This window comes from Notolabrus celidotus, chromosome 18, assembly GCF_009762535.1.
Source record: "Notolabrus celidotus isolate fNotCel1 chromosome 18, fNotCel1.pri, whole genome shotgun sequence".
Lineage (NCBI taxonomy): Eukaryota > Metazoa > Chordata > Actinopteri > Labriformes > Labridae > Notolabrus > Notolabrus celidotus.
The window spans coordinates 17291590-17427914 of NC_048289.1; the positions used below are offsets into that span (position 1 = coordinate 17291590).

The 136325-nt window shown below is 38.9% G+C and overlaps 5 protein-coding genes and 1 long non-coding RNA gene across 13 annotated transcripts in view; 3 read left to right on the plus strand and 3 right to left on the minus strand.

Moving 5' to 3' along the window:
- Nucleotides 1-13883, minus strand: part of lgi1b (leucine-rich, glioma inactivated 1b) — a 14002-nt gene extending 119 nt beyond the window's left edge. Inside the window, exons 1-10 of the mRNA XM_034708800.1 lie at nt 13514-13883; nt 13301-13372; nt 11746-11817; nt 8864-8935; nt 6645-6716; nt 4086-4255; nt 3758-3922; nt 2972-3192; nt 1097-1343; nt 1-575 (exon numbers count right to left, since the gene is read on the minus strand). The exon at nt 1-575 is cut by the window's left edge and continues 119 nt beyond it. Coding sequence (XP_034564691.1) covers nt 226-575; nt 1097-1343; nt 2972-3192; nt 3758-3922; nt 4086-4255; nt 6645-6716; nt 8864-8935; nt 11746-11817; nt 13301-13372; nt 13514-13698 — 1626 coding nt within the window. The 5' untranslated portion in view covers nt 13699-13883 and the 3' untranslated portion in view covers nt 1-225. The remainder of the gene's footprint in view (nt 576-1096; nt 1344-2971; nt 3193-3757; nt 3923-4085; nt 4256-6644; nt 6717-8863; nt 8936-11745; nt 11818-13300; nt 13373-13513) is intronic.
- A 2457-nt stretch (nt 13884-16340) lies between these two features.
- On the plus strand, nt 16341-46906 carry fra10ac1 (FRA10A associated CGG repeat 1). The gene is made up of 14 exons (XM_034708801.1): nt 16341-16465; nt 17859-17938; nt 18910-19002; nt 20842-20887; nt 21028-21104; nt 21297-21380; nt 21566-21650; nt 22936-22981; nt 40215-40328; nt 42652-42694; nt 43224-43366; nt 43516-43566; nt 45976-46060; nt 46734-46906. The coding sequence occupies exons 1-14, from the start codon at nt 16448-16450 to the stop codon at nt 46774-46776; spliced, it is 1008 nt and encodes a 335-aa protein (XP_034564692.1). The 5' UTR covers nt 16341-16447; the 3' UTR covers nt 46777-46906.
- A 3352-nt stretch (nt 46907-50258) lies between these two features.
- Nucleotides 50259-62557, minus strand: pde6c (phosphodiesterase 6C, cGMP-specific, cone, alpha prime). 2 transcript variants are annotated; one of them, XM_034707690.1, is made up of 22 exons: nt 62087-62557; nt 60991-61143; nt 60573-60662; nt 60248-60388; nt 60069-60143; nt 59891-59955; nt 59591-59657; nt 59209-59256; nt 58368-58517; nt 58060-58203; nt 57343-57408; nt 57031-57186; nt 56673-56780; nt 56244-56353; nt 56058-56145; nt 55862-55962; nt 55606-55713; nt 55393-55456; nt 54201-54275; nt 54009-54092; nt 52544-52697; nt 50259-52437 (listed from the first exon to the last, which is right to left on the minus strand). In XM_034707690.1, the coding sequence occupies exons 1-22, from the start codon at nt 62555-62557 to the stop codon at nt 52406-52408; spliced, it is 2550 nt and encodes an 849-aa protein (XP_034563581.1). In that variant the 3' UTR covers nt 50259-52405. The 2 variants fall into 2 exon arrangements, with proteins under 2 accessions (XP_034563581.1, XP_034563580.1); XM_034707689.1 differs by having other exon boundaries at nt 50259-52452.
- A 4531-nt stretch (nt 62558-67088) lies between these two features.
- On the plus strand, nt 67089-69731 carry rbp4 (retinol binding protein 4, plasma). Its single transcript, XM_034707698.1, has 6 exons — nt 67089-67211; nt 67407-67509; nt 67606-67742; nt 67852-67958; nt 68676-68888; nt 69047-69731. The coding sequence occupies exons 2-6, from the start codon at nt 67408-67410 to the stop codon at nt 69070-69072; spliced, it is 585 nt and encodes a 194-aa protein (XP_034563589.1). The 5' UTR covers nt 67089-67211; nt 67407; the 3' UTR covers nt 69073-69731.
- A 3270-nt stretch (nt 69732-73001) lies between these two features.
- cep55l (centrosomal protein 55 like) lies at nt 73002-89921 on the minus strand. 5 transcript variants are annotated; one of them, XM_034707697.1, is made up of 12 exons: nt 89535-89921; nt 88842-89069; nt 88619-88726; nt 87612-87767; nt 81686-81739; nt 80793-80940; nt 80372-80499; nt 80026-80219; nt 79634-79757; nt 75734-75805; nt 75208-75333; nt 73002-74972 (listed from the first exon to the last, which is right to left on the minus strand). In XM_034707697.1, the coding sequence occupies exons 2-12, from the start codon at nt 89028-89030 to the stop codon at nt 74757-74759; spliced, it is 1515 nt and encodes a 504-aa protein (XP_034563588.1). In that variant the 5' UTR covers nt 89031-89069; nt 89535-89921; the 3' UTR covers nt 73002-74756. The 5 variants fall into 5 exon arrangements, with proteins under 5 accessions (XP_034563588.1, XP_034563587.1, XP_034563584.1 ...); XM_034707696.1 differs by having other exon boundaries at nt 80372-80502; nt 89535-89665; XM_034707693.1 differs by having other exon boundaries at nt 80372-80517; nt 89535-89665.
- Nucleotides 89922-92948: 3027 nt separating this feature from the next.
- On the plus strand, nt 92949-110308 carry LOC117830347. Of its 3 annotated transcripts, none has more exons than XR_004634766.1 (3): nt 92949-93047; nt 96634-96807; nt 110238-110308. It is a non-coding gene; the product is annotated as an uncharacterized LOC117830347 (long non-coding RNA). The 3 variants fall into 3 exon arrangements; XR_004634765.1 differs by lacking the exon at nt 110238-110308 and adding an exon at nt 103231-103515; XR_004634764.1 differs by lacking the exon at nt 110238-110308 and adding an exon at nt 100740-100891.
- Nucleotides 110309-136325: the final 26017 nt, after the last annotated feature.

Sequence of the window (136325 nt, forward strand, 5' to 3'; positions counted from 1 at the left end):
CAGTGGCAGAAAGGACTGTGTAGGATACACACTCGTGCCACGTCATCTAAAAGACATGAATTGTGTTCATAAAATTTCAGCTCTTGTTTGGACCTGTCTCTTTTAAACATCAAGTGAAAATTGCTGGTGGATTTCTTACGTGATCTTGAAGTTCAGTTTAAAATCACAGGGAAAAAAATCATTCAAATGTTAGTGTAGATAATTTTTCCCAAACTGACAATGTGTTTAATTACTCAAATCGATCATGAGGTGCTCGTATATTTGAGTTTTTCCCTTGAAGCTGGATGCAAGCAGAAACACCCGGTCGTCAATAGAAACCAGAGAAAATGCCCGAGGCGCCTGGATATTCAGCTCCTGTGATGGGACAAACTGGCCCCTCTTGGTGTCCCATTGGTAGACCTGTGTCAGTGAATAATCGCTGCCCAAGATGGCGTACTGCCAGTTGCCGATGGAGACGGGTTGGAACACCATGGAGCCGCGGGAAGGAAATGTCTGGACCTCTTTGAACATGGCGCCGTCCCAGCGCATCACCTTGGAGTCCCCGATGAATCTTGTCAGGCATATAAACAGCTCACCTTTGAAAAGATTCAGGAGACTGTTAAGCAATCACATTCAGCTGCTTAATCCGGATCTGAAATGGGAAAGCTGCAAAAACAGTTTAAGTAGTCCCGAAATAATTCATATCTTCTTAAACATTTCGACAGAGGAAATAGACCATGGAACATTTACTGACTCTGCGGAGAGAAATAAAGAATACTTTACAGTTATAAAATACATGCAGGTTTTATGGAAATGTACAGTGACATTTACTCTTGGCACTTTCAAAGTAAATGCCTATGAAACGCAGAGCAACAAGAAGCTACAGTTAATAAATTAACTGCACTTTAAAGAGCACGAGTCATAAATTATTTTATTTAATTAACCAAATCTTGGCCCCAGATCAAAGTCCACTGTTAATCAAACAGACTTTATTAACTTTAGAATTAAAAAAGTGAGTAACTGCCTCTGGCCTCAGTAAATGTACTGTAAATTCAGTACCCTGCTCCAAGAGGAAGCAAACCCAATGCAGATTATATTGTGATGCCACTGCTCTCACCTGTGACCTGAAAGTGTTTGACAGAGAACACATCCTCCATATCCGGGATATCTGTCCTGCGGTCGAACTGTTTCTGGCCCCTGTTCCACTGGTAGACTACAGGCCTCTGAGAGCTGCTGGACAAGATCAGGTGTGCTTTGTTGGAGATCTCCAAATACTCTACATCTGTGTCGCGGAACCACGGGTGGAGGGACTGGTGGGAGTAGAAGCCGTTACCGTTCCATTTGTACACTGTTGTGGAGCCGGCCTAAGAGAACAACAAAGCACACAAAGTCTTACTAAAACACTCTTGTCTGTAACAAAGTGCAAACTACAAAACGAGGAAAAAAAACATAATCTGACAAATTGTCCAGTAAATTGCAAATTTTAAAGCTTCAGTGCAAATGTTTGAGTTTCTGTTTGCCTGAGTTTCCCCGAGCATATGTAAGAGCACATGTGAACATTTGGCAGTGCCGGGGTAATCAGCAGCTGTGCACTGACATGCTGCACAGAAGGACACCAGAGGGAAAGAAATGTTGACATCGTGGGAAGAGTGATTTGGAGAAGCAGTGTGCAATCTGATGCCCCCTAAAACATAATGATTTGAACTACTGGCTTGCATTTAATCAGATGCATCTGATTATTTAAGGTTTATCTTGAACACTGAGAAATGCAGGAGCAATAGCATGACAGGGTGTAAACATTTGGCCAACACTGAGTCTCAAACTGGCCCTTCAGCTTCCATTGTTTACATTGTTCCCTTTTACCAGGAATTTAATTGTCTGGAGAGGTCTCCTTCTCCCAATACAAATAGAGATGGTCAGAAGTCTGTGTTTCTATGGAGCTCTTCAGCATGGCTGTGAGCTGATCTGCTGCCAGCTTATTTTGAGTTCTTCAGTTGAGATTACTTCACTGCTAATGATTAAATTGATACACTCCAAAAACTCAAAATCTTACCAAGCAAAATTGTCTCATTTTTAGTCAAAATGACTTATCTCACTTCTTTTAAGATAAATTTACTTAACAAGTGAGATTTGAGCAAGATAGAGGGACATGTTTTAAGACAATTCATCTTTAATATCTTGTTAAGTCAAACAATCTTGAAATTATCTTGTTTTGAGTTGTAATTTAGAATAAACCAGTTTAATTTTGACATTTCATACGTTTTTCAAGATGAGATCTTATTTGTAGAAGATGGATAATCTTGGTTTAAGACTTACACTTTACTTCATTTAAGTAAATGCATCTTGCAGAATCTTTCACAGCTCCATTGATAAAAGAAAGACAAGTTTTTTTTATGGATGAGTTGCAGTTTTCAGGCCCTGTTTATCTAAATCAGATAAAAATACACATCCTCAAACTACTTGCACACAGTATTACAACAGTATTTACCGATATGTATTAAGGGAGTTATGTGCACACTTCAAATAATTTGTCACTTGCCATTTAAGTTCTTAGATTTAGACATGTTAGATTAATTACTTTGTTTTAGTTATTTACTTGTTTTTAACCTTTGTATGTATGGTTGAATCTTAAATTTGATTATGAACATGTCTTTTTTGTCTCAGTTAGTCAGGGAATCTTAAATTGAGTGAATGACTGTTAAAGTAAGCTACATTGGTTGTCTAGCTGAGCTGCCCCAAATTTAGGATCGCACGCTGAGTAATTCCATGATCTGGTTGTATTATACATAAGCTAAAAAACTGTGGTACACATGTATCATACAGGTAAACATATGACTATGGTCGGCTGATGCAAACCAGGAAAATGGTTTGATGCTAGACTAAAAAAAAAAAATCAAGATTCTGAGCTTCTACCAAGCAATCAGGAACTAAAATATGGTGGTAGGTGGGGACTATGGAGATTTTAAGCATCAGTAAAACCAGAAGAGCCGACCTTAGAGCTGTCAGCGATGACAAAGAAAGACTCCCCATCGATCATGAATGTCTCAATGTCATTAGGTTTGCGAATCTTCAGGATGTCAATGTCCTGGATCTTGATGAACTTGTTGGCAGAGATGTCGCGTTTATAAATGTGCGAGCCTCCGAACAACTGAGCCACGATGACAAAGAGGTGTTTGTCGATCACCATGGGCTTACAAACCACAGTGGAGGTGCCTGAATGTATGAAGGAAAGAAAAAAACAAATTGCAAAGTTAGAAATACAGGACAGTCAATCATTATCAACCTATTTTTTTCTACATACAACAATGAGAAGGACTTACCAATCGCGAAATTACACATTTATGCAGATGACACAGTTGTAAATTGAGTTGCCCTTGTTTAAGCAAAGCTGTGGGTGTACTACAGAGAACCTTAGACAGCTCATCTCCATGGAGTCAAGGTAACTCTCAATGCTAAGTCAACCAAATGTATGACTTGCTCCCAATCCCAAGGTAACAACATGTCTACACTCTGAACAGGAAACCAATTAAATTCATTGTGTAAGTATTTAGGGATTTGGTGGGATAATGCTTGTCTTTTTTGAAGCGTTTGGACTCTGGTGATACAGTATTTGTTTTGTTTCCTGTAGAGGGCCTCTTGCCACATTGAAACACAATACCACTCATTCATACATTCATAACCCCATTAATAATTCCACATTGACATTTCAGGAAAAAAAATATTTACAAAGGCTTCCTCCATGACAACAATGCTTCTGTTTACTGTTGTTTGAACTCACTTTCAATGGTGTCATACGTTCGGAAGGTCATCTCAACGTGATCCCATTCCAGGAAGCTGCATGTCCCAGCAAACGGTTGGGCAAACACAACATACTGATCTTTGCCAAAGGTGAAGGCCTCCACCGAAATGGACTCAAACTTCAATGACTGATAGGAAGCAAACTCTGAAAAAGATGACATTGTCTTCAATCTGTCAATAATCCAATAATTCAGAGGCACTGGTTCTACTTTCAGTTGGAAAATTCTTGACAAGAACAGGCAGAAACATGAAGAGGGTGAGACAGCTCATTCCCCCTATTATCCTGCTATGACTCAGTAAGAAAATACCTGATGCAATGCAGTCAAAAGACTGTGGGAGAAGGTCATTGAGCTTCTTCCCCTGGTGGATGGGTGGGCCACTGCAGTGGATCTGGTCCAGGGTGGCATTGGTATGGTGCATCCACTCCACCAACCACTTCAGCTTGCAGTCGCATATCAGGTTGTTGCCCCGTAGATCCCTACAAGTATGATAAATGTATAGCTCATTTGTTGAGACATATTACCATTACTATTTATACATGAAACTTAAGCTTTATGCTCTGTTGTCTGTCTCCTCTTTCCTTGGATGGCAGCACTTTGGATTAATGCCAAGAAAGCCACAACAACAAGGGTCCTATCAGTTGAGGAGTCTGTACTCGTCGCCCACTCTTGGTCTGAATTGCTGTTGACCTTGGTTATGCGCTGAATCCTGAATAAGCTCATCTTTTCTTCCTCCCTATTGTGCCCTATTTTGTCTTTGACTTGTTTGTTATTTCTACTTTAAAATATTTCAATCAAATAATACCTAACAGTACATCCATTAATGATGTGTATAACGGGGAAAATGTGCAAAATGGGTAATGTTCACTATGTGTTGTTTGGTATTAACTTCACTGTTTACATTTTGTTTGTTGATTGATGTCATTTTTTGTTTATTAACAATATTGTAAAGACAGCTAAATGTGTGCATCACTGTGAAAAGGAAATGATCTCTCCAAGAAAATAAAGGCTATTTTATTGTATCGTATCTTGTCCAAATGTGTCCGATCGTATCGTACTGTATCGTGTCGTATCATATCGTATCGTGTCGTATCGTATCCTACTGTATCGTATCATATCGTGTCGAATTGTATAGTATTGTGTCGTGTCGTATCGTATCGTGTCGTATCATATCATCGTATCGTATCGTATTGTGTCGTGTCGTATCGTATCGTGTCGTATCATATCGTCGTATCGTATCGTATCTTATCATATCCTCCTGTATCGTATCTTACCGTATTGTATCGTATCATATCGTATCATATCGTGTCATATCTTATTGTATCTTATTGTATCCCACTGTATCGCATCATAATGTATCGTATCCTACTGTATCGTATCCTACTGTATCGTATCGTATCGTGTCGAATCGTATCGTGTTGTGTCGTGTCGTATCATATCCTGTTGTATCATATCGTATCATATCCTACTGTATCGTATCATATCGTATCCTATCCTGCTGTATCGTATCATATCGTATCCTATCCTGCTGTATCGTATCTTATCGTATCATATCGTGTCGTATATCGTATTGTATTGTGTCGTATCGTATTGTGTCGTATCATATCGTATCATACCGTATTGTGTTGTATTGTATCGTATCCTACTGTATGGTATCGTATCATATCGTATCCTATTGTATCGTATCTAATCCTACTGTATCGTATCGTGTCGTATCATGTCGTATCCTACTGTATCGTATCGTATCCTACTGTATCGTATCGTATCGTGTCGTGTCGTATCGTATCCTACTGTATCGTATCGTATCATATTTCTTATCGCGTCGTATCATATGGTATTGTGTCGTGTCGTATCATATCGTATCGTATCGTGTCGTATCCTACTGTATCATATCATATTGTGTCGTTTCGTATCATGTTTTGTCGTATAGTATCATATCGTACCGTATAGTGTCTTATCGTCTTGTATCGTATCCTACTGTATCATATCGTATCGTGTCATATCATACAGTGTTGTTTCGTATCGTACATATTGTATCCTACTGTATTGTATCATATCGTATCGTGACATATTGTATCGTATCCTACTGTATCGTATTGTATCGTATCGTATTGTATCGTATTGTATCGTATCGTATCGTATTGTATTGTATCGTATCGTATTGTATCGTATTGTATCGTATTGTATCGTATTGTATCCTACTGTATCGTATCATATCGTATCGTGACATATTGTATCGTATCCTATTGTATCGTATCGTATCGTATCGTATCTTATGGTATTGTATGGTATGATTTTGTTTCATATAGTTTTGTATCATATCGTATTGTATAGTTTCTTATTGTATCTTACAGCTTGGTATTTTATCATATCATACCTCATCCAAACATATCTTATGTGCCGTACCTTACTGCACTTTGGGTTATCATATCACACTTTACTGTATTATATGGCACAGTATCATATCATATCATATCGTGCTGTATTGTACTATACTGTACTCTCCTGTTTCATATTGTGTAATATTGCACTTTATCCTATTATATCGTACTGAATTGTATTGAATAATATCATATTGTACTTTACTGCATTGGATGTAACCGTATTGTATTGTACAGTATCATCTCACCATACCTTACCACATCGCATGTTATCATATCATATTGATTTGTGCTATATTTCATTGTGTCGTATTGTATCGTAGCGTACTAAACTGTATCACATAGTATTGTATTGTATAAATTCACAGACTGTCTTGTTATTGACTCAATAAATCCATTATTCAATCATAAAACTGTGTAACTGAATAATTACTAGATGGCCTGTGTCCTAACAAACCATCCAAACTGAAAGACAGACAGAACTCACACTTTGGTCAAAGCATCCATGCCCTTGAAGACATCTTTGGGCAGTGTCTCTAGGTTGTTGTAAGCCAGACTCCTAATGAGCAAAGAGAGGAAACACAATTGAATTAAACTGTCTCGCCACAGCTCATAAGTGACATTGAGGCAGTACACTCTCTGGTCATTACTGGCTTTTCAAATGTCCCGTTTGCCAGCTTGACTGAAGTCCCAACCCAGTTACAAAAAAACAAATAAAAGAATGGCATGAGTTTTTGTCTATGTTCTGACAATATATGCGGACCCAATGGATAAATTGTGAATTAGAGGTGAATAGAAATCAAGAAAGGTGAAATGCATTTCATATAGAGAAAGAATGCCATTTATAAAAAGACAGTTTTATCCAACACAGTGATACAACTCTGATCCACCAAAACTGGCCTTGTTAGAGAAATTTAAATAGAGAGCTAGAGGCTGAACTCCAAACCAGAGAGAGTCAAGAATGAAATGATATGTCAGCGTAATATACAAACACTGCATTATTTTTCTTTGAGAGTAATGTTTCCAAAAAGAGAGAGGGGCCCCTTTACTTAAGTTAGTACACTCTCCAATCATGATGTAAATAGAGTAGAAAGGACAGGGCTTCAGCACGACCCGTGGTTTTGTGTTGACTTTTCTGTTGAGCTACAGAACAGGAAAGAATACCTATCCTAAACTTGTGACCTGGCATTATAACAAGCTCTTATTGTAACTATTGCTTCCTCTTAATAGTGACGGTGCAACTCAGCAATGATTAACCACATCAATGAAACACAACACAGCCCTAGGGGAAAATATTTGGCTTTTGAGTCATCAATGATGCATTTGGTTTAACCTTATGGCTCCTAATGGCTATACTTATGATACATTACTTTCTGATACCATTTCTTTCACACCAACATAAAGAGTGGGCTTCTTATTCTCAACCTGTGATAGCACTCTACAAATGCTATCACAAGTCTTGGTACAGGACACTGAAACAAGACTCCTGGTGCAACAATCACTGAGGCAACTTTCTTTCTGACATGGATTTTTGCCTATCCTGTGCCAGCTTCGTGGTCATTACCAGCCATCAGTTTTCATGGCATTAATAGATACCAACTCTTATCAATTGACATACAATCTTATGGATGTGCATGTCTCAAATGCAATGTGTCTTGTCTTAACTGTCTTCATTTTTTCATATCTTATTTCCACAGAAAGTCTGTTGCAAGTAACACTAAAATGTAGAGTTAATTACTGCTTTTTGAATTCTTATCAGTTAAAAAAAATATAAGAGAGCAAACAAAGTTTTATTGTCATTTTGTTGTACAATAAAACTTTGTTTGGCAGCTCTCAAGGACCATAGAAGATATTAAAATGATACAAGATAGGATAAAAATAAAAGATCAAAATATAGAAGAGGTGTTTCAATGTAAATACATAGATGTCATATGCATGCATGCATACTGACAAATTACTGCATATATTTGAGGTTCTTTTTCTTTACAACACAATGTTTCCTAAATGTAGTCACGAGAATTCAAAATCAAGCACCCATTCAAACATCAGGTCAATCAAGATGCTCAAAACAAGCCAGTATTTGGCTGTTCTGCAAAAAGTCTAAATGTGTTAGGGAACAACCTGTCAGGGGCAGAGAGAGGGGACATTATAGGTCACATGGTTTAAGGTTACAGTACAGTTATATTTAGTGTTGACCTACAGGTCACTCACGTTCTCACCTATCTTTAGTTCTGGCAAGCTTTGTAGTTCAGCAATGTGGAATGGTGTTGACAAATTAATGCTTATTATTGTATATTAGGCAAAATAAGTGATTTGACATTCCCAGGCACAAAGCCATCTTACTTTTTATTTCAAAATGTGCTCTGCTGAGTTACAAAGACACAAAAAAACATCCAGATCTGCCCTTCAGCAACCTGATCCAGCTGACACCTTCAAACAGTAACCTTGTTCATCACCACTGGCAGCAGCACTTTGCCTGCCTTTGCATTTCAGACTGTGACAAAGTGACACAGAGGGATAAAAAGTTGAATTGATGCACAGTTTTTATGTCAGACTACACTGAATACTAATATCCCATTACCTTTACTACAGTGAAACACAGAGAATGTGAAAGGGGATGTGCAGAGAAACTGTTAGTGAAAATGGGGAAAATAAGTTATATGCTATCAGTTTAGAAAGTAGAAAGGAAGGAAGAGAGATACTCACAGGTGAATCAGAGCTTTCAGGCCCCGGAACGCGAATGGAGATAATGATGCAATTCTGTTATTTTCAATAAATCTGTGAATGAGAAGAAAAATTGTAAGCAATTACAAGCAAACATTATTTTGAAATTAAAAAATGGATGATGTTATTCTTGCTAATTATGCTTCTGCTCAGGTTGTTCTTTGGTTGGGTTAAGCTAGCTCTTCCATGAGCTCATAACAGTCATAAAATGGTAGGTTGTACTACCTCAATCAAGCATCATCACTGAAAGTATGTGAGTGGTTGAAACATGAGTGAATAAGGGCTTCAAACGGTACCATGCATACTCATTTTGTTGGATTTTTTTCAGTGTGGTAATACAGCAATGGACTCTGTTGTTACTGAATGCAATACTTAACAGCTAAAACAAGAAGAAAAAAAAACTAAAAATAGCAATGACTAAATCACAGAAAATGAGAAAATGTGCTTCTGGGGGACAGCTTGTGCTTTCATGACCCTTAAACCCACCAGTGTTGCTGATTGACTGTATGTAAATATGGACAATGTGCCACAATCTGCTCCCACAGTGGAAAAGTGAAGCCAAAATGCTGCCTCCACGGGAACTGATATATTACACTGGTGACATATTTTGGAGTCAAGGCATGTGCAGAAGCAATCTGGCTGGTGGAGCTCTAGAATTGATGATATCCGACTTCTGCATTTGTCAACAGTCGTCAGCCATGACATCACATCCCCTAAATCTTTCATCAAAAACTAATTCAAACTAAACTTATCTGAAAACTAACATGTACACATTAACCAGCATGAGAAGAACTAGCTGTCATGACAGAAAGTGTGTTTGAGGAAAATGTATTTTATGTGTACTGTAATTTCAAAGTTTGGCTTGTTTCCAATCTGTCAACATGGAGGAGGCAGGCTTTAAGCCCTCAGCCAAGAACCTCTGTTTAATTTTCCACCAGGAGGACTTGTGTTTCAAACCACAGGTGAAAATGATCGTCCAGTCCTGGTTTCATCAGCTCAGAAATATAGCAAAGGTCAAGTCCCTAATGTCAGCAAAAGATCTTGAGAAACTGAGTCGCACTTTTATACCCTCTTGTCTCAATTACTGCAAGTCTGTGTACATGTCTCAGCCAGAAATCAATCCACTGCCTTCAGACAGCTCAAAATGCAGCAGTTCTGCTTTTAACCAGAACCATAAAATTTACCCACATCACTCCAATTTTAGCTCATCTACATTGGCTGTGTGTTGATTTTAGGACTGACTTTAAAATCCTCTTAATCATGTTTAAGGCTGGACACGGACTGCCTCTTCCCTGTATCTCTGAGCTTTTATCTCTGTATGAGATCCAGCACTGCTGGCTGTTCCAAGGTTCAGACTGAAAAGCAAAGGTGACAGGGCTTTTGCAGTTTGAGCAACAACACTTGCAGTTGTGACAGGTTGGTGTTATAAGCTGATGTCAGACTTGATTAATCGATTGGTCTTGTTTTTTTCGTTGCAGCGTTTGCCTTGTTGCCCTATTTATGTTGGATGTTGTGTGGGTCTGTTCTTGATGAGTGATAGTTACTGGGGTTTCATGTCCGGTAATGAGACGGGGTAGTCTAGCATTTCGGATTTTTGTGTTCGAGTTTCATTGCTCTGCAATCTTTTGACAGTGCCTCGGGGATCCAACAAGGGGACCGCACGCTCTGCTTCCTCACACAATACAGCCAGTGAAGATGGCAGCATCTGTGTGGTTTCCCTCGCTTTTCTATAACAACATTATTTCCACTTTTCAAAAGGTATTTACCATGTATAAATTGTTGGGTTGATGAGACAACCAGTTGGCAATTTTCTGTGTTGCTGTGTTGTGTTTCCTGAGTATCTGTCGCTGTTTGGAGCCGAGCCATGGCGGCTTGAACAACTGATTTTGTGTTATGTGAATGTAATTGTGTTTTGAATTGAATGTCTTTGTTTGCTCTTGAAGAAAATTGAGACACAATACAGTGAGTGAAGACGGCAGCATCTGTGTGGTTTCCCCAAGCGGCAACCTCCGGTCTAAAACTATGAGTCAATGCGGAAGTGTTTAAAGCTGCAGTTCATCGAGGAACCGCCTGAGGCTGGCTCCGGAAGTACCAGAAGTCACATACACATGAATGGGAAAAAGACGATCTTTGCAGCAGAAATAAACATGTTTACAGCCTGGTACAAAAGATGAGTGTAGTCTGAATAGCTAATTTCTCGATGTCCTCTCACTGTGAGGGGGTGAATTTTTTTCTTACGTGGCAATTTTGAAGATATTGAGATTACTAGTCTTCCAATGAGAGGCACAGCTGCCTGCAGGAACACTGCGGCTGTTGGCTAGGAGGCTCAAAGCCCGCCCCTTTACGTCACACTGGCTTGACAGAAGCAATATGGCTGCCGCTGCCGATTGGCTTCAAAACAGTGTTCAGAAACAGATGGGTGACGTCACGGATACTACGTCCATATTTTACACAGTCTATGAGTTTCCCTCGCTTTTATATAACAACATTATTTCCCCTTTTTAAAAGGGTACAACACAGTCCCTTGTTTAATTTCATCACAAAACTTTTGTTCAGTGACTTTATTTGATCTTAACTTTGATTTTGTTGGTTTATTTTTATGAATATGTATGCTTTCAGTTGTATTTTATTGCTTGGCAGCTTCTTTTGTTTGTTTGTTCATTGTTACCTGTTTTTCTTGCCCATTGTGAAGCCCTTTGTTACCTATATTGAAAAGTGCTAAATAAATAATCATTCAAATTATTCACAACCTGTACTGCAACTAGCCACCAGGGGAGAGCTCTAAATGTTGTGGCTTCACTTATCCTCTTGTACAATGCAGCCTATACATCAAGGGTTTATCAAAATAACAAAAAAGAACTCACAAGTATTCAAGATGTGGTAAACCCAGGAACGCATCTTCATCAATCAGGTCAAGGGAATTTGCTGTGAACAATCTGTGAAGACAAAAGACAAAACGGCATTCATTTAAAGATACAGTACATTTTCCAGGTTGTTGTGGGTGTGTCATCGACTGGAGTCTGATTCTGTGGAACAGTTGTTTCATTGTAGTAGGATACGTGTAGTGATTTGTCACTGCTCATACCCAACATCAGTAAGTTAAAAGTGAGGGAAAACAGGATGGGGGGATGGGGTGTGAGAGGAACACACAACAGACTCATTTGACATTTCTGCCCACGGTGTGTGGTTACAGAATGAATGAAATGAATCAAATAGAGAAATGGTAGATGACTCCTACACGTTTTCCATGAATTGGATGAAAGAGAGAAATGCCTCCTCCCTCCCTCCCTCACGTTTCTGAGTCACCCTTAAAACCAGGCACACAGAAATAATGTACGCCAGTGTTTTATTTTGCACCTCACTTATAATGTTTCAAAACCCTGATAGAAGAATTTGTAGAGTTGTTTTTTTTGAAAAACGCACAAACAGTGAAGTTTGACCTCAAGTTCTTCCTCACAGCAGGCTGGTCTCATTAATATTTTACTGTAAAATGTCACAAGATTTAATTCCAAATCTTCAACCATCAAAAAGAAAATCTTTGAATTCCTATTGGTCCAAATGCTGTACACCTTATTTCTGAATGAAAAACTGAAGGCCTTTTCTGGCTTAGAATTCAAGCAACAGTGACCCTGTACACCCACAATGTTGGCTCCAGAGATGCTCCATTGATTAAGTGGTACTCTAATGGAGGTTAAGATACTCCAGGTCACATTGGCAGTAAATAATGAGAACGAAAAGGCGATGCAACTCATTCACTTGACTGTTTAAATTCCCCCTCCTTCTGCTCACAAGCCTTCATGTACATCCAGAGCAATTTAATGCAAAGTGAGTCCATGGAGAAGCTGATGCCGGGAGAATGTTTTGTACTAAAACAAGTGTGATTAGAGAGCACAGCTAATCCTACCCTTGCTGTTCATAATAAGATGCTTAATAGAATCCAGCCCTACCACCAAGATGCATTATAATGGATGTCTTATTACGAAGTAATTACAATAAAATCTCTGCAGTTCTCTGTGGGGGGAAATGTTCCTTATTTATCCCTGCCCCCTGCAAATGCACACAACACAGCCTCTTATCAGTCCACAGCTCCTGCTGTTAGTCACTGTGGCCATGTGGTGTATTGCATAATCCTGACACCATTACAGAGAATCCCCCTTGAAATCTGCATATCAGACTTAGGATGAAAAAGTGTCTGGAGAGGGGGGGGTGCTGCCTCATTGTTTGAACACTGAAAATTAACACACATGGATCGACAGACAGACAGACAGACAGATAGACAGTTGATAGATAGATAGATAGATAGATAGATAGATAGATAGATAGATAGATAGATAGATAGATAGATAGATAGACAGACAGACAGATAGATAGATAGATAGATAGATAGATAGATAGATAGATAGATAGATAGATACTCACAGTAATTGCAGGGCAGGCGTGTGAGCAAAGCTTCCTCCTGTTATTTCATTAAATCCAGACTTGACAAAAGATCTGAAAGGACATATTGAAAACAATAAATATGAGACCCGGACACTAAAAGGCAGAGGTGGAGCAGCAATTCATAAAGCTTTTCAGACAATAAACCATGTCTAATTTTACAATATGACCCTAATGGAGTGCAGGGATACTTACAGTGAAACGACATCTGATGGGAAAGCATGAGGTACAGATCGGACGTTCTCACACAGGGCGTTATCTTTGGTGCAGGTACATCCAGTGGGGCATCTGGGTTGCCTCACTCTGCGACCGTCTGTTCCAAGCAGGCTGAGAGCAGCGACCCAAACCAGGAGCATCCATCCTCTGCTCGGGTATCCCATTCCTGCTGTCCCGCTCGAGAACACAAGCACTCCTGCACATGCAACTTCTCGGCGAAATCCACCGGTATTATTCAGATTTTTGTGAAAAGGATATGTTACTGTCTTGTTTTACTGATGGAGGCTGGTGTTGTTGTGCTCGGATGCAAGCTGGTGTCTATGCCTCTTGCGTCTCAATAGGAGGGAACGGGTCCAGCGGATTCGTTCTGCAAGGCGCAGGATTACAAATGCGGGACAGACGGGACATGTGAACACAGAACAGTCTCAGATTTATTATGTAAAGAAACAAAATATATCTCAAGCACAACTAAAACACACGGAAATAGGTCTGTTTCGCACGCAATAAGTTGTCTTGTACTCCTGATTATGCGGCCATGAAAGGAAACAAAACAATAACAGCGTAAATTCCCTGGGGAGAGACAGAAGAGGGAAAGAGAAAGCCGGAGAGATAAAGAGAGAGAGAGAGAGAGAGAGAGAGAGAGAGAGAGAGAGAGGAGAGGGAGAGAGAGAGAGAGAGAGAGAGAGGGGAGAGGGGAGAGGGGGCGGGGGGTAGAGGGGGGCCTCAAGGTGCGCTTTTTAGCAGCACTGCCAGCTATTATTTATGCGCGCTTCAGAGCTGTGCATGCTTAATGGGAAGCGGCTATTCATGAGGCTGTGTGCAAATAGGCCGATGGCACCTGCCTCGCTCATTCACAGGCTTTTCTGCCCTGCTTTGGAATAACAATGGCATTAAGTGTGAAAAAAGAGTGTTGTATAAAAAATTAGCATGGCACATTAATTTATGAAGAATTTGGCCAAAGGAAATGAACGGTGAATTAGAGCCCCCAGATGAAAATAAGCTTTAAAATATAGCCTATAGAATTAGCATATTTACATTACCTTTTTTAAATTCTTCGTTGAATTATTTCTGGTGAAACACCCGGGTACAGACTAGCATACATTATACTTGGGATAATACACCCCTGAATATTTAGATAATGATACTTTTCTGAAGACAACAAAGGATGAAAATCATTCCAACTCTTCAGAGCATTTCTCTTTCACCTCCTTTCTTTCTGAAATTCCACATGCACTCCTTTGTTGAGTTCAGGGGTCGCGAAAAAGTCACGAAACACTGCACTTCTGTTCCCAGCTTGTGCTGACCTGTCAACCCTAAATAGCCCAAGGATTCGTACAGAACTACGTCAAATACTACAATACTCTCTTTGTTTGGTCACTACAATTCAAAGACCCAAACACATCAGTTAAACGGAAGTTATTCCCCAAACTGGCGATTTATCAACTCAACTCAACTCAACTCAACTCAACTTAACTTTATCTATATAGCACCTTTCATACATAAAAACATACAGCCCAAAGTGCTTTACAGAATAACAGAGACAGAAGACAACAGCAATGGTAAAATTATAAAAGGCATAAATAAAATACTTAAAAATAACATAAAATCAATACAGTAAAATTAATAAAATAAGTAATATTGGAAAGAAAAGTTAATATACAAGAATATAAATAGATACATAAATAATTATATAAGATAAATATATGTTAAAGCAATGATTCAAATAATAATGCAGTCCTGGGTTTAAAATAAATTATTCCAAATTAAAAGCTAGATTAAAAAGGTAAGTCTGAACAAGGACACAGAGTTTTCTTTCTTTTGCCACACTTGTAGCCAGAAGACAAATTTTGATTAGATGGAAAGACTGGAATCCTCCAACATTTAAACAGTGGATTAGAGACATGTTACATTTTGTAAAGCTGGAGAAGATAAGGTATACCGTCAGGGGATTGGCTAACAAGTTTATATTGATATGGCAGCCCTTTCTGAGTCATGTTGATGTTTTAAGCTCTGATCATTTTGTGGATGAGTAACCTTTCATCTCAATGCAAGTAATAAGAGGCATATGAATCAAACTGAAAGGACCCTTGAGATGCCCCTTTGGCTCATGCTGTTGCTCCCCTCTTTTGTGTGTTTCAGTGCTTGTTTATGCCCTAGATAATGGTGTACTGTTTCAACCCATAAAATCTCACTTTATCTATTTTACGTATTATTTCAATGTATTTATTGTATTTCATATTTTTTATTGTATTATTATTATTATTATTATTATTATTATTATTATTATTATTATTATCATTTTATTAATTTGTCGTTATTTCATTATATTGTAATGTTTTGATATCAAGTTATATTCCCTCTAAATGTTACCACTGTGAATTATTACTCTTGTATTGAAAAATTCATAAATAAACTTTGTTTAAAGGTAAGTCTTAAGTCCACTTTTTAAAACACCCAGTGTACCAGTTGGGTATTTTTCCCCATAAAACGTATCTACAATGGATGGTGTACTTGTCCTGTTTCAAGGCAGTAATTATTCGATACAGGACATTACCAAAGGTGTGATAAAATGGAGAAAAACCCCCACAGTTAAGCTTAAAAGTGACTGCAAAGTAAAGAAGTGGCTATCAGAGGCACATTTCGTTTGATGAAAAATGTTTAAATCTAGTTTCAATATTACAGTGTGAACACCTACATATATTTCATTTACAGTATGATGGAAACCCACAATGACATCCACGGTCTGTTTTATATTCATGTTAAAGCATTCACAGACCCTTTCTCATCTTTCTCATGAAGCAATGTTGAACGTCATCATGTCGCGCTTTATTGTGCTACGTCATCATCCGGCGACGCGTCGTGCCGTTTGTAAACAATAGTAGTGAAGTCCTAGAAATTGCATTGGGAGATTTAATGGACAGTCTTGTGAAGGTAAGCTTTAAATTCAAGTCAATAGTTTCAATGCACCGAAGTGTAAGTGAAGCTGTAGCGTTTGATAGCATCAAACGAGCATCACATAGCTTTCCGATAGGAAGCTACTTACCTCAACAACCTACTTTCATTACTGAATTGACAGCTATTGGTCAGAGTTCTACTCAAAGCAGATAGAGGGATTTTACGACGTCTTTTTGTTTAGTGTTATATCAAGGTTTAAATAAAACACACGTTTTGAACTTAGTTTTTATAGCCTCAGATCACGTGTCATTCATACTTATAAATCTGACAAACATGCAGGTTAATGCATGGGTAAATAATGCTTTTGAGACATCTAGGGGTTAATGTGAATTTTCCTCACCTGTAATCAGCGGTGGACAAAGTACACAGCTTCATTACTTAAGTCAAAGTATAGATGCCCCATGTAAAATATCACTCCACTCCAGTCCAATACAAGTGAAAGTTTCTCTGTCAGATTATTACTTGAGTTAAAGTACTGAAGTACTTGCTTTTAAAAATACGTATTCAAAGTACTTCTCAAAAACATTCAAAATGTTGTATTTTCACAATAGACAAGTTCAGTCAAGAACACATAGGAGTACATTCAGTTAAATTATGTTTATTTAGAAACCATTACTTGAAATCTCTAAAAACTACACCATGGAATAAAAACAGGAACTAAGTTATTCCAAGCACAGACAACTTAGTTTGAAATGTTCATCTGGAATGAAACAAATGTTACATAGCTCAACACACTTTCTCAGGTTGGACTGTGAATTTTTGTATGTTTGGGCAGAGTGGGAAACAGGGAGAACATTTCAAACGATACGTATCATTCTTCATTTCAAAATCCTCTAACACGGGCTGAAGATATGACCATGGGTGCTCAGGTGGAGAATTATAGACATCATTACCACCTCTAAATGAACTGCCTGATCTGTATGTATTTGCTCCACGTTCAACCGTGGAGACACACAATATACAGGTGTGACTAAACCACTGAGACAAACAGAACTACACAAACACATTTTACTGTCTTAGGGATCAGATTTCAGAAAAGAGAAGGACATTCATGAGCTGACTTCAAAGCAAAAGTAGTGAGTAACTAGAGCACTGATAGAAATGTAGTGAAGTAAAAAGTACAATCATTGTCTTCTAAATGTAGTGGAGTAAAATTAATAAGTATCCCCAAAAAATAATACTCAAGTTAAGTACAGATACTCAAAGAATTTACTTAAGTATAGTACTCTAGTAAATTTACTCTGTTACTGTCCACCGCTGACTGTAATGCACAATGCAATGCCTTTAAAATTATGCATCCTCTTGAAAACAGATGTTTACGTATGTGCTTCATGTATTATCAGATGTGGACCAATCTGTGTTTCCTCAGGTGCACGGAGGGGGTGGCTATGATTCTGACTTCAGTGATGAGGATGTGCAGGCAGAGTCCTCGGAGAGAGGACTTAAAAGGTAAAAAACATGAATATAGAATTAAAAATGCTTGATGGAATATTTATCTGTAATTATAACTGTGTCAGTGTACACTCTTGGTGTTTAATATCTGTGCTCATTTAACACTCGAATAAGTTAAACTAAGTAGGACGTCATATATAGGGTTGCCAACTTTGTCACTACTAAATAAGGACAGGTGCACGGTGCCATGGTGGTGTGAGCATGATGTGTGAATTCAGCGTATATCCATATTCTGATTCAACTGGAAATGCAGAAAGTGTGTATATTCCCTTTCATCCTTACTGTATCATTATCATATAACCTCATATAAATAAACCTCAAATAAACCACAATTTGGCTCTTTACATAAAAAAAATAGGCAAAATGAAAAAAATAATGCAAAAGAGGAGTATGACTCACTAAATCTACTTTTTCCATGGATACTTTTTGCTGCTCTTGACTGACTCAAGCAGTCTTTTGTCCTTCTGCACAGCCAGAGAGAAGTCCTTACATGACAAGTCACAGTTTACAGATATTTGAAGTTTTGATCAGCTCTGTGCTGCATCTGTTTCTGGAGTCTGACCATTTAATGGCCATCAGAGAGAAAATCCTCTCCACACTTTTTTTTGCAGGACATGGCGCATTTGCTTTGTATACAACTGATGTGTGTGAGGGGGCCTGTGATTGGATGACAGGCCGTGTGATTGGCACATGATCTGCCACTGGCCCACTGCCGTTTTATCTGATCTAGGATCTGTAGGGTGCAGTCTGTTGTATTTACAAGAGTTAATAGTCAATATACGGGACAATTGAGGTCCCGTATGAAAAAAAATTATTTAGCCCAATATACGGGATGTCCCGGCTAAAATGGGACAGTTGGCAACCCTAGTCATATATGTCCTACAATGTTACTTCTTATAAGTGCCTCATCTTAAGATGATGTTTTTGATGGGCTCGTTCACTTGTGTATGTATTTGTACCTGTTACAGGAAACGTGAAGAGGAAATCTTACAGAAGCCTTTCCAGAAGGGTCGACACTCGAAGGTGGCTCACAGGACTTTACACTCCAGTGAAGTGGACAGGTACAAGTGCAGTGAAATATCTTCCTCATATAGTTGAACTAGTTTCCTCCTAGCATCACTAATTTTAGGCTCATTGTATTTCACCTGTACACATTGAAAGTAATATTTCTGATAATATAAGGACTGTAGACAGTAGTATGATGAGAGGATTCAATCAAATTAGATTTATTAGGAGTTTGTGTGGTGCCGTGAAGTATGACCCAAATAAAATTAGGTTTCCAAATTTAATATTTTTGTTTTAAAACGTATCACTACTCCAAAAGTTAATGAAATTTTCTTCTAGGGAAGATTAGTGTTTTATGAATTTATGCCTCTAATAAATCCAAATGAGACCATCATTCTTTGTGTGATGATAGTCTCCTGTCAGACCATTTTTCTTGCTCTTTGTTCCTTTTTTGGGAACTTTTACCTGGACAAGGAAACTGAAATGAAAAGGCTTATTTGTTCCTGGGTTATTGCATGGAGAAAATTCAATCATGCATCTTTATCATTACTTAATTAATTCATTCTTTTATTTAAATCCTCTGGAAACACAATGAAAGAGAACCCTTGTTTGCTGAGTTAAGACAACAGTAGAGCACATACATATAAAATCAGGCAGTAACAAATACATAATTAGAGGAGGAAAGGGGGTAGCACTGGGGAAATGAACAAGAATAAAACATTTAATTGATCAATTAAGTGGCGTAAGGGCAAGAATTTGACATTTGAGTGCTAAAAAGTATTTTGCAATTTAAGTATTAAAGCAAAAACAATTTAAATCAATCCCAGTAGAATGAGGGTTCTGCTTTTTTTATTTTTTTGGCAGCAAGCTACGTTATGAGTAATCCACTCCAAAACTATGCATTGCTGTTCATTATTTTGTAGTATAGTAACATATTCAGATGATCCCGCAAACACAAAATCTAAAGGCATAGAACTGTTTTTTTAACAGTACTGTTCTGTTTTTTTTTTTTTGTTATTTTGTGCACAGTAGTATCATTTTCTCGTGTTTCTGTGGGCTTTGACTCTATGTAGACTGTCAAACAGTCATCTCAAGTAGAGATAGACCGATATGTTTTTTCAGGGCCGATACCGATACCGATTATTAGCAGTCAAGGAGGCCGATAATCAATATTTGGAGCCAATATTCATTTGGAGTAAAAGGGGAAATATTGTCATCAAAATTATGAATAATACAAACTACAACACTTAACTTTGTTTAAATGCCTTTAAGCATATGTTCATTAAACAGCTTTTCAGATTTGCAACATGTTAAAGGCTTTTTTTTTATCTTAGATAATAGACATCTTTGTTTTAGACTTCTAACGAAAAGTGCAGGGAGCCCCCAGGCTCAGCAGCATGTCTTATAAAGTTAAATGAAAACTTAAACAAATAAATAACTCCTTAAAGTTTTCTAGAAATGAGCCAAAATAACCCAGTTTTAAATTGATCTCTTATTGGCTGTCGGAAATTTAGAATAAAAGGCAGATGCCTATTGGCATCAAAATGCCGAATATCGGCGCCGATAATCGGCCCGGTCAATAATCTGTCTATCCCTAATTTCAAGTCAGTTTAGTGTTAGCATTTTGAAAGAGATATCTGCAGGTTTTGTAGCTTTAGACTCTGTATCTCAACTCAGACTCAATTTTATGCTTCTCAAGTTGCTCCACAGACTTTAATCAAGCAGAACATGGATTAATGAGCCTTGGTCGGAGGTCCTTTAACGCTAGCCACTGGCTCCATCAGAAACCCTGAAAACTTCCTACTTTCAAAGACGATATGGTCCCGGCAATAGCTGATGGATTCTGAAACTGGGTAATACATAACCATCCTCCATCTGTGTTCTTTTTTTTTCAGAGAGGAAGCCAGGAACAGAAGAGCTCACCTGATATCACTGAATGCCGTATCCTTTTTCAATCTTCCTTTATTGGCATTTAGAGGGAGTTAAAGACTGATTAAGCTGAATTCACACATAAGATAGAAATATGTTTGTTTATTTGTTGTCAGATTGAAAGAAAACCAATCCTTATATTATATCTCCAGTTTGAGCGGCATAAGAAGTTTGTGGGTGACTACATACTTTATTATGGTGGACAGATGAAGGACTTCAAACGCTCAAGGTGAGTATTGTGTTACAACATGAAGCTTTAGTCAATCAGTCATTTGCTGTCACTCTGGGCTATGACACTATTAATTTCAGTAGAGCTTTATTTATATGTCGATCTCATCACATAATACTTGTCTTAGTGTTTATTCCATCAGTTATTTCTCTTTATAAACCATCTATTTGTGTGTTTTCTTCCCTTCTTCAGAACGAATGACAAAACAGATCTGGATGTACTGCGTGAGAACCATCGCTTCCTCTGGAGAGATGAGGACGAGGATGACATGACATGGTATCCATACATAGTCAGCTATTGTGACAAATTGTCTGCTTGAAAATGTTTCCTTCAAAGAGTTTGAACTCTAAATCAACAAGTAGCTCAGGCCTGGTGACAAAAAAAAAAAAAAAAAACAGCTTGTTTGAGATTTGTTTAGGCTTTTCTCCCTGCCTCACACTTCTAACCTCGATCTGTTCCAGGGAAAAGGAACTTGCCAAGAAGTATTACGACAAGCTGTTCAAGGAGTACTGCATTGCTGACCTCAGCAGATACAAAGAAAACAAGGTGGGATATGTGGCGGCAGGCAGCAGATGTAGGCGTTCAGAGAATGTCACATTTATGTCAGTGTGCACAGTCACGAGCGGCTCATGTCACCTAGTGGTTAGTAATTATTTTGGACTAAAACAGCTCAATATTTTGGAGTTGTAACACCAGCAAAAAGCTGATATAGAAGTCAGCTTTAACGAGAAACAAATATGGAGGGAAATAATCTGTTTGGAGACACTACAGCCATCCAAGACATCCTCATTCTTTTTTGTCCTCAAACTAATTTTCCCAGAGGTGGCTCCATGGGTAAAGTTTAATATTTCGCAAGTCAGAAACTTATCTCCCCGAGCACTGGTCCACTTAAAATAAATGTTCAGGATATGATGTGCTTTGGCACTGTGCTTGGTCTGTAGTGAACCTGGTTCAAAGCCAGGCTTGAAAATGGACAATATGTGGAACCCAAGGGCAATGGCTCCATAGCTGCACTGTTATGTGTAATTATGCTGTACACTTATATTTTTTCAGAGTCACCCAATATTTAAAACTGATTACACAATGACTGACAGATGACATACACACATAACACAAATTGGGCAATCATAATTAGAGGCGTCTGTAGTTAAAATTCAAATTGTCATTATTCATAATCTAGCTCTGCAGCTATTAGTCCAGTTGGCTCAAAACATGCTGCAAAAACCCCAGATCTCCTCACAAATTATTCATAGTTGTTAATGACTGCAAATGCAGCACTGAGTTGCATCATTCCCACAAGTTTAGTCAAATTTTGATCAGCTGTGTTGGCTAAATGAGGTGTGACAGCGTGCAGATGCCTGCACAGACAGAGAGTGTGCTGTGAGAGCTGTGTAACGGCACCGGCAGAATACTAAATGCAGCAGACCAATCACTGCTCACTGGTGCTTCTTTTCAACTATTGGACACGCTGCTTACAGACAACCTAGATTATATTTACAGTGAAATAGCAATGTGCATGAAAGGCATTCATTTACATGAAGACATGACAGAAATACCTAAACTCACATACTATAGATACTGTATATGCTTTGCAGCTGCGAAGCCTCTGAAAAGCTGTTATGCTCCCAGTAATCACTGTGACACACAATACCCTGTGACTGAAATAAATGCTATACAATGCTAATGGATTTTCAAGAGCAGAGCAGATACTGAGTTATGATATGGAAAATTGATCTCAGAGAAAATTAGCAATTTATCTTGTGTGTCTGGCACTTTAGTTGTAAATGATTTTGCTGGCTTAAATGGATCTTTTTGAATTTGTGCCACACAGTTTGGATTTCGTTGGCGGACTGAGGATGAAGTTGTCTCTGGCAAAGGTAAGGCTTTCATTTACATTGACTTTATTCTCTTTTTTTTTATGTACACTGCTCATCATAACCAAAGACTGTGTGAACATTCGGACAGCATGACTGCACAGTCAAAAGTGTCCCCTGGTGACTGACTGCAGTGTAAGTATTAAAGCCTCATAATCCTTCATGTTAACAGATGGAACATGGGTTAATCTAGGAAATTAAAATACTTGTCAAATAATAATTCTAAAGCATGCTTCCTGTCATTTTAGTTCATGTTTTGTTATGCTGATTTACGTGCATGAGTTAATTTTTCAGTTCAAGTTTAGATTTAATTAGTTACTCAATGTTAAAAAGAGAGGATATGACACCATGATTGAAAGCTCTGTTGACCAATGTGAGTCCTGCAGTGTTTAGGTGATTAGCAGAGTAGAAAAAGAGAGGCGAGGGAATTCATAGGAAACTCTAACACAAATGAAAGTCATTGAACTCTCCACAAATGTCAGCTTGATATCAACACAAGAGTCTGTTCTGCTGTGGACTGTATCATCATGAGGAATTGTTCTTGTTTTTTCTATATTATTTGGATTATTTTCATAGTGAAAAGTGCCAAACACTTAGAAAAGCATAGCTTATATAACCTTTAAAAAATCTACAATAAAATAAGAAAATGTATCATTTTTAAATACAGTATAATAACATATAAAGGGGGTAATAACATGTGTGAAATAATTAAAAAAGAAGAAAATATTGAAAAAGAGGACAATATTCAATTAATAAATAAATAAAAAGGGCAAGGAAGCTAATCTCCCCCAGTGAGCAAATTACCCAAATCACCATGTTCCTTTTTTTGTATTCTTTGATTGTAAGGACCAGCAATTTTCTTTCAGTCAGCCGTACAGCTAGTCTGATCAACCCAATTTGTGTCCATTCACCTTCTTTCCAACAGAAGGTGTATTTGTTAGGGACAGATGCAATATACATGGACAAACTGAGAACAGCCACCTCGTGCAAGGGACACCTGTCCCTAGAAGGGCTTTTAAGAGAATAAAATATGATAACAGTAAGTTAAAATAACAAAAGAAAATGTATAATAAGGACGGCTAGAAACAATAAAACACTAATTTGGCAATGACAAAACATACAGAAAATCAGACGTGGTGAAGTTTGTAATGAGTTCCAAGTGATCAGGTAAATGGACTGGAGAAAAAAAGTGCTTTTTTTAGTCTTTCTGACCACTCAAAGCGCTTTTACATTACTCGTCACATTCACCCATTCATACCCATTCACTTACTGATGGTAGAGGCTGCTATGTAGTGAGGGACCATCAGTGTTAGTTAATCTCACTTCTTCGTTCACATTCACACACCTCTGAACAACAGAGGGAACAATTCGGGGTTCAGTGTCTTGCTCAAGGACACTTCGACATGTGACTGCCAAAGCGGGGATTGAACCGCCAACCTTCCAATTGATAGACAACCGACTCTACCCACTGAGTCTCATGAAAAGATTCCATTTTAAAGATGTAGATGGGAGGGATAGCAAATGAAAAAACAAGAACAAGCTAACGTGCAGGGAAATAAAAATGAACTATATCTTCACTCTGTTCTGTTAGAGGAAATCTGGCCTTAAAGGTTCAACATACTCTGTTAATTTAGTCCAAATCCTGTAAAATCTATCCTTTTGAACTGTAAGGGACATAATGACAGCCCTTCCTAAATATACATTATTCCAATCCAGTCATCAACAGTAGGGGGAGGTCCGATTTCAACCATTTCCTTGTGACAGCTTTTTTGCTTGCTGCCAAAAGAATTCTTTTCATTCCTATTCCATCCATCAAATAAAATGTCACTTGTAAAGATTGTGTAAGACCTCAAGGTCTGAAATGCTTTTGAATTTTTTGCCAACAAGGCACATTAACTGGGCCAAATCCCCATGTTTCAGAAAATATACAAAAGGTTCTCACATCTTTTCATACCATATAATTTAAAGTGTGTAATTCTTTCCATAGACATGCGTAATGCCATATATTTAACCCAGGCCCCCATATGATGTTTTTTAATATAAATTCTTTCTTTCTCCATGAGAGGTTGGGAGGCTAAAATAACCACCTTAGCTTCCATAGTGTATGCCACTTCACCCCAAAAAAGTTTGTATCTTATCACATTCCCATCTGCAATGTCTACAGTAAATATGTATGTAATATATAGTGTCCCTTTAGGACACCACAATTAAAACAGAGGTAGGTAATTACACAATGCTTATCTGTAAGTTAAATGTGTGCCTTTGGTTAGCAGATGGGATGTGACGTCAATCCAATGGCGGCTCCATCAGCCAGATCGCTTCTATGCATGCCTTGGCTTCAAAATATGTTACCATTCACAAGATGTTGGCGCCCACTGTGGGCTATATTTTGGCTTCATTTGTTCTTACAGTGGGAGGAGATGGAGGTGTGCAGTCCATATTTGACATACAGCCAATGGTCATTACCTTAATTTAACTTTTGTACTAATTTTCAGTGGATAATTGTTTTTGTTGACATAATATCTTTTTTATTTAATGTAGGTGTTTACATAAAGCAGCCAGACGTCCATACTAGAAGCTAGAATTTTCTGCAGGTTTTTATGGAATAGTATCAAATTAAAACTGCAACTGCAAAACAATGGATATCTGAGTATGCTGCTTGTGCATGCCATTCTCACACAATGCGGTGGGTCTGCTGTACACAGCTGGAAAGAAAAATAGGTGGTGTTTAACAGCTCCCAAAAGATACGGAAAAACAACAAAGTAATCAACCCTAAAGTAATACAATTAACTTTTTTAAAAGTACACTACCAGTCAAAAGATTGGAAACACCTTCTCATTGAAAGGTTTGTAGTTATTTTAATTATTTGAAACACTGTAGATTAATACTGAAGGTATCAAAACTATGAAAGAACATATGGAATTATTTAATTAACAAAAAAGAGTTAAACAAACCAGAATATGTTTTATATTTCAGATTCTGTAAAGTAGCCCCCTTTTTCCTTCATGACAGCTTTGCACACTCTTGGTATTCTCTCAGTCTGCTTCATGAAGTGGTCTCCTGGAATGGTTTCTAATTAACATGAGCCTTGTCAAGAGTTCATTTGTAGAATGACTTGCCTTCTTAATGTGTTTGAGACCATCAGTTGTGTTGTTCAGAGGTAGGGTTAGTACACAATGGATAGCCCTATTTGACTACTGTTGTAATCCAGATTATGGCCAAACCAGATTGTTTCATAGTTTTGATGTCTTCAGTATTAATCTACAATGTCAAAAATAATTAAAATAAATAAAAAACATTGAATGAGAAGGTGTGTCCAAACTTTTGACTGGCAATGTATATGATAGTATTCTGTCTTCATGTGGTGTGGATATGGGACACAGTCAATCTTCTGTCAATGTGCCTGCCATCATTTCCACATTTCCCCACTAGATGGCAACAGAGATGTAGAGAATTCTCGCAGTAGTACATGGAGTTGAAGGGACATCACCTTCACGTCACTGAACATGTAGGACTCCAGAAAAAACGAAAGGTCCTCTTACTGTACTTAGATTTTTCCTTGCCAGATCAGCATCAAAAGCTTTAACACTTTGACACTTAGAACCCTTTGTTTACTTTTTTATCTTTGAAGCCATTTCTCACCATTCAGCTACCAGCTGATCTGTTGCTTCACACAGATTCTCCTCAGTGCTTACCTTTGTTTTTGTTTACGTCTCACCAAGAATCCCCTTCTATCTTTGAAACGCAATGGAGCCCACTTAAACCGTCTGGCACTGCTGACATGATCAGGGTCTATTAATTGTTCAGGATTAGCACCTCTTCTGTGTGCTGCTCCTTCATGTGACACTGACAGATATTTAGAGGTTTACCTGCAAGGGCATTATCAGGGACTCTGAGTGTGAAGCTGCACTGACAGCTCATTGATATGCTTTGACATTTATCAACACACACACACACACATTCTCACACACATGTTTACACCCCATCAATGCAGCCTCACAAATATACACAGTATGTCTGAGAAAGCTGACTAAGCCAATATATTGTTCCAGATTAAGACTCTGTAATCCTGGTCTGTGACAGTTCACCCCTGTAGCAAAACTCGGCAGGAAGTGGATTAGATTAGGTCAGAGGCGCTTCACTTTGACTGTCGCGCCTGTGATTTGTGTACATTAACAAGAGACATACTTCTTAAGCACTATTAAGAGCACGGAATGGTAAAATCAATACTCATCTAATTCCAACGTCCTCGCTCAGAGGTCGAGGAAACACTGGGGCAAATTGAAAGTTTGGAGTATTTATGTTCAAGAGATGAAGTCGAGTTTCCATGGGCTATTTAAAGTATAATTTGATCTGAAGGACAATGAAAGGTGTCATTTCAGTCAAAGAAGTTCAAACTTTGGATGAAAATGATCATCGTTTCATAGTTACACATGTATTTGTTATTGTTAGTCCAGGTTTATAAGATAACAAGACTGGACTTCTTTCTGTGGATGAATCAAACATGACTGAACATTTCCTTGTGAAACGGATCCTGCATTTGCTTGTAAAGGGCACTGCACTTCTGCTCTGACACTGACACCATTTTTGGGAACAGTGCCCTTATCATCCTACTATCTGTGCACTTCAGGTCATGTTGGTGTTAGGTAATGCTGACTAGTCCTCAACCAATCAGGTAGATTAAGAAGAGTACTGACCTTCATTTTTAAGGACATTGATTTGACATGAGATGAAAGTCAAGGCAGTTTTGAAAAATGTATATTTTCTCTTGTGTTAGTTGTTGGAATACAGTTAATTAGGGTCCCTACATCTTCAAGAATTCTTGAAGAATAAGATTGACGTCTCTGGTGTGCTCAACCTCCTCTTTTTACCCACAAACCACCATCAAACAGCAGCTAATGGAAACATTCAACACTTTCCTAGCAAAAAATTATTCAACAAAGTGTATCAGCATTGTAGGTGTTGGGACTTGGAGGAAAAACCTGCAGTTCCCAGAGTATCCACTTGAGGCTGACTCCAAAAGCCAAGCAGCTTCCGTTAGAGCCCATATTAAAAATGTCCTTTTTTTTACACCAGAATTAAATGTTTACATCTGGCGCAAAAACTGTTTTGGTCTCCAGACCCATAGACTATATAAAATATGGACGTAGTATACGAGATGTCACCCATCTGTTCCTGAGCGCTGTTTTGAAGCAAATCGATGGTGGCAGCCATATTGGAAATGCGGAACTCAACCAGGCAGAGTGTGACATAAAGGGGCGGCGTTTGAGCCTCCTAGCCAACAGCTATGTGTTCCCGACTGGGAGTCAAGTCAGTCATGTCCTTGTTTGGGCAAAAACTTGTAATCTTAATATCTTCTGAACCGTCACCCCCTGTACTGTGTGCTGATAGAGAGATTAGCTACGTAGGGCCAAGCCGTTTTTTTGAATGGGCGTCTATGTAGTTTCCGGTGTTTCTGCAGCCAGCCTCAAGCGGATTCTCGATGAACTGCAGTTTATAACACTTCCGCATGGGCTTCATAGTTTGAGACTGGAGGTTGCCGCTTGTCCAGACCTCATTCATTTCCTTTGATTTGACTGGTAGCTGTTTGTGACGTCAATCCAATGGCGGCTCCATCAGCCAGATCGCTTCTATGCATGCCTTGGCTTCAAAATATGTTACCATTCGCAAGATGTTGGCGCCCACTCATTGATTTCCTTTGATTTGACTGACAAATGTGTGTGTGTGGTAGCTGTTTGCCAGGAGGCTAAGTACCCACCTCCATGCCAGCTCTTTGCCTGTTACTAAATAAGCTGGAAGTAAGTTGGAGTTCCAATATGGCGACCACCATCTAGTGGCTTCATTATCCCTCTTTAGAAACTAATGGATGCAGTCTATGGCCAGCACATGAATTTACGGAAGGAATTTTTTGGTGTGCTGTTTATTTTCTTTTGTTTCCATTTGAAATACAAACAAATAGTGGACTCGCTCATAGAATTAACACTCAATGGCACTAGAAGTGGTCCAAATCCCCTTATTGTACCTTTAAATGATGTGCCCAAAGACCACGTAATTCTGTCTTGTGCAGTGCTGAATTTACAAATCAGCACATAAGGTCAATACAATGTCAATATATGAGGCATGTTTTGGATGAAAGACATTTTTCTCTTGGATAGTAAAATGTGTCTTGAGGGTCTTTCAGCTCTGCAGCAGGCAGACATGTGGGGCGTTGAGACATGCAGGCGCTTCATTCCAAGTGATGTTTTTTCTTCTGTGGGTTTCCCTTCTGGAATAAATTCAGCTTTAATCTCGCTGTCAGAAGAAGGTTAAAGGACAAAGGTAGCCGAGGCCAGTCTTGTTTTTGGTGGGCCTCCTGTCAAAGTAAATGGAGTGTGGTCTTGACTTATGTAACTTCCCTATGTTTTTAAAAATGACTTCAACATGCTCACAGCCACACTCTGACTTACAGTGCAGGACTCAGGTTTGACCCACCTCTGTCACCTTTGTTTAAGTCACACTGATTGCTGGAGTGAGAGGCCACTTCAAGCCTGCACTGTGACATTATAGCTTTTGTCAGTTACTGACTGCTGCCTTTTTTTTGCTTTTGCTTTTGCTGTTAGTTTATTATTTATTTTTGTGTTTCATTTTTTGACAATACTCCCTTTGACTAATGCTCCATTTTAACGCATCCTTTGCTAAATTTGAATAGTATCCAATTCAATCCTTTAAATCATACCAAGTTTTTAAAAAGTCAAAGTAAAAACCTAATTTAAAGGAAAGTATCCTCCATTTTTTTTTAAAACAATGGCTTCAGTCAGGTCTTGGTTCTGAAATAAACTGGATTTGTACTTTGAAAAGGTGTCCTGCTGGGCTCTATTGTGCCAGACAAAATAAACCAGCCTCTGCAAAGTCATTTCTAACTGTTAGAAGTGATAGCTCATTAGCCCACAGGCCACAAAGCTTTTACAGTTGCTTAGTCTAACAATAGAGACTGCTAAAGTCTCTGCTGTTGTTGTTTTTAATGTGTGTATATGAGGGTTTGTAGTGTTTTGCATGTTTAAATTAAGAAATTCATGTATTGCTCAATAGTCTGCAGAATGAGAGACCGATTTAAAAAATGTCTTTTTATACCTGCAGGATAAACAAACTTAATACTATTGACACTAAGCTTTAACTGGATGTTGAGAGGTAAATCAAAGCTGCAAATTACCGAGTTGAACACATAGACTGTATAAAATATGGACGTAGGATCCGTGACGTCACCCATCTGTTTCTGAAGCGCTGTTTTGAGGCCAATCGTCGGCGGCAGCCATATTGCTGCTGTCGAGCCAGTGTGACATAAAGAGGCGGAGTTTGAGCCTCCTAGCCAACAGCTACAGTGTTCCCGCAGTCAGCTGTGCCTCTCATTGGAAGACTCGTAATCTCAATATCTTCAAAATTGCCGTGTTAGAAAAATTCACCCCCCTCACAGCGTGTGCCGATTGAGAAATGAGCCATCCAGACTACACTCGTCTTTTTTATTCCAGGCTGTAAACATGTTTATTTCTGCTGTAAGGATCGGCTTTTCCCATTCATGTGTATGTGACTTCCGGTACTTCCGGAGCCAGCCTCAAGCGGATCCTCGATGAACTGCAGGTTTTAGCACTTCCGCATTGAACTGATATTTTTAGACGGAAGGCTGCCACTTGATTGAACAACATGTCAGCCTTCTAGGAGTAAAAATAGATGTACAACTAAATCTGATCCAGAGTTTGGAGAGGTTGAAGTGCATGGCTGGTTAAAAAAAAAACAGTCTTTTCGATGCCACCAATTTTTTGTAAAAGTCTACCTGGCAGGCAGCCAGTGTGGATTATCCAGTGTTTTCCACAAGCTGAGAATTCATTGATTCACCGGTGCTGTGGAATTGTGGGAAACGTGCAAACACTAGAATTCACATGATGTTACCTGAGCAAAAATGGTTAAGTCGTAGGTCGAGCATTTAAGAAATTTTGAATCCGCTTTGTTATTATTAGTGCTTGTCTCCTTCCAAGTGCTCATTCAACTAATCAGTTTGCAAGTCAATAAGTCAAGATCAACAACAGCACAAGTTGAATTTCCTCCATGCTAACGTCGCACATGATTCTGGCCTATCTGACACCTTCTATAGTGTCATCATTGTTGTATGGCCTTCTTCTCTTCCTAACTGCCTTCTCCTGCTCTGGCAATGTGGTGCAATTTCTTTAATTGCTTTTCCATACTTCACCGAACTGATTTGCCGTGGAAGAGCAGACAACTATAGGCCTCAGGAACTACTTTAGTTCCTTGAAGAGAAGTTCTTGGAACGAATAGTTTCTGGTACTTCTGGTCCAAAAGCACCTCCTGTTATGAAACATACAATGAATCTGGAATAAGTGTTAATGTTTTTGCTCTCTGTTTCTCTTCTGCTCTGCTAATCTGGAGCACACAGCGCCCGCAGGAGCCCCATTTTCCAACAGAGCTGTCATTCATGGCAACCCTTTCACCGCATCAAATAACTAATTAAAACTAAACGTCTCAAAAAAGAACACTTAGACATAAATTTAGCATGGCAAGCACTAACTGAAATGACAGAAACTATTTTTCAGAAAATGCATTTGACATGTATTTCAGGTATAAAGTTTGACCCATGTCCCATCTGTCAACATGGAGGAGGCAGGCTTTATGACCTACATTGCAGCTGGTCAGCTCTGAATCTTTTCTGCATTACTATTGGGGAGCTGTCATGTCATCAGTATTTTTCCAGCAGTTTAAGGAGTGGAAGAGAAAAAAAGCAAGCCTTTCCCTCTCCAAAGACAAGAAAAGTCATCTACACGTATCTCTAAAGCTTGCTGATTAATTCATCCCATCATGTTTGATTGATAAGTTTAAAAATGAGTTTAACAAAATTTAAATTCTGACTAAACTTATCTAAAAGTTAGAAATCCCTCAGAAACCTGTCAAAATTGAGTATTATTTATTAAACACAGTTAGCACTACCAGCCTTTGGTCCTTCTTGCAGGTTAACATCCACATGTCTGTGCTGGTTACGTATTGTTCTGGACTGTTATGTCACTAATCAGACACAGCAGACATAAAACTTTGTCTCCATTATGGGTGCGTCTCAAAGCTCTAAACGTCCATCCTCGCGTCTCTTCCTCGCGTCTTAGTCCCGCCCACCAGAGATGCGAGGAAATGAAACCAGAGGAGAGAGGAGAGAGGAGATTGCAGTTTAGAGAAATGAGACGTCCTCTCCTCCGGAGCGTCACGTGAAGCGACGTCGGTTTGTGATGACGGCTTTAACAGCTGTTTGTGTCTGCACACATGTTCACTGTAATAACTCTGATAAATATAAACAGTAACAGAGCTCTGTCTCTGTGTTTACATGTTTAACACACACCTGTAGATGAAGAGAATCAGCTCTCTGTTTATTCTGTCCTAAAGCATCGCGGATCGATTCACCGGTAAAATGCCTCATTATTAAATTCTTTATTAAGTTAAGGGGAAATATAAATCATGCAACTCTTTTCAAACCCCGTGCTCATTAATGATCAGCCTCGTATGAAACTTTATTAACCTGACAGGAAATATAACAAGTGTTTTTACTAACAGACAAACTTTACTGTCAGACTTCCCTTCATGAAGAAAACAAGAACAAATGGGGAAACTAACAGGAGGAATAACTGATCATTGATATATATTCTATCAATGATGTTAGACTCTATTACTCTATTTCATTAGACAGTGAATCTGACAAAAACAATCAGATATAACATAATCCATCCTCTGTTATATTAAATTTATGATTTTGCCATCAGTATTTTGTTTTTAAAATTCACATCAAACACTTTTCAATCTCAGCTCATCACACACAGACTGTTTAGAAACCGACGGATGTTTATGATCTGTTTCAGGGCACCCTTAATGACAGTTTTAAGGTCCGTCTTTTCTCTGTTATTAAATTCAGCTGATGTTAAGTTTCGGTTAAGTCCGAGCCGCTGCAGCGTCCAATCGGTGAGTGATATTCGATAAGGGGGCGTGTCTGTCAGAGAAAAGACTTCCGCAAAGTCTACTCTCGTGTTTCCTCGATTATCCCTCCTCGGATCAGTCTCCTCGCTCCTCGCTCCTCTCTCCTCCAGCAGCGTTTAGAGCTTTGGGACGCAAGTTAAAATGGCGCGTCAGTAAGTACTTCCGGTTCGACCGAGGAGCGAGGAGCGAGGAGACTTCAGTTTAGAGCTTTGAGATGCACCCTATGTAGGTCAAATTACAGCGAAACTGCACCATGCTATGAGATGCCATCCGTCATGTGAGCTTGTTTACATCTGAGTAATAGAGCATTGTATCATAATGGCAGAAGCCACTAACCAAGCTAAAGCTCCTGCTAGTGGCAGGTGGCAGTGCTGCAGCTTAGACACTATGGCTACGTTTACATGAGACTTTTAATTCCTCTTTAATTCAGAATTAAAATTAAATCCTCTTTAAAAAGATTAAAAATGACCTTGTAAACACCTAATTCCAAATGAAAATGACCATTCCGAATTAAACTTAAATCCGAAGTAAGTGGCCGGTTTATTCTGATTTTAAATCTGAATTGAATAATTCCTCGATCATGTATACGTTTATAATTGATTCCGGTCATTCTGCACATGCTCGTTCCCTTGTCCTGTCGCGATGATGCACATATTCCACGCTGGCAGGCACATATTCCAGGCTGAGGTAGAGCAGCTGTTGCACTAACCGGCTTTGATTCGCTAAAGTCCGGTCTTCCGCCTCCCTTCTCCGGTCCTCTATCTCTCTTCTCCTCCTCAGCTGACGAAAGTGAAGCAGTATGTTTTGTGTCGAGCTGCTTATTCATAACTATAATCAAAATCAAAGCAAAAGTTGTACTTATTGTTTGGTCTTCCATGTTGTAACCGAAAATAAAAGAGGCAGGAACTGGAGTCTGTTTTCTTCTGGTAGACGTAAATACGTCACGCCCGCCCCTGTCCAATCAGAACCCTTCCCAACCCCCAGACCTTAAGTGGAATTGAATAAAGACGATTAAATGTGTTTTCCATGTAAACCTCAATTCGGAAATACTATTTCCATGTAAACACGAAGGAGAATACTTTAATTCCAAATTATTTAATTCTGAATGATTCATTCTGAATTAAAAAACATCATGTAACCGTGGCCTATGTCTGATTGACATTTCAGGCCTTTGATAGACTGGCAATTCTGGTGACAATGTTAAATGGACTAAACGTGCACATTCCTACTTGAGGTAAGATTGTGGGAGGTGACTATAAACATAGATTGTATATAAAATGGACAGCGTTGCTTCGCCTTTTCCTGTTGTATGGTTTTGGAGCCAAAAAACCCTGTTCCAATGCGCAGCCATTGTGCAGCCAGAGTCTGCTTTGTTGAGAATTTCGTTGTTTGCCCCGGTAATGTGTGTGTTGCCACGGTAACAAGCTCGGCCCTACAGTGTAGCGTCAGATCCTATGGAGTTTCTCTCCAGGGTAGTCAATCAAAGCAAACCCGGAAGTAAAACCCAGTTTTTTTAACCTCTGATAACTTAAGAAAAAGAAACTTTTCAGAAAAAAGAGGCCTTGAACACAAAACAGTCAAATAATAACTACATATCACCACAGCATACAGATGTGAGAAACATTAGTATGATGTGTATTTATGTTTTAAAGTTTTTCTGCAGCCCAATTCAAATGAATGGGGGAGACAGAGTTTTTGACCTATACTGCAGCCAGCCACCAGGGGGCAGACGCTTTGGTGGAAGCTTCACTTCCAGCTGAGCGAGCTGCACCCCTGACTATAACCAGCAAAAAACCTAAGCTGTTATGCTGACTTTTTTCCCCCCCCATCTTGCTAACTTCTTGTTCACTGCCTTTATGCCAAGCTAAGCTATCCAAAAAATTTTTTTGACTTGAGATGCATATCATTTCATATGCCTTTATTGTGTATTATCAGATACTAGTCTCATAAAGTCAATCAATCAGTTCCATTAGCAAGCACTGAAACATTTTCCTTTTCGCACGTGTAAAGTAAAATGTTTCAATCCTTTCAAATGGAACTGATCGATTTTGTTTATTTTGTATAACTTTTTTTTTTCTTGTATGTTTGTATAACTATTTCTTCTTTTCTACTTGTATGTTTTTTTTTGTTGTTTTTTTTCTATTTTACTTTTACATGTTTCGAAATAAAGACATCAAATCAAATCAAATCAAATCAAGTCAGGTGAATTACGAATAAATCCACAGAAAACTTTGACATACTAAAATCATGAGTTGCTGAATTAACCTAGCATGTTAAATTAGAATTAAACTACATTTAAAAAACAGAAAAAAACAACCCTATTTAGCATGTCCTCCAGTGAACTCTTCCTGCACTCCACGAGTGGAAAAAAAAAGTGAAAAGGCCCCAGCTCAGTCTACCACTGTCCTGTGACTTCATCCAGTGAATGTTAATCATACAGCCATCTGTCCTATGCTGTATCCGTCCTGATCTCGGGCCCCTAGCTGGTGGCATTAGTGACCATTGACGTAGGAGGACAGGAGTTCCCTCACTTAATGGGTTTAGCCAGCCAAACCCAATGCTAGTCCCTTTATACGCGCATGTGAGGCTCACATGATGTGTGAGGATACCCACTACTTATCAACAAAACACACTGATCCTCTCTTCCTTTTTTTTATTACAAGGGTTTAAGCAGCCATCCACACAGGATATTATGTGTAAACCCTGTAAGCAGAGATGTTCTGCATGGCACCCTTTTGAAAATCTGCTTTCTGATCATTGCAGCAGTGGATAAAGTTTTGCTTATTTGCTTTCTGTTTAGTGAATGTGTGACCAGGGGGCTGAAAACTATTAAGAATATTTCCTGACCTTGATTATCTTTACTTTTTTAACATTTATTTCAGAAGAAGTTGCCCAGGAACATATTTTTTGTAGCTTGAGGGTCATTCACACTTGCTTTGTTATAACCTTGGAATATATCACTTTCTTTTATACTCAACACAGAGCTGCCTCTCCGCAGCAGCAAGGGGATTCAGCACTTTGTTCAAGGGCGCAGTTTTGTTTATAAAATGCACAAGCTTTTTATCTGCTTTCTTTGCAGATTAAAACTATGCATAAAGAAGATGTTTGTGAATGCGTGTGTGTGCTTGTTTGTGTCTGTGGGTGTGTAACGGAAAGACCGAGGTGTCATGGGAGATTTCCAGCGTGATTGTAATTGACGTCACCGATGATGGTAAAGGAGTGTCTCAGGTCTCCTGGCACCTGTCCGTCCTCGTGGCGTAGTGTTGGCAAAGAGTTGATGGGATGACCCCGTCCAAAGTCACACCCACATAGTGTCAGAAAACGTATGCCTCACCAAGGATGTCAAGGGACACATTTGATTTGAAGTTAAGAAAATATAAATTAAGGTAGTTGTGTTGTACCGTCTGTCAGATTTAGTGTTTACAGAAACTTTTAATTTGATTACAATATTAAGCCCTGCTTGCACTTTGGCTCAAAGTACTGCACTGTCTAGTTTCATTGCACTTTTCTGTACAAACCCTCTGTATATTTATCATAGAGCAGTAATAACAAAAGGACAAATTAATATACAGTCAATGGTGTAAACTTAACTAGCAACAAACATGATTCTGATTGATAAGTCCACCCCTTTGACTGAGATTAGGATATGTTTCCCTCAGAGTCAAATGTATGTTTCCTTAAACTTACATTTGTTCTAATGGCCTCTAGGGGGCAAACAGAAGTCTTATTATATGAGATGATCTTACTTCTCAGTTGATTTATCACCTCAGTCAACATTTTCCTAATTAGTTTATCATCTCCATTCAAAATTTCCGGCCATCGTTAAAAACAGCCTAGTTTTTAGTCTCGTAAATGAAGGCCTCATTTAGTCTAAAATTGGCGATGACGTCGGATACTCTTCTGGGCGTGACCTCTTGTGACTGGCAAGTGTCTACCACTGTGACATCAGCACTAAAAGGATGTTCTCTTGCTATAAATGTTTTCTTTGCTGACTCAAAAAAGAAAAAAGAAAACAATAAGGGCTGAAATGCAGAACTCAAGACTTCTACGAACCAATTGGTGGCGTGATATCAGCTGATTCCATTTATATTACACAATATCAAAATTGTGTGTGTCCTGTCCTGTTTAAATATCTGCAAGTACATTTCCCAAAGCCAAACAAATGGGAACAAACTCAAAGTTAAAATTTTGTTGTATTTTTTTTTTTTAAGTTATATTTTTTGGGACTTTTGCCTTTATTAGATAGGACAGCTGAAGAGAGACAGGAAACATGGGGAGCAGAGAGTGAGGGGAAGACATGCAGGAAAGGGTCACGGCCGGGAGTCAAACCGGCGACCTCTGCGATGAGGACTATAGCCTCTGTATGTGGGGCGCTTAGACCGCTAGGCCACCAGTGCCCTTGTTGTATTTTTTGTAGTGGGTGGGTTTTCCGTCTGAGAATTATGGCCTTCCAATTCTTAAACGTTGGCTTGAAATTTCAGGATTTATGTTCTTTAATGTTGAATGAACTAGATAGGCAGCCATAGTTTAGATCAGGCTGAGTAAAAGCATGATATCAAAAGTGTATGGCTTACACATGAAAGATAAATGAAATAAAAAATACAGAAAAAGTAATGAGAACACACCAAACTGTTGTGCTTTTTGAGCTGCACTGACATAGCCGTCCCTATTTATTACAACAATAAACTTCATTTTAGTTGTTTATTTTACTTAATTAAATCTAATGTCCAGCCAGCCAAAAATAGACACATCACACCCCAGGACTGGTGCCAGAAGTGTCTTTTTGACCTTACGTCATAGGAAGCTAATCTAATGCAGCACGTGAGGATAAAATGTGGCCCAAACCAATGACAGCCAGTGTGACATCACCTGAATGTTTACAGAGTCTCAATCTTGGGCAGGTGAGGGCAGACACCACTTTCCTCTCTCAGAGTAAGGAGCATTTCCCACCCGTGTGCCAAGAATGGGCTGCTCTGACGCACACGCTCCCTCTGCTACAATCTGGAGGAACCTTGGAGACCAGATCAATGCCACCCTAAGCTCCTCTGGGGATAATAGGCAGGCTGTGCAGCGGCTGGAGGGGAGCCTGAGGGGATGAGGCGAGCTGCAGAAAGGGAGATGAGAAGGGGCAGTGGGATAAGGAGAAGAGGTGTAGAGACAGACAGAGGAGGGGGGGTTGAGGGGTTTGGATGTTGCCTTACACAATCTGTTGTCTTTGGAGACTTCAAATCTGCATTGCGTTATCCTGAGATACATTTTCTTTAGAATTTTTTATCATACACTTCTTGAAGCTTCACTTCTGTTTTTATTCAATTCTCATGTGCAGTATCACACTTACATGCTTTTACACAAGAGTACTTATGCATTCACTGTGAATGCTCTGTGTTGTTTCATCTTTTACTTGATTTATTCTAATCAAATAAGACATTTATTTTCTTTTGTTCATGTTTAATTCCATGTGTTAAAACATGAAATGCTAAAATATCACGTTCCTTTTGTAACCACAAAATCCTCCAGAGATCTTTTATATTATCCTGGACACGTTCCTTTGAGTAAATGTTTCTGTTTCTATCAGGCCGTTGTAATGTATTACCTGCTTGTAAAATTAACCCCTACTTGCACTAATTTCTCTCCTCTACAGTTAGATCACCACATGCGTGTTAGTTTTTAAATATATCTTAACAAACTTATCTCTTACAAAGAATTATCCTTTTGTCTTTTTATTAAGATTGGTACTTTGGTGACACTTTATATTAACTACACACTTTTAAGCATTAGTTAAGCATTAATTAAGCATTAATTAATACTTAACTCATCATCTGTAAAGCATTGTTCATACATTAATACTCATTTATATATCATGTACAAACACAGTTATAAATGTTTTATTATTCATGAATATGACTCTCTTTAATGTGTTAACTAACTCTTTGTTCATACTTTATAAATGATGGATTCACCAATTACAAATGAGCTATTATGGTCATTATAAACCAGTTATAAGCACATTTACAGGTTATGATTCTAACATTTAGTAAGGGTTAGTTAACACCTTATTACATAGCAAATTATGATTAATCAAGGTAGTCACAAAGGACTTATAAGCTGCTTGTTCATGGTTTTGTGAGCTGATCTAAAGTGAGGACTTTTTATGCTTTACAAAGCATTCATTAATGAAATTGAAGACCAGCAGCACCTTAAAACACAGAAGTCACAGATATTGATTCAACAGAATAAGGAAACAGACACAACACATGTACTTAAACTTGTATTCATTAAAAGGAAACAACCTCTGTATAAAACCGCGTTAATCAAAATAACTCTTCATATGAACTTAAAATACTCTGCAACTGAAAAAGAAAATCTCTCAAACTTAAAGTGCTCACAGTGGAAAAACTCAAATAAAATATGACATATCAAATATATAAAAAGACACAGTAACATTTAAACGCTGGCTGTATAAAACCATTTGTAAACACAAGTTAAAATGCAGCTGCAAAACTGAACAATAACTTGGATTCTGTGTTTCAAGGTGCTGCTGGTCTTAAATCTCATTAATGAATTATTTGTAAAGCATAAAAAGTCCTCACTTTAGATCAGCTCACAAAACCATGAACAAGCAGCTTATAAGTCCTTTGTGACTACCTTAATTAATCATAATTTGCTATGTAATAAGGTGTTCAGTAACCCTTACTAAATGTTAGAATTATAACCTGTAAATGTGTTTATAACTGGTTTATAATGACCATAATAGCTCATTTGTATTTGGTGAATCCATCATTTATAAAGTATGAACAAAGAGTTAGTTAACACATTATAGAGAGTCATATTCATGAATAATAAAACATTTATAACTGTGTTTGTACATGATATATAAATGAGTATTAATGTATGAACAATGCTTTACAGATGATGAGTTAAGTATTAATGCTTAAAAAGCGTGTAGTTAATATACTACGGTACTTTTTATTTATTAGAAGTACATTTTTTATTATTATTATGAATGTATAATAACATGTTATTACATTCTTACTACACATTTTATAATTCCCTTGTTGTCCGTGGAGTTTCTGTGATTATGTCTTTTATTCATGAGCTGCTCCAAACCAATTGCCTCTGGACAGATTAGTAAACTAATGACCTCAATGTTATTTTACTTTATATTTATGTGTGTATTATTAGTTTTAAGATATGTGTTTGTATTAATGCAGTATGTCTGTTTTCATCCTCCAGGTCAGTTCCAGTGTGGAAACAAACGCTGCGAGACGCAGGAAGGCCTAAAAAGCTGGGAGGTGAATTTTGCCTACGTAGAACGGGGCGAGAAGAGAAACGCATTGGTCAAACTCCGTAAGTACGAATTATTTTTTTTACTTTCTGTGGTCATTCTTTGTTATAGGTGTGCGTGTGCAAGCAAGCGCATGCATGTGTGGCTTTGGCCTGGTTGGGATTCCTCTCTAAGACCAGGCTCATGGTAATAATAATCCTCCTTCAGGTATCATACAGCAAATCCTATTAACATAATTACAGTAATTGGAGAACCCACCTCTCATAACCAACTCAGTCAAGCAGGAAATAACAGTCTTTTAGCAAGCCACTGAAACAGCTCCCACACATGTTGTTCTTCCTCAGCTAAATCAGTTCCAATATATAGTCATTCTAAATTCAAAGTGTAGACACCACAGAGACAAAACACTGTCCGATCACGTTTAAGTATTTCCTTTACTCATACACCACTGTGTGTAAAACTTGATTCTGATTGGTCAAACCCATAACAACAGTAATTTCTTCATAATAACAAAGCCAACAGCCTGATTCCACATCAAATAAAATTAATTTGCATACGGGAGTTCAGCTCATTTCACCTCTGCCTGTTGACACTGTGGCAAAAAAAAACGCTCTGTTAGCATTTTAAATCAGTAAGAGGACATTGGTAATATTACTTTTAATTTATTGGAGATAACAAAACTTAAGGTAAGTGGTCAAAGCTGACGAGTCACCAGTAAAGACACGAAACAGAAAATAGAACATCATATAGGCTACCAACTATAGAGTCTGATTAACTTTATTTTTCATTGATTGATAAATATAATCTCAAAAGGCAAGGCAAGGGAAGTGTATGTATAAAGCCCTATTCATACAAAGAGCAATTCAAAGTGCTTTACAAAGTAAGAACAGCAACAACCAGCAAAAACACACAGAAAACACTTGAAAAAAATATATAAGCATTTCACAGCATTCAGTCTTTTTCATCATCGACTTCAGTTCAGATGATGTTTGTTTTAATTAAATATAATCTACTCTCCCTCTGTCTTGACTTATATAATTTTACTTTACATACATACCAAATAGTGTTTGGTCTGTTTTTAATTGACAGGGATTATTATAAATAATCAGCCTCCTTAATGCTCTGAAGTCCGTAACTTGCAGAGTCTTACCCTGAAAGTCCACAGGATGCGTGTGCGCCGCATTAGGGCTTTGCTCCGTCCGAGGGCTCGAGCCCTGGTCCACAGGACGTTGGGAGCGTAGCGCCAGCTCAGAGCAGGCAGGATCAGCTGGGTCCAGGATGGAGAGAACCACATACAAACAACAGGTCACAGAGCCTTTCTGTGGTTCAATTTCTGCTCATTTGGACAGTGTTCCATTACTTTTGTGCTTTAATCATCACTGAGTATTTTCGTTTTTGCAGGTTTAGATGAGTTTAATAATAATAATTCAGCTCTATTTTGCTGTCCTGTAACCTTCTGTCACAGTTATCCTCTTAAAGTCCTGTTGTAGTCAACCTGGATCACAGATATGTGACTGTTTGTAGCTTACATCCATAATTGATGAGTATTTCTGATCTATACGATCTTTAAATGGCCAGGAGTCCGTATATGGTGTTTTATTTAGAAATTGCCGGATGTTGCATGCGATCCTCGTGCCTGACCACCTGTCCAGGTCGTTCTTTTCTGTGCATATTGACGCGTGCTGGGTGCGAAAATAGACTTGAAGCGCCGCAGCGTGCCCTGTGAACCCTAGAGCACTGACTAGAATGGGACCGTATTGGCTGCACAGCGTACTGTGCAGCCGTAACGCAACACGACGCATCCTGTGGACCCAAGGCTTTACTGTCACACCTGACACAGAATCACAACTGATCTTGTCTTAACCGAAATGAACCCCTTAATTAATCGATTAATTTCAGAAAACAGCCTGCCTTTATAGTTTTTAACAAAGTTTCTAATCTTATAAGGTTGTCATTAACAGCAAGAAATAATCTCCTTGACTGAGTAAAACAGGAGTTCCGCAGGGTTCAATCCTTGGTCCTCCTCTCTTTCGTTTTTATTCACATACAAGTTCACAAACTTTTGTTGCCTTATTTCAATAAGTCAGTAACTTTGACTAAAGTAAAGCTGACAGCTGATGCGTATAGTACAGAATCATAGAATGCAAGACCAAACATGAGGACATGATGCATTGAGAAGAAGAGTCATCCCTTGCAAGAAGCCTGTCCTTCATTAAATCAATCTATCAATAACTTCAATTTTAGATTAAATGTAAAGACTACCAAACTGGTTGTTGGAGTGAAATTACTGTCTACACTCATGAATGTACATGTATTTATCTCTGTTAAGATAAACATGAAATAACTTTCCTGCTTAACCTTGACATCATATATTTTTTTTACTAGGAATATGCCCTGAGTGCTCTTACAAACTCAACTACCACCACAAGTAAGTACTCATAGTTTCCCCCTAAAGTTATCTTTGCTTGAGGAGTAATTTTTGTAAAGATTGTCCAGATTGTGCAGTGGTCTGTGCAGAGAAAGGCAGAAGACCTTGTCCAAAAATATTTTATAGGTTAAGGGTTCAAAAGTGCCATGACTACTTACCACAGCTTTTATGTTTTGCTAATGGCATATGGCACCGCTGAATCCAAATGTAATAGCAGAGCTTGAGCTTGTTATCTAACGAAAAATATCTGAATAAAGATTACTGTAATCTGAAAATGTGAAGCATTACGAAAAGCAAAACCAAGGTGTTGTTGACTGTGAGTTGCAATTTTAAAAGTGAGTGTTCCAGCAGACTTTGTAAGAAAATGTAAAGAGAGCCTTCACCCATTTAAGCCTTAGCCGAGATTTATGTTTATGCCTCTGGAAGTGCCTTTGCCTCCCCAAGGATTTCAGATTGCCTTCAAATTGTGCAGTAATTGGCTGCCTTTTACTGTGAATACAGTTTATCAAAGGTGTGGTTCTGTTTGCAGAAGGAAAGAGGTGAAAGCAAAGACAAAGACTAAGAGGTTATCAGAGAACCAGGAGCCTCAGCCTCCAAACGAGAAGAAGAAAAAGAAGACGAAGCGAGCCTCTTCTTCTCAAAGACACAAACACAAAGACAAAAAGCGTCGAGGTAAGTCTTCCCTCAATGAGGACGGTGATCACATCAGATAGAAGAGGAATGTTGCTGTAAGCTTGCTTTGTTTGAAATGATATCACTCCATTTTCACAAGTGTTTGATGGCACTGAATTGAATTGTAACCACTTCTTTTTTCCTTGCAGATCGCTCCACCTCTTCAAGCAGCTCGGAGGATTCGCAGGACTCGGACAAAGGTAGTGTTCATAACTCCCTCACATACACACACACACACACACACACACACACACACACACACACACACACACACACACACACACACACACACACACACACACACACACACACACACAAACACTGGAGAGTTTATGATCTACTCCCCAGGCCTCTAGGGCACATCACTCCTCCTAAATTCTGGAGCAGAAACACCCTGACAGACCTTTCTGGAAACCCATCTTTTAACCCTGCAGTTTATAGCAATGGACAGACAGAAGATGTACCTTTTTCACTCGTCTCTCCTCCCATTCCTCTTGACTTTTTTATATTTTCTTGCCCTCCACTGTGAGCAGCATGAAAAGAAGCATGTCTTTGCCCCCCTATTCTGAGGTGGATGGTGGATGGATGGATGCATGGGTGGGAGGAATAGTTCACAAAAACAAACCTCCTCCGTCCAGAGGTCATGTCACTGAGTTCAACATGCATTGAAACCCAAACAACAACACACTTACACTTTTCCCTTTTTCACCTCACTTGAAGCAGTCATTGAAGGCTGAACTTGGTTAAATGTAGGTTAAACATGTAAGATCTGAGTGATGCATTCAGGGACAGTTGAGGACTCTGAGGCTTTAGAGGCACTTTATCTCCTGGTACATAGGGTGAACTGTATATTAGGACCACTTCAGGGGGTAGTTAAGCTTTTGTTGAGTACAATGTGATTTTGTTTGGGCCTTGCCAGGTTTACAAAAATAGACAACTGGGCCTTTAATGACAGCCAAATATAGCATCACATGGTTAGGTAGTAATGATTGGCTCGTCTTAGGTAATCTGAAGAAAGTACAATGCAGTATCAGCTAGGACATTGCAGTAAACCAAATTAGAACAAGGTAACTGACCTAACGTGAGCCCAGAGCTCTTGGTCTCATTAATATGTGTGGTTATAAGTTAGTTATACAGCAATAAATATAAAAAATATCTCTATCAAATGGCAACTTTTGTAAAGCTTGATTCATCCATGGCTCGGTTAGGCCAAACAAGAGTCACCATTTGATATTGTCCTTTAAGGAAATCTAAATTTGACCCTTCCAGATCCTGCTTGATTGATTGGGCCACTCCAAAATCTATCATTGGTTTAGTTTACACTGTGCTTGAATCAGTAGATTGGTCCTCTCAACCAAAACATACAACTAATTTGAGAAGACATTTGTACTTTTCACATTTGTCTACAAGGTTAAGTTAGCAAACTGAAAAGAAGCTATCTGATTGGTCACATGATATTGTAACTAGGAGTACTTGCCTTTCAGTGTTGCCAACTTAGCGACTTTGTCACTATATCTAGCGAGTTTTCAAATCCCTCTTGTGACTCTTTTTCAAAAAAGCGACTAGCAACAAATCTATCAACTTTTTCTGGTATTAAAAGGAGACTTTTTGAGACTGACGTGAAAGCATGCATCATTCTTACTCTTCTCAACGAGCAGTGGATGCTGCTGTGAGTCCCTCCTAGCTGCATTCAGAGCAGGAGGCGTTCATCCATCAGCATCCAGACTGCAAATGTATCATGCATATAAGAAGACACGGCTGGCAGATTCCGCCTACTGTCTCCTTTTGGTCCATACAATAAATATCTTGCCCATGTTATGGTTGAAATTTTAAATTTTTTACTTAGACTTTTTGTAGGCTCCTAAGTGTAGTTATAAACATATTTAGAGTGTTTTTTTAATCTGTTTTTGTTTCTCCCTCAATGTTGCACGTCTCTCCTGCAGCATCTATCACAATTCAGATGATGCAAATTAAGTGATGACGTCATTTAGTGACTTCTAGCGACTTTTAGGACAGCCAATAGCTACTCTTCTCACTGAGGAGTTGGCAACACTGGTGCCTTTAGTCCACTGAATGATTCAACGCTGAGTTTGACGTTTAAAAGTCACCCTCACTAGTTGGCACCAGAATCATAAGTTGGTTAAACAACCAAACAACTAAATTGCCCTTCTGAGATCAATAAAGTTCTCTGAAACAATTTGTTTTATATTTTCACTATTGTAGGACTGTAATACCACCCACCACTAATCAAGACTGTAGCTTCAATTAATGGCTACCGCTCGGATATAAACAAGCACAGATGTCAGACGGCATCACGTACCGCAGCATAGTTTGGCATTATTGAAAAAAGTAGATAATGGAGATAAAAGTATTTAAATGACTGGGAAATAAGTCGTTTCAGAACATACCAGTATTTGTTGTTATAAATTCTGTTAAAATACTACACCGTGCAGAGAAATGCCTTTTTGTCTCCAATATACAGAAATAACGTACAACTTGCAACTGTAAGGAGATATTTGTTTAATTGCATGTCAAGGTATGTCAGACCTGCTGTGCGAGGCTAAACTGACTAACAAAGGTTATTCTGTCAACCCAATTTCCCACTCTAGATTCAGAAGCTGGAGATGAGCCAGAAGGCCAATCAGGAGCCGACCACTGGAAAGGACCAGCCCCCGCGGTGGAGGAAAAGTCAAGGTGAGCTTAACAGCTAATGGTCATGTTAAAAAGCACCCAGTAAGCTTCTGTAAAACCATCATAGGCAACCTTTAACACTGGGTACTCATAAGTTAGACCCCTACATAGCACAGTATGTGGACCACTTAGATGTCCTGCACAAAGCTGTTCTGAACTGGGAGGAAGTCACTAAACCTTTAACTTGCTCATATGATAAATGTCCTGTAATTGGGATTTCCACTGACTGACAGCATTACTCCAAAGGCTAAGAGTACTGGGGCAATGTTTGAAAAGAACAAACATTTTGGACTCTAAAATAAAACATTTTGAATCCAATGATGAAAGTATTTTGATTCAGAAGGTATGGTTCTTTGATTTACAAAATTAAAACATAAAATGATAACAGAGCTAAAATGGAGAATAAAGAATTACAGTATCACATTTATACCTACTCTTCTGTTACATTCAGGTTGCTGCTTCTTTTGTGTCTTTCTTTTTCATGTTTGCCTTTATTTAAATTGCATCTATTTTTAATTTCTGGGTATTTCAGTGCCAGAGGCTAAAAGTAAATTGGGTTTAAATCAAAGCACAGAGCACACGGAGACCACCTATGCAAAGCATTGAACAGTCGGTGTCAACACTTCCCATGACAGGAAATAACTTTTCTCTGATTTTGTTTGTTTTATCTATCCAGGGAAGAGGAGTTTGACGACTACTTTGAAGACATGTTCCTTTGACTCTGCAGGTATCAGCGGACACCCTGCTGTGACTACACTTCTATCTGTGCCTCTCTGACATGAAAAGCATGTTCTGTTTGACTGTACGTTTCATTACTTTTACTGAAATAAACCCACTGTTTACCTTGTACCTGCAAGAGTCTTTGATTTACAAGTCTATGAGCATCTCTTTTTCAATCCTACCATCATGACAGAGCATAACTGAAGACAGGTTTTTGTCATAGGAGAAGAATGAGACCACAGATGGCAGCATTTGTCTGTGTTATGGTGTTTAACTTAGTATTTGAATAAACTGTCTCCATGAGTTTTGTACAAATGATTGTAGTGATATTTTTTATTCTGTAACTATAGCAAACAGAGAAAAAATGATACTTTGGTGAGTTCAATATTTTCTTTAAACATGTAAAACTTTAAATTAAATTCCTCCTAGCCTCTGCTGTACTATGTGGTTAGCGCTAAAAGCTCAGTTACATGCTAACCGGCAGATAAGAACAAAGCTAACAAGAGACCTCTCTTACATGTTACTGTTGTCATTCATACCTTGATTTGTTGTATTTCTAAAGAAGGCTGAAATTGCTAAAACTATGGCTGTTTTCGAAACCGCCTACTACACTAGCAGTACGTACTGTTTTGGCCAAAATTCAATATGTAGTATGTAGTATGTGAACAAGAGCAAAATCTGCAGTATGCCAAAACTCCCCGGATGTCGACTGATTCGGGAAAAATTTCACAGTATGCATCGGACCAGTCTCCCTCACGTACTGTTTCCCACAATGCACAGCGCTCATTACGCATTTTCTTTTCTCTTCTTTTTTTGACGGGGGGAACTCAGTTTTTAGGTTCTGTGAAAACTATTAAATTCCATATAAACCACTTCCTAACTTTTTAAATCAGAAGTGGATGCTACAGAAGCAGTTTCTCTTTCAGCTTGGCCGTTGTTTACTTACGCATTCTGAAACCGGAAATTCAGTGACATCTGGCTCAGCGTACTGCAACACAGATCAAACAGATCTGTCATACTACATACTAAATTCAATCTCAGTACCTACTGCCTATTACATTAGTAGGTAATATGTAGCAGGCCGTTTCAAAAACAGCCAATGTCTACTCATTCAAACTTTGAAAAAAAAAAGCTATCTTGTGTTTAATATTTTTGGCTAACATGGAATACCTTTTGCTCCTATATTCATGTTCCCGGTGTTTGCTGGCCCATGTTTCACAAATGTTTGTTTTTCTCAAGAAGGTACCCAAAAAAGCATAATTTTTGGCTAATGCTATATACCTTTTGCTCGCCTGTTAGCATACGGACGTTTTAGCTTTTAGCATTTAGCTTCAAGTGATACTGTGTCTAGGCATAGGCTCAGCTATTAGCGTATTTGTAGAGCCCATAGACTGTATAAAATATGGACGTAGTATCCGTGACGTCACCCATCTGTTTCTGAAGCGCTGTTTTGAGGCCAATCATCGGCGGCAGCCATATTGCTGCTGTCCAGCGAGTGTGACGTAAAGAGGCGGGCTTTGAGCCTCCTAGCCAACAGCTACAGTGTTCCAGCCTGTCAATCAAGTCAGCTGTGCCTCTCAATGGAAGACTAGTAATCTCAATATCTTCGAAATTGCCGTGTTAGAAAGAAATTCACCCCCATACAGTGTGTGCCGATCGAGAAATGAGCTATCCAGACTACACTCGTCTTTTGTACCAGGCTGTAAACATGTTTATTTCTGCTGTAAAGATCGGCTTTTCTGAATTGATGTGTATGTGGTTTCCGGTTCTTCCGGAGCCAGCCTCAAGCGGATCCTCGATTAACTGCATTTTTTAGCACTTCTGCATTGGACTCATATTTTTAGACCGGAGGTTGCCGCTTGGTGTCTAGGCATAGGTTCAGCTATTAGCGTACTTGTAGAGCCCTGGTTCTGATAGATATGTAAGAAGTACATGAACTTTATGTTTTATTTACTTAATATAATCTCAATTTGTTTTGTTTTTAAGCGTGATAGTCATTTCTGTCTATGTAAAAAATATCTTGTTGCTCTACAGTAGGAGGACAACAGCAGTCTGCCCTGGAGAAGGGAACCCGGATTAGCTGAAGATTTCCCTCCTGCCAAGGGCAGATTGAAGCGCTGCCTTGATTTCAACTCTCAGAGAAGGAAACTGCGTGAGGTTGCCGGGAGATTATGGACCTTGGCTTAAATAAAGACAATTACTTTACCTCTTACTGCTCCGTTTGTCTCGCTTTAACTTTCTTCCCAGCTTTCCCTGGAGAAGACATTTAATGCGTGATTGATGGAAATGTCAGCTAACAGGTGGTGAAGTGGAGTAAATAGTACGCTGGGTAATAGCAGTTAGTTGTTTTTAAGTGGCACTGGGACAATATTTGAGCCCCATGACTGTATTTGTACACCTGGATGCATTTATAGTAAATCAGTTTTGTTGTCAACATCTGTTTTTATGGTTAAAAATTCTTGCCTCCCCGTCTGTGCTCACTGAAGGCTCCTATGACTGTCCTGGGAGTAATATATAATATGCAAAAACAACTTTTTTTTATATTGGAGAGTTTCATGCCTCCATTTTTGAAGACATAAAAGTCACCCAATTGTTGTTTCGTAAGCTTTACCCGCAAAAAAAGTGTAATTGGTATAGAATTTATCAAATTAAATCCACTCCTTTTTGTTAGTTGAAGAATTCAGAATACATAAATACATATGCACATGAAATAAAAAGCAGTTTAGAAAATTCAAAGCACAATTGCTTTGAAATTCACTCATACAAACACATTAGTAGGACTGAAATTGGTGCAGGGGTAGCTCTGAGACACTGATCACAGTTTTAAGTGGAGGGTGCCCTTGAATTTTGAGGTGGGGCCCTGTGGAGACAGATTGAAGAGCACAGCCTTCAGTCACTGACCCCAAATTGTCAAGGGAATGAAAGGTCATATTGATGCAGAATTTGACACGCTTAAGTGTCCTACAAAATGCTAGACGATAGAGCTTGCTCCCTAGCCAAATATTCCATTTTGTCAGAGGAGGCCTCAGCAGCATCCTGCAATGTTTTACACACATACTGAAGTCTGCAGATGCAGCATTGTTCTCCTGTTAAAGAGACGTATCATTTAATCTTGTACCTTTAAAATGATATCAAAATGGCATGGTTTTTCTGCATGCAGAATCTGCAGATTGCAGGACACGGGAGGTTGAACGACATAGCCAGACACAGTATCAGGGCAGGGATCAGAAGCAATCCACTGATCCTCTTTCCCAAGAGGCTCATCCAGCTTTCGAGTCTATAAGATCCCTGCACGATACATGACTAAGAACGAGTACCATAGCAGTAAAGCTTAAGGTTTTCTAAGTTCACTCTCTGTCTCTGTCTAACCCTCATGTGCACGAGTCAAGTGTGAATAGAAGATAAAGTGCTGCTTTTGCGCAATCTTTGCTATTTATATATAGAGAGAAAAAGGGATTCTGGCTATTCTTGCACCTCAATAAATTCCTTTATTTGCTTACACATATTACATCTCATGACACATACATACAGTAGAGGTCATTTCATACGTCAAATGATAGATTTTCTAATGTCTGAACGACACATGATGGGATAAGTAGAAAGTACACAGTGCATTAATTTTTATCTCAGAAAAGGATCCTTGAAGGAAAAGCAAGAGGACATTTTTTCACTGGAGACAGAACTGGTAGTGAAACCATCCATATAATAATGTCAGCAAGGAGAAGGAGGTTTAAATCATTTAAATTGCATCACTTGCGGCAGCTTCAACAAATGTTTTGAACAGTTTTGGCTCCAGTGATCACAACAGCTCCTTGCTGTCCCCCCAAGCAGCAGGAAAGGAGTTTCCAGGTAGTCCCAAAGCCATTCTGATAGGATTAAGTGCCTTTGATTGATGCTCTGTTGATTAGAGGAGATAACATTGTGTAACAGGAAGTCGAGAGCCGCAGCTTGTATTAGCACCCGGGAGGGGATATTGCTAAAAGTGTTTCAGAAAGTTCACTGGGGGTTTGCTTTCTTCTCACATGCCTGACTGAATCAAGTTCAATTCCAGTTTGCATGGAGAGGTGATGGGGAGAGAGACTGCAGGGAGTTGAATCAAAACAGCAGAGGACTTAGGCTTTTTACCAGCATACAATCAATGATGCTATAACTGCAAATGCCACATTTTAAACAAAGTCATCTGCAAGTACATGTAAGGCTTTGGTAGCCTGCCTTACCTCCTCTGTAAGAAGGGTATTTAAAGAGTAAAGCTGTGTGGATCTCAAATGCTGGCTGGCAATCAAATCAAATCCTACCCAATCTTCTTACAGGACAGGTAGATCTACTGCACCCTGTTTAACTGACTCTTGCCTCCTTACAAGAAGCAAAGGTTGCTTTAACTGTACATCCTTCAAATCAGTCGTATGCTTCATGTATTCTTACACAATTTGTACTTTACATTTTCTATGTTATAAACTATATACATGCAAAATCATGCACACTCAAAAGATCTTTTTCAAACCAACATGGTATCGTAAATTGTGGGCTAAACACTGGTGTTAATAAAACATATTACCGTGTAAGTCATTTGTCATGGCTTTTGGACATGACAGCTTTTGTTCTGAGAGATGACACTTAAGTTCAACACGTTTGTGGTTTAAGAGTGCATTTCTTCACAGATTCACAACACCCTCCCTTCAAAGCTCCACTCAAACTCTCCATTCATAAAGACAGTTCAAGTAGAAAATTCTCTGACAATGAAACAAAAACAAAAAAAAACAACTTACATTGATAGATTGCATATTGAAATAAATACACTCTTAAACAACTCATCAGCGCCTTTTGAGGTAAGAGAACATCAGCCATTGCTAGTCATCACTGCCGTTGATGCAAGCTTTGTTAAACAGCATTAACAGATCCTTGATGCTTTCACAATTCAGGCTACTTCAACCAAAAAAAACAGACACATATTTTTCCACCCAGATCCCAGAAGTATAAAGTTGTGTCCTTTTTTTGTCCCGTCTCAGCCTCCATGCATGGCCTGCTGCTGCTACAACAGCAGCTGCTAAGTGCATCGTACAACCTAAAGTGCTACTCAACAGATTGGATCTGTACTTTAGCTTAATTTGTAACAGTTTAAGAGCTTTTCCAGCCATGGTGTCAAACCATACATGTCAGAATCTTTTTTACATTATTGCTATCATAAAGGGAAATATATGTTGTCCTTGAATGTTGTTGCTTTTCAAATGTTCATGCAAACGCAGAAGACGGAGGAAGTTTCAAACATATCAAAGTCAAACAGCTTCTCTTGCAGTCAGAGTCCCAACAGTACTTCTTCATGATGATGTTTCTGACTCTTCCCTCCTCAGAGAACGATCAGGCCGGACTGTAGACCAGACCACGACTACAGTAGACTAAAGTTTAGGCTAGACTGTTCCAGACCAGACCAGACCAGACCAGGGCCGGACTGACCTGCACCAGAGTGGACAGCACCTAACTGGAAAGAGAACTACGCTGGTGTAGATCAGACCAGACCGAGCTAGACAAGTCAGACTCCAACTAGACTAGTTGTTAGACAAGATTAGGCTAGCGTAGCCTAGCTAAGCCCTAACCAGACCACATCAGTCCAGATCCGAGCACTGCGGGAACTTAGCAGATGGTGCAAGTCTTTGATTTCCCACCTTCACCACCTCCAGCTAGACAAAGAAATAAAAAATAAAAAACTTATTAATATGAGATGATCCATAACACTGATATTTTATCTTACACATATGTAGCTTTATCTACCTTTTCTGGCTTCCTCTTCTTCAAGTTTCTTCTTCTCATCCTCGATGGCCTTCATCTTCGCATTGTACACCTCGGCCTGCGCGTTCCACTGTGACCTGTTGAAGTTCAGGCCGTCAAACATTGGCTGGATCTCTTTGTGGAACCTGGAGAACTCCTGATGAAAGAAGAGAAAACATGCTGGATGTAAGTGTATGCCTCTCACAGTTTTTGTTGTCCCAAATCTCACATTCCTCTCAGACCAAGGAGCCCTCTGGGACGGCTGATACAGGCTTATAGTTATGGATGTGTGCGATCTTGTCCAAATACCGTCCTGACAAAGTGACAAACAGATAACTGACATTCCTGGTGGAGCAGACTGAGGTCAGCTTTCAGAGGAAAGCTAATGACGAGACTGTAAGATAAATCTAAAACTTAGCAGACACTTTTAGTCTGTAGGAAACATCATGTTATTTTAATGCATTTTAGAGCAAACATACTTGATATTTTAGTGTTTGTTATCCAGCTCTATTGCTGCAGAGCTGAAGCTGCACCTCTCTGACACAGTCTCATACAAAATTAAGCAGTTATGCCAAGATTTTCAAATCATTATTTTCCACACAGTTAAAGGGGGAACGGCCTGAAAATTAATGTTATTGCCTTGGAAACAGAAGCCACACTTTAAATTAGGGATTCAGATTGAGGTTAATGACTGAGTTTATCTCCTTTAACAGTTCGCATTTGAGGAGCACCTACCGTGAAAGTATGAAACCTGATTAATCTGAACTGTATCAAAACAACACTTCGATAGAGTGATGTTTTGTGCTGCTGGAAATAAAGATCATACTGTAGCTCTTTTAAATCGTTAAGTCTTCAATTTTGTTTTTCTTGAGCAACTTTTGATCAACCGTTAAAACCATAGACTGTATAAAACATGGACGTAGTATCCGTGACGTCACCCATCTGTTCCTGAGAGCTGTTTTGAAGCCAATCGACGGAGGCAGCCATATTGGAAATGCGGAACTCAACCAGGCAGAGTGTGACGTAAAGAGGTGGAGTTTGAGCCTCTTAGCCAACAGCTATGTGTTCCCAACCGGGAGTCAAGTCAGTCATGTCCTTATATGGGCGAAAAACTCGTAATCTTAATATCTTCTGAACCGTTGCGTTAGAGAAAAATTCAACCCCCGTACAGTGTGTGCCAAGCTGTTTTTTAAACCAGGCTGTAAACATGTTTATTAATGCTGCAAAGATCGTCTTGTTTGAATTGGGGTCTATGTGGTTTGCGGTGTTTCTGCAGCCAGCCTCAAGAGGATTCTCAATGAACTGCAGTTTATAACACTTCCGCATGGGCTTCATAGTTTGAGACCGGAGGTTGTCGCTTGGTTGCAACACAAAACCTCCATCTTTAAACCATCATCTCCCTTCTGTTGTGTTGTACTCAAGTTTTATGTTTGGATAAATGATGCAAGCGTGTGTGACTTTTATTTACCTTGTATACAAACGCGCACACGAAGTCAATGAAACCGCACTGCATCTTGGGTAGCTGTTCGGCACAGTTTCTGTCCATCATGGGCTGAGAGGAGAGAGAGGAGGTTTCATAGAGGTTCACAACACAAGTGATTCCAAGAAAGCACCAAAAAAAACCCACAATGTGTACAAGAGTATGAAGTATGACGCTTACAATTGGTTGCTGGTCCAAAACAGATCGTTCCAAGTCTCCCTGTTCCCAGAATTCAGCTGCGACCATCAGAGCCACCTGGAGGGGAGCAGAGAAGGATAATGCAGAAATGGTTGATGAGAACAAAGAAGTGAGTCTGAGCTAATCTGCAGCTGCTTGTGCCTCTTCAGATTGATTTATATGTTATGTTTTAATTGTTTTCGGCCTCTGTGACCCTTTGTAATAGTATTTTGTAGACACAAAAACAGATTTGATAGTGTAGCGTTTCTTAAATATGCAGTAAGACAATGAAGCGGTCTTCCCAAGGCTAAAAAGTAAAAAAACAAACCCTCTTAACATTCTTATTTGAACTGAAAACAAAGGTCTTCAACATTATTTGTCATTCTGTTTTATTCTTATCTCTTACCCTCTTATTGTTCTAATGTATTAATTTTTTATCACATCTTTTACATATTTTATTGTATCTAATATAACCCCATCCTGCTTCATGGCGCCTGTTTTGTTTGTTTCATTTCATATTTTCATTTTGTTATTCACTATTTTTATTCTCTTGGATAACTACTGCCATATAATCCAAGTCATCTTTGTACTGTTATTTTTTTATTTTATTTATTTTTATTATTATTATTATTTTTTAAATATGTTTGGCCTTTTGCCTTTATTTGATAGGACAGCTGAAGAGAGACAGGAAATGTGGGGAGTAGAGAGTGGGGGAATATATGCAGGAAATGGTCGACCAGCCAGGAATCGAACCGGCAACCCCTGTAGCCTCTGTACGTGGGGCGCTTAGACCGCTAGGCCACCAGCGCCCCCTTTGTACTGTTATAATTGTTATCATCTATGAATTAAAGCTACATAGAGTGGGTTAAAAACCAATGAAATAAACAAGTTTGTTCCTTTGTGAGGGATACTTTCAATCCCTCCTACATATACTATTAACATCTGCAGGATGGGATTTCAAAGCCAGCTACAAATATGAAACATGTTTTTGGACTCACTATAAAGCTCACAACAAATATAGATTACAAAGTAGTTCTTTCTCAGCAGCTGTTGTCAGGGCTTTAAACTTCCCTCTTCTTCTCTACAACTAAACACACTGGGCTGGGTAACCTGATCAAAGACTGAGGATATGTACATTAAAACAATCGTATTTGCTTCCTGAGAGCCTCTCTGTATCTCCTTAAAGGCCACCCACCTTGCTCTGAACCTCCCAGGGCTTGGTGATAGCTGACAAGTCACAACCTGTCATCATCATGGCCCTAGAGATGTAGAAAGAGACGGATGGAGAGAGTCGGTGAGGGCAGAAAAACATCACTGTCTGTTTCAGATACTGAGATCCTCTTGTTCAGATCTCTCCTTATGAAGATATTTGGATCATATTTATACTCTGGTTGATTTAGATACATACATGATGATTTCCTTCCTAACAGGGTTGTTGGAAATGTAAGCAATGGCCTCCTTCTCATCTCCCATTGGCTCTGTGGCATTCACAATGTTCTGGAACATGGTTCTCTTTCTGCGTGGGTGAAAACATAACATCAGTCAGACTGTCAACATGCTAAACTTTAGAGCAATGCCAGATTCGGTCAGCCATTTCACTCAAGTTGTGTCATGTCTGTGGTTGTAGCTTGGTAGCTACCAGCAGTTTTTGTCAGAGAACCTACTTAAAGTACAGGGCCAGATCAGTGGCGATGATGCAGACGTCGAACAAATGCTGCACAGTCTCAAACTGGCGCTTCTGCAGGTTGCAGAAGATGTTCAGAGTCTGCAAGGGGACAATGAAAAGTGGTCAGATTGTGTTTTTTTTTTTTATTAGATTGATGATCTTTGAAATCACTGTCCAATGAGATTTTGTTGTACCTCGTCGGCCATGAGCGTCTTGCTGAAGTCCAAGTGATGCCTCTCCATGATGGAGGAGCCGTGGAGTTTAGCCAGAGGAGCCGCACTCCTATGAGAGTATGAAGTCCATTAGTAAAAACAGAAAGGTGCATAAAATCCTTCACAAATAATACATAATAAAAAAAACCATCAAAAATCTAGACTTGCTTTGTCTGGTAGAGGTTATTGGTCCCTCTGTGATCAATATCGTGGCAGAAAGCAGCGGCCACCATGGCGAAGGCATCTAGATCAGAGTAGTACTTCCTCAGCCTTCCTGTCTGGAGGTGAGACACATCACGCTCAGTTATGGAAGAGATTGTGACACATTGGTTATTTGTTCTGTCTCATTTGTGTAATGTACGCTTGGTCGATGCTCATGCTTTTGTACCTAATGTGGACTATATCTGATCTGAATTAAAACAATTCAAGACTCTTAATGAAGACATAAAACATGTTATGAGTCTTCCACGAGTATTGTGCAGTAAGCTTAAACTGTCTGCCTGTAATAAACAGACTGAGCAGCGTGCAGTTATGGAGTAAATGAGGCACTCTAAATACTATCCTGTTGTCGTTTTGTCGACCATATTTGGGCGTTACCTGCAGCAGACAGAACATGGTGTGGCCCACGTTGAAGCCGTGCCTCCAGTTGTGGTAGGTTATTGCACGGTAGCCCTTCCTCACTGTGTACATCCACTTGGTCAGCGTCTGAGAGTGTGGATATAAAACAGCAACACAAGAGAAACAATGTATAAGGATAAGGATAATTTGAGGGTTTCCAGATGAGACACACACACACACACACACACACACACACACACACACACACACACACACACACACACACACACACACACACACACCTGATATCCCTCAAACTTGTGACTAATTAAAGATCATATCTCCATCAAAATAGACCCATCATTTAATCAACCAATCAGGAACACAGACAGCTCACCTCTGCTGGAACTTTAAACTTTTCAACCACTCCGAGCTCAAAGAACATGCGAATGCCGGCTTTGATGAGGCCGTGCTCCGTGACGGGGAAGTCGCTGAAGGAGAACAGGTAGAGACTCTCTCCGTTGACGTTGTCCGCAGCGGGACATGTCGCTTTCTGAACAAAAGCACAACACAAGGCCTCCGTAAGTCATTCATAAAGTTCTGATAGGAATAGGATTTTAATGTCAAATTTGAGATTTTCTGCCGTCTAGAAACTTCTAATTTGGATCTTTTTCGTGACAGTTGCAAAGAAATAAAGTCCTCAACTTACCAACAGTTTGTACATTTCTTTCTGGTCACAGTCTTCAGGGTCAGAATCAAACTTCTCTTTTGTGTTCTGGTGGAGAAAAGGGGTAAATTCATTGACATTTACATACAACCCTTGAGAATGCTTTTATTAAAGCTGCTATTGGGATCTTTTGGTTTGTATCGATTATGGCGCTTCCTGTGGACGAACTGATACCTAGTATCTCTTGTCCTATACATGCAAAGGTCGTTTTTTCCAACAAAAACCTCACCCTGCTGTCTTTTATATGTCAAACTTCTCAAGCAATGTGATTACTTTCCATGAAAACAGGCTGTTTCTAAAGCGAGATGTCAATCATCTGGTGTGACACCTACCCCCTCACAACGGTTTCAGGCATTAAAAATGACAACAGAGAAGGTATCAGTGTTGTTGTTGATGGTCTTGTTTGCTTTTGAGGGTCATTAAGAGGTGTCAGTATCAGTTTCAGTCTATTCCTCAGCTATTTAAAAACTCCTCACAGTGCCTTTAATTACAGCAAAATACATCAAACAGGTGCTCCTGGCATTAAACGGTTGGGTAATCAAGATAAGAGATCCACCAGATCTTTCCATTTGTCATGTAATAGCTGCCATAGGAGGGCTGCAACTCAAAGGTGCATTAACCTCTGACCACTTGTAATTTCTGTTTGCTCCAAAGATTTAAAAAGAAAGGCCTCTGCAGCAAAGCGAGGCTAATACTAACCAGAATGGACTGCACTTCAGCTGTGGTGGCTTTAGTCTGGTACATGAGCATCTCAATTGCGATCTCTTTCCTCCATTCCATGCGGTTCAGCCTGTCGTAGGTGTCACAGTTCAGCACCGACCAACCCAAGAACTGAGTCAGGGCCTGGTTCACACAATGACAAAGAGAGAGAGAATGAAAGAAAGAAAAAACATAAAGCCTGTTACATCCTCATTTTGATGATGTGCGTCTATCCACAGATGGACAACAGTTGTACGATGTTGGCAGGAGAACACAAAGAGTGACTACATTTAACTCATGGTGCTGACCTCAGTGATCTGCTCGTCGTGCTCATCAAATGGCTTGCCGTCTTTCCTGTTGAAGAAAGTGGCGACGCCCACTATTTCTTCTTTCTTGTTGACGATGGGCAGTGACAAAACGTTCTTGATGAGGAAACCTGTGTCATCCACAGCCTCTTTCTGGAACACATTAAAAAACAGATTCAAATCATGCAGACAGTTTCAAAGTTTGTTTTACTTAACCCTCCTGTTATAATCCGGGTCAGATTGAACCATTACAAATTTAAAAAAAATGTTAAAAGTATTTTTTTGGTATGAAACTTCTTCTGCTTGGCGTAATTAGCGTAACCAACATATAAAATAAAATGGTTCATTTAACATATTTGCAACCCCCCCTGCATGTTTTTATTACATAGATCCTGTTCGTGGGTCAACTTGACCCGGCAGTCAAAGTGGAGGCAAAAAGGGGTCAGAAGTGTCAAATACTTATTGTTTCCTTGATCTGTGTGACATATTTCCCCCCAATCATGAACACCAACATGAAAAATGAGTGAGTTATCCTCATTGAACCATGATCTGTGCAAATTAAAGAACACCATTGCACTAAATTTTGTTTAAATGGTTAGTAATGGAGTTAATAATGAGATTAAAAAAATGTTTATTGGGATTTTTTGGGGTTCTGACACTTTTTGATCGTTAAATATGCCCCCGGTCAAGTTGACCCAGGACCATTATTGCTGTCCCTGAGAAACAAACATAACAGGAGGGTTAAATCAATGCATGCATATGTGCTTGCATCACTGTATAATACATACAAAGAGGCTTGTACACACTTTTTCTTTATTTGAATGCACAGTAAAAGTCTCCTTACCTGGAAAGTGAAGTATTCATCTCCAGCCACGTTCATCATGTTGCAAATCTGTAACAGGCACATTCAAAAGTTAATGACGGTTTTTGACTTCATGAATTTAGCCTGATAGGTATTCCAACTTCATCTTTTCATCCATCAAAAAAAGTTAGACCTCTACTTTGATTTACCCTCACTAATGCTTTTAAAGTTACTTTATTGATCTGATAAAGCAATTAAGTTGCATAACTACACCAAGTTACTTCATACACAGGATCTCCATTTATAATCTACGACTTTCATTTTTAACTTAGTGTGTCCATGCATCATTTTTGTTTAATTTTATCCTCTGTTTTCAGTCAAAATCTGAATGATAATTGTCCTCAAGTAGTGTTAAGGAACTTACAAAGCCATTCTCTGCAACATAGGTAGGAAGTCCGCTAACTAGAGCCCAGTGATCTGCAGGTGGGCTCCTGAAAAAGCAGGAAAAGAAAGAAGCATTCAGAGGTCTGTCAGCTGGAGAGGGCACAATGAACAGTGCTGAATCTGAGTGCTTCATGTATTTCAAACATCATAGGATGTCCCCGTTGTTTAGCTTCTAGGACGGATTCATAAGTGAGGACGATACTCTGATTCTTTTTATTCAGAGTCACAGAGATTGTTTGAAATTGGAGTGTATTTGTGGCATGTAACTAAAAATGCTCACGGTATGACTTTGATTTCTTCTTTTGCTTCCAGGAGGTAGTCAATAATCTTGTAAAAGTTGACTTCCTGTACAGAAAACAGAAGCCTTTTAGAAACCATTGATCTGCTTTTAAATGGCTGTAGACAACAGACAGACAGTGGAAAAACTGAATAAGCAAGGAGAAAAATGAGGTTGTTACCCTGCCGTCTGGCGTTTTTGGTCCTTTATAGGGTTCCACATCTCCCAGTTTCACAGGCCATTCATCATAGAATTCCTGCAGGGGGCCAACACAGACAATAAGAGATTTGTTTAAAGTCGTGCAAGTCTGCAGACTTGACTGCCATCTGTTAAATCCTCTGTGTTATCTTCTTCACCAACCTTCTCTTTGGTCATGTCCAACAGACCCACTGAGTATCGTTCACATTGCAGATAGGTCCTTACAGTGTAGAGCGCTTTGTGGAACTGTCTCTCAATGTCTGTCAACTCCTCAAACACTTTACTGGCCGTCCACAGAAGCACCTATTGGCAAAAGAGTAACAACAAATACAGAAGGAGTTCATTTTTTGGTTAGGCATGTTACATTGCTTCTGATTGGTGCAGGTTTAGAACCAAGAGACACAGTATCCTAATGATGCAGAATCCCCAGTGGACAACAGGGGCTAATTAGAGCAGTGATGTATTAAGTAACAGCAGCTGAGTTCACCTGACTCCTTCTGGACTCCACGTTGAACATGTAGGCTGTGAAATGCTGCAGGGCGATGACTTGAGCAAAGTTCATATACTTGTGGAAAAGCTGAAAAACAACACAATTAAAGTCAGCCAGGTCTGATTGGCTCCCACTGACATAATGGGAGTGTTTTGCACCCTGTTGGTGAGATGTAATTACAGCAATAATCTCTAGTTAGCTGCAAATCTATAATAGCAGTGTGCAGGCTTTCTTTAAAGTAGCAGATAAACAATGTATGGAAGATTCAAACTGAGAATTCTTGCATAACATGAAGTGTTTGTGCTGTAAAATACGTGTGACATTTAACACAAACAACAGTACGAAGCTTCTTATAAAACACATCTCTGTCCTTGCCACTACACATTAGAATCCACATTTAAATATGTATCCTTACCTTCTCATCTTCAGCAGAGAACGCATCAGCTCCTATTTTGTTTAGTGCCATGACAACGCCAATGCACTCTTTGTCAGCCAACAGAGGGAACGTGAGCATGGATTTAGTCTTGTATCCCGTCTGTTTGTCCACAAAGTCACAGAACTTTTTATTCTGCATCAAAAAAAAAAAAAAGGATTTCAGATTTGGCTTGGATTTGAGGGGGGGTGTAAAGCAACATCACTAACATAAAACAACCATCATATTCAAATCATTAATTTACTCTTGCAGCTCTGTATTGTTTGCTCATTAATCACCTGTCAGAATAAGATTTACATCCACAATGCTGTAACATTTTCATGATCTTGTACTTTTTTGTGGTACTTACTAAGTAATCATCATTAACTTCTGCTGGTTGTGGCCACACTTACATTTAGAAATAATTAAATTTGATCAGTAAATTAATTATTTATCTGGACATTTTAAAAAAAAATCAAACTGATGCAGTCTTAGACAGAAATGGCAAATGGAAGTCTTGAGTTTCCACAAATCTTTACATGCCTATTCTGACTCTTATTGACAAATATATAAGTTAAAAAAATATGATAGACTGCCAAACATTTCTCCTTCATTTTCCATCTCTTTGTTTACAAACGTGTGTATCACTTGCATATTTTTAGAGCATTATTGCCATTCTTTATTCCCCTATAGTTAAAAACACTGAGTTGATACACCAATAGCAAAACAAACAGGAGGTTTAATAAGCTGTATAGATACATAGTTATCCACCAAAGTTAAATAAAACAATTTAGCATATGTTAGATTTATATTGACTAACACGGCTGGTGGTAATTAGTTAATTAGTCTCAAATGTGAGTCTGATGCTGTGCACTTCTTAAAGAGAAACAGCTACTATTTGACATATTTGTTTAGTCTGCAGTGCAGTTCGTTTAGCTGAGCATTAGGGGGTTATAAGATGCTTTCCTAACTCATTTATAGAGAATTATCTGGTTTATAGAGGGGCATTTTAGCAATATTAATACAGAAACAAGAATTCATCTCCACATCGAGTTTTAATCTAGAATAACTCTAAAGAGCGCACTACATGACCTCTCACCCCTGAAACATCCGGAACATTTTGTGGCTTTTTGGAAGATGCAGTGTGCCCGACGACACCCATTTCCAAAGGGAACACAATTTCTCCCTGAGGGTTGACCAGGTTTGTCTCATACTTGGACGTCGGAGTCACGTCAAAGAGGCATGTGGCAAGCTCAGGTGTTCCATTTCTGGACCGGCACATGTAAAAGCTGACCCTGTCGGCCTGTAGAATCAGGGCGACTCTTTGCAGCACTTTGTGAAGTGACTCCTCCATTATGATGGTCTGTTTCTGCATCTCCTGGACCAGCTCGAAGATGATGGCGGCTTCTTGCACAGAGTTAACATCCTTGAAGGAAGCGGTGTCCTTGATGTCGAGAGGGGCAGAAAAGGCGGCAGAAAGGGCCTCGGCGCGGACCTTCTTATCAAAGTACTCTTTGGCGAACTGCGGGTTGTTCTCCAGGTATTTCTCCACGCTATCCTTATCTGCCATTTTGAACTCTAGTAGTGTTAAATTCCCGTCCTATTTTTCACAAAAGCATCACCTGCAGAGTTGATAAAAAAAAAATGAGGGGAGCTGGGTTTTTGTGGCCTACAGGGTTGGGTGGTTTAGTAGCATCCGTTCGAGTGGACTTGCATTCTCCTCCACGGTCCCCGAGGGATTCACTGACATGTCCCGTGTCTGCCTTCAGACAGAATAGGAGGAGAGTGCGGCTTAGAGGCTGAAAGGATCAAAGTGGCCACTAATTAATGTGACGTCATGACATTAAACCCCCTGCTCTAAGCGTCCTTAACCCGCAAATCCCAACGCTGATCATTTTATATCGGGCAATCCTTCCCATCTGAGGGAGGACACAGGAGTGAGACTGTTGTCAGGTTAAATGCCATGTTGGATGCATGGGCTGCATCACCTTTGGTTCAATTGGTTTTCAAAAGCCCCCTTATCCAAATACATGACTGTACACTCAACACCTTGGAGATACTTAGTCAAACAACCCTTAGCTTATTAATTAAACAATTTGAGCAAGCACATGGTTCCAGCTGTCCTTGCCTTAAATAACCCCTATGTGAGCCAACCCTGCGTTAGCTATTACTCTTATCCTGCTCTTGTTGCTATGGAACTAAAAAGTACCCACACAGTGTCGTCAACTTGCAGAGATTGTGTTAGAACCCATAGTATGTGAGAAGCCGACCCAGGCGCTCTCATTAAATCACCATCTTCATGGAGGTATCAGTCCCAGAACTGGATAGTGGCCAATTAGTGAGACTTGGATGTCTGAGAACAAGGCCCTAAACAAAGATGGCTGGCTATTATTAACTAAGTGCACTGTCTGGCTAGCTGCTGGCAAGCTGGCAAGACAAGGAGTTCCCCACTATTTTTTCATCATGGGGATTAAGGCAAGTATACCAAGGGGAGCTACAAAAAGAATGTGTGGGCAATGCGGAACTGTATTACAACAGCCCATTAGAGACAGGAAGACTGGCTGGATGTTGTTCTAAAGAGGAAACAGAGATAGAAATGAGAGACAAAAATCATTTAAATGATTGCCAAATCATTGTATTTTAATTATTGTTGAATGGAATCAGTTAAAGATATATATAAACATTTAGGGATTAATATTTGTGTGTTATAGATTGAAATGTTTTTGTCTCTTTTTTGGAACAAGGCAAAGAAGAATAAAAAAGAAAAGTGTCCAAAAATGTGGGAAAAACAATCTTAAGCTGTGGACAAACACAATGGGTGTCTTGAGGGGGTTCCAAAATGACATTCAGTTGGAATGTTTTCTGTTAGATAATTAACAAAACCTGCATACTTAAGCAATAATACACAATAATGATGCACGATGAGAGATGATGATAGATCACCAGATGATAGCTTATGTGTACAGTTGCACAGTTTGCACTGTTTTCCTTTGTTTTTCTATTGTATAATTTATTTTCTTGTAAAGTGTCTTAGAGAAACTTTTAAAGCACTTTCATAAATAAAATGTATTATTATTATTATTATTATTATTATTATTATTATTATTATTATTATTATTATTATTATTATTATTATTATTATGTGTGGCAATTTAAATGTGAATCTAATGAACCATCATCCTAAACAGCCCCAAAGTTCCCAAAAACATAAGAATGAAAAATGATGGTGTCAGCGAAAACTTGTCAGCAGCCAATAAAGGTAACACTGTGTTCACAGTCAACAGTTTTTGGAAGTGACTTTGAGCCCATGCAATGATTTCCACTACAGAGTCATGTCTGTTTTTAATACAGTGCTGACTGAGAGACCAAAGATCATGGCCATCCAGTATTCGGTTTTCGGCTTTGTTCCTCTTTTTTTTTTTAAATATATTTCAAACTTTATTGGTGACATTTTGAGCTTATACAAAATATAAACATAAACACACATATATCGACATACTGAACTGGTACAGACAATACTCCACATTAACACCACCCGACGATCAAGAGTACACCCTAAATAGAGAGCATTGAAGAAGATTCAGGAAGAGTAATAAACAGAATAAGCCAACAGATGGTAATAAAAAAAAAATATATATATAAAAATAAAAAAGATAATCTGACATTAAGTGAAATATAGAAATTTGAAATCTATTGGCTTTGTTACTTTTGAACTTGGATTTCTCCAGATTCTTTGAATTCTTTAATGATAGTATGTTCTGTAGATCAGGGGTTCCCAAAGTGTGGGTCGTGCACACAAATGGGGGGTCGTGAGATGTCTTCCAAAATGTTTTTAAATTTTTTTTATCTATCTAAAAATAGTACATTTTACCCGTTATAGTTAAAAATATCAACAAAAATATCGTGGCTAAACTTGAAATAAAACCTTGAAAATAGAAAATGTAATGAGTTTTCTGTCTTTCTTTGTTGCCAGATGACTGAAGCATCAGTAGCCGTAGGTTAATTCATAACAACACAGGAAACACAGCCACATGCTCATATAGGTAGGCTAATTTTCTGCAGACAAGCTAAATGAAGTCACATTAAATCACTTTGAGGGACAGTGGGGGTCGCAAGTCCTTGGTGCCGATATTTTGGGGTCGCGGGCTGAAAAGTTTGGGAACCCCTGCTTTAGATGATGAAATCCCCAAATGTTTTGCAAATTTATGTCAAGGAACTATTTGCCCACTTAGTCCCTCACAGAGTGGCATACCTCTACTTACCTTTACCTCTGAGACACTTAAGCTCTGGAATGCTCTTTTTTATACCCAGTCACTGACCTTGGCAAAAATATCAAATTCTGTTTTTATTAATACTTTTCAAAGCAACCAACTGTTTAGGAACTGGGGTTGTATAACTCAATCTTTTATATTACCTTTGCAGCTGCATTATTAACCCGCCTCTCTCCCTATAGTGTGTTCAAGTAAATAAAAGGCTACATACCCAAAGACACGTTTCAACCAGGAGGTAAATATGTTTAATTTTGCTGTAAAAATGGGCATGTCAGCATGGGACCATATAAGGATTCTTTGGCTTTTGCAGCCTGCCTCACTTGAGGACACTTAAGGGACTGCAGTTTTTTTGCACTTCCCCATTGGCTTCTTTCACAAGATGTTGCTGCTTGAATATTGGTATGGGAACAGGCTTAACGCAGGTAGCGGACTTCTGTGGCACATCTATAAAATTGAAAACTGTACCTCCTTGTTATGCTATAGTAAGAAAGTATTCCTTGGAGGTTTTTTTAAGGGATCATTTGGGATATCAAATCACTCAAACTTCCCTCCCTGTTAAAACAAGAAAACAAACTCATACTGTTTCCATTAACCGGACAAAATGTTCAATGCACACAAAACCCTGGCAGTGTAATGTATATCGCTCCTTGGCTATCCCTCATTATTACGAAATGTTGGACTGCCTCTGGCTAAATTCCAACCACCATTATTTTTGCTGGAAAAAAAAGAGTGATTGGGTTGTTTTTGACTGGCCAGGGCTGTGGTTACGCAAGCTGCAGATGTTTGGCTGGACTGTGCTTCTTTTATTCAATCGAACCCCTCCGAGAACTGGATTACATGATCTTACTGCAAACAACAGCATCCATTTTTTAATATTCTTCCACGGTAGATTCAAGTTATAGGAAACAGACCTGGGTGAAAGAGAGCGGGGAATTGACTGAACCGTATTGCTCTTTGAAGTTTCATCATTTCATCCATGCAAACTCAGAACAGCTGACACAAGCTGAAATAAAGACAGCTTGAGTTTTATAAACAGGAAATACATTTTGTCATGTTTTTCTACACTTTGCATGAGCAGGGATCCAATTTTCAACGTCCTTCTAAAAGAAGTTTCCCCAAAATACACAAATGATTCCTGATCAATCTCTTAACAAAAACAATGCCCTCAGAACAGAGACCTTCTGATAGATATCATTGATCTCATCAGCGACTGGTCCTGCAAACCACAGTGTTGTGTTTAGACGAGAGATGGGATTATCTAACTGTCACATTGATTGTTCAATACTGAGTGGAGCACTCACTCAACCATTTATATAAACAGCCTTTGAGTTACAAAGGGGTCTACAGACAACTTCAAGTCAATAACTGATGCAATGGTATGGATTTTAGTTTTGTAAATAAGACAGAAAATAGTGCTGAAACATACATTTGGAGCAAGCCCACAAGAGGGAGGGAGTCGGTCCTCTCACAAAGACACATTTCATCTTGATTTATGATATTTAAGAGAAAGTGCTTCAAAGTTCACAAAAAAAAAACAACTTGCAAGCTGTAACTTCTCGCAAAAACCTGCCAGCCCCTGACAAAGGTGTAGATGTTATTTAAAATATGTGTTCGAATCTACACATGCATCATAAAGCATATTCCAGATGGCCGTCTTCTTAGCTTGTTGATGGCTGCTTTCATAAGATCAGAGACACTTCAGCAGTTCTGTCAGGAAAGCACATTTTTTGGGGGAGGATATGGAGGGATTGTCGACCATGTGCACAGCACAAAATTGAATAGGCCTGAAGTTATGTAAATGCTTGTCCAATGGAAGGCAAGCTAGCTGTGGGGAGAGCAGGGGAGGGTCTGCTCCCCCAGAAGTCATTATGCAATACTGGCTCCATGTATATAAGGCCACAACCTCACGACAACCAGAGGATCTCTGTGAGCCGTCCAGACTTAAGTAGCCAGGTATGTATTTGTTTTTAAGGTAATTATTGAAACACAGGATATTTTTAGTTGTTTTTAACTGGTAGTTTTAGCACTAAGGAGGAATATTTAAGTACATTTTAGACACATTTTGCTTAAACTGAACTAACATTGTGCTGCATCTTCTCTTCTCAAACTTTCCTCCTCCTTTGTTTTTCTTCTCTTCCTTTGGTGTAGAATGCTGCGGTACGTTGTGGCCCTCTGTCTTCTGGCTTTGTCCTGGGCACAGGACTGCCAGGTATCTAACATCCAAGTCATGGCAAACTTTGACAGGACAAGGGTAAGTTTTTTACATTTTTGGAGATTCATTAGCTACAACTTTTAAAATAATTACCAAGCTGTAAAGTGGACTTACGAATGGTTTTCTTTCTCATAGTATGCAGGGACATGGTATGCTGTAGCAAAGAAGGACCCAGATGGTTTGTTCCTCATCGACAACGTCGTGGCCAGTTTTACAATCGAAGAGGACGGCAAAATGACCGCCAGAGCTCAGGGCAGAGTCATCATCCTCAAGTGAGTTCTGTTGTGAAAACTCACCCATCCTTTACTCTAGAGTTGGTTGTGTAACTTACTCTGTTGCTTCAACAGTAACTTACACTGCATTTATCTTCTTGACCTCCAGCAACTGGGAAATGTGTGCTGATATGTTTGCATCCTTCGAGGATACAGCTGACCCAGCCAAGTTCAGGATGAAGTACTGGGGAGCTGCAAGCTACCTGCAGACTGGAAGTGAGTTTGGGGACTTTTTACCCTCCTAGAATATTATAAAACGTAACTTCTGCCTTCAATTTGTTGGCTTCTGTAACAATCCAGATACCTTAAGTGTTGACGTTCAGCCACGTGAGCTGGAAGTTACTGATGTTTTGTTGCAAAAGCGATTGTTGACTTTCAAGCAACAGTCGATTTTATTTAATCATCAACTGCAGCGTGCATAACGCTGTGACATGACCTCAGAGAATCAATCAAACAAGGCTTACAAGTGAGGGGTCCACATGTTATTGACTTTATGGTTATTCAGTAATTAGTGCTTTGATACATAATCAAAGCAGTTTAGGAATGACATGCAATCCATTAACCACAGATTGAATACCAGTGCTGATCTTTTCAGCATTATCTGTAGTGAATGCATCAGATGTTTTCTTGATTATTCTATTGTGATAAACACCAGCTGTGTGTGTGTCAGCTGTGGAAAGGGGGCTGAAGTTCACTTACAACAGAGAGATAATCCATTCTTTTCTAAGCACAGTAGTGATGGGGTAATCAGTTTTGATTGTTTACTTATCTACTGAAGACAATCCATACAAACGTCAGAGCATACCTAAGCAATGCAATACTTATATTCTGAGTCTCTTGTAATCTGTAGATTATTATATGTAGGCCTAAACTACCATGAACGTTTTTAATGTTTTGGTAAAACTCTACACTTCCTCCCCTTCCTTCTTCCAGACGATGAACATTGGGTGATCGACACCGATTACGACAACTACGCCGTCCACTACTCCTGCAGACTGGTGGACTCTGATGGTACCTGTTTAGACAGCTATTCTTTCATTTTCTCTCGTCATTCAACCGGTCTGAGGCCACAGGATGTGGTTTTGGCCACCCAGAAGAAGAGGGACCTTTGCCTCTATGGCAAATACAGACGCGTTGACCACACTGGTGAGTTCAAGTGTTTGTTTCATTAAGTAGTGAGTTACTGTCAGTCTTTTAACACTGATCTTACAGCTGCTTCCCTTTGAGTTTTTAAAGTATAATATTTATGATTCTGGTTTTCCAACTCATGTGTGAACAAGCTGTTTGTTTTCTTTCCTCCGCAGGCTTCTGTACGCAAAACAGCAGCTGATCTGTTGACTCTCGGAAATCCTCCTTTTGAAGCACCCATCTTTTGGACAGGGTGCCCCTCTGCTGGTCTTAAGCTGAAACCTACCAGAGATCTCCCCCTTTCAGAAAGTCCAACATAGCCCGTTTATCTTTAAAAATATTCAATTTAATATAAAAAAATCCAAACTGTCACATTCCCACTTCTGTGTTGTGAACAGAAAACAAACATGACCTTTTATCCTGGGCTGTTGTTCCTAAATGTGCACACAAGTAAAGGTTGTTAATTAATCCTCCCCAAGGAAACCAGTGGAACTTACTTTGTTGTTCCAGTGAGAAAACTAAACATATCAGGTTGTTAAAAGGATGCTTTGCAGCTTTTCAGGCCAATGTGACAAAAAATCAGTCAAGAAAATCTGTTTTAAGTGAAGCTGAACTATCAGCAATTCTGCAGCTCTGGACTATAACAACCATGTTTACTAAAGAAACCAGGTTCACAAATCACTGGCTTTGCTTTTACACTGAAAGACTGTATTGTGCAGCATAGAAGCAGGTTTTGTTCATAAACTTTAAGACAAACATATTGTACGTCTTGTGCTACATAGGCATAGTGTTTCTGTTGTTTGATGATTGTATGATGTACACTTCTTGATCCAGTTTTTGAAATAAAACATTCGTACCGTGTTGGTGTGGAATTTTTCCATGACTTGAGACATGTATCAGTATTTCAAATGTTTGCCTTTGGATGCAGTCAATCAAAATACAAGAAGATCCAAGAATCTGTAGTTTCTGTTCTTTATTTATATCCTTCATCATTGTGCAAACCAAGTCAAGACTGTGGAAAAGCTTCTAGCAACAGCTAAAGTGGCCTAACACGTTTTTAGAATTGTATTACACTGCATTTGTATAAAGACATCATTGTGTGTAAACGTGGGGTTAAATAACAAACTGGGGGAAAGGTGGAATTAGCTCCTCCCCACCACAAGCAGCTGTGTTTCATAAGCAGGGGCCTCCCTCTTGGCCAGATGTGAGGCACAATTTATAACCCATCCAACACCCACCCCTTCTCTCTCACTGGATTTTCCCCTGACAAATGTTAGCTATATTCCCAAATACATGAAAGTAGTTGACAGCACCAAGGGTATTAATCCTATGATTTTAAAGTTGATCTGACTACCATACAGCAACACAAACCTGCCAATTTTTTCTGCTTTTCAAAGAAAAAGCTCCACATACCATAGAGGTTTCCCAGATGTAGTACTTTGAGGTCTTTGTTGATTCTGCTCTGGTAGAACCATAAAGTTGGATGGCTTGGGTCTGTGTTAAATAACAAACCACTGAACAGATTGAAATGACTCTTGACACAGACATTCATGGCCTTATGATGATTTATCTTAATCAACTGACTTCTTAAAACATTGAAATGTTGTATCTAATGCTAAAATCGTTTTAAGAGTAAAGATTTTGCTTCTGACGCATGAAAAGACATGAACATTGTAACACGAAAAAAAATGAGAAAAGTTAAAATTTGCATCCAACATGAGAACCGTGAAAAAAAGGTTAACATTTTGGTTCTGAGGTGAAAATCTTGAGGAAGTAAAAAGGTTTTATTCAACACGAAAAACATGAAAAAGTGACAATTTTTTCGCGTCCAACACAAGTGTCGTGAAGAAAGTTCAAATTTAGGTTCTGACGCGAGAATTGTGAAGAGTACGTTTTTGTTCAACACGAGAATCAAGAAAAAAGTGAAAATTTGCGTCCGACAAGAGAACCGTGGAAAAACTACATATTTAGCTTCTGACGCAAGAATCGAGAAATATTAAAAAAAAAAATTTCAATGCAAAAATCATGAAAAAATCGACATTTGGTGTCCATGCAAAAAGTCATCAGTATGATAGATATATAACAATTACCTTCAAAACTGATGTTCTAAAAATAACTTTCTATAACCATCATAAGAAAATGTTGGCTCACAAGCAAAGACGATACACATTGTACCGTAGACCTGTTACTTTGACCAAGTTATTTGATTGGACCATAGACAGTCAGTGAGTGCTGATACAGAGAAGCAGGCTGACTTTGTAGGGGAGAACGGGGTTGGTTGTCACACTTTTTACAGTTTTGATGATTGCTCATCATCAAAACATCTTTCAGTAGTCATTCCTACATTAAATTGAAGCTTAAGTTGTTGGCTTGAAATGTGTATCCCTCTCATTTTCCAACTCATTGTAACAAAAAGGCAATTAACTATCAAAGACACTCTGACACATTGTGACAACCAACCCCATCAAGGGGATGGTTGTCACATACTATGGGGTTGGTTGTCACACACTATGGGGTTGGTTGTCACACACTATAGGGTTGGTTGTCACACACTATGGGGTTGGTTGTCAGAATGGTATTTTAATTGGGAAAAATATTTTAAAAAAGGCAAGAAGGCAGAACTAAATTTGAATGTTTAATTGCACTGACAAGTGATAGGCCTACATAACTTAATGCATTTTAACATAAAATGAGGAAGGAACATGAACAGGAAACACATCTTTAGGCCAGCCTATGTAACAACATACAGAACAAAACAAATAGGCCGAACAATAATGGCCGACTCAACTAGGCTACATGTAGTCACTGTCTGAGTTACAGTGATGGCAAATGTAGGGTCTGCGCACTCCAACTCATTTTACAATGCATGATTTTGCCAACATAGGGGTTGGTTGTTACATGTGACAACCAACCCCAAAGAGAATGTGACGACCAACCCCAACTGGATTTTTTTGCTAACATCAAGGCTAACAACCATCTAACATCTACTTAGCTAGCTAATAAAAATCTAAACTATAGCTTTCCCCTCACACTTTGTAAGGGTAACACTTGTTTTGTTATAAACCCATCGTTTAAAAGCCTGGAAGAAAAATACTGAGGAGCTGAATATTTATAATTTGACATGAAAAACACAAAAAGTCCACTCACCTCAAGTTCAGCTGTCTTACTCCAGAGAAGACTATGTAGGTGAGCTCTGATCCTAATTCTGGAAATGTCCATACCCCAATTTGAGAGAAAGTGCCTTCTGGTGGCGAGATATAACGAGTGTGCCAACCAACCCGTGTGACGACCAACCCAGTTCTCCTCTATTATATAAATAACCCCCCTTAAAGTGGTCTGACTCTTGGTTTTTAATGTATTGGTATTAAAGTAGATGGCGTTCGTCTAGATTCAGACCTATGCAATTTTCAACTGAAATTTTTAACTTATTGCACGATAAATGAAAACACACAAATAAACACAGTTTAAACTACATGTTTTGCAATATGACTTGTAGTGAGTGTTGGAAAATGTGTTTAGATATTATTGGGAACAGACCAGTACCAGTCAAGTTGCAGAGCAAGCTGTGTTGGTAGAGCCGAGTGAATGAATTAACATTCATGTTTAAATATGTTGCATAGAAGCAAGATCTAACTCAAGGTTGTACTAAATTAAATCAAGGCTATGATAAACTTTTGTACTCTGCCTGTGGCCTTCTGGCTATGACTGAGTCACATCAATGCTGATATTGAGTACAACAGCACTGCCTCCCCTTCTCTTAAAGAGATAATAGCATGTCTTTTTCAGTTTGATCTTTTAGCATCATCGACTCTAATGGGTCACAAGGGATTATAAAGATCAGATAAAAGGTTTCTCTCCATGAGTACCTTTTTACTCTGTAGATTGAGCTAAATATCAATTATAGAGTGAAACATCACAGTGTATTACATCAGTCTGATAGAAAACTGAACACACTGATGATGCCTATCAGTTCACTATCAAAGAACAGCTTTAAATTAATAGGGAAAAGCCAAGATAAGAAACAGTTCAGAAAGTAAATGTTCAGGGGGTTTACATCTAAGTATATTATCTATACAATGTAGTTGTTTTTGTGAATGAGCAACTTTTCACAGTAAAATAATGATAGTTGCATCAGAAGCAGATTCTCATCTTTATTGCACATTTTGTACAGTACAGTGCATGGCAAAACAACTTTGGAGCACATGATTAAAATAGAATAAAAATAACCCAAAAACAGCAAAAAAAAAAAAAAGGACAGAAATTGTGATTCTGAGATCACATTTTCAAAAGAAACACGTCTCAAGTTAAACAAAACAAATCGATCAAATATGCCAGCGTAGCGGTGTCCGTCTGTCTTAAGTCTATCTAGTCACATTACCGAGGCTGCAGGAATAAAGGCACCTTTGCTAATCCCCTGCCTTAAATAGTTTAGTACAAGGAATTAACTCATGCAATCTCATTCCAGCCTCACAAGGGCTGCAGGCTTGAAAAGTCAAGGTGTAGACAGAAGTGAGCTTCACTTGTAGAATAGACAAACGACCTGAGACCATGTGACCAATTTAGTGCACCGATGCAAAAATATTGACAGTCTGGTTAAGTTTAGACGAATGAAAGTGTGGAGTTCAGGTTAGGGGAAGATGTTGGTCATTGTTACAGTCACATGTTTGCCACTGTTTGAAGACAGACTGATAGACACTGGTAAAGGTTACCATATACAACTGCAAGTTTGTGCTCAGAGATAAATCCTTCTTGAAACAATGGAAGCATCAAAACCACTATATAGAACTGATCGCTTGAACTTGGAGTGGACAAACATTGTCACATGTAAAACAGCTTTTTTTAACTTCTATATGGAATACAATGAAAGGTACCTCCCAAAATAATACAAGGCCCATCAAACATGAGAAATATTGTACAGCATTTATTTTTTCTTACATTTACTGAAGGAAAATAAAACCTTTTGTCACCTTAAAAATCAGTAGCTCAGTTAAACGACCCGGCAATAAATAGTTTTATCAAATACACAAAAGATAAACTAAGAGCTTCAAAAAAGACAACAACAAAATACTATAGCATACAACTGGTACAAAAAATTCCCAATAATACTAACTGTTTTCAGTAAATGATTGAATTAATCTTTGGCCTGATGGTTAACTAGAAATTGGAGTGTGTATGTGAGTGTCTCAGATTTTACGTTAAAGCTCCTGTGAGGAATTTTCGTTTGTGTTGATTTTGGTGCCACCTGTGGACAAAATTGCACCTCTCATCTTGTACTAATTTTGTCCTGTACTTATGTGAGTCGAGTTTTCTGAAAATGTTTATAATTCTGCTGTCTTTTAAAACTCAAATGTACCCTTCATCAAGAATTTTTGGTTTGGAAAAATGTAAACAAAGACTGTTTCTCGTCGGCATCTTGTCGTTGGACACTTCATCTGATACCTTCCCTGCGACAGCTGATTCAGGCATTCAGGAAAAAAAAAAAAAGTAATATATCTCATCAATTATGGTCACATTTGCTTTCGTACCTCATGAAGAGGTCACTGTACTAATTTCAGTCAATTTCAAAACCAGCTGAAAATTTCTCACATGAGCTTTAAATACAACTTGGGGGTTCATTTTTGTAAATGGGTCTTATGGTGTTGCAGCATAGTTTCTAATCCAAAAGCAAAATCAACTTGTTACCTAGTGTTACAGAGTAGATTTTACTGTTGTTAAATACTTATCTTATTCCCTTTTTATTTTAAAAAACAACGTAGAGGCCAAGTTGTATTAGAGGAAAAAAAAGCACTTCTCATAAATCTTTTATTTCCTCTGCCTGGCTATCTCTACTGACCCTCTTGGTTGAGTCGGGGTCAGGACTCCCAGGCTGAGAACAATCACTTGGACTCAGGCTAAGCAGAAGTCAATGTGTGCCAGCAGCTCCCTGTGGCGACTGGTGGGATAGTGGGCCCGACACTTGGGGCACTCCAGGAAACTCTCATCCAGGAGGTTTGTGATTCTAGAAGAAGGAGACGTCGGACCAGGAGAGACGTCGATAGTCAGACGATCAAACTCCAGGTTGTGGTAGGAGCTGGGCTCAGAGAAACGGGCGTTTGTCTGCTTCTAAAAACACAGAGTAACAGACAGAGCACTTTTTATTTAGTTGCAAATAAGCTACTCTTAAAATGTGGAAAAAATATTCAAGAAAACGCAAGTTAAAGCATTTATTATTCCAGAAGCAGAACAAGATGCTCAGGAGAAGTAACCCAGTGTTGTGTGTTCTGACTGAACAGGCTGGAGCTGTATCTCTGAAAGACTTCATAATGAACATGTGGTTATGATCTGCAGTAACACTTACAGCAGACTCCAGTTTAGCAATCTGATCTCGGGCCTTGCGGAGCTCCTTCAGAACCTTATGTAACTGGTGCTGCATGCTCTGACGATCAATCTTTTCATTCTCAAAGTCCTTGGCAGAGAGCTGGATCTTGAGGGGGGAGAGAGAGTGAAATATATGAGCCGGAGAGAGCCAAAAATTCATTGCACTTGGATTGCACAAGCTGGATCAGTATGGATTTCAACACTTAGAGAAATTATATTTGTCCTGTCAAACATTGAAAAATAAAAACCTGACTATTTGTTATTGTTTCCCACCATTCTAGTAATAAAAACACACTTAAGTAATAACTCTCCATATTATTTTAAGGCAGTATGGCTAAACGGATGAGTCTTTCACTCATCCCTGGGGTGTAAACATTTAAATGATATAATGGAATATGATGCATGAAGTTTATTGCCTTACTTTTCCCAGTTTAAATGCAGATTTTTTTTACATTTGACACAGTATTTTGTTGCATGTATGAACTGTTGCACCCTTTTTCCATTACCTGCTGCTCTAGAGCTGCAATTCTCCTCTGGTCGTCATTTTGGCTCAGAAGAGACTTCTGCAGCATATTAACCTGTGAGAAAAGGCAGACATGAATGTTTAAAAACCACAACATTCATACCCTAAGGCCTTATTTATGTTTCTGCATTGAATCTATGCCAAAGGACACGCTGTAGGTCCACAGAGCCCTGTACATACGCAGAAGCCTATGATGCATGATTTGCACCTTCTTAAAAATGCAACTAAGGGCGCCAACTTAGCCTAATGGTTAAGTTGTGCGCCTGGGTTCGATTCCAGCCTGTGGCTCCTATCCCGCATGTCATTCCCCCACTCTCTCCCAGTTTCCTACACTGACATCAAGCCCTGTGATTAGTCCACTGGGTAGCATCGTAGCGACCGTGTACAAAATTCCAACATCCTCTGCTTGCACTGAATCAGCTTCCGTACATTCAATCTCCTCAACACTTTCCTTTCTTTTCTTTAGTGCAATAATTACAATATGATCAACTGCTGCTCAAAATGTATCCACTCCAACTCCAACATGATACGCTTGGAGTTAGTTGTAATTGTTTCCAGTGCACTAACAAACAGAGAATGTAGTGGAATCATAAACCAGCACTTTAACTAGCGTAGAAATTGCACCGCCAACTAGAGTTTAGTCAGAGTATTGCAGAGCGACGTGGACAACCCAACAAACAATTATCAGGCAGTCCCTCCAGGATTTTGCGGGATTTTTTTGTGATTGTTGCGGCCCAAAATGCCTGAATTTGCGCCAGCTTTTTGAAGAAATTGCGGTGAAACTTGCGATTTTTTTTTTTGCTTTTTTCCCCCAATAACATCTCAGGGGCAAGTAAATATGCTAAATTACAGTAGTTTTTAGAAAACATTCTTGATGTGACCACTGTGAATGTATTTTGATTCACTTGATTCACAGAAAAATGCCATGAAAGGTCTGTATTGCACATTTACGACGGTCCCTAAATGCACCTCGCAGCAACAGAGGCACAGTCAGGCAGTTCACGGCACTCTGAAATGAATCTGCATCTTTGATGACGAGGAGTTGGTCAAAACTTACTAAAGGTGTCTGATGTATCACCAAACTGGAATAAATCAAGCTGTAGACGGGAGCTTTTTACGGTAATAGCGGCAAAAACCTCAAATATTAAACAGACGTCCCCCGGTTGTGTCTTTGTCACTAACGCACACCGGGGGTAAAAATAATCAATGAAGATGAGACAGATGCATGGAGGTTAGGAGAGCTGGTTCATAAAGCACACCTGCTGCAGGTAGGTGACCAAGCAAACACTGAGCCCTTCAGATAATAACTCTAGTGTCTATAAATAACAACGTTGTCATCGTCACTTGTCCTGCCTGCTGTCCTCTCTTTTCACCCGTTCTCTCTGCGTGTTTAGCTGTTGAAAAGTGCCGATTAAGTGAGGACTTGCGTTTATGTTACAAGGAAGTCAGTTGATGACGAAACCGATGACGTTCAGGGGCTGAGATTAAGGTAATTGGTCAAATTCGCGCTGATTGGTTGAATTCGCGTTGATAGTTGCGATCGCGAAATCGCAACTTCCTGGAGGGACTGATTAGGTTCTCATGACAAGTCGGTTTGACATCAAGTTAACAAAAAAAAAAAACAAGGAAGACTCAACAAAAATACATAAAGCAAAATAGAAACTATGTAAGGGTATGTGTGGTGAATGGGTGGTTATGCAAATTAGAATCTGGACAGGGAGAGAAGGACCCTAATGCTAACGGTTTCTTATCGGCGTAACCACTTGTTCGCTATTCCTTACCCAGCCTATTAACTGGCTACCAACAAATAGGGTTGCAAAGGGGTGGAAAGTTTCCGGTAAATTTCCATGGGAAGTTAAGCTAGGGAATTTTGAAAATATTCCAAATTGGAAACTTTCCATGGGAATTAACTGGGAATTGAGGGTAATTTAATGGAAAGGTATCATATCCAAGCATAAATATTTGTTTTTTTATAAACAGACATCTGTCCAAATTAATACAATTAAAACAGATTTATTTTTGTGTAGAACTTTATCAAGTGTTAAATATTTTATGGAACAATCACTTCTTTCATTGAAGAACAAAAACATGAATGTTGAGTTAAATATTACTCATCCCCCCGACCCAACCCATTAAAAAATTAACAAAAATGCAATCCCAAAAAAGTCCCATTCAACATGCAAATAAAAAAGCATCTTCTTGCACGAAATCTGGTTGTTTTAGTCGGGATTATGGTAAAATATATTTTCCCCAACTATATTTAAGTTCCCTATTAAGAGCCAACCTTCAATTTAGTAAATTCCTGCTTTATTCTTGTTTATTCCCATAAATACCCTTTAATTCCCATGGAAAGTTTCCAACTTTGAAAATTCCCGGAATTTGCAACCCTACCAACAAAAGACATAAATATAAGTTGACATATTGATATTAAGATTTTATTCATTTAAAAATGTTTAACTAATACAGCTAAAACCACTAACCACTTTTAGTAACGACCAAGCGGCAACCTCCGGTCTAAAAATATGAGTTCAAGGCGGAAGTGTTAAAAGCTGCAGTTCATCGAGGATCCGCTTGAGGCTGGCTCCCGAAGTACCAGAAGTCACATACACATGAATGGGAAAAAGACGATATTTGCAGCAGAAATAAACATGTTTACAGCCTGGTACAAAAGACGAGTGTAGTCTGGATAGCTCATTTCTCGATGTCCTCTCACTGTGAGGGGATGAATTTTTTTCTAACGCAGTGATTTTGAAGATATTGAGATTACTAGTCTTCCAATGAGAGGCACAGCTGCCTGCAGGAACACTGCAGCTGTTGGCTACATACTGAATTTTGGACATATCAGTACGTACTGCTAGTATAGTAGGCGATTTCGGAAACAGCCACTGGCTCGACAGGAGCAATATGGCTGCCGCTGCCCATTGGCTTCAAAACAGCGTTCAGAAACAGATGGGTGACGTCACGGATACTACGTCCATATTTTATACAGTCTATGCTAACGACTCGTTGGCTGCCGATTCATATTAGCCTCTTCGCAGAAGGAATAAGCATGTAACTGAAACTTTGAAACTTGACTTGGCAATGAAACTCCTTAAAATTTTTATTTTTTTTAATATATTTCTAATTTTCCTTTTCTTTTCCGTTTTATCATACTTGTCATTTTAATTATGTTCTTTTATGCTTGTCTGAATGTTTCCAATGCTTTTAATGTTTTAATATAAAGCACATTGAGTTGCCCTCGTGTACAGTATGAAATGAGCTATACAAATAAAGCTGCCTTGCCTTGCCTTAAAAAAATAAAAGAGGCAAACGTCACAACTTTTAACACTGTTGCTATTATTACTACTGCTTATGGGTTAAATTTCTTTGTTGTGATTGGCAACTTAAGAGATGCAGGACAGGGTCTTGCTCGCTCCACTTTTCCCTATCAGAGATGGTTTGGGCCCAGTAGCTGTCCCTATTTCCTGAATCTCAAGACCAGCCTGAGACAGAGGCTGACCGGTAGAAATGACAACGGAAACTAAAACTCTAAACTTTTTGGCACACTGTCAACAGGCAGTGGTGAAATGGGCTAAACTCCTTCTCATGAATTGATTTGATATGACACATGTAATCAGGTTATCCCCGACTTCACTTTTGCTGTTGGGTATTAATTGTCGTTGTTATTGGGTTTTGACCAATCAGAGTCAAGTAGTTAATGTAGCAAGATAATAAAATACAATAAAACACACAAAACAAATACATAAAAAAGAGGCAGCAGTGCATATATAACTGTTTTTAAGAGGTCTTAGTTATGCACAAGTGCTTCATACAGAAGTAATTAAATCAAGGGACATAAGTCAGAGTAGCTGCATGTGTTATGACAGTGGCTGTTGGGTGTTACCTGCATTAGAAGTTCAGCAGATCTCTTCCTCTCCTCCTCCAGTCTGATGTCCATACCCTCCAGCTCAGCTATCATTCTGTCTGCTCGGTCAGATGACACCTTTCTCTCCTCACACGCTTCATGTCTGAGCGTAATGTTTGTGTCAACCACATGAGTTACTTGATACAACCCATTTCACTTATAAAGTACTGGAGCAGTGAAAACATTTGACTGATGAACACATTTCCAAGAGTCTGATTAAATAGGTTTCAAACTGGCATCCAAGGTCAGTCATGTATACCATTTCTGGTATATATTGTTGACTAATCCAATCACATGACATGTTTCTTATAATACTTCAAGTTGGGATGTCAGGTTAAGTTTTTTCTAACAGAAGAGTAGACTAGGTGTACCTGTTGCTGAGTCTCTCTGCCTGCAGCAGCCTCTTGGCCTCGTCCAGATCTTTGTTCTTCTCACTGTACCTCTCTAGGAAGGACGACAGCTCGCCGCACTTGTCCTCAAACTTCCTCTGCAGCCGGCATGTCTCCCCCTGAAGTCTGCTGACCTGCTCCTTCTGAGACTGCAGCTCCGCCTGAGCGTTCAGCGTCTGCAGAGTCACAGAAAATTCTTGTAAATTCATTCCCAGAGAGTTCTTTGAATTCATTTTAAAAAGATGCAGAGGAGTTGTGAATGTAATTCGCTAAGATGGGTTGCAAATTTTGGACTGGAATGACTGTGAATGCGTTCTGTTTCATTTACCTGTTCTCTTTGCATATTAAGCTCCTGCTGAGTTTTGGTAACCAGATCCTTTTGGCTCTGCAGCTCTTTCTGCACCCCCGACAGCAGCTGGTCATAGTGGCTCTTCAGTTGAGCATCCTTTTCTGAACCTGCTGAGTCCGCATGGGCTAATTTTTAAGCACGATAATTGAAATTAAAATGTTAAATTATGTATATTCAGACTAATCTGCGATGAAAGTTTGCTCATTTCTTACTCAAATCCTGTCACCCTTTAAATTTTTTATCACACATCTTAACAGAATCTGATGAAACTTAGAGGTTTTCCCTTTCCACACGTTCTGTATGCATGAGAGCACAGAGTGTCAGATAATTTGGATTATGTTAACTTTTCATGTGCTGGGCTGTCAGATGTATCTGAGCCAATTCCTCCTACATTTCCCACCGTCTGAACAGGCCTCTTGTTTGGTTTGATGCTTCTGCGTTGCCTCCGCCAGCTGTTGCTCCAGCTCCTTGGTTCTGCTGAGGACAGACTGAACGTAGGCCTCTCTCTGCTGGTCGTACACCAGCCACTGCTGGTTCTTCTCCAGCGCCTGGAGGTGAGACATGAAACACTTTACCCCGGAACTAGGGACTTTATCCCTGAACTACGTGTGTTTTGACCGGAGGAACCAGGGTCTAAATTTAGTTCAGGGGTAGATAATCACCCCCCTGAAAAGCCCCTGCTTGGGGGGTAGTACCTTTCAAAGGTCCTGGGACTTTCGGTTGAACGTAACAGTGTTTGTGGAGTTTACACAGTTGTAGAAACACAGAGGGAGTTCCTACGAATGCATACTAGTTTAGTTTTTTATTTTAAACGCAGACAACAATGGGGGCACAGGATCCTTATGGTTTTGGGAAAGTAGTTCTGGGGGCTAAAAGACCCTGGAACTCTTGGTCCAAATGCACCTTTACACTGACTGTTTCAAGTAAGGTTTTCTGAAAATGAACATACTCAGACTTTTTGACATTGTGGCGAGGAGTTTTACCATAAGTGGAAAGCGAAGGAAAAAGTGCTTTTAATCTTAAAAAATAATCCAAATGTTTTGCTCTGTCCTAAAAAGTAATACCCCCATGAGTCCTTTCTTGACAGCACTTATTGATATTGCCTTTAAATAAAGTATTTTAGAAATATTGATGGATGAACTGCAAAGAATTTCTGAATTCCTCCTAGTCCTGGAAAGAGTGGAGTTGAATGAAAAGCTTGTTTGAAAAACTTTTTTCCAATTACACAAAAGTATGCTCGGAATTATAAAACAGCACGCTGTAAAATAAACAGTAGATCATCGGCAAACTCACATCTTTCAGTTGATCTTGCACCAAAGCCATGTCTGGAGGAGGTACCTGTCCATTCTGTAGACAGGAAAACACATTTTGGAAATTAGACTAGAACGGATATTTTGTTAAGAAATATGTAACAACACTTCCATCGGCTCTGGGACATAACGCTTGCACAGTGAATACATATAGGGGGATTTGTAGATAATTCAAGTCAGATTCAAGACAGGTTGAGCGGATTTGAATAGCAAGTGGCAGACATTTTTGTCTTTTGAAGTATTCCATGTTTTGTTTTGCTAGATTTGTGTCAGTCATCAGTTTTCTGGGCAACATCTCAACACACTTAACCCTCCTGTTATGTTGCGGGTCAAATTGGGGACCCATTTGAACGTTCAAAAATCTAAAAAAAAAAGTGTTAAAAGTATTATTTCACATTTCTAAAGTCACAGTGGATGAAAGGCCATTGGCATTCAGAGGTTCCTTTCATCTTAGGTAGTATATGCTTTCCAAACCAGCTAAATACAGCATAAAAATCTGGGCTGCATGTGACAGAAGAGGTGTCTCGTGTTAATTTATCAACATCACTTCATAAAATTATTGCAATTTCAAAATGTAAAATAAAATAAACAAAAATCTATGTCATGTAAAACAATTGTATTTATATTTAGGGTTTTTCAATGTACATTAAAAAAAGTTTTAACATTAATTTTAATGAAAAACAAGTGAGTTATCCTCATTGAACCATGGTCTGTGAGGATTAAAGAACACCATTGCATTAAATATTGATTTAAATGGTTAGCAATGGAGTTAATAATGAGATTTTAAAAATATTTATTGGGATTTTTTGGGTTCTGACACTTTTGGATAGTTAAATAAACCCCGGGTCAAGTTGACCCAGGACCAATATTGCTGTCCCATAAGAAGCGGGTTAAAAAAGTAGATTTGCCACAGGCTGAGATTCACACATAAGCTCACTTTATCAAATGATTAATCTTCCTAATTTTTCAACCACGCAGCAAGTGATCAATCCAGGGACTACTTTTCTCAGAGCAAAAGCAACATCCCGGCAGATAATTCCCTCCCTGGAAGACACTCTGTCATCTCATAATTTGGCCCCCTTGACCTCGAGGTCTTCATGTCTGATCCCATCGCAGCGTCTGAGCCCCAGGCAAACCTGTCACTATCCTGTCACAACAGTAAGAATCTAAGCGATCATCTGTGGTCTAAAGCCCTGAGCGCTCTAACACTACCAGACGAGCATCATTAGCTCGTCAACTTTTGCCACATGGATTTGAACACACATCCCATGAAGCTAAGCCTGCTAATAGCTTCTGTGAATCTAAGAAGGAGGGAGAGGGATGGGGGGTCAGACGGGTCAGGGTCTAGAGGCCAGATTATTTGTAGTAATGTGTAAAGGAGCTAAGACGTGAACTCTGAGAGAGGAGAGTAGTTCTAGGAAATTAGCATGGAGACAAAAAGATAAAGACTCTCCCTTTGAAGGTGGACTATACTTCTTTAAACGCCAAATATTCCAACACATATGTATGCAAACTCCAGCCACCAACTACTGTTACACCAGAGGCTGGAACACAGGTGGAAAAATAAATATATGTTGAGCTCAGTTCTTTTAAATCAAACAATACCAAAAGTTATATTTTGTTCCTTTAAAATAAGAAATCAGGAGAGTAACCAAAATGATACCTTTTAATATTTTGTTTCTTTTTAGCTGTAGGACATAGTTGTAATTGTATTATATAATTAGACTTTTAATATTCTAAATTATTTTATTATTTATATTATCTTTGTATAATGAAATGAATGAATTAAAAAAATGAAAAAAAAAAATACTTAAAATATTTCACAAGTATAATGAAGTTAAACTAGAATAAGTAATGAGTCTATACATTATATATGAGTGAAAATGTATATTCAACTGATGGAAAATATTGAACATTTTTCAAAAAATTTTAACTTCTGGAGGGTAAAAAAAACATCCTTTTTATTATTTTATTATTATTTGAGAATAGCAAAAATTAAAACTAAATTAAAAACTCAAAAACTTTTAGATTACGAGTAATGAGTCCAGACAAATTTTCACTGAAACATTATATTTAAATTATGTGAAATATTTAAAGCTCCTGTGAGGAGTTTTTAAGTGGTCATGAAATGGACTGAAATGAACAGTGATGCCTTTTTATGACCTAGAAAAGCAAACAAGATTATTAGAAAAGGAATTGATCATTTCTGTTTTGTTATTTTAAAGCCTGAAATCGCTGTGAGGGGGTAGGTGTCAGATGAGGTGATTGACAGCGCATCAAAGAAAACCCCTTTTTCTGCAGGTAAATATTCTTAAAGAGTGAAATAGTTGACTGTTAGTTGAAAGCAGGTGGAGATAACATAATTTACACATGTAGAGGACAAAATAAGCAAGATCACTTAGTCCACAGGGGGGCGCCAAAGTCAACACAAACAGAAAGTTCCTCACAGGAGCTTTAAGTTACCAAAAGTTCTATTTTTTTTTCTTTTAAATTTGAAATCAGGAGAGTAACCCAAAATGAAATCTTTTAATTTTTTGTTTATTTTTAGATGTAGGACATAGTTATACTTGGGTTTAAATAATTAGACTTTTAATATTTTAAATTATTGTATTATTTATATTATCTTTGTATAATCAAATAAATAAATAAACAACATTTAAAAAAAATTCAAGTATAATGAAGTTAAACTATAATAAGTTATGTGTCTAAGTACATGTGTATGCAAATTCCAGCCATCAACTACTGTTACACCAGAGGCTGGAACACAGGTGGAAAAATAAATATATATTGTACTTTCTTTAAGCTCAGTTCTTTTAACCCTCCTGTTATGTTAAGGGTCAAATTGACCCTTTTTAAAAAATATATTTTAGGCAATATATGCCTTCAAAACCAACTAAATGCAGCATAAAAATCTGGGCAGCATGTGACAGAAGAGGTGTCTCTTGTTAATTTATCAACATCACTTCATAAAAATAAAAAAATTCAAAATGTATAATAAAATTAACAAAAATCTATGTCATGTGAAACTATTGTATTTATATTTAGGGCTTTCCAACATACATTAAAAAAGTTTTAACATGGATTTTAATGAAAAACGAGTGAGTTATCCTCATTGAACCATGATCTGAGAATTAAAGAACACCATGTATTGGGATTTTTTGGGGTTCTGACACTTTTGAATAATTGAATATGCCCCGGGTCAAATTGACCCAGCAACATCATTGTTGTTCCAGAGAAATGAACATAACAGGAGGGTTAAATCAAACAATACGATAACTAGAAGGGCGACACTTTTAGGAGAGAAGAGTTATGACAGTCAGCTAATGTTAATGTAATGATAAAAGGCAGAGAATCAAATCCAGAAGATCGAATACACAGCAAACTTACATGATTCATAAAGTTTGAATGCGCACTAGCTAAAATTTCTACATGAACACGTCTTATCTTCTCCACTAGAACTAGTTTTGAATTTTGATAAAGAGAGTAGTAGGGAATTTCACCGAGGGAGAGTTTGAGAGGTTAACACTAAGAAAATGTTTTTTTAATCTATTCTCGAAAAGATGTTTGAAGTACTGTGAATTCATTTCGCTTTGAGCCCCCAGAAGCCCAGAGATATGTATGTGATCTAAGTATGTTATCTCTGAGTCTTCAGCTTTTAGAACTCCTGATGTGTTTTCTTGTGATTTTCAGAGCCAAGGAGAATCCTGATGACTGCTCTCTCTCTCAGAGTGAAGTGCAGGCCTGCTGTGCTGGAAAGCATCAAAGGGCTGACTGAGAATCAGCACTGCCTTTCTGATACAGACTGAAAGCCGGCGATTGTGAAGGAACCACTGATTTAGCAGACTCTTACACTGATGATTTTAATGATATATAATTACACAAGCATAAAGACAGAGTGTCACTTAAACAAAGTTGTTTATCTACTTTCACAAAACTACAGTAAGACTTGTCTTATTGGGATGAGCTCCATCATATTTACTATCCTTACATTTGATTCATCTTTAGTCTTTCTTTAGTGAGTATGCTGTAGAAGACAGGCTCAAAACCATCTGCTAGGGGAATACAATCAGAGGTCCCACAATGCCCCCTGGTGGACAACAGAATAACATCATCTGCATTTAGTATAAGCATGGTTTCTTTCATGCAACTTTCAAATCTCTGGTAGAAAAAAACATTTTCTATAAAAAATAAGAAACCTGTTGTAACTAACACAATGCTAATGTCTCAGCACTGATGACATAGAAACACACTTTCTGTTTTTCAGACTCAACCCATTCTGTGGAACAACTTCATTAATCATCATTAAATTAATTCTAAGTCTTCTACATTATAACTTATATGCATTATAATGGATTGAAGGGAGTGGAGTTTTTTTGGAGGCAGAATTTAACCTCACACTGTGGGTGAATGATGTTATTAGATGATAGGAAGTGATCCAACAAACTTTGTTCATCAGGGGTTTGATGAAATGGTTACCTTTTCTTCAGGATTCTTATAACTAACTGCTTATTTGCTGTTTTTGTCACAAACAGCTTTGGTTAAAGTGATTTTGAATATTAAAGGGTTCGTCAAGGGATGCACTGAAAAAGTTCTTTTTTGTTTTCTTTAAAATTTGAAATCAGGAGAGTAACCCAAAATGAAATATTTTAATATGTTGTTTCTTTTTGGCTGTAGGACACTGTGTTATATAATTACACTTTTAATATTTTAAGTTATTTCATTATTTCTTTTATCTTTGTATCATGAAATAAATGAACAAATACAATTACAAAAGTACTTAAAATATTTAACAAGTATAATGAAGTTAAACTAGAATAAGTAACGTGTCTAAGTATACATTTTCACTCATATATTATATTTATCTGACATTTTTCACAATGTATCAATTTTTGGAGGATAAAAAAACAGCCTTTTTATTATTTTAGTATTATATGAGAATTTAAAAATGAACATTTAATTAAAAACTCAAAAACTTTTAGATTAGGAGTCATGAGTCCAGACAAAATTTTCACTGAAACATTTTATTTAATTGATGAGAAATATTAAAGTTTTGTCACAATACTTAATCTTTTGGTTTCATAATCATTTGAAATTAGGAGAATAGTTCTGAATTAAATGATCTAATATTTTGAGATTATTTTTTTTTTGTTTTAGCTGCAGACCATAATTATAGAATTAAAATAAAACATTTTAGATTACAAGTAACAAGTAACTGATAGGAAATAATGAACTTTTTCACAATGTTTTAACTTTTGAAGATGCTCTCATATATTGGCTTAGTATCGATTGGACTGTTACATCAGACAGCCCCTATGAACTGTCTCAATATCTGCTGATATCTCCACTGTCATCAGATCAATCGGAATATAATGCAGCATGCATCATTAATGATTGATAATTCATAAGCTCCATTTTGAAGCATAAAGTAATTTTGATGCTTTTGCAAACTGAAGAAAAAAATGTATGAAATGAACTCAACTTGAAGTTCTTCTTACATTTTTCTATCCATTTGTTCTCACATCTTAGTAAATACATGTTGTGTGCTTGCAAGTCATATTAGCTGTTGTATTGTGTTTGTTTGTTTGTTATCAATTATTAAAATGTTTGTATATTTCTTAACTGCTCTGTTAACTTGTGTATTTAATTAAACTCCAAAAGAACAGAATTCCTGTTTTCACAACAAGGTTTATGTTTGACAGTCAATGTTCATTCATTACTAAAGAAAGTTCACTGAATAGGTTCTTTAATTATATACCATTATACCAATAACGCTTGTTATGATCGGTGCCAGCAAAATTAAACAGTAAGAACTCCCAATAAAGTAATTATTCTTGTGATAGGGGAGACAATTTCTCACTTAGATAATATGATCAACTAGAAATGCATTGAGGATATAAGTTGGTACCTACCACCACCTGTGTTTCCATGGTTTGGCACCTAGCAGAAACAGTGGCCAGCTGGTTTTTCAGGTTCTCTGTCTCCTGTGACAAGTTCTGGAACAACATGTCTCTCTGCTCAGCCTCCTTCCTCCGGTGCTCCAGCTGGGCCTGCAGTGATGCTACCACCTGAAATACATCAAGCAAAGCTACTTGTGTTGATTTTTCCTGAAGATATTTTCTGTTCTACTGGAAAGTATGTGCTTCATACAAAGAAAATAAATCAATTTAAACATGATTGAAAGTCTGCTAACACTGCCCACTGAGCTGCTCCAGCTTTAGCACTTTTGTTAATGAAAGTAAATGAGGGGGAAACAAGTGTGATTAACTCAAAATGAGGATTCCAAATGTCAAATAGCTGTTTTTTCAATTAACCAGTTTGCTATTTCCAAGTTTTAGCCAGATACATTTTGACCGGCCAAAATTAGAAAACAATTTCTGCAACAATAACAGCGATGTCCCCGGGATAAGAGATGATAAAAGCAAACAGATAGCATCAATTTCTCCAACAGTGTCACAGCAAAAGGGCACGAGTGCTAATACATGCACAGAGACACTACAGAGGAAGATAGATTGGTTTATAAATAAGAAGAGAATAACAGCATACACACCATGTGTTGGTATGCAGTTGTTGCTGGCTGTCTAAACTTCACTAAGCTGAGCTGCTGTCAAAATGGGACAGAAGCTATTTCCCTCCCACTGTTTCTTGTGGCAGCTCAGAATTCAAGTACCATTTTTTCAACTTTCTGACAGTTGTCTGCTGCCAACAATACATATGCCACCAATACGATGTCAAGAGTGCAAATGTTCACAATTCTCAGAGGACACAACACTGGGTGCATTTCCTCCAACATTGGGATTCCAAGATACTTTTTTCTGAATATCCATAAGGATTTCAAGATGAATTTATGCATTATATCATTCACTATAAGTTTAATTTTTCACTATGTATTCCTGCAACATGTGTCATGAGTGCATACCTCTCCTCCTTTTGCTGTCAGTTGCTGTCTCATTGTTTCTAGTTCCTGCTCTTTGACAAGCAACTGCTGATTGTTTCTCTCTCGCAGCGTCTCAAGGGAAAGAATCCTCTGAAAAAGAAACAGCATAGAGATACCAAAAAAAGAAAACATTAAAATACAATACAAAAGTTGCCCAAACTTTGCCAGACATGCATGAATCTGACAAGAGAAGCGTTTCTTGTACCTCCAGCAGCTTGCTTTTGTCCGAGTCAGGTGGTTTGACGTGTCTTCTGGCAATTTCATCAATCTTTCTCCTGAGGTGAGCGTTCTCCTTCCTAACTTTGTCCATCTCTGCCTCAGCTTTGGAAGAAGAGCTGCTGGATTTGAAACCCAGCTTGGTGGCAAAGTTTTCTTTAGCACCTTTAGATGTCATGGCAGCTTTGTTGGTTTTCCAGGAAGTCAACGCCTCTGACTTATGAGGGGGGGAAACAAGACATTTGAGAGACTAATGAAAACAGATGCTTATGAATGTAAAACTCAACACTGGCATCAGTTCTACTGACTTGTATACTGACATTTACTTCAAATCAAGGGATAGATTTTTCAAATAAATGTATTGAGTGGAAAATTACAGCACAATTCATTTACAATCTTGTTAAATTAACTTACTTCTAAATGTATTTACTCGCTTAATTTGCCATCATGATTCTTCATTTAATCCAGACTTTAAATATATATATATATATATATATTAAGGCTAAATCTCAGTAAAGACTGACTGTTCATGAACGTTACACGTACATCATGGCACCTGTCTTCAGTTGACAGCTTTTGATAAAGTAACGCCACTCCGTCGTCATATCAAGTCCTCGTCTTAATAAATACTTCGATAAGATAGATTTGTTGTACACATAAACCCCAAAAAATCGACACTTACGTTCAAAGCTGACTCAAGAAATCCTCTGTAACCACTCTGAGGTAAGGAGACCGTTTCCTCCACCAGTTGTTTTCGTTTCCTAAAGTTTGAATTACAGCGCGTTGACGTCACTTCCGTAACCAGTTGGGTGCGCGTGTTTACAGACCGGGGTGTCTCGAAAAAGGCACTTGGGCAGTGGAGTGCAAGTTACAGAGATTTTCAATATTATGTGAGAAAATATTTGAAAACAGTACCAATTTATAGTGTTTGCCAGAACCTACAAGCGTCTACAGTAATTGAGCGAAGAGGCAGCCATTTTTCTTCTTTTATCTACTTTTGCTCCTGTTCGACGTCATAAACTCTACCGTCGGGCTGCCCCCATGAAGTGTTTCAACGAACCCTACAAAGCAGAGCCCACCCAACTGGTTTAACATGTGGTTAGAGCAGAGGCAGAGAAAACAGGTTTGCGTCAGTGATATGATTTATGTAGTCATTTATTCAATTAATTATTAATTAAATTTATTCATTTTGATTAGTTATTGATTTTTTATTTTATTTTTTATTTATTTATTATTATTATTATTATTATTATTATTATTATTATTATTATTATTATTATTATTATTATTAAAACCTGGAAAACAGTTGACCAGTTTTCCAGTACTGGAAAACACCTGGAAAATTGGAGAAAAAGTAAAATGTCCTGGAGAATCACAGATTGTCCTTGAAAATTATTCCAACATGACTGCATGTGACCTGACAACGTTGAAAAAAATACATCCCCATTCAACATTTGTGGCCATTTTTGTCATTCAGTTCTATTTAGGTCAATTTATGCACTGATCCTCTGATTATTATCATTTATTTATTTCAGTAAGGCAGCTTCAAGAAAGCTGAGATGAGAGTTGGCCATAAAGGAATTTCTTATCTTATTGTTACTTGGTTGCACTAATAAAGTGCCGTACATCTGTGGTTGCATTGTTCTATAATTAATTTTCCATAATTTTTAAGCATGTAGGAGATGATTTCATGGATAGCCATAGACTGCACGTCTTTCAATGTAGACTTCCACTGAGAGGAACATATTAGACTATTTAGGAACTAAATAAGAAACTCAATTTAGACTGTCATACCAGCTTGATCATCACTGAAAATGTCCTGGAAATGTCCTTGAAAATGATCTCTGGAAAAGAGTGGGAACCCTGATTATTACTTAGTCGCTTAATTTTTGTTTATTGTTTTGTTATTTGTAGTGATGGCGAGATGAAGCTTCTTGAAGCATTGAGGCTTTCCATCCAATTGGTGCATTCATGGGCCGAAGCTTCATGGGGCTCCATTTGCTCTACTGCACCATCAAGTGGACAATAAATGTAAAAAAATAAGCGCATTAATTATAATGACACCATCCCTTTGGTGTGTGAAGCTTTGAATTGAATAAGTGAATGATGTTTGTGATGCCAACACATAAATAATGAACTTCTTAATATGGTGTCTGTCTTTATGATACAATGGCCGGGTCAAAAGCGAAAGTGGAAACAAATTGGGGATAAGGTTGTGACTGTGTGTTGCCCCTTATATTTCGAATTGCTTACCAAACCCGCGAACCGGTTCCTGAATCAGTCACGTGATACAGGCGGCTCGCGCGGCTTCAAACGTCACCACATACGTCATCAATACAAGCCTCGATACGCGCTTCACAGAAATCTTCCTGGATTACTCGGCACACGCTTCGAAGCCTCCACACGGGAGGACACATCACTAGTTATTTGTTTTCATGTTTGCAAACTGCAATTCATCGAGAATCCGCTTGAGGCTGGCTGCAGAAAGACCAGAAACCACATAGACACCCATTCAAAAAAGACGATCTTTGCAGCATTAATAAACATGTTTACAGCCTGGTTCAAAAAACGGCTTGGCTCTACGTAGCTAATCTCTCTATCGGCACACACTGTAAGGGGGATGATTTTTTTTTAACGCAACGGTTCAGAAGATATTAAGATAACATGTTTTTGCCCAAATAAGGACATGACTGACTTGACTCCCGGTCGGGAACACATAGCTGTTGGCTTAGAGGCTCAAACTCCGCCTCTTTACGTCACACTCTGCCTGGTCAAGTTCCGCATTTCTAATATGGCTGCCACTGTTGATTGGCTTCAAAACAGCGCTCAGGAACAGATGGGTGACCTCGGATACTACGTCCATTATTTATACAGTCTATGGTTTTCTACTATGCTTTTCTTTTGTTTTGTTAAACAGTAACTGCAATAAGATAACTGGAATTGTCTGAATAAATAAACAAACATTCAGAATTCCTTTCTGGAATTTCTTTCCAGCTCCTTGAGTTGCGTGTCTCATGCCTAAAGTGGGGAATTGTCATATTTTCATAGCATGAAGTGTGGCTGAATCTGATTGAAAGTAATCAGTAGGTTTTTAGAGTTTTATTTGACTTCACAAGGTTAGATTATACCAAATAATGCCCCCTTGTTGTTATTCAACAAGTCACTGGGCTTCAAATAATCTTGTTTAAAGAGGTGGACAGTCTGAAGGTCAATATTGTGCAGTTACATTTGAAAAAATATATATATTTGTAGCTTAGATTTGAGTCAGTAATCAGGATAGTTTTAAACATATATTTCTGTTTAATGCAAATAAAGCATTATTATAGCAGCAATGTTATATTTTGTAGGGTTGGCTGTGGTGATGGGGCCCACTGAGGTAGCTTTCCAGGGGGCCCAGAATTCCTGGCGACGCCCCTGCAGAGAAACATGACATATCATCCTAACCAAACCTTTGCAGACATTAAATTATATTATGAAAATAACGTGGATGAAAGAACTTTAGTGGAAGTATATTTCACACTTGCATTTCACATAGATTTTAATCGGCTAAGGGGATAGTTAAAATATGGTAAACTGCACTGACAAAACAGGAATGAATCAGTATAAGGTTATTTGTCAAGTAGGTTTATGCCTTATGAGGGGTAAGCTTTTGTGGCTTTGGTAGTTTGTTGAGCACATACATTCTAGGGATGAGTCTGTCATTAGTATCTATGTGTGAGAAGGTGGGCTTTTAATCCAAAGCACATTGAGCCACTGACTCAGCTAGCCCAGGCCTTTTCACTCAAAATACCCCATTGCATCCATTTTGATTAATTTGTGTCATCCAGTTGTTTAGAGCTAGCATCATTGTAACAGCATAGTGCCATGTTGTAACTTACTAAAGCAAAAATACACGGTACAATTTTAAAAGACTTGTTTGTGATACAAGAACCATGACTCACTGAACATAGAAATTCACTTCAAACAGTAAAGTAAATTTTTTGATTTTGAATGTGCTTACCACTTATTTTATGTGCTTCTCTCCACCACAGGGTGAGTAAATTTTATGAGTTTTTGAAAATGTGTGATCACATGTCCAACTTTGTCTATGGTTGCCTAGAAACAAGGGGTGGCTCAACTTCCCCACAGGCTCGAATCAACCCGCTCTCCATACAAATGTGCGGGACTGTGCAAGATGGAGTGCAACGAAAAATATGTAAGTTAAAAGTGTTGGACATTTGCAACCTTGGGCAGATGGACATATTTTAAATCTGAAAACAGAAAGTTTTTTTGAACATGTGTAGAATTGCATCAAGCACATCTTGTGGGTTAGAGAGTTGCATTCAGACTTTGTATTCCTGAGTTCTAGGTCTGTTTTCAGCCAGACTTTCAACTTCCAGAATGTGTATCGATGTGTTTTAGACACTGGCTGTATAACCTACATAAATCATAGGTTTTCCTCTGGGTGTCGGTGTTAAAAATGCAGAGGTGAAGAGGCTCAGTGTTTGTTCAGAGGAAAAACATTCAGTATGTGGTGTGACTTTTTCCTGTTGTAGGAAAAGATAATAGCAGGATACTGCAGGCTAATTGTGATGAATTTAAGGGTGAAAACACTTTGCATGAGCAACAAAGCGCCTGCAGTTGAATAATGCTCAATACAGATATAGAGTTCAGGCATGGGAGTTAATTTCTTACAATTGAGAAACCAGTGACCATTACCTTGTTATATGAATCTGACCTTGATGTTCACGTCATGTTTTTTTCATGGGTTCTCACAGCATAGTAATTACATGTTGTGTGCTTAGCAAGTCATCGCAGCTGTTGGTAAAATATTTAATCCTCTAATAGCATAATCAATCATGTTTTTTTCTGCCGAATGACATGTTTACACTATAATGTTTACACACTAAAATAATAAGCGCCTCAACACTGTCATAGCATGATAATGAATTAAAGCTCAGCTTTTCAGTTATTCCTTCATCAGTGCAAACAGTGGCAGTGAGTCGAAGTAGGCAAACCACGAGGACAATATTAAATAATCTGGCTTGGCATATAGATTTATCTTTTCTCTGCATTTCATCACCCTCCACTTAGTTTTCTTGCAATCTGTTACCTGCACACATCATCATTTTTTATTCATCAGCTGCACTGAGCTTTGTGCATTTCATATGTAATCACAGTGGAATCTAGGAAAACTTGACCTATCACTGTAATGTTTCTGTCTGTATCTATCATATCAAACTGTTTCAATAGGAAACAATGAAATGTGATTAAGGTGATATGAGACACAATAACATAACATGTAAAACGATACAATAAGATAAAATATGAAATGATACAATTCCATACGATATGAAATGATACCATACGATACGATATGATACAATACACAACGATACGATATGAAATACCATATGATACGAAACAATACAATACAATAAAATGAACTACGATATGAAACGACATCATATGATATGAAACAATACAATACGATAAAATTAATTACGATATTAAATGATACCATATGATACGAAACAATACAATACGATAAAATTAATTACGATATGACATGATACCATATGATACGAAACAATACAATACAATAAAATGAACTACGATATGAAACGATATCATATGATACGAAACAATACAACGCTATAAATTAATTACGATATGAAACAATACCATATGATATGAAACGATACAATACAATACAATTAATTACGGTATGAAATGATACCATATGATATGAAACGATACAATACAATACAATTAATTACGATATAAAATGATACCTTACAACATGAAACGATACAATACATTTTGCTACGATATTAAATGATAACATACAATACGAAACGATACTGTAAAATTTGTTACGATATAAAAAGATACGATATGATACAATTTGATACGATATGAAGTGGTACTTTAAGATACGAAACAATACAATACGATACAATCCGCTATTATATGATATGATATGACACTATTTGTTAAATTTGGTCAAGGTACGTTACATGACAATGTGGTATGATATGATACAATATTATACGTCACGACACTGTTTGATGACCTAAATCGCGTTGCTGTGCTATACGATGCAATGGGGTATGATATGATACGATACGAGACAATTACCAATTGGGCTCATGTTCCACATTCTACAAGAACTGATAAGGAAGAATAAGAAGTAATGACTCCAGGAAGTCCATTATTGTGAATTTAAGGTGGGCATATATGGTTAAGTTACATTGGAGCTCTCCTTGTCATCTTCCAGAGAGTAACAGTGAAGAGTATTCAAACTAATGGAAAATCTCATGTAATTTTATCAATATTAGTAACATGTTGAATCTTTAAAAAAGCCTCTATTTTCAAAAGCTGTAAAAACCAAAACTGACCCCCTTTCTAGGAATTTCTTTTTTAGAGGGATTGTTTCTCAGAAAATGTTTTCTTACAGGTTGGGGTTGTCTTCAGTGCACTTTCTTCTGGGATTTACAGGTGTTGCCTTGTTTTATCCACATAGACAACACAGCCATGGGTGCTTGTCAGCAGGGAAATTGCTCAACTTGTGGCACAGGTTATGTATTTCCCTCCCAATGACAGACCTGTCGACAACACTTAATGTCCTTTTTGATGGAAAAAAAAAACATTTTGGAGAGCCTCTCTGAACTGTGCATAATCTTCCCAAGTCTGATATCCTTAAAATAACTTCAAAGTTCTGTATGAAAAAGAGAAAAACATAATGTGCGAAATATCCCCACTTTTATATTGGAAATATGCAAATGTTCAGTATGATGACTTTTATTTGATCTGACAGAGGTACAAACTACTTCTGACTAATACACATAAATGTTTTTTTTATTTGACACACTCACTGAGTGCATCATGCATTCTCTATGTCTCTCTCAGGCTTTGATGTAAGCACAATCAATCCATTGTACCAAAGTTACCCATTTTGGAAACTTGTTTTTGAGTTCTTCTTCTGACCTTGTCTCAAATCTTCAGCAGAGAAAAAATTATTTTCAATCTGTAAAAGAGGAACAAAGGCAGACCACCTTTGATGTGTCTCAGATCAAACTGATCTTCCTGCGGAGTGTTCCTGTTGTGGCCTTAGTGCGAGCAGTTTATAATTTTGAACTGTGTGTTGTTTAAAAAATATCAATGTTCAAAGCTCTAATTAAGATAAAAAATACTTTGATCTACACGGTTATCAATGTATTGCTGTGCTTATTTTGATACCTCAAGTAATGGCTTTAAAAAAGCATTAAAAGAGGCTATTCTCATCTTTTACAGTTTTCAATATAAAGTTTAGTTTTTCATTGGAAGTTACTCCTAAGTGAATCATTTTCTTTAATTATGCAAAAATATTATATAACCAAGATCTATGGGTCTGTCCCAGCTGACTAACAACAACTCTTATCAGTATAAGGCCCTCTCTTTTCTCTCAGGGAGTGGTGGCCTGTTCGGGCAAAGGGCAGTCCAGGATGCATTTTGTTCTCTGTACCATCAAAGCTAGGTATCTTTAACTCCGCTCCCCTGAGAGCTGCAGGGAGATGGAGTCATAGAGAGTGCCTCTCAATATGGGGCACCAAAGCTCTAGAGCCTGCTTGCATATGCTAAAGCTGGAGGAATCTTCCCACCAGGTTTGTCCGGTGAGCTAATTAAAGACTGCAGAGAGACAACAAGCTGACAAGTAGCTTGTCATAGAGTGAAATTAGGTATGAAATCTGTGGGGAGAGAAAAATCTATCCGGACGGTAAAAATGTCTCTTTCTTTTCACCCACTTCTTTGTTGATTAGAGAGCTGCCAGACTCAGGGTTTGCTAACCGCTGCCAGGGAGGAGGGCTCGGTCTGTGGACTGGCGCCCTGGTGAGATGAGACTGCATCATCAGCAGAGCACCAGCATCTCCGCTTCTCAGCAGACCCCATGCTGCCCTGCATCACTGCCTGGCTCGGCTCCATATCGCCTGAAGGTGGGTCGCTGACCTGTGAGAGGCACACTTGTGTCCTGGCTCACATTAGCACTGCACTGCACCGGCACAGCACAAAATATATATATCAGTGCAAAAGATTCTGACGCCCTCAGAGAGAGTTAGAGCATCTCGATTAGCTGAGATTAGATGACATTTTAATTAAATTGAGCTACAGCAGGAGAACGGTGGCTATTCACAGCTTCTCCTGTGTCCTTATGCTACAATTAGCCTCTACATTAAGAACATATGGGGGTTAGGAGGGTCTGAGAGACTAAAATGTTTATAAGTTTTATTGTCAGTTGTAGTATAGTGATTAAGTATTTCATATCCAACCTCAAGACATTAAAAAACATTGCAGCCAATCACGTCCTTAGTCCTTAAGTCAAGGCACCATCCTTTTTTACAACATTCTTTAACAGGATGAAAGATCTTAGCTAGCTAATAGCTTAAATTTAGCAGCTAGCAGCTTTGAATGTCAAAAACTTAAAAGATGCTGACTCATAACATAAAACTGCTTTTTAAAATATTTTTGCCGGTATAATTTACCAGAAGGTCCCTGTAACTAATGCAGCTCTCAGTAAACATCTTCTGAACTATGAACAGTGAAAGAATTGCTACCTCGGTATGATGATAGACTATATAAATAATGGACGTAGTATCCGTGACGTCACCCATCTGTTACTGAGCGCCGTTTTGAAGCCAATCGACAGCGGCAGCCATATTGGAAATGCAGAACTCAACCAGGCATAGTTTGAGGTAAAGAGGCAGAGTTTGAGCCTCCTAGCCAACAGCTATGTGTTCCCGTCCAGGAGTCAAGTCAGTCATGTCCTTATTTGGGCAAAAACTTGTTATCTTAATATCTTCTGAACCGTTGAATTGGAAAAAAATTCACCCCCTGTACAGTGTGTCGATAGAGAAATTAGCTACGTAGAGACAAGCTGTTTTTTGAACCAGGCTGTAAACATGTTTGTTAATGCTGCAGAGATCATCTTTTTTGAATTGGTGTCTATGTGGTTTCCGGTGTTTCTGCAGCCAGCCTCAAGCGGATTCTCGATGAATTGCAGTTTATAACACTTCCGCATGGGCTTCATAGTTTGAGACGGGGGGTTGCCGCTTGACTCTTATGCACAATTTTGCTAATATGTTGGTACAAAAACATCAGTTACTCTGTTATCCTTAATTTTGCCTTCACTTCTTTATTTGGAATAACATGTCTGAATACATGACTTAGATAAAGTCAGCTATATTTCAATCAAGTGAAATGCTTGGTTTAAATTATAAAATGTTAAATTATAAAAAACAAACTAGGAGCATAGGTCACAGTTATTGAATAAATGTTGCCAAAGGAAATTAATTCAAAGCAATAACCTACCTTTACACACTGGTAATAAAATAAAATATCTGTGCACAACCTCTGTTTCAAAACTACTCAAGTCTTTCAAACGTTTGGAGTCCAGTGCACATTAGTTATCAGATCGTGATTTAGACATCCCCTAACCTCTCTCCACCTCTGCTTTCAAACCTGTATGTTTTCTGTGTGCTGTCAACCCCGCAGCCACACGCCCTTTTATGGGCACTGGCGGGGCATTTACCAATGCTTATTAGGGGAATATGGCACTGGCATTCTACAATTTAAGGACAGGGTCATAAATCTGACTTAAACTTTTCTCAGGGACCTTCTTAAGAACAAGCTGGAAAAAAAAAACATACAAAGATTTTGGTGAGTGAGGCCCCAGTGTTCTAATCAGTTGTATCTGTAATTCATCAGGTCTGTTTCCAGAAAGGGAGGACTCTGAGGAAAATTAGGATTCTGGTTGTACCTTTTTAAGCATGAAGAGTGAAGTATTCCTAACCTAGACACTGAGTAGTAGTAGCTCACTATGCAGCCTACTCTGACATCTTTTCTGCTTGATAGTTGCTGATTTGTAGCTTTGAACCATCAACAGCTTACAAACTAAAGCCTCAGCTCAGCACATGGCCTCTTGTGACATATTGTCCATCCAAAATCAGTTGGAGATGCATGATTTTTTTAAAGTGAAGCTGCTTTGTTCAGTGTTTCATGATTAGGTTGATTTAATTTGGAGTTAGTTACAGCTGTATGTTCCTGATCGGTGTCTTCCCCTCCCCCCTGTGTTCCATCCTGCAGGTGAATCAAATGATTAAGGTAAAGAGGTTCACCTGCTCTAAGGTGCTTAAAAGCCTACTGCTGCCTGCATTAGGAGAGGCATTTGAGATTGGGGACTGCTGTGGTTAATTCAAGGGATTTGTGTGCGTCTGTTGTATTGTAGTTTTTGTTAATTCAGTCTTTAGTTGTTTTTTGTGATTTAAAACTGGGGTTGGTAGTCAGATTTAGATACACTTTTTGTCATACTAGTTAAAATGATGATGTCCCGATGGCAATCAATACATAATGTGTTCTTAAACAAGAGTAAAAAAAGCTGCTATCTACAGCCGGAGTAAACCTTGGAAAACACCAACCAATCACCGTCATTAGGGTCCAATTTATGAAACCAATCAAATCCCGTCCTGCCGTTCTGCCCACCTCCGGCTTCTCGCTTAACCTTGGGCCTGTCCCCTCTGACCCAGATGAGGTGCTTTGGTCAGGACTGTAGTCCGGATCAGAGTCTAAAAAGCTCTCACCATGGGGGCTCTGACAGGCAAAAGAATGAATGACATTTAGTAAGTCCTACAGAAAATGTATAGGTATTATACCGTCTGTCCGGACACTGTAGGGATGACGAGCCGATTCGTGAACACGTTCAGTTTTAATAACCGGTCACTGTCGGCCGTGATCACGCCAACCAACAAAGCAACAATCAATGTTTGAATGAATGAAGAACTTCTCCTGCCTGTCTCTCCTCTCTCCCGCTCGCTGTGAGTTGTGGGTACTAACAACAGCCATGTTTGTTTGTGTTTTTAACTTTCACGAGGACCGGTTTTGAATCAGTCATGATCATATGGTCGTGATTGAATCAGCTGCGCTCATGCATGTGAGTGGGGACGTCGTTTTGGAGGAGCTCTGAGCGGCTCCGAGGGGAAGGGTTAAACGGAGTCCTGAGGAAATGCTACATTCAAATTCATGCTAGTTTTCCGTGACTACCAACCCTAGCTTTAATTCCTTGTGTCATTTAATAATAAATCATTTTGCTAAGTGTTTTAAGGTATTTTTGTGATTTAAAATGGGTCTTTGTGTGGATTGTTGGCCCATAGAGATGCCTTAGTGTGAGGTGTAAAAAGTGGAAGAGATCTCTAAGCAGAATCAGGCACCCTGTGAAAACCTTGTAAGCAATGATCAGTGAGATAATCTAACCCTAAAAACATTAGCACCAACAAAATAGTAAGCAGCACCTCAGCTCTCAGTCCTCCGTGACACATTCACCAAAAAGTGTCATAGAAAAGCAGACTTTTACTGAACTGCTGCTTTGTTCAGTATTTTAACAGTTTGGTCCATTGGATCTGTTTGTTTTGGAGAGGAGTAAACTTTGGTGTACCTTTTTTAGTTTTAGCTAAAACTGTCATACTGGTTCAATCTTAAGGGTCACCTTGGGAGCAGGTTGCAAGTTTCCAGCATATCAAACTGTTTCTATTGCATTTCTCTGAATACATGGATGTAGTTTTTAAAAAAAGTGCAGAACTCAAATGACACAATGTGATGTGACTTGGGTTTTTAACCCAGTGGAAAATCTAGTGGACTTTTAGAGGGCAGTTTTGTTATATGATGTCTGTCAGTTCCATATGCTGGGATAGTTTGATTCTGCTGTGGCCCAAAAAAGGCCAAGGTAAGAGGGGAAAAATGTTTCTCAGGTGAAACACTTTAAGTTGAAACATTAAAAAAAACAACTGAGAATTCAGCATGGCAAAGAGCTACAGTAATCAAAGCAAAACGTAAGAGAACAAAGTGAGATTAAGATATTTTATTCTGATTGTTGCAGGTTTCCAGCTGTTAACAAAGACTTTGAAGTGGCAAATAAGCCAGTGGTAACCACAAATGCACACTGACAACACAACACCTACTGCTTGGTGCTAACAAAATAAAAAAATTGGGTTTTCTTTTACTACTGATTAAGGAATAAAAGAAGAAGGAGAATGCAGGCATTTGTGTTTTTGAAATGAGGGATTTCATGGACTCTATTAACTTTGACATTAACACAACTGTGAAAGACCAATATGGTATTTTTTCAGCTTCTACATATCTTATAATAAGGGGTCTGGAGAGCTTGACGTCAAATAGAGTGAGTTAAATCTTGTTCACAATTCCATTAGTATGTAGACATTTGAATACTAAGTGATATCTAGAGATTTGATTCTAGACTGAAACACTCCTTTGCTCACCCCTCCTGTCTGTGTAGTGGCGGTTGTCTGTGAGGACATGAAGCTCCTGTGATGCATTATAAGTATGATCCTCCATTTGTGAAGTTGTTACTCTAAAAATTTCCTTTAAATACAAATTATTTTGCTCACAACAACCACAATTTCATCTTCTTCATCTTCCAACTGATGCATTTTACGTGGCAAGTCACTAAATACAAAAACACATTTTTTTGCATTTAGTGAGTGATTTTATTACTGCTTCACATATAAAAGAACTGTTATTGCTCTTCTCACTGCTCAGCTCTTTTTATGTTTTCATTAACTTGAATATAAAACAACAACATATACCAAATAAAAATTAGCTAAGCTGTAGCCTCATTGGAACTGCTCACTTCTGCAATGCATAACCTTAATATGTCAAAACCCCCAGACTTGTTTTGTTTTAGCTGCAGGCTTGAATCCAACAACAAACAAACGAACAAATGTATAAATGTTCTGTCATCTCTTAATGCCTGTTTTTTGTTTTACATAATTATTGTACGATGCAAAGATCTTATATCTTAACTTCAGTTAACAACTTTCTGGCTGTTAAAACTCCTGAAAATTAAAACTGGAAGACACGATGTTGACATGAACAGAAGTCCTTCATACTCTTATATTAATAGTTATTTGGCTTATTTCATAATAATAATCAGTGAGGAGCTTCAATTATCCTTGTAGGATCACTTGTAAGGATCATGAATTGAAACAATCCTGCCAACCCAACCCTAATAGTAACTGTAACCCTAAACCTAGTTCAACCCTAACCCAACCCTTACCCAATCCAAACTTTCACGGAACCCTAATCTTAACCCCAGAGCCCAAACCAACTCAAATTCAAAATCTCACCCCAAAACCCAAACCAACCCCAAATCTTACCCAAAACCCAACCCACCCAAACCAAATTCAAAACCTTAACCCAAAAACCCAACCCAACCGAAATGTAAACCCTTACCCCAAACACCAACTAAACCCAACCAAAATTCAAACTCTTACCCCAAAACCCAACCCAACCAAACCCAAATTTCAATTTCTAACCCCAAAATAGAATCCAAATTCAAACCCTTCACTAAACACCCAACCTAAACCAAATTCAAAGCCTTAGCCCCAAAACCTCAAAATCCAACCAAACCCAAATATCAATTTCTTACCCAAAATCCAGCTCAAGCCAAGCAACATTCGAACTCTTACCCCAAAACCCAAATGAACCTAAACGAAATTCAAACTCTTACCCCAAAACCCAACCCATCCAAACCCAAATTTAAATTTCTTACCTCAAAAATCCAGTCCAAATTCAAACCCTTTTCCGAGAATCAGACCAAACCCTTACTCCATCCTCAAAATGTACCACAACTACAAAATAAATAAAGTTTGCGGCTGTTTTCTATACCCTCCACCAATGACAATATTACCAACATTCTGCATAATGAGACCAAATAGTGTCAACAAAGGACTGGGTAGGTATCAAAAGCAGGCCACAGCTACACATTTAGAGCAAATAATGTATTCATAATCCTATACTGTAGGTAAACTGTTGGGTTTTTCAAAATGTAAAACAAGCTTTCAATTTCAATACAGTTCAACTTGCAGGAAAATTCAAAAAACCTGAACAAAACAAAGCGTTATATAAGAGAAAAAGACCTTTACTGACACAGGTTGTTCCTTTGTATGTCAGTTTTGATGGCTTACAGGCTTAAAGGCAAAGCTTTATGTAACTTCCTGTGTGCGTTTCAGAGCCCAAGTGAAAGTATAACAATAATTCTTTTCAGTTCTGATCCCTTGCCCCCCTTTTTTCTTACCTCTTGATCATCTCTTATTTTGGCACACTCTGTCCCGTTTTCTGTCTGACATCTTCCCCTTTCCGCAGTCGCTCTCTCCTGTGCTGCCTGAATGACTTTTCACTGGCTAATAACAAAAACACTGACTTAGTAAAGTCTGCTGTAGATTGTAACAAGGATCAAAACTGCTTTCACGCTTAAGACATTGTACAGATTGTTTTGCAGCTGAAATGAAAACACCTCATTTATATCAGTGCTTTTTTAAAATTTGTTCTTCTCTGTTTATCCTTCCTAGAGAAAAATTTGCATCCACGCCTCCTCATTTTGCACGTGCCCTTGCAAACTCACCGCTCTCATTTCAACACTTCTTGCTCTAATGACTGAATTATTGCTCTTCACCCTCCACAAAACCAGCCACAGCGATGCATGCTATGACCCAATGTACACACCAATGGAAGGAAAAAAAAGCGGGATAGGAAAATGCCGCCAAGATTGAGATGTGACTCAGACCGTGAGTTTGCAATCTATTAACAGCCTAATAGATATTCCCATGGCTTCTGTTTCAAGGAGAAAGAAAACTTATTTTCAAAAACCCTGAAAGCTTGATTAAATGTTCCACTCGATGACATTAAGAAGGACTGAGATGGATATTTTTGTGACTCCATAAAATAAACAGCCGTTAACCCACCAGTGAAATAATCATGTTCAACAGCAACACTCATTACAAAACATAATTAATGAACAACTGAGTCCTGCCAAGCCCAACTCAGATGGATTCCAGGCCTGATTTCCCCGTGCTGTTCCATGGTGGGCAAATCTGAGATAGGGCTAATCAACTTCTCTACTTCTTCACAGCAGAAGAAACCAAGTGTGTGCTGTTTGAGAGGTTATTGCACTCTTCATGGCGGGAGAACGAATTAAAGTACATTTTATTGTGTCACCGTGTGTGTCTTCTCCAGCTGCGTGCACCTTGGTGTTACAGCAAGGATGACTCAAATCTGAATCCCCAAGAAGTCACAAATAATCTTGTCCACATTTGTGTCTGAGTAGCCAGTGTTTGAATTTCCTTCATGAGAAAAAAACAGTAACTTCTTTTAATCATGTTTACTGTGTACACATACAAATCTACACAATATAAAACTACATTTTATACACATGGTCTTCTGCTTTTGAAAAATTAAGTTTCAATGTGGAAACCTACATGGAAAATTTCTTAGGCGTCTCATTCGTCAATGTCGTGCTTTTCAGCACACGCCTTACCACTTATGTTTTAACCTTAAAAAACATAGCTGACATTATTACAAGATATTTCAATTTATATTTCTTGAGATAACTGAATGTGTCTCTCCCCTTGAACAAGCAAGTGTTTATTTTTGTTCAGTTGCATACAAAGTAAAAATCAAACAGAACAGCCTTGACACTTGCACTACACTAGCTTGCTTATTTTTTGGTGAATGAGTTGCCTGAAACATAATGTGGAAATGAAGTCTGAATTGCTGGCATGAATGTAGGACTTCTATGTTGAAGACAAGGAGCTGGGCTTTGACGTCTTCACTGAATTGGAAATATAAAGAGTGAATCTTGACGTATAGAATCAGTCGATAATGCAATGGCAACTTAAGGTATGATCAATGAAGGATACATATTGGCCCTCATGTATCAATCTTGCATGAAAACGGGTGGAGATCTGAGTGCAGAATTGGTCTTACAACAGGACACACATGTGATTTATGAAACATTCGTATCTGACCAATCCCAGCGGACGAATGATAGGGTCTTGATAAATGTGGCGGCTGAAAACAGTCATCATTTAAATATCACGCCCCTAATTATTCACAGTTCAGCCGGGATCACCTGTAGAATTTCGACATGGAGGGACGCTCTACGGTAAAAAAAACAGGAAACATGTCTGATCTGGAGATCGACACCATAGCAACGGAGGTAGAGACATAAATCTGTGTGGTTTGGCAGCCAGAAAAGAGGCATTACAGGAGTCAGAAAAACCCCGTCTGGATGGAAATCAATGCAGCAGCGTAGGTTTCAAATCTGAACTCCAGCTGAAGTTTAAACATGTTATTTAAATCCTTTGTTATAAAACAAACATATTCAGTTAGCACTAGCTAATCACTCAGAAGTTAGCTATGGAAAAAATAACCAGCAGTCAAAAAACAGCCAAGTCATGATAAAAGTAAAAGTTTCCTCTGGATAAGGAGTGGATACAATTTGCTGGTAAATATTACATTAGTAACAGATTCTACTTAAAGCAAAGTGTAAAAGTAACGACAGTGGTGCTTTGCTGCTTGCAACAGGATGTTTAGCTTATTGAACTGCCCTTGGCAGGATAAGTCTACTGTGAAATGCGAAAAGGACAATGGCAATCTCAACATAAGGGTGTCATCATGAGCAATGCTCATGATGGGTCAGACTGAGTCTGATCCTGTCTTGAAGTTGGGTCTCTGTTCATAATTTGACATAGAGTGGTCTAGACCTCCTATGTTTGTAAAAGCGTCTTGAGATAACGTTTGTTGTGATTTGGGGCTATACAAATAAAGATTGATTGATTGATTGATTGATCAGGGTCATAAGTCTAAAGCCTTATTTATACTTCTGCATCGAATCGACGGCGTAGCCTTCGCCGGAGGTCTGCATAGCTCCTGTACCTATGCACAGACCTACGCACGTAGCTGACGTGCAACTCCTCCAAAATGTACCTATGTGTCGAATCGACGCGGACTGCAAGCCCTGTAATTGGTGGATCGGCGGCATTGTATTTCCCACATTAACAGCACTTCCGGGATTCCCACTCATCGACCGCACATCAGCCGTGTATTTCATCTCCTCTACTCTATTCTTCATGTAATCATGTCTATATGACAAACAGTAACTTGTATCAGCTCTAAAATAACATAACACGCTCTGAATTGCTCTGGTAAAGTAAACAGAGCTCGTAGCAGGCCTGGAAACAGACGACCGCACGTTTCAGCGGAGTATTGCTGTGCGACACAGACACATCGACGCAGAAGAACAGTATGCAGTGCGCATGTCAGCGTCAGCACCTGCTGCGTAGGGAGTGACGAAGAAGTATAAAACAGTAAAAATTCTAAATGCACAACTTTTTGGGTGTCATATTAAGCATCCACCAAGAGCTCTGTAATAAATAAATAAACTATAACAATTATAAAACCATGGTCAAAATCATCTCATCTAGCAGCTGCTCAAACCATTGAGGCATGTTTCTTTTGGCCAGTGGATTGTTAGTACTGAAAATAGAATCCAAAGTACTGATTTGATTTTCCATTCTGAAATAAAAAAAAAATGTATTTCAAACACTGAGCAATTTTTATTTTTCATGGTCACCATGGGACCAGCAAAATTTCAAATTAATTTGATTTTCATTTTCAGCTCAGCACATCAAAAAATAAAATCACTCAGAGACAGAAATGAAAATTGGCCATTTTTTTTTCATTTTGTTTTTGGAGCAGCATGTGTCTATGGGCGAGTGTAGTGAAAAAAGACAGGCTGGGGCACTTTTGGATGTCTACCCTCCAGGCAGTAGCGCCAGGCAGACCTCAGCGCTGTCAGGCTCCCGAGGTGTAGATCAACAATTACATGAGCCTCCTGTTGATGCACATCAAAGAGACAGCAAACTGCTTCCTCTGCTGCAAGCAGGAATGTCATCGTCCTACCTTATGACATGCCTTAACCAATCATCATTCCTCATAAGTCATGCATCAACCTGTACCCTAAGCCTAACCCAATCAGAGGCAGAGTGAAGCAACCATGACTTTGTAGCATACCTTGATGAACACTTTATACATTGATTAGTAACTTGTAACTTGTTTGGCTTACTGGTTAGATAAGGGGTTCCAAAACTTTTCAGCCCGCGACCCCACAATATAGGTGCCAAAGACTCGCGACCCCCACTGTCCCCCAAAGTGATTTAATGTGTCTTCATTTAGCTGGTCTGCAGAAAATGACCCTATACCTATATGATCATGTGGCTGTGTTTCCTGTGCCGTAATGAATTAACCTACTGCTACTGATGCTTTTGATAATTAACTGTTCACTGACCCTAAACTTAGGAGCCATCTGGCAACAAAGAAAGGCAGAAAACTCATTACGTTTTCTATTTTCCATGTTTTATTTCAAGTTTAGCTACTATTTTTGTCTATATTTTTACTATAATGGGTAAAATGTACTTTTTTTTTAGATAACTCTAAAAAAAAAAAAAAACATTCTGGAAGACATTTCACGACCCCCATTTGTGTCTCACAACCCTCAAGGGGGTCCCAACCAACACTTTGGGAACTCCTGAGTTAGATCATGCGCCCCATGAAGCTATCACCATGAAGCGAGCGACCTGTATTCCATTCCAACCTGAGGCCCTTCACCCCATGTCATAACCCACTGTCTCTCTCGCAATTTCCTACCATACCCACTGTTGTATCCTCTCTCAATAAAGGCATAAAAGCCCACAGTCATCAGGTAGTCCAGTGGGTGGCCTTGCTGAAGCGGCTTGTATGTGGGAGAGGAGGGAAAAAGAGAGAGGGGGAGGAGAGGAAGTATAAAGTGTGATCTACTTTGTGTTAGAATGGGCTCACTGAAGTCATTAACAGAACCCAGAAAGTGTTGGACTGGATTATTTCTCTTACACACCTACAATGTCTACAATAGCCTTGCTCAAATGTGTGATAAATAACAAAAAAATTTAAACTAGTAATTAAATAGTTGAAACAGCTAAAGTGGAGAATAAATGTGCTAGCAGTTAGCAAAAAAAGTAAACTAAAAGTGGAAGTTAATGAGTGAAAAGAGAGTAAAAAAGGGAAACAGGTGAAATGTTCAGCTTCTTTCACTCCAACTTGATGCAGCAGTAAGAATGCAAGTTTGACCAAACTGACCTTAACACTGACAGTTCAATTTCAATGAAAAATTACTGTAGCAATATCCTCTCCATGATATAACTTGTGTTGAATTACACAGCCTAAAACTTGTTCTTGGCTGTTGGGTTATATCAGACAAAAATATATTGGGAATTACTTTCGGTAGATGTCCTGTGCTGTTTTGTCTAAAAGTAAAATAAGCCCTTTACAGCTCTGGAATTTGAAATTCAGAGGAATATTCTTGATCGTACGAGATTCTGCTCCAGGCAGCTGGTAAATTCATCAGCACCCTATTAGTATATGGTTTTCACTTCTCCTCAACAGTTGTCCAGAATGGCTAATGAGCAGCCAACGCAGTGCTGGAAATCGAGTGAATGGCATTTTTGATCAACAGTCCTGTCAGCAATCAGAGAGAAGGTTTACATTGGTACAATTGGCTTACTCTTAATACCAAGAAAATGTGCTCTTACCACTGTTGCCTCGCAGAGACAATCACATTTTTCCCTTACAAAAATTGGACTTAAATACTTTGAAATATGACAAAAGACCAAAGATTAAATATTAAGCAAAAGCGTTTTGCTAAAGAGATTAAACCCAGCAGGTTTTCCATCACCTCTACAATGTATTGAATGCTTTTTTGAGCTTTGTCTAAGGTGAATCATCTTACATCATATGAAAGGAGAACCAAGGACTTATTTTCATTTCCTTTATCCATTTTCCTGACAACTTGCCTCAGATTTTCTCCTCTGGAAACTTGCGGTGGATAATCTGACATCTCATGAATGGTGATCTATCCGAGGGACACTCTCCGAGGCAAAGTTTTTCCTCTCCTAAGAGGATGGAAGATTATTGTAAGATCCTTAGTCGTAGTCAAGAGAGAGCTTAAGCAGTCGACATCATTAGTGCAAAGAATGAACATCATCGTCATCAGATTGTCATGTCTCCTTCCACAATCACAGAGGTCTCTCTGATAGTGATAATGATGCACGTGGAACATGGGTCCCATTTACCAACATCTGTCATGTAAATGAGGTCGATCTTATTTTGGTGTTCTGTCAAGCTGAATCGTGCAGCTCATCAAATAGGAGAACAAAGAAAGGTCATCATGAAAGGCATAAAATATACGGAGAAATGTTGATCCTGTCATGTCAAGGCGGGCCAACAGATGTTCTTGTCACTTGCAATATGCAAATTTATGAGACCTTATATAATTGTATCCTACATCTTATTACATTGCTATGTGTGTTGCTTCAGCCAACTCTTCATTTCCCTTTATTCATAGCTCATACCACTGATACTATGGTGTTTGTGAGCATGTTGTTTTACATGCTATGGTGTCTGTGATCCCTAGCTTATTATTTTCTTACAGTTTTTCTCAGTGGCTTTGGTACATTTCTCAGATCTGAATTGAAATTCTCAAAACTACTTATTCAATCACATCATTGCGTCACTTGTGCACATCAAAAAAGCAGTTTCTCATTTCTTTGAACAAGTTGCAAATGCTTTGGTACATCCAAGCAAATGATTATGTACAATTCTCTGCTGTTTCCTACATTATCAAGTGCTTATGTCATGTTGATCAATATGTATTATAATGGGTCTCTGTTGAATAGTCTCACCCTCCACAACATTTAGGCGTTAGTTCATCGCATAAGTCTTCACATGCAAAATGGTTGAACATGTCAGAATATTTCAGTCATATTTCTGTACATTTCCATCAGCCCTTTTTTCTAAATCTGTCCTGAATTGGTAAATTGCTCCCAGGTGAATCTTGACTTTCACTAGCGAAGGGAAATGTGTGAAGCATTAGATCAACCAATGATCAACCAGTTTTCTGAAATAGCTCAAAGGTGCATCTCATGAACCATCAACTGGCAAGTATTTATATACTTATATACCATTTACTTGTGCGAAAATGTGAATCTTGTCCAGTCTCTTGCAATCAATCTCCCACATACACTAAGGTGTAACTTACAATTTACAATAACTGTCATCAAAACTTTAGCCATAGTTTACATCAGAACGTCCCTCCAGAGTACACTGTTATATTGACAACATGACTAGGCAATTTGACTGTCTTATCCGTACACAATGACACAAGGACTTGTCATGCTGATGGCACTGACATGTTCATTGACACAGATGTTTAATTTTGAGAGATGAACTAAGGATTTTGAGCAAGATACTGGCTTTTGCAGTTAATCCATGGTGTTTTACTATTTGAGAAATGCACTTACTGTTTTGCAAATGCTGAGGATGATTCGAGAAATCTACCAAAGCGACTGAGAAAAACTGTAATTAGACACTGGGGAATTCTGGTTTGTGTTGATTTTGGCACCCCCTGTGGTCAAAGAGAAACCTTTTACCTCTTCCCTCTTTTTGACCTCCGTTTTTCTTCTTTAACCATCCATTATCTTGACAGCTTATGCCGTTCAGGGTCACAGAGGGCTGGAGCAAATCCCAGCTGACTTCGGCCGGAAGGCAGGGTACACCCTGGACAGGTCGCCAACCTATCACAGGGCAAACATGGAGAGACAGACAACCATTCACGCACACAATCACTCCTGTGGGCAATTTAGAGTGATCAATCAACCTGATGAGCATGTTTTTGAACTGTGGGAGGAAGCCGGAGTCCCCAGAGAGAACCCACGCATGCACTGGGAGAACATGCAAATTCCACACAGAAAGGCACCTGCCCGACCGGGGACTCAAACCAGGAACCTTCTAGCTGTGAGGCAACAGCGCTACCCACTGCACCACCGTGCAGCCCCCATCTTCTTTTTTAATGTAAAGTAATTCTGTCTTTCATTAAGCTTATCTACCTTATTGATGATGACACTCATTGAGCATCTTTGCAGTGGAAAATGTAGAAAATAGCTGTCACAGCAGTGTGCAGTATATCACATCATCTGACAACATTGCTGATAAAAATTGCTAGTGTGTAGATTCAATGATCGGAATTGGTTACAGATCAAAATGTACATCCATGGCCCGGATTAAAACGTGGTAAGGCTGAGTGAGGTTCTTATTTGCAAACTGTGCCCAACGTTTTCAATCTGGTGTTGACCTTTCACCTGTCACAAGAGGGACCTAGTGACTTCGAGTCAGTTAGCTTACGAGGAGAAAACAACAATGTCCAAGATCAGCAAAGCAATTTACAGTCTCCGCCTCTGGAACCAAACCATGTGGACTTAATATGATGGATGGAAAACTTCAAATGGCTGCTTTTCTGTTGGCGTTGTTGAAAAGAATATGTACATCAGCTGTAAGACAAATTTCACCTGATAAGAACCTATGATGAAACCTGCGCTATAATGCTTGCAATTGCGTGGCAGCATGAGTACTTATACAGCTGCAACATAGTGACTCTTTGGTTATCAAGACATCCACAGCCTGTTTTATTACAAAAGTTGATGACCTCACTGTGATGTTCGAATTGATGGTTCACATGTTAAACCTGAGTCCAAGGGTAAGAAGCAGACAGCATTAAACCAGTGTGACAGAAGTGTTTCCTGGAAATAACTTCTAGATGAAGAGAAAGCTGCAATAACAACATTGACTAAATGTCACGAGCAATTCATATGTGACAATCATAGAAATAATGAGAGGAGAGGAAAACAATGTCTTAAATGGTTTTCATCATTTCAGTTTTTAACACATCAGCACCGCTCTTCTGTCCAATGTGACACAATAAGCTCTGTCAGACACTTTTTCTCTCTGTTTGCTTTTATTGTTTGATTGGCTTTAACTGTTGTCACTTGGAAAAATGAATACTTTGATGTAAGTGCCAGCAAGGCTTTGCAAAGTCAATTAGCAAAACTCAAGATTTCTGTGTTAGTTCTAACAACTTTTTCACATTTCTAACCCTAACCCACTACCTGTCACAGTGACCCACCTGGGCATCAGAGCGTGATAAACAAGGCTCATTATCACTATTTCAGTTTGTACACTAGGCCTAATTGTGGCTCTTGGAAAAGTAATAAGCACAACATGTTGACATTGTGTCATGGTATAAAGCTGCTGTTGGTAGGAATGGTGTCAAAAACGTTACTTTTTTTCTGCTTGGTTTGGAGAAAAGGTCATAATACCCATCGGTACTCATCGGCAAGTGAAGTAATTTGAGAGACTATTGCGAAATCTCTGTGTTTTCCAATGCCTATGTATTAGTGATGGGAATTCCGGCTTTTTTTAGAGAGCCGGTTCTTTTGGCTCAGCTCATTAAAAAGAGCCGACTCTTCTGGCTCCTCAGATTTTTTCTTGTTAAAATGAATGAATTACTTAAAGTAATGTAAAATGATATGTAAAATGAGTTACTGACATAAAAACATACATCATATCAAATGTTTATTATTTATAAGGCTTTATTTATATACTCAACATGGAGCAGAATGCTTCAAAAAATTAAATAAAATACAAAAACAAAACTCATGTCAACTAGACAAAAAGATCCAATCTCTGATGTCTGTATATTATGTATAAACGTTTAAACACCTTCATTATCAGCAGGTTCCCCTCAGTCTTTATTCTTCACTTCTTGCACTGATGGATAAACAGTTCTAATGTCCATGACCTGGATGACTGAGAACCTTCACAGACTGTTCTAATGTGCCGTTGCAGGTTTTTTGTGGACCCTGATTAATGACATTTTAACCTCGCACAGTCAACACTCTGCCTGTAAACAGTCTATGCCATTTAAATGTGTCTAAAGTTTACTGTGTTTCCTGCAGTTACTCGTTTTCTCACCTTTCCAGTGCGTTCTCTGTCTATCATAGCTAATCTCCAATCCTCTGTTCTGATTGGTCGAGTGGCGGCCCCACTATGTCACCCTGATTAGCTGGGAAGCCACTACTTCCTCATAGAACGCGTACAGCGATCTTTTGTGGGCGGGGTTACGGGAACAGAGGGGGAGGGGTAGTCTTGACATTCGAAATCTCTCTCCGAACTGATGTTTATATCACGACTACCAACAGCAGCTTTAAATCCACCCATGATGATTTTCCCACAACACATTGTTTCTTGCCAAAACCAAAACAAACAGACATGTGGATGGTTAACCCAAATAGAATACCAAGAAAACAGACTAAGTGTTATGGTTTGTAATTAGAACTGGACCCAAATGCACGACTCAGACAAAGATCAACAGTGAAATCTTTTATTTGGCGTCAGCCACTTGACAATGGCAGCATTGCGTCATGGCGCGGTGTGAGGCAGGAGTGGCGTCCACCCCTTGGTAATGGCGCTGTGGGTACAGAGCGGAGCAGTCCCTTTCTCCAGCGTACTCACACAGAGGGAAACATGGGAGCTCAGGCAACAGGCAGGCAGGTCCAGCAGCAGACAGGGAAGCAATTGGCACGAGAGCAGGAAGCATGCACGGCAATCTCTGCAGCAAGGTGGAAACACACAAGGATGTCAGCTTAAATCAAATGATAAGCAAAGGTTAAATACTGAGGAGCCACGGACTCAGAATACCACTGAAGTATGATCTGACGTTACAGTTGTGGGTTGATTAGTGAATGGGCTTCACCTTTCGCTGCCTGTTGAGGGAAACCCGACCCACATGGAACAAACAAGGGGGAAGAGACACAGGAGGAAGAGTAACAGACAGGGAATGACAAAACACACAAAGAGGGAGAGGGGAAGGCTGCCATGATGAGGATCATGACACTAAGTGCTGCTTTATACACTACCTTTGGCATACGTATGAGACACAAAAGGAACGTGAGAAGGCATTGTTAGTTTGCACCCTAAAAAGTTGTAGCCAAGGCTGTTTTCCTGACTTTAGATATTAACATTTTCATACCTGCTGAACAAGATTTTAGCATTCAAAATGCATTTGAAATGCCATCTCCCATCAGTCTTGTGCAATTTGAACTTCGAGCAAAACCCCTGCTTACAATTTTTTCTACAACTTTAGACCTGGTCAACTAGAAAATAAAATGTATGTGATGAAACCTTTACCAACTTGTGTGTGTCCCTTGTTGTTCCATGCAAGGTGGAAACATTTGAGCCTCTGTCACATTGTCCTCTTTCACTGCATTGCCGTGATGGCGTTTACTGTTCTCAGTTCAAAAGTCCTATTTTGGACTGTTGACTATCCAGATACCCATAGTGCATTACATATTAAATGGAGCTTTGAAATTTGCCTCCTTTCAAATATATACAACAATACATGTTTTTTTTGATTCAGGGCAGCCTTTCCCCGGCAGCCACTGTAAGATGATGCAGTATATTGTGTGCTTTCCTTCCAGCACTGATTATACAGCCAGCGAAAAAAATTTAGAGATGCAGACAGCGTTGACTACAACAACACAAATACGTGTAGTGTTGTCTAGGCTGGGGCTTTATCACCACATATGAAAATACGGAATCAAACGTGGGTTCTTGCGTCTACAGAGGATAATTTCTGTACATGCATCAGGCCAGACGTGTAAAGCTGCAGCCTCTTACTCATCCATTGATGAAGCCTTGGCTGAACTGTGTATAGCAGCTGCTTAATGTGGCATTTGTGATTCAAGCAGCGAATAAAATGGCTGTTATTAACATACCCTGGCTTGTCAGTCGTCTGTACAGACAAACAGCTTCACTGATTATGCATGAAAGGGATAGCAAAAACAAATTTTACTCAATCTTTCTGTTTCTGTTCCTCCTCCACTTCTCAGTGCACAGGACATGTTTAAAACATTATGGACATGGTCTATGCTGACGCACTCTGAAACTCAAAATTCACTGCTGAATCAAATGTTCATGCTTTATCATCTCTGCTGTCAGCTTCATTTATGTGTATGCCTGAACATTACGTTCTTCTGTTGTTACAAGAAACATAGATTTATAAGCGGTTAGCCTGCTAGATAGCTGTACAAAAGATGTCCATTACGTGTGGGCTAGATTCCATAAAAGCATGGATGAGTTGAGTATGTTACTCAGCTTTTAGCAGAGAATACAAGCATGGGATCTGAGTGAAAATTGTTTGCATCATGTGGCTTTGGCTGAAACGTTTAATAGCTTGATTTAATTCTTCCATCTGGTGTGTAAGTTTTAGGAGACAGAGTTTGGGATTTAATTTTAAGTAATTCATTAAAGTTTGGTGGCTTTGGGACATATGGTCTCTGAGCTCTGGAGCTTTCCTTTCCTCATTTCTTGCACACATAAAAAATAAATGCACGAAAGAGTGTGGACATCAAACACTGACATATATTGCACATTAAAGCAGAAGTGAACCCACTTTTTTGAGGCTTTCCAACCAGGGCTGTTGGGAAACAAATGTTATAACTCAAGTAGATATTCAGTCTGCACAACATTACAAACCCTCAAAACATTGCAAATTGTTAGACATGTCAAAACTAGCATGAATTTGAATGTAGCATTTCCTCAGGACTCTGTCTACATAGAACCCTGGACCCTAAAGTCAGGGATTGGTTGGTGTTTTCCCAGGTTTACTCTGGCTGTATAAAGCGGCTTTTTTCCACTCTTTTTTAAGAACACATTATGTATTGATCGCCATCGGGACATAAAGATCATTTTAACCAGTATAACAAAAAGTCTATCTAAATCTGAGTACCAACCCCAGCTTTAATATGCAATTATTTTCTGCAGTTACTTTAGCACTGCTTCATACTGAGCCCCCACAATCCAGCAGAGGTAATCATTTTTGTCTTGTACACAAGTTATGATCTTGAGCGTACAAGAAGATTATGTTTACAGACTACTTACTAACTTGTGTGCACATATGTCACTTAGGGCAAGTGGCATTACCACTGGTGCTTAATCTTGTGTGCTCAAGGTGATAACTTTTGTGCAAAAGATAATAAACACTTTGCACAGAGGTAATGAAAACATGTAAGCACAAGATGATGGTTTTTCACAGTAGTAATGATAACTTGTTAACACAAGACTGTTGACTCATGTCCACAAGCAATTACCCCATGCGCACAAAATGATAACTTGTGTGCACAAGATAATAGATATGGTAATAAAAATAACAGCAGATAACACAAGTTGTTATCTGTTTCACACTAGATGACAACTTCTGCAAACAATATAATAACGTCTGTGCACAAGATACTTTACTTGTGCACACAAGATAGAAATGATCCCCTTATGGGACTTCAGGGGCCCACTATAACTTCAAGCGTTTTTCTTTATAGAATTCATGATCAAATGGCAACAATAACACACATCTCATCTGCACGTGTCAAGCACAACGGAGGAGCCAACTGTGATAGATGTCACAAAACAACAGACTTTAAAGGCCCTGTGAGGAGTTTTGAACTGGCTGAGAAACAGTCTGAAAATGATACCGATGCCTCTTTATGACCTTCAATAGCAAACAAGACCATCAGCAACAACACTGACACCTTCTCTGTTGTCATTTTTAATGCCTGAAACCGCCCTGAGGGGGTAGGTGCCAGACCAGATGATGGACATCTCGCTTCAGAAACAGACTTTATTTTAATGTTTCATGAAAAATAATCACATTGCCTGATAAAGTTGACTGTTAAAAGACAACAGGACGAGGTTTTTGTTGAAAACACTACTTTTGCATGTATAGGACAAGAGATAAGAGGTATCACTTTGTCCACAAGGGGGCGCCAGAATCGATACAAAACAAAAGTTCCTCACAGCAGCTTTAAGCAGCTTCTTTGGTGTTTCACCACCAACAAAGAAAAAGCAAAACGAGCCAGAGCCGAACAAAAGTTTTTTTTTCTGAAAAGAAGCTCCAAGATGAGCCGTGGCTTTAAGCTAATGATGAGTGCACTGAAATGTGGTGCAATATTTGCCGCTCACATCCATATCTAGCAGACAAAACAGGTGTGTTTTATAAAGGCTCAAATAATTTCAATCATCCTTTATTTGACAAACATGACAGAGCAAAGAACACATGAATGTAGCGCAAGCCATTGCTAATAAACAAGCTAGCCGTGAAGAAATATCCAATCGCCTGCTTGCCAGATGGCAAGACAGGCTGAATGAAGAACAACGGCAAGCTCTGTAATATTTTTCTCCTCGCCTTTCATAAAGCTAAACACGCTACGAGTGATTACAGTGAATTACAGCTAGGGATGGGTACCTTTCACATTTGAACCGATACGGTACTGATACCCGGTACCTGGGAATCAGTACCGGTACTCAACGGTACCAATTTTCGGTACATTTGTGTTTTTATGTAGTAATAAATATTAATAAAAAAAACAATTCTCAAATTTGTTTAATTTAACATATTTATTCAATTTAACATGAAATGAACAGAAACAGGATTATATAGGTGATTAGATATATTAGCTGACACGTGCTCGTGGCGTTTAATTGCTCTTTCGGGAGTTTATCAATTAACACTCGTGAATACCTGCGGACGGGAAAAAGTCAGTTCTCCGTCTCTTTATAATAACAGGACACACAACTTACTTGTTGGGCATTCACGCACACAGAAACGGTTATAAACGGGGTTAGGTAGTCGGAGCAAGAGGGTCAGTCTCAACCATAGACTGTAGAAAATAAACTTAATCCTCATGAAGTTCTGCCTCGCGGTGAGTACACGCGCCCGTCAGCTGCAGGCTCCATTTGGCGCGCTCCCGTGCAGATGCAGAGAGCAGAGAGCAGAGAGCAGAGAGCAGAGACGTCCAACCGGTCAGTCTCTGACTTTATTACAGGGCGAAAGTATGGAAAATCACCTACTCTTCCACTTCCTCACAGTCACAAGGATGTGTTCAGGTACCGAAACATGGTACCGTTTGATTTTACGTGAGTTGGTACTCGGTAGTACCGACGTAATTCGGTCGGTACCTATAAAAGTACCGAATTCGGAACTCATCCCTAATTACAGCATATCTGCACAGAGCGTTTTCAGTGTTTTCTGGCCAACATTGGCAACATTTTGAAGACCACTTTCTTGAGGTTTCAGAAGGAAAAGATGACCATACGAGAATGTAAAGATGAACTCATGGTGGCCATTGGACAGTTCACACTTCTGCTTGATGGTGAAGGTCACTATAGGACACAAACTGTTTCTAACGCTGATGCTGACAAAGACAAGACGAACTTACTCAGGGGGTCAATTGAAGAGTTTGAAATCAGATGAGTCCCTCAAGTCATGTGATCATTTCTTAGTATTTGATCCCTCAACATGGCCTCAGGAAATGCAAGACCTCCACCGTTTTGGCAACACAACAGTTTGCAGCATTCTTCAGAAATATGAGGTCACCTTGCAACTTGACAGAGACACCACTGTGAGAGAAGGATGCACTTAAAGCAGGCAGGAAAACGCTTGGGAGCCTCCTCTGGTTCGAATGGTAAATGCAAATAACCCAGATGTGTACTTCAACAAGGTAGTTAAACGATCTCTTACACTACCTTTAAGCAGTGCAGCTTGTGAGAGAGGATTCTCACATCTCAACATAATAAAAACCAAGTACAGATCCCATCTGTCACATGCTCGTCTCTCAGCCCTTATGCACATTCACCTGTCAAAAAAGACCACAGAGACATTTGACCAGAAGCCAGCTGTTGGCCTGTGGATGGAGACAGCTAATCGGAGGCTCAGCCAGGGACAGGGAGATGCATCTGCAACATCTTCTTCATCTACCATGCAGGAAACTGAAGCAGAGGACAGCAGGGGCGACACTGAGGAGGACAGTGAGGAAGACTGTACTTATTAAGACCTCAGGGCGAGTACCAAACACTATCTCCTGTTACTCACCTGAGTAACTCACTTAAAAGGTTATGTGCACCCCTGATTATAATGTTATGTATTCATTTCCAAAGTCTTACATGTTTAACCAGCTTAGTCCTGAAATACACATCTGGTAAGATGTCATGAACTACTTTACTGAGGAGCCAGAGAAGGAACACAAGCTCTGGGAAGCAGCAGCACAGTTCCAAAGCAGTTTTATCTTATCTCTTGCTTTATCACAACAGTTTAGGTTTGAACTCCACAGTACTCACCCTGAATTGCTCTATTGGGGTTGTACAGAGAGTGACTCAGTGAGCTTTGAAAGTCTCCAGTGGATAACATATCTAATTATACTCTGCACAACACAAATCCCCTTTGTGAGGAATGCCTGACACATTCTGCGGCAAAAGAGAAATGCTTTGAAACTATAGAAAGGTGAGCAGACTGGTTGAGGAGTCATTACTTGGCAGGACAGCTCCTTGAGAGCTTTACATTCTCCCCCTGAACACGTACTTAAATTTTGCACTGCAACACAATGTGCTGGTGTTATCTCTGATCCAGTGAAAAGTACCATTAAATCCTGAGCAAGGAAGGATTTTTTTCGTCATTAACACTCCTCTTGGCAGGGTCTACTTTAACCTCACGTCACCAACGGCATATTCTTCATCAGCAAGACTTCTCACTCCTTCAGCATCAATTTTAAATTGCTATTTGTCCATGCTGAACCCTGTCAGGATGAGAAAGATCATCAGACAGATTAACGCTGCTGAGGTGCTGAGGGCAATTCTGTTGTGGATAGAAAAATCTGATACTTGTTGAAATTGATGGGCTTGATCTCATCCAGCAACTTTGTTAATATTTTTTATCTTGTATTGGGAGCCTCTTTCCAGCCAGCAATGTGAGAAAGAAAGGACATGACTGCCATCTTCGTTCATAGTGAATAGATCACAGTGAATAAAAAGTTGTGATCGTAACAATGTTATTGCTTTAGTCATTGAGCAGAGGTTGTGATGTTGCTGTTTCAAAGCACGGTATCCTCTGAGTTTCCAATTCCAGAGGCCATTACTTTGGGCTTACATATGTGATTTCAAGTGATACACCAGAGAGTATCCTTGAAACAGTGACTGAGTTTTTGTTAAAAATGTATTATACAGCTTTGTTGTTTTCCTTTTGTTTCCCCCTTTTTATTCTCTTCTACCTGAAAGTCAGTTTTGCTGTCAGAGAGATCCTTTTTATTTCCAAGACTTTATGGCTAAGGAAAAAAATTTGACTTAGAGGTGCACTTCAAAAGTTGAATGATTAGGCAGACAGCACCACAAAAAGAAGTTTGGCTTCTGAATAAATCCTAGAAAAGCATACCATGACTGACATTTTAAGATGTACTGTATGTCCATCCATTATCTTGATCGTTTATCCCGTTAGGGGTCACGGGGGGCTGGAGCCTATTCCAGCTGGCTTTGGAAGGCAGGGTACACCCTAGACAGGTCGCTAACCAATCACAGGGCTAACACAGAGAGACAGACAACCATTCACGCACACACTCACACCTACAGGCAATTTAGAGTGATCAATCAACCTGGCAAGCATGTTTTTGGACTGTGGGAGGAAGCTGGATTACCCGGGGAGAACCCACACATGCACAGGTAGAACATGAAAACTCCACACAGAAAGGCACCTGCCTGGCCGGGGTTTCGAACCAGGAACAGCGCTACCCACTGCACCAACGTGCAGCCTGTACTGTATGTTTTCAACTTATTTTGACGAGAAAGTTTGCTTGAGCACCTTAAAAAATATGGATTTGGACATTGAATTTGACTTGTCATAGTTCAACATTGGCATTTACCTTTATGCAGATGATGTACAGGTCTACCTGAACATTAGCAATAGTAACACTACCCTACATTTAATATTAAAGAGAGGGTATTATGCTAAGGCTTTATATTCTATAGATAGTGCTGTAGTAGCTGTGCATGATTTACAGCAAAACAAATTCTCTACATATTTGAGGCAGGTATCTTCGAAACCCCTAATTTCAGCCTCTGTCTGAAATGCTTAATTTCAGCTACTGTCTCTTTAAGGCCTCCCTCACTGTTGCGATGCTACAAGCTGCATTACTCTTTTTAAAATGACAAATTTGCCCATTTAAAGAGATACACCTACTGGTGATGTCAAGATATCAACAAATCTCGTGTTGCTCTCATTGAATTCTCATGTGACTGAATAAACAAGCCATTCGGAGCAGCCTGCTGTATCATCGGGGGATTATTTCAATGCAGCCTTGAAATTTGAAACTCTGCCCATATTAAAGCTGGGGTTGGTAGTCAGATTATGATACATTTTTTGTTATACTGGTTAAAATGATCTTTATGTCCCGATGGCAATCAATACATAATGTGTTCTTAAAAAAAGTGTGAATAAAAGACGCTATCTAAGCCGGTGTAAACCTGGGAAACCCGTCCTCTCGTTCTGCCCGCCTCCTGCACATACATTTCATGTTTGTTTGTGTTTTTAACTTTCACTATGATAATTTTTTGGTGTTTTCTTACCCCTGAATGAGACATGAGTTGACGTAGTGCAAAACACAAACGATGTGCTGAGGACCGGTTTTGAATCAGACACGATCATATGGTCACGAAGCAGCGGCGCTTGTGCATGTGAGCGGGGGCGTCGTTCTGGAGGAGCTCCGAGGGGTTAGACGGAGTCCTTTGGATGTGCTACATTCAAATTCATGCTAGTTTTCCGTGCCTACCAACCCTAGCTATAAGTATTGACATCCAACACTTTAAATTAATATTTGATTAAAATTATGAAAAAAGCATAATACCACCATTTAACTGTAGGGCAAAGATTAACCAACTCGACCAAAGAAATTTGGAGAAAAAGGCTTTTATCAGTCTCAGGCCATTTAATCTTTAAAGCTACATATTATTAAATACACAATTTCCATTAACATGCAGAAGGCTCATAAATCTAAACCCATAGTAATCTCCCATTCAGCTTCTATATCATTTAGCATCTTTTATCGTAAGGTTTTGGCCTGAAACGTACTCGTATGTTTCACTCTCAACACACTACACACACACTTTTCACACAGAGTGACCAAATTAATCCTCATGACCTTATTGCAAAATATTGTGTATTGACTTAAGATGTGACCAAAGGCATTAAAATCCAATAGAAAAGAGGAGTATTATGAATTTTGTAACTGCTGAAAAAGTGAGACAGACTCTGGGAATATTTAAACCGCTAATTATTTCAACATTGACCGTGCAGGGCTCTGTTTGAATGAGTTAAATTAACAAGCTTAGCCATGGCCACACATTGATGAAAACTTGTCACGTCATCCTCAATATGTTGTACTTTACCAAGAAGACAGTTTTACAAGATTATCCCCAGAGGCTCTGTGTCAGCACAGGCTTTCATCTTAGGACAGTTACCCACAGACAACTCAAAATAACGGCAGATGTTCAGCCCTTGTATACAAGCAACTCTCCCCACTACAAGTTCCTTCCCATCATGTCATTTGTCCTGTCCAGATTTTTTTGGGTCTACCTTGGCAGGTGCTATCCTAGCTTGTAAAAAACATTCTCTATGAAAAATGACCAGCAAGAGGAAATTAAAGAGAAAAAGAAATGACAGAAAGAAGAGAGGTGCCTGAGGGGGAAAGATTCGTCTGAATTGAAGATTAAGCTAACCAGAGTTTTAGCAAGCAAAGCACACCTGAATTGTGAAGTAGGTCTTACATGCATGCGTCAACGCGCGCAGCCACACACACATACACTATTACCCCAATTCTCTGTCTGGCTTGCCAATATTTTTGAGTGAAGTACCTTCCCATCTGAACAGTTTCTCCTTTATATCTGAGATGAAAAGATTTTTATATTTCCCTTTGGACGTTTTCATAAACCATTCAATCATGCAATGGATTGAATCCTGCAAGCCCAGTTAAAAGAACAGTGAGCTAACGTAAGAGAAAACATACCATTAGTATAACTCAATGATCTAAATTTAAATGGTTAAGTGTGTGTGCAGCACAATACGTGCAGCGCTCACACCAAAGGCAGAACCCAGCAGAGAGAGTTCCCGTGCTGCCCTTCAAGACATTTTCTTCTTTCCGCCGTCCTTCCACAGGTGACTTTCCTCGTACCAGCCCTCCAGCTGACTTGACAGGAAGCAGACAATGTCATTAAAAGCCCCGCATCTGGCGGCAGGGGTGGGGAGGAATGTTAAGTGTCTGGAGATCTGCCACTTAATGTGACAAGGGCATTTCAACACCTGACGCAGAAAAGGAACTCCCGCCTAAATAGAAACTCTGCACTAAAGGCCATGCTGTGAGCTTTACCTCTAAATGATCTTCATTTGTCTTTTCCTTTTTGCGCCTCTGTTGCGTTCAGACTGATGAGTTAAAAGTTTAAATACCCCTAGAGCCTTTATTAGGCATGAGGCCAATGAAAGGGTTTATGCATGCAGGACAGATTTAAAAGCAAAATCATGGCCTATTTTATTCAAACAATACAAAGTTCCAATAGTGTTTTTTGGATGTCTAACAATAGTTTCCCCCAGTGCCTTAAGTGAAATCATATTTTGTTTTTTAGTCTTTTTTATCTGGAAACTTTGAGTCATGTAGTAATCTAGTTTGCTGCACTAAAACCTTTGCTTAAGGACTTGAAATAAGACCACAGAAATTCAGTGTCACCGCTGCTTGGCTATTCTGTAACATAATATTCCTTTAGCTTTCCATTTGGTTCCCAAGAGTCTCTGTTTTTATATATATGTCCACATCAAGCGGCAACCTCCATTCTCAAACTATGAAGCCCATGTGGAAGTGTTATAAACTGCAATTCATCGAGGATCCGCTTGAGGCTGGCTGCAGAAACACCGGGACATGACTGACTTGACTCCCGGACGGGTACACATAGCAGTTGGCTAGGATGCTCAAACTCCGCCCCTTTACGTCACACTCTGCCTGGTTGAGTTCTGCATTTCCAATATGGCTGCCGCCGTCGATTGGCCTCAAAACAGCGCTCAGGAACAGACGGTGACGTCAAGGATACTACATCCATGATTTATACAGTTTATGGTCCACATGTTAGAAATATGGGCGCCAGTTTTGACTTTAAAACTTGACAAATTATGTGACTAGAGGTTGCCTTTGTCGTACAAGGTCAATGTCAAAAATGAAACCTCTTTTGCTTTTTTAACTTGAGCTTGATTTCTATAGCTCACACTGAATTTCACTAGCAAGGACCACACCATCAACAGGATATACTTTGACCATGATTTATTGATTTAAATGGAATAGTGATCCTGGATTTGATGTTGAACTTCTTGCCATTACAGGTTTGGGGAAGTTTGAGGGGATCTGCCGTAGCTCCTGGGCACAACAAACACCCATTTAAGAGCCCTATGTATAGTAGGAAAAAAAGAAATATGATGAAAAAGGGAGCGAGGGCCGGGTGCGGAATCGGAGAATGAAGGGGAGGAGAGGGATAGGTTTTAATTTATAAGTGAGCCGGAAGATTGATCAGGCTAAACTTGTGTTTCAAACATAGTTTGACCCAAGCGGCAACCTCCGGTCTAAAAATATGAGTCCAATGCAGAAGTGCTAAAAACTGCAGGTCATAGAGAATCCGCTTGAGGCTGGCTCCAGAAGTACCGAAAACCACATACACACCAATTCAAAAAAGCCGATCTTTACAGCTGAAATAAACATGTTTACAGCCTGGTACAAAAGACGAGTGTAGTCTGGATAGCTCATTTCTCGATCGGCACACACTGTGCGCAGGGTGAATCTTTTTTCTAACACAGCAATTTCAAAGAAATTAAGATTACAAGTCTTCCAATGAGAGGCACAGCTGACTTGATTGACAGGCGGGAACACTGTAGCTGTTGGCGAGGAGACTCAAAGCCCGCCTCTTTACGTCACAATCACTCGACAGCAGCAATATGGCTGCCGTCGACGATTGTCCTCAAAACAGTGCTTCAGAAACAGATGGGTGACGTCATGGATACTACATCCATATTTTATATTTAGATTTATTGTTTCTACATTTGGAATTCAATTTTAATGTTATACAAATGAGGTCAATAGTTTTTATCTCCCCTGACATGTGGTGAAAGTTTCACTAAAAAGAAATGCTCCATTAGACTGGAAAAACCTCAAAACACAGATGTCAATGTTACTTGAGTAGGCGTACTTTACACCACTCTTATGTCTTCATACCATCCACTTGTTGCTATGGTAATCTGTACCACATTTAAAGGGGATGCTCATATGAACAGGTGGATTGTGAATAAATAACAGCCTACTTAATGTCACTTTTGGTGTCAAATATACATTAACTGCTTCAACTGAGATGAACGCTGATGTTATTTGATCAAATCAAAGTACACAACTTCTGAAATGATGCTGAACACTGATTTGACTGGGAATTAGTCATGTTGCAGTCAGAGATGAGGGTAAATATACTTGCAGTGTATGCACAGTGGGCTATATTTAGAATAGATGCTCTGATCCTTATGCTCGCTGTGTGCATGTAGCTCACTGTAAAGTACATTGAATTGACATGTTGAGTGATGTGTATCGACAGCCTGACAAATGGGTTGAACTGGAATCATGCAGGCCGAAATTTACATAGAAATATGCTGTAATTTCATCTTGATAGACTCGACACATCCCTGCAGTCTGACAGAGTATTAATAACAAACTCACCCCCTGAAGCTGCTCCTGCTTTTCTGTTTTCTGAGAGTCCACCATGTGGCCTTGCTGATATCCCGAATGCAAGCCATGCAGGGAGGGTAGAGCAAGGTCACTCTAACATCGCATAAAAAAAAAAATTGTGCTCATGCCATCCTGTAGCTGTTCTCCAAAATGCAACACAAGGTTTGTCTACATGGATAAAATACATTACATTTCACAGAGTTTACCTAATGTGTAAGTAAGAATGACGAAGCAGAACAGGTCTGAATAAGAGTGTGGAGGGTTTTTAATAAATAAATCAGTGCAGTGCTGAGATAGGTGTGGTAAGCTAAATAACAGGGATGCAGTCAAAGCTCCATTTCAGATACTTACAAGCTTACATTCAATCACAGCACAAGGAGTCTTCAACATTTCTATTAACTATTCGTAGAATAACCTGAAGCTGGTTTGAAGGGTGTATTATTCCTGGTACTATGTCAGTATTACTAGCCACATATCATTTTCACAATATATTTGAGCTGAGAATACAGCTCGTAAAATTGGCGAGCCTCCCATTTCTTAGATTTATAGCACTGCAGCGGCGTGACGGCTCTAACCCATTAGCATACACACCAAGTGAATATCATGAAGTTTCATGAGCAACATCCAGTACTCAAGATGGCAAAAGAATGGTATGAGATTCACTACAGGAGAAAACACAACAAGCTAGAGAGAGTAAGGGGATACAACAAGAGAGAAAGGGAGAAAAGAGTGGAAGAAAAGCTGGAACGAGAGCCTGTAGGCAGAGATCAAGACACTTAGGGCCTAACCGACTAAAGGTTTGCCTGTTTAAAGACACGCGCAAAGCTGATGTACTAACCGGGTGCCCCGAGGATTGTGTCTGACAAATGAGCAAAATAGCATGCGCAATCCATTTAGCGTATTTGCCGCAAGTCACTGGGAGGAGGAGATGCAAATGTTATCACATAGCACCAGCAATGTGATTAATCAAACCTGAAACCGTTTGCAGACGGTGTTTTTGTGTCTATATTTAGCACGTTTGAAAGGCAGTTGCAAACTGGCAAAGCGGTACGCAAAAAATGGCTGCGGTCATTGTGGCGAGCAGGAGGCATACATGACTGTCAGAAATAAAAATAGTAGAGACATATCGTCTATCCAGCAATGCCATTTTTGAGCTGCTGGATGACCTAATTAAGGGCTGATTTGGAGCCAGTCACAAAAAGGAGCCATGCCGTATTTCCTATGGAAAAAGTCTTTGCAACACTGCATTTTCTTGCATCTGGATCATTCCAGCGCACCATCGCAGTTAGTGCTGGCTTTGTTGCTGCAGCAACTCCCGATCACTGTCATCATAACATGGTTGTTGAAAAACTTTCGTAGAAACTTTTAGCTATAGTTTAATCAATTTAGGGGAATTCTTTTCATATTGCTTTGTGGAAGTATTTGGATTTTTCCTGGAAATTGGATAAATATTTTCTTGTAAACTTAGAGGATTCTTAAAACTTTCGGTCAATTTTCTTTGGAACTCTGTTGAGACCTAAGTTGATCAGTGCGACAAGGACTGTAGCCTGTGGACATTTAAATGATACATTAATATCATAATCTAATGGTTATTCTCAACTTTGTACCAATGTTTTTATCCTACACTGGAAAAACATTCAATTGAAATCCTTAAACTTAAGTTTCAGCTTCCTAAAACTTTTTTTTTTTTTTAATGCAGCAGTGAAACTTCACCCCTTGTTTTTTTAAATATTAGTGGGTATTTACCGGGCAAGTTTCACTTGTCACTAGTTTCCAGACTGATGAAATAGGCTCTTACGCTGCAATCTGACTCTGTAAAGCAGGAATTGATTCTGGGGGGAACTTTTGAACACTTTCTCCCTCCAGTGTTATTTATTTATTCCAAAGTCTGAGCCAGTTGCCGACTACTTCAAAGACCACGGAAGGTCTCTTGTGAATTTGCTATCAGAACATAAAAATGTGAAACTAGGGTGCATTTAGTGCTGTATCATCATTTTAGCTCAAAATAAAACACACAGCGCTGTCTCTAATTACTGAATTAAATGAATATTCTTCATTTGGTACAGTATTTCTGTTATTCAGAGAAGTTAGTTTAAAGGTGATTTATGAGAAAAATAAGAAATATTTCTTCATTTCAGTCCAGCCAGGAAATCCAGCCTTGGGGAGTGGTGAGAGAATATCGTGACCCCTTTAGTCGGAGCCTGAAGGTGGATGCTGGGTGGGTGGTGGGGCTGACAATTGGAGCAGGACACAGGCCGTATATCTTGCAGCACAAATACAACACAAAACTGTGGGAAATGTTTATCATGTGGTTGTGAGGATGACGCTTGCAAGGTGTGGAATCAATGCAACTCATTTTGCATGCCTAAACAAGCTCACTGGCGATGCTGGATAAATCTGTAACCCTTGGGTGCATGTCTATTAAGATACAATAATAATAATAATAATAATAATAATACAAATAATAATAATAATACAAATAATAATACAAATAATAATAATAATCCATCCATCCATCCATTATCTTGACCGCTTATCCTGTTAGGGGTCACAGGGGGCTGGAGCCTATCCCAGCTGGCTTCGGGCAGAAGGCAGGGTACACCCTGGACAGGTCGCCAACCTATCACAGGGCTAACACAGAGAGACAGACAACCATTCACGCACACACTCACACCTACGGGCAATTTAGAGTGATCAATCAACCTGAGCATGTTTTTGGATTGTGGGAGGAAGCCGGAGAACCCGGAGAGAACCCACGCATGCACAGGGAGAACATGCAAACTCCACACAGAAAGGCACCCGCCCGGCCGGGGATTCAAACCAGGAACCTTCTAGCTGTAATAATAATAATAATAATAATAATAATAATAATAATAATAATAATTATGTATTATTATAATACATTTTATTTTAAAACTCACTTCTCATTTCAAAAAATCTCAAAGTGCTATAGGCACACAGTAAAAACAAACTTGAACATTTCTTAATAGGAGTACTTAAAATAAGTTAAAAGCCTCTTTAAAGAGGAAGGTCTTTAAATGTGCTTGCTTCTGGGAGGGTGGAGGAGGTTCTGATGTGCGTGTTTTCTGACTGAGTAGGATCCTGGCTGCTGTGTTCTGGATTAGTTGGAGCTTGTGGAGATTTTTGCTGGGGGTCCCAATGAGGAGGGCATTGCAGTAGTCGAGCCTGGAGGAGATGAAGGCGTGGACGAGCTTTTCAGCATCAGATACGGTGAGGGAGGAGGGGAGTTAATCAGAAAGAAACACCCTTTTAAAGATTTACTGATGTACTTATCAAAAAACCCTTGACCCATATCTACATCTGCTCCACACATTAGCACCATTTAATATAAAGGAAAGGAGTTAAAAATTAAAATAAAGGGTACGGGGAGTGTGTTAAAATAAAAGTAAGGACCTGACTAAATCACTTAAGTCTTCAAATTAAAATAGCACCCCTCAAAGTAGGACGTCAACACACATGGAGATAGAGTTTAAAGTACTGAAAGAATCTAAAGTTTTAAAAATGAGCCTGTGATATGCCCCCAGATGTAGGAATCATTTGTCCACTAATAGGAGCGGAAGTATTCGCCATTAAGGGGCTAGTCTCTACACCTCCGTACACAAACAGACTCTGCAGTTTAGCTGGCATGTCCGCTCTTAAAAGCATCAGATGGCCCTGGTGGCAGAACTAACCAGGCCTCCGAAGAAAAACAGGATTCCATCTGTGATGTCTGTTGAGGGTATGTCAGACATGCTGTGCGGAGCAGAGAGTGCTGGCAGTTTGGAGGTGAAAACTTTGATGATGCTGATGCCAAGCCGTCTCTTTGTGTGGGAAGTGAACGACATCCTGGAGATGAGATGCCGTATTGGAATCCAAGCGGTCTGTGTACGCACCAGAGACCCGCCGTCGTTGTTACAGACATCCAAAGATCATTTAGAGAGCCCAGAAAAAGGCAGGAGTACGATACAACAAGATGCTCAACCCCAAGACAGTCAACATGGAGGTGGTTCTTGATGTCCTGTAGGGCTTACTTATATTGATCTGTCCTGCTGTGGCTCTAGCTGAACCTAGAGGGCAAAGCAGAAACTGCAGCAATCTGTGTAAATTAATGTTCAAGTTCGGTTGAAATTCTTTCTATAACTCATCTTTTTGCAGGAGTTAACAGAGACTGTGTATGTCATTTTATCAATCTCACAAAAAAGTGTGACATATGCTGCTGTGTTTCTGTAAGTGTACCTCATCCTGAGTAAAGGAGGGGACTCTGTGGGAGACAATGCTGTAGCTTGCACTCCTTTGTGCCTTCTGAGTTATATCTGATTGCCCTCAGTTCATGCACAGTGGCGATCGCTGTTCGCTCTCTTGGACTGATTGATTTGCTGCAGGACTGACTTGAAAGTAAGTCTGGTAAAAAAAATAAAAAACAAGACAGAAAGGAAGAAAACAGCTCAGGTAGTTCACACAGCAGGGCTATCATTATTCATAAGCTATTATTAATACTACTTAAATGCTAACATTAACTGTCATTTTACGGTGGCTAGTAAGCTGTTAAATGTGTGCTTTGAATACCTTAATATATGCCCATTGTCCTTCTGGGTCTTAACTCTGCTGTCAACATTATGAATGCTTGACTTGACAAAAGAGGAATTAGATAGAGGCTTGCGAATTTGGTGTTTTGTCTTTCTTTCCTCTGGAAGTGATTCTGCCATTTATCTTCTCCTATAATACCTGCTTTGAGAGAATGGAATCTGTCACACTGATCTCTCTCAAGAGGGTTGAGTGTATTGCCCATTTGATGAATTTCTTCCCAACTACTTGATGAGAGAGGCAGAGGGGCTGTAATGTTGACATACACTCATAAAACTCATAAAGGGAGTTGAAAAATGGCCATCAAGCTCTCCCCCCCCCCCCCCTCAAGTTGACCTACAGTAGTAAGAACCCAGACCTTTCAATAGTTCTTAAACCTTTTTACAATCTGATCCTGCATGTTGCCTCTCAGCCCTGGCCCGGTGAAACACAGGCCACTGAGCTGAGAGATGGCAGAAACGCGTTCTTGCACTGAGTGTTTTTTTTTACCAAGTTCTACGGAGCAGGAATAAGATGATCCTCATCCGACCTCTCCAGACCTTTGTCTGACCTACATTAAGAATCATGAGTGCAATCAACAAGTCAGCCACATAAAACCAATTCAGCTTGGCCCATATTTTTCTGAAAAGTGCTTGAAAATCTCATCATCACTGCACAACCAAGTGCAGTTGTTTTTTATGCTGCATGCAAAGGCAAAGTCTCATTCAAAGCTATTTTTGGTATTATACCAATCTTAAGCACAATAATACAACTTTAAATTCCTGTATTGATGATTTAGTAGATTATTCATATTAGTGTCACCTTTATCATGATGCTAATGGATACAAAGAATTCTGTTACCTCCAAATTCATAATTTCTTCCTTTTTTTATGGCAACACTTTTACATTTCCAATTACTCCAGAGAAGGTGACCGAACTATTCAGTTGGTTCATTGCTCAAATTGAAGTTTGGGCCACACCACTGGTTAAAGCTCCAAGTTTAATCAAGACAGGATGTGACCTTTTTATCCCTTAAGATTCCTTACAATTTCAGGGTTTGCAGAAAACCTGAGGTGCAGAGCTTCTCAAAGCTGCAGGATATAGGCTATAGGCATGTAATAAATATGGTTACGTAATAAACCAAAGGGCTTCCATGCTAAGAGGGCTATTAATCGTACCCACACTTACCTCACTCTTTACATAATTCCATTGCTCTTTTCGTTATAAAAGTTGATATTAACAATTCTCTCTATCCTAATCATCACTAATTAGAACAGGACTTGATGTTTTTTTTAAAATTAGAATACAGCTGATAATACACTGGCATGGTTTTGACAGAGGCTGCTGCAGGTATTGTGTATTTTTTATGCAAGAAAATATCTTAAAGCTAGGGTTGGTAGTCACGGAAAACTAGCATGAATTTGAATGTAGCATTTCCTCAGGACTCCCTCTAATCCATATGATCGTGACTTATTCAAAACCGGTCCTCGTGAAAGTTAAGAACACAAACAAACATGGCTATTGTTAGTACTCACAACTCACAGCGAGTGGGAGAGAGGAGAGACAAGAGGAGAAGTTCTTCATTCATTCAAACATTGATTGTTGCTTTGTTGGTTGGCGTGATCACAGCCGACAGTGACTGGTTATTAAAGCTCAACATCTTCACGAATCGGCTCGTCATCCCTACAGCGTCCGGATGCTACAATACATATACATTTTCTGTAGGACTTACTAGATGTCATTCATTTTTTTGCTTGTCAGAGCCCCCTGGTGAGAGCTTTTTAGACTCTGATCCAGACTACAGTCCTGAGCAAAGCACCTCATCGGGTCAGAGGGGACAGACCCGAGGTCGAGCGAGAGGGGCAGTAAATAGAGTCATGGGAAGCAGAGGCAGGGGACGGGGAGTGCACACCAGGGAAATGTACGCTCAAGAGGCAGGCAGAACGGCAGAACGGGATTTCATTGGTTTCATAAATTGGACCCTAATGACGGTGATTGGTTGATGTTTTCCCAGGTTTACTCCGGCTGTAGATAGCGGCTTTTTTTCCATTCTTTTTTAAGAACACATTATGTATCGATTGCCATCGGGACATAAAGATCATTTTAACCAGTATATCCAAAAGTCTATCTAAATCTGACGACCAACCCCAGCTTTAAGGTGCTGTGTTAGCATAAAAATTAGCAGCCAAAATGTACTGTTAGCTTAAAAAATAGAGAACACAAGTTAAAATTGCTGCAGTAAATTAATGTGTTTTCCCAAACCCATCTATTCTCAGTTGTCCTCAAAGGAAGGAGTAACAACATGCATGGCTATGCACCAGACTGTTATTGACACAACCACTGAAAGTCTGCAGTTTCCAAAGTCCTTTCACATGCATGCTTTCCGGTAGATAAGCTGCTCCTAAATTGAACATCAGTGGGCAGTAATAGAGAGTGGACCAAAGAGATTGAAGGTAGTGGTGTACTGCAGATGAGAGATTAGGAGAACAGATGACCCTTGACTGGAGACTGGAGATAACTCGCTGAAAGCAGAGGTAGCACAAGCCAACTGGTAGAGGTGAGGTCTCTGGATGGTTGTCTGAGACAGAGCAGGAGAAGCTTCCTCTCCTGTTAAAATACAGAAAAACATGATAAACTGACAAGAGGTGTCATGAGAGTTGGCTTTAAATAGACAGAGGCAAGTATGAGCTCAAGGGTAACCATGACAATGAAAGAGAGGTGATGATAGAGCTTGGATTAGTACACATTTTGTGTTCGTCAAATGCTTTCACCTAAGCACAAAAATCTGAAACATGCGGCCATGTCTGTCCATAACTTAGTTCAGTTTGAATTAAAATATTGGATGACCAATAGATACCAGTCTACTAACCTAAATGCCTCCCTGAACTTAATGTGCATATATTGTTCAGGAGTGGGGTCACAAGCCAAATCTAGTAAGCACAAGAATGGGAGAGAAGGACAGTTGATACAATTAGCAAAGGGGGCTGTTTGGGAGGGGGATGGCTTTCAAATTGTATCTGGCTGGAAACTTTCAAAATGTAGCTTATAGTTACTGATTTTTGCCAAAGATGTTAATATTAGCTATGAATGGAAGAGGATTAGGGCAACCAGAGAAATAATAAACATAATTTTTTTTTAAAAGTATTATAATTCTGAGAAAAAAGTCAGAATTTTGAGATTAAAGTCAGAAATCTGAGATTAAAGTCAGAATTTTGAGATTTAAGTCAGAAATCTGAGATTAAAGTCAGAATTCTGAAATTGAAGTCAGAATTCTGACTTTTTTCTCAGAGTAAAAATAATTTAAAAAAATTGACCTTAATTTTTTTTTCTGAGAACAAAGTCAAAATTCTGACTTTTTTCTCAGAATTTTTACTTTAATCTCAGAATTCTGACTTTTTTCTCATAATAATAATATTTTTTTTAAAAAGTGACTTTAATATTTTATTTTTTCCAATGGCCCTAATCCTCTTCCGTAGCTATGTAGCTAGACTTGTTAGCTAATATATAATGCTATCTAGACAAACTCACCAGCCACAGTGTGATTAAGGTGAGTTAAAAGTAAAGTTATATTAGTTAGTTAGATATAAGTTAGTGTATTTTTAGCTAGACAGCAGTGGTTCCTGCTAGCTTTAGCCTTACATTTGCTGGAAAGACAAGAGTGCTTTTTATCTCTGACTTTGATTCTTTTCATGAAAATTAAATAAACCTTCCATCCCTCCAACTATTGCTTTAAAACAACGCAATTAAGAAATATAAGGTACAGTTTACTCTTATGTAACACAGAGAATCTGTGGGCAACGTTTAGATGCTGTCAAAATACTGGTGTTGCAATATGTCAAAACTGTTAAAAAGGAGAAATCTGGAGGTGTCGAGATCACAGGTCACTAGATTTAATAATTTAAGAATATTGTTTTTGCCTCTTTAAAATTGAATGAAACTTCAACCATGATGGACCTCGAATATCTGCTCTCAGAATTTGACATAGAATTTAGATGGAAAAAAACATTTTCCATCTTTTTCTCTCAACGGGTGCTTGAACACTTTGAACCCAGCAGAATACCAAAGCATGCATCTTGACACCCTGTACACAGGGAGCATCCTGATTATTACTGAAACAAAAACAAAGTCTAAGGTCAGGATCATGAACTGTCTTGCATGGTGACTTAGGAGCCCTGGAGGAACATAGGGCATGTGACCTCTGGATGCCCCCGCAATGATAACTCCCCTCAGGGTTTAATGTGATGTAGGGAATCCTTATAAGAGCGTGTCTGTCATTTCTGCCTGTCAGCAGTTCAGGGCGGTTTAGAGAACTGGTCTGTGAGAAGAGATTTCTCTGAGAGTCTTGAAGGATTTCAGATTTTTTGCTTCATCACAGAAAGATGTGTTGTGTGTATTCAAATAGTGTGCCTAAGTATAAGCTCACAGAGGTGAAATTTAAGGATACAATAGCCTATGTGAATAATCAGTTCTGACTCCTTTTCAGTAGTTTTGGTAAAACTGTCTGTCAAATTCTAACTAATGTGCTGGCGATGAGCAAACGAAAGAAAGAAACTGTAAAAAGGTGTTTAATATTCATAACACAGAGTCTTGTACATCAGGCACACAAGATGGAACTTTTAACTCACACACTGCAGGAAATACACCGCCTCTGTGAATTCTACTTAAAGCTACAGCCAACAATAAATATGACCTGCAATTGCTGGTGCAATTCTTAATTTGAATTCTTGATTTAGGGACAATGACATGGCTGGTCAGCTAGCGAGTACTGGTGTTGAATCAAATGTCAAAACACATTTACCCTATGACAACGGTATGAGATTGACTTTCAGTCTTGCTAGCATAAAGTAAGCTTTCAAGCTAACAGCTCGATAAAAGTGAATTATGTGCCGAGCAAACTTGAAATATCTCCTGTTGCCAAGTTGCACTGGAAAAAATGCCCCTCCAAAAACAAGAAAATAAAACTTTTTCAAGGTACTTTTACCTTGAAATAAGCAAAAAATCTGCCAATAGAACAAGTGAAAATATGCTTGGTAAGATTTCTTAAAATTAGCAGGGAAAACTTATTTTAAACAATATTTCACCAGTATTTTAAAGCTTACTTTCTTAGAATAAGTCAGGAACCCTAACAATTAGTATTTTTCACTCAAAAAAAGATTTTTGCATGAATACATTTCATGTCAACTTTTCGTTTGAGATATATTCACCTTAATTTGAGTTGTGTTATAGCAGCACTTCTTTAGGTTTAAGACTATCTTGTACTTAAAATAAGATTACAAAGTTTAATTTGAGCATTTTGAGATATAATGTCTTCTCATAGTTAGCTGGGTATACTAATATTCAGTCATGTTGTTTTTTAGGATAAGCCAGCTATGCTCTAAAGTAGGTGTTTCAATGTGTGCATGTAGTTTGAGGATGTATATTTATATCTGATTTAGAAGAAACAGTACCTGAAAACTGTAACTCACCCTTAAAAACAACAACTTTTCTTTCTTTCTTTCTTTCATCAATGGAGCTGTTTTCTGATAGATTCTCCAATAAAATGTATTTCCTTAAATCAAGTAAAGGGTTTGTCTTAAATCAAGATTATCCGTCTTCTACAAATAAGATCTCAGCTTGAAAAATGTATGAAATGTAAAATAAACCTTGTTTCCTCTAAATTACAACTCAAAACAAGATCATTAAAGATTGTTTGACTTAACGAGATATTTAAGATGCATTGTCTTAAAACAAGTCCCTCTATCTTGCTCAAATGTTTCTTATTAAGTAAATGTATCTTAAATCAAGTGGGATCAGACATTTTGACTAAAAATGAGACAATTTCACTTGGTAAGATTTTGAGTGTTTGCAGTGTGTAACTGAGATCTGCTATAATTCAATAGAGAGGCAAGAAACGGTTCCATTGCATCTGAAACTTATTGGACAGCAATTATAACTCAGGCATATAGTAAGACAGTTCTTATTACCTGACCAATGTGTTTTCTTTTTACCTTGACATGTTTCGACAAAAAAATTCCTGCAGTTATCCTCAGAAGAGTCACGTGATGTTGCTGTGACTTGTCTGTCAGCTAATTTATAGAGGTTTGGTCATCCTACCTGAAATGGCAGGATGAATATACATCCTGTTGTAGGTAAGGTAAAAAGAAAAACACACTGGTCTTTTAAAAACAACTGTCTTACTATAATATACAATGTCAGACCTAATGAACCTTTTAGGCTATAACTCTGGCATTAGTCAAGGCACAATACTGCCATTTCAAGGTAGGATATTTATGACCCTGTTACGCCTCCTCTGCAATGGGTAACACACTAAGACGTAATGGTCGGGCAAAGCCGTTCTGCCTCTGACCCCCCCTCAGAAGCAGTGACAGAGGTGGAATAGGGAAAGAAGGTGGTGATGTGTAGCGTCGGAGCTGGCAGGGCAGAAGAGCACTGTGTATGTGCATGTGTGACTGTTTGTGGATGTGGTGCTCCCTGCTATGTGTTTACAAGCCACGCCATTCCTGCTTCTGCCACGCAGTAACTCAATGTGTAACAGCACACTGGGACACCAATTCAGGGTG

What these genes read in the sequence shown, in the direction of transcription:
- pde6c (XM_034707689.1), bottom strand. Translation starts at nt 62,557, where the DNA reads ATGGCAGATAAGGATAGCGTGGAGAAATACCTGGAGAACAACCCGCAG. An exon ending in AAGAAATGTACAAACTGTTG is followed by an intron (nt 57,187 to 57,342) that starts GTAAGTTGAGGA and finishes GCTTTTGTTCAG; the next exon opens with AAAGCGACATGTCCCGCTGC. An exon ending in TGTGCGCGTTTGTATACAAG is followed by an intron (nt 52,698 to 54,008) that starts GTAAATAAAAGT and finishes TTCTTTCATCAG; the next exon opens with GAGTTCTCCAGGTTCCACAA.
- rbp4 (XM_034707698.1), top strand. Translation starts at nt 67,408, where the DNA reads ATGCTGCGGTACGTTGTGGCCCTCTGTCTTCTGGCTTTGTCCTGGGCA. An exon ending in GGCAGAGTCATCATCCTCAA is followed by an intron (nt 67,743 to 67,851) that starts GTGAGTTCTGTT and finishes CTTGACCTCCAG; the next exon opens with CAACTGGGAAATGTGTGCTG. An exon ending in CAGACGCGTTGACCACACTG is followed by an intron (nt 68,889 to 69,046) that starts GTGAGTTCAAGT and finishes TTTCCTCCGCAG; the next exon opens with GCTTCTGTACGCAAAACAGC.
- fra10ac1 (XM_034708801.1), top strand. An exon ending in AAGGACTTCAAACGCTCAAG is followed by an intron (nt 21,105 to 21,296) that starts GTGAGTATTGTG and finishes TCCCTTCTTCAG; the next exon opens with AACGAATGACAAAACAGATC. An exon ending in AAACGCATTGGTCAAACTCC is followed by an intron (nt 40,329 to 42,651) that starts GTAAGTACGAAT and finishes TTTTTTTACTAG; the next exon opens with GAATATGCCCTGAGTGCTCT.
- cep55l (XM_034707693.1), bottom strand. Translation starts at nt 89,030, where the DNA reads ATGACATCTAAAGGTGCTAAAGAAAACTTTGCCACCAAGCTGGGTTTC. An exon ending in ACAAAAGCAAGCTGCTGGAG is followed by an intron (nt 88,727 to 88,841) that starts GTACAAGAAACG and finishes TTTCTTTTTCAG; the next exon opens with AGGATTCTTTCCCTTGAGAC. An exon ending in CTGCTGAACTTCTAATGCAG is followed by an intron (nt 75,806 to 79,633) that starts GTAACACCCAAC and finishes CTTTTCTCACAG; the next exon opens with GTTAATATGCTGCAGAAGTC.